The sequence below is a fragment of the Engraulis encrasicolus genome, chromosome 16 (genome assembly GCF_034702125.1).
Source record: "Engraulis encrasicolus isolate BLACKSEA-1 chromosome 16, IST_EnEncr_1.0, whole genome shotgun sequence".
Taxonomy (NCBI): Eukaryota; Metazoa; Chordata; class Actinopteri; order Clupeiformes; family Engraulidae; genus Engraulis; species Engraulis encrasicolus.
Genome location: NC_085872.1, coordinates 14,985,216 through 15,117,677, shown reverse-complemented (window position 1 = coordinate 15,117,677; position 132,462 = coordinate 14,985,216). Strand labels below are relative to the sequence as shown.

At 43.3% G+C, this 132,462-nt stretch overlaps 6 protein-coding genes and 2 long non-coding RNA genes across 12 annotated transcripts; 7 read left to right on the top strand and 1 right to left on the bottom strand.

The window, feature by feature from the left end:
- Positions 1-955: 955 nt before the first annotated feature.
- Positions 956-9,314, top strand: grk7a (G protein-coupled receptor kinase 7a). The gene is made up of 4 exons (XM_063218805.1): positions 956-1,555; positions 1,773-2,210; positions 6,646-6,926; positions 8,952-9,314. The coding sequence occupies exons 1-4, from the start codon at positions 956-958 to the stop codon at positions 9,289-9,291; spliced, it is 1,659 nt and encodes a 552-aa protein (XP_063074875.1). The 3' UTR covers positions 9,292-9,314.
- A 24,538-nt stretch (positions 9,315-33,852) lies between these two features.
- Positions 33,853-36,540, bottom strand: LOC134465260 (uncharacterized). The gene is made up of 4 exons (XR_010038127.1): positions 35,934-36,540; positions 35,619-35,711; positions 35,142-35,310; positions 33,853-34,896 (listed from the first exon to the last, which is right to left on the bottom strand). It is a non-coding gene; the product is annotated as an uncharacterized LOC134465260 (long non-coding RNA).
- Positions 36,541-41,330: 4,790 nt separating this feature from the next.
- Positions 41,331-45,361, top strand: LOC134465255 (uncharacterized). Its single transcript, XM_063218811.1, has 6 exons — positions 41,331-41,637; positions 41,739-41,942; positions 42,042-42,311; positions 42,725-42,808; positions 42,958-42,975; positions 43,907-45,361. The coding sequence occupies exons 1-6, from the start codon at positions 41,391-41,393 to the stop codon at positions 44,014-44,016; spliced, it is 933 nt and encodes a 310-aa protein (XP_063074881.1). The 5' UTR covers positions 41,331-41,390; the 3' UTR covers positions 44,017-45,361.
- Positions 45,362-46,105: 744 nt separating this feature from the next.
- On the top strand, positions 46,106-77,969 carry xrn1 (5'-3' exoribonuclease 1). Of its 5 annotated transcripts, none has more exons than XM_063218800.1 (42): positions 46,106-46,327; positions 47,567-47,799; positions 48,240-48,337; positions 48,499-48,608; positions 48,941-49,051; positions 49,156-49,241; positions 49,874-49,961; positions 50,659-50,827; positions 51,475-51,542; positions 51,895-52,029; positions 52,645-52,714; positions 52,804-52,909; positions 54,985-55,074; positions 55,323-55,479; positions 56,190-56,309; positions 56,721-56,890; positions 58,314-58,431; positions 59,732-59,827; positions 62,945-63,048; positions 63,375-63,506; positions 63,903-64,065; positions 64,491-64,604; positions 64,717-64,815; positions 64,978-65,093; positions 65,658-65,804; positions 66,073-66,162; positions 66,653-66,788; positions 69,211-69,267; positions 69,415-69,547; positions 70,062-70,131; positions 70,559-70,757; positions 71,383-71,481; positions 72,003-72,095; positions 72,769-72,867; positions 73,674-73,751; positions 73,857-73,988; positions 74,225-74,360; positions 74,604-74,761; positions 75,684-75,797; positions 76,103-76,205; positions 76,300-76,454; positions 77,161-77,969. In XM_063218800.1, exons 1-42 carry the CDS (start codon positions 46,253-46,255, stop codon positions 77,458-77,460), a joined length of 5,127 nt encoding a protein of 1,708 aa, XP_063074870.1. In that variant the 5' UTR covers positions 46,106-46,252; the 3' UTR covers positions 77,461-77,969. The 5 variants fall into 5 exon arrangements, with proteins under 5 accessions (XP_063074870.1, XP_063074869.1, XP_063074874.1 ...); XM_063218799.1 differs by having other exon boundaries at positions 76,100-76,205; XM_063218804.1 differs by lacking the exon at positions 72,769-72,867.
- A 1,110-nt stretch (positions 77,970-79,079) lies between these two features.
- On the top strand, positions 79,080-89,139 carry gk5 (glycerol kinase 5). Its single transcript, XM_063218798.1, has 16 exons — positions 79,080-79,699; positions 79,892-79,985; positions 80,083-80,158; positions 80,671-80,764; positions 80,954-81,085; positions 81,530-81,605; positions 82,326-82,387; positions 82,720-82,793; positions 82,892-82,952; positions 83,088-83,214; positions 83,937-84,041; positions 84,228-84,322; positions 84,605-84,708; positions 84,842-84,901; positions 85,352-85,485; positions 85,947-89,139. The coding sequence occupies exons 1-16, from the start codon at positions 79,571-79,573 to the stop codon at positions 86,108-86,110; spliced, it is 1,587 nt and encodes a 528-aa protein (XP_063074868.1). The 5' UTR covers positions 79,080-79,570; the 3' UTR covers positions 86,111-89,139.
- Positions 89,140-97,666: 8,527 nt separating this feature from the next.
- On the top strand, positions 97,667-105,849 carry ppp1r7 (protein phosphatase 1, regulatory (inhibitor) subunit 7). Its single transcript, XM_063218797.1, has 10 exons — positions 97,667-97,785; positions 98,598-98,690; positions 98,785-98,840; positions 98,950-99,015; positions 99,128-99,258; positions 99,705-99,867; positions 103,488-103,604; positions 103,706-103,810; positions 104,212-104,298; positions 104,825-105,849. The coding sequence occupies exons 1-10, from the start codon at positions 97,746-97,748 to the stop codon at positions 104,999-105,001; spliced, it is 1,035 nt and encodes a 344-aa protein (XP_063074867.1). The 5' UTR covers positions 97,667-97,745; the 3' UTR covers positions 105,002-105,849.
- Positions 105,850-109,899: 4,050 nt separating this feature from the next.
- Positions 109,900-129,084, top strand: ubxn7 (UBX domain protein 7). Its single transcript, XM_063218796.1, has 11 exons — positions 109,900-110,152; positions 120,313-120,469; positions 120,637-120,704; positions 120,796-120,861; positions 120,972-121,084; positions 123,732-123,878; positions 124,010-124,100; positions 125,490-125,620; positions 126,051-126,627; positions 126,770-126,849; positions 128,425-129,084. Exons 1-11 carry the CDS (start codon positions 110,083-110,085, stop codon positions 128,584-128,586), a joined length of 1,662 nt encoding a protein of 553 aa, XP_063074866.1. The 5' UTR covers positions 109,900-110,082; the 3' UTR covers positions 128,587-129,084.
- On the top strand, positions 115,811-117,360 carry LOC134466322 (uncharacterized). The gene is made up of 3 exons (XR_010038273.1): positions 115,811-116,022; positions 116,443-116,527; positions 116,973-117,360. It is a non-coding gene; the product is annotated as an uncharacterized LOC134466322 (long non-coding RNA).
- Positions 129,085-132,462: the final 3,378 nt, after the last annotated feature.

Here is a 132,462-nt window from a genome sequence, read left to right as displayed (position 1 = left end):
GCCTTTTTTACTAACCGATGAAAAGAGTTGTTTGTGTACTTAAGTCATATACGAGGGATCTTCTCTTCAAGTAAGCGAGAATGTGAATGTAAGGATGCGATTTGACTGTGTGTGTATGTGCGTAAGAATTTCAATAAAGCTTTACAGACTGTATGCAGTTCTTGTCCCAGACAATGGCAGTCTGGGAGGTTATTTACTCATCTAAGCCTATTATCATAACCAAGTAGAGATCAGATGTAACAGAGATATACTAGACATACAACAGACACAATTTCACTATCACACCCAGCACAGATAAGCAAACAGTACAGAAATAGTGTAATATAATATTTCCACCAACACATGGCACACATGTATTCAATCTATGCAAGCCAGGACTTCTGCACTGGTCTGGGGGATCTCATACCACTACAGAGATGTTGTATGAGGCCATTAGCCACTCTCGCTCTCTCTCTCTCGCTCTTTCCTTCTGTGCCTCACCTCGTTCTGTTTGTACATTATCATCACACTAAGCTATAAGCCTCCCACTGGGATGCTCCCCCTCATGCCTATCAACCTTTAACGTTTGGACAGCTGACTCCGACGAACAACCATTACCTTTTTCACTCTGCACCTGGCTAAATATAGTCGGAGGAAAAGCCTCTTAAGAAAGAACCCTCTTACAAGTTCCTTTCCATGAATAGACTGTGCAAAGGTACTTACGTGTAAATCCCCTACAGGTATTTAATTCTAAATGAGTAATTACTGGGTGTGTCAGTGTGTCTTTGGTCTGCAGGTTGGTACGTCGAGGTGGCTCATTCGCACCTTGGTGTCGGAGCAAGGCATACTGTACTCTCACAACCACAGGGGAACACACAGTGGCAGGAGCATCGTTCACTTAGCTGACTAGCCTGTCCACACAGGGACTCCAAAGTTTTCACTTTCGTGGGGGGACAGACCGAACAAAGCCGCCAAGATGTGTGACATGGGAGGACTCGATAACCTGGTGCAAAACACCGCCTATCTAAAAGCCCAGGGCGGAGATGACAAGGAGATGAAAAAGCGGCGGCGAAGTCTGTCTCTGCCCAAGCCAGAGGCGTGTGCGGCCGCCCGGGCGTCGATCGAGAAGAACTACGAGAGCTTGTGTGAGCAGCAGCCCATTGGGAAGAAGTTCTTCCGTGACTACCTGAAGAGTGCTTCTCCTGAGTTTGTGGCTGCCGCAGAGTACCTGGATGACCTGAACGACTGGGAACTTTCGCTGCCCGGCCCTGCCAGAGAGAAGAGCAAAACAAACATCATCAACAAGTACTGCAAGGAGGGCTCCAAGAGTCACCTCAAGTTCTTGACGGGAGAGCCGCTTGACAAATGCAAAGCAGTCACAGACAAGGATTTCGATGAGGTGATGCCGAAAGTGAAAGATGGCACCAGAGAATTCCTCAAGGGAAAACCATTTACGGATTACCAAGGCAGTCCATTCTTTGACAAGTTCCTGCAGTGGAAAGAATTTGAGAAGCAACCAATCACTGACAAATACTTCTATGAGTTTAGGACATTGGGAAAGGGAGGATTCGGAGAGGTAAGTTCCCAACTCTTTTATTATTTATCCCGTTCAATAGATGCTAAACTGACATTGTGATTAAAATGTAGAGAAAGTGGGCATATAGCAAGAAATCTGGGTGTAAAGACCTCCCCTGCCAACATGCCAGTTGTTTATTTCGTAAAGATTCAGATGTCTATATCCCAAGACATCCTTGCACACTTGCTGAACCAATCCAATTTCTCATCTTCTCCAGGTATGTGCAGTGCAAGTGAAAAACACCGGACAGATGTATGCCTGCAAAAAGCTGGACAAGAAGCGACTGAAGAAGAAACACGGTGAGAAGATGGCTCTGCTGGAAAAGAAGATTCTGGAAAAAGTGAACAGCCTGTTCATCGTCTGCCTGTCATATGCCTATGACACCAAGGAGCATCTGTGTCTGGTCATGAGCTTGATGAACGGAGGAGACCTCAGGTATCACATCTACAACATGGGAGAGAAAGGTATCGAGATGGATCGCATTATCTACTACACTGCCCAGATCACCACCGGCATCCTGCACCTCCATGCGATGGACATTGTGTACCGTGACATGAAGCCAGAGAACGTGCTCCTTGATAGCGCGGGCCAGTGCCGCCTCTCTGATCTGGGGTTGGCTGTGGAGCTACCTGCTGGAAAGACCATTACCCAAAAGGTAGGTGCTACTCATTGGACACTGAACGTATCTCATTGTAGTCATGATGAAAGTGTCAGGAGAGAGGTGCAGGGGCATGTTTTATCATGAGCTTGCGTAGCCCCTTAAAGCATGGCAGTGGCACACTGTAATAGTCATTGGAAAGTTAACTACCATAGTACTACAATACTATGACATAACACAGGCCCTTTGGTAATGCACTACGACTGGGTCATTGCCATACTGGTAACAGCAAATTTATAAAGCCGTGTCTTAACGGGATAAGCCATTTTGAGAGTCAATTTGCTTAACAGTGCAGAATTGACGGCTCTCTTGTTCCTGCAAGTGCCATTTGTCTCAACAAATCAGGCTTCAGTTTTGCTGTACTGTGCAGGGCTTTTTCTGAACGGGGAAATAGGGGTGCTCCACCCTCATACCTCCGCGGGTGCGCCCTCATACTTTTTAAATATACAAATTACTTTTTTGAGCGCCCCTAGTAAATTTCTCAGTCACGGTGGCCCGCAACCTGCCATGATGCTCCCTCATGCCAAAAAATCCTAGAAAAAGCCCTGCTGTATAAGTCTGACAGCTGCAGTCCACGTATGCATTTACCATCCCTCTCCTATATACCTCCACCTTTTGGAGTGTATTGTCACACCGGTGTGACGGGAATGTTCGGGCAGTTCTATAGAATTCTGGATACCGCCATACAATACAATTTGGAATTTTAGAATCTTGCGTTGTTATATAACACATTCTTTTTTATAGAATGTTCAAAAACTCATACCACACTCTTAAAGGTTATATAACCTCCTTATCTCTGAGATTCTCAGCTCAGCCTTGACTATTACTGGCGCTGGCTCACCCTCACCCCCAGCTTCAAGCTAAAGGAAGACCTGTGGAGGAGTGTAACCAGGGACGCTGACAGGGGGGGGCATAGGAGTGAGTTGTCCCGGGCCCTGGGAGATAGGGGGCCCAAAAAAGGCGTCCTCATTACATTGAATGTATTGGGTGGTGGGCCCTTTCAGTTGACTTTGTCCAGGGCCCAGCCAAAGCTGTCAGCGGTCCTGAGTGTAACTGACCAAAATTCAAAATTAGACTGCCGTGATGCCACTTGTACATGCTGCAGACATACAGCATAGGCCTATGTACAGCACTTCCTGTGAACCCTGTAAAACAGTGAGCAACTTGTAGAAAAGTATACTAAAAAACACTGTGAAAGATCAGATACATAATAGAAGTCAAGATTATGAAGCAAATGTGAAGGTTGAGTTGCAGCTGCAGAGACTGAACAGCACATGTGATTCCAGTCTCACGTGTCACTTGTCACTGTTGCTGAGGACATAAAAGAACAGCTATGTGAGAAAAGAAGGCATGGCCGTTTTAGTGGGAAAGGTTGTCAGTAGTATGCATGCTTAGGTCATCTTTATTAAGTGGAAAAATGAGGGAGGAGAGAGTGTAATAGCATAGGTTCCGTGAAACTGGGGGTATTTGGAAAAACTATGCTATGTAAGACGAACGCTGTTGCTTTTAACTTCCCCAACAATTCCCTTAAACTTGGAATTTATTTTTGATTTTTGGGGGCAGGCATTTGGCAAATGGATTTCTGTCAGAAGTCATTTGGGTCCAGGTGAAGATGCTAGCCATAAGTCATTTTTTTAAATTTACTAAGCATGGACACACGACGATTGTTAGCTGATGGCAGACGGCTCAGGGCGATGTCATTTATTTGTGCCATGCACTTAACATTTCCCCACTCCTTCCAGTGTGTAATCCGGTGTGGCAAGGAGGGGAATTTCTCAAGTTTATGTGTCCCATACCGTCATGCCAGACACATTCACAAATGACAGCATCCTAAGTCAGACAACTTTCTCCTGTCAGCTGTCAGACTGATCGAGAAAGGTTCTGGTAGGGCAACACCGTTTGGGCATGCATAAAGCTTTGGCCAAATTAAACGCAGGGGCACACAGAGCAACACAGAGTTAAGCTCATTATCTTGTGCCCTTCTTGGGTCCATGGCTACGGGCTGAGACCCAAGCCTACCTGCAGCGGCTTGACTGGCTTTGCTGCCTTCATCCTCTTACTTAGGAGGCATTACACAAATCTGTCTCCAATCAGACTACCGAGAGCTCAAAGGAGAGGAGAGGGATCGGGAATGGCAGGACAAGAGCGAGGCATCGGCAGTTGGAGTTGTAGGACATACAACAAGTGTAGTCGTGCATGCATGTTAAACTCCAGCACAAGCAATACATCTGACTAAAAAAATGGAGATATTCTAAGGGGTTGTGGTTGCATCATTACAGACCCCAGACACATCAGAGGAGGGCAGCTGATGTTCCTCAAGCTGTTTGAGTGAATGCTCTGTGTATTGAAATGGATTCTGACTGCTTAGCTAATATGGTCTGACAGCAAATCACATGATCAGGCAGACAAAGATCAGAAATTGAGCATCATTAGCTTTGCACAGTTTACGAGCCGACAGATTGACATTGGGATAATGTTTGCATACCCTGCTTTAAAGATTATACATGAGATGGCTGATTTTGGTTTTAATATCTAGTTATATATGTTATTACAATATGTAGTTTATACAAGGTGTGTTTGTAAAGGAGAACATCTGTACAGGACATTGAGTTAAAAATGTAACATTTTGGCAGAAAGTTATACTTGAGCTATAACAGGGTATATGAGTGTTAGAACATTTTTTTACAGCATTCACAGTAGGCTTTAGGCCATATTGACCCCAACTAGTCGACTGCTTCAGACACATTTCTGTATACTGTTGATGTGGCCATGGCTGAGTCTGTTTTCCTACTGTGTACTTTTCATGTGCGGTACAGCTCTAAAAAGTTATGATTTCGTGAAAAGCACTGATTTCCTTCACAAGGTTAAAGCCATCACTCACACAGACTTAAGACTGTTGGTGGATGACTGGGAAAAGAAAAGTTAAACCGATGAAACACTCCATGCAACACAGCCAGTGTAACGTCACAACAGCAATGCGATAACAATCATCTAATATGCAAACAAATTCATATGTGTGTTATACATACACACACTTTTTGGTCACCACTGTGCACAGTTTAATAATTGATTGCTGTGTGTATCTATGCAACAGAATATGCACCAGTGCACATGTGTCTTCTCCCATTCTTATTTTGTGTGTGTAGGTATGAAAAGACTGCATTAAGTGTATAGGAATTCTGTATATGAGGTGTGCTCTGTGCACCTTTGTCTAGGTACTGACCATGATGTGCTCTTTATGTAATGACTCAGAGCATACATCACCATGGATACCTCCATGACTTCTGACAGGTAGCAACGGATTACACCTAAGCTTCTTCTCCCTTGCCATACGGTGAGGTCAACTCGGAACTAAGGACAGCGTTACATAAAATCCCCATGCGCAAAGACATCACTACTACACCAGCACAACCAGTTACTTTCCAGTCTCACTTCTCAGAAACACAATTTTTTGTCCTATTTTTGACAGATGACTGTCTATTCAGTCAGTTACAGTTGATTTAAATCTCTTTAGTTGTTTTAAACCTCAGTAGTTAAAACCACTGAGAAGATGAGGATGTGTAAGAAGGGGGAGATCTGTCTGTATGTGTCCTTGACACAGTTTAATGGCTATATCTCAGCGGTGTCTTGTGCATTGTGAGAAGTGCAATCATTGGACTCTCATTGGAAATGTCCATTCTCCTGTTTTGAATGTGGTGTTTTGCCGCACTTCTGATCAAACTAATATTTTTTACTCAAATGAATCAAATTTCACTCTAATGTGAAAGTACAGCAGCATTAGTTGCCTGAATACCATCAAAATGATACATTTAAAAATGAATATTTTAGGGGCTTTTTATGCCTTTACTTGCTGGGACAGTGTGAGATGGTGACAGGAACTAAGTGGGAGAGAGAGATGGGGAGGATTTACAATAGACCTCGGGCCCCGGAGTCAAACACAGGTCCCCAGCTTACCAGTCAAAGTCCTTACAGCTTACGTCACAGCCAGGGCCCAAGCTGATGCAGTTTTCATTTGCTCTTTCATTTTACCACTTGCAGTGTGGATACAGTAATAACATGTGATACTGCAAAGTATGTGAACGGTGCAGATGTATAGCCAGGAATTCACTATATGCATTATTGGCACTGTTACATGTGTCCAGATTCAGCTGCAGCGAATAACCAAATTAAAACACCCAACCCAACTTCTTTTAGTGCCATTGTTGATAATAATAATATGTACTTGGCTAGGCCTGAAACACTGAGCTATTTCAATGAATGGTGTCAGGACTGTGTAGATGGACTGTATTTATGAAATGGACAATTAACAGATGTTTGAGAGGCAACATTCTGCACTTGTCATTCTGCATTTGTCATTGGACTAAACAATAAACGTAAAATTACCTGGCAATGCCTTTTACCTGTATCTTTCTGTCATCCTTCTTTTACCCAGGCTGGTACCGGAGCATACATGGCCCCCGAGATTCTGACTGACATCCCCTACCGGACATCAGTGGACTGGTGGGCCCTTGGTGTCAGTATCTACGAGATGGTGGCTGGCTACACCACCTTTAAGGGCCCTGAAGACAAGAAGCAGAAGGTGGAGAAGGAGGAGGTGCAGAGGCGCATCATTAATGAGGACCCCAAGTATGAACACAAGAACTTCGACGCCCCCACCAAAGATGTCATCAATGCCTTCCTCGCGAAGAAGATTGACGACCGTCTTGGCTGCAAGTACGTCCACTTAGTAGCTTAGTAGCACCACATTATCCATGTTAAGACATTGAATAACGTCTGCATTAGGGCTCCTCTGCTATAGCCTGGGGCCCGCTCCAATACTTTCTCACTGGTCTGGCCGGTGTACTGCCGGGGCCAGGCTGACTATCTTGTGTAATTAAAATATGCTCCTGAATTGGAGTCCATTAAAGTCAAGCTTTCCCAAAGGCTTGATGGGGTGGGTTGAAATTGATTCATTGCAGCTTCTACCAGTAGCATACAGAGGCGTTTGTTAGATGCGAGTGAAGCACAACTTATTTTAACTCTGTTTATGAGACTACTTGACCAGACTACACTCTCGGAGCTTTGTAGTCACGATAGGCTAGGTCCACTGCCTGTCTCTATTTAAGCTGACTCCTAAACTCTGAGCTATGGGGCACTTGTCCTTATCTTGTCAGGGTCGCATCGGGATGATGAATTTCGTGCAGCACTCAGGATGTGAGGAACATTTGGAGATCTATACATACAGCGTACTTTTGAAAACGCATTGGTTTTGACTTTCCGTTTCCAAGTTAACAGAGTTTTAAAATCCACATATCAAGAATCTGGCTTTAATAATATCCCATTTAGGGGGCTAACATGCGCCTGTTACAATGGTGTTTTTTTTTATCCACATGTTGTGTTTATACCTAAACTGGAGAAAAAAAACATCCACATTTTTAAAAATCCAGTTACGTGGAAACAGCACCTTAGCTACGAACAAAGCATCCTTGCCACTACAAAAAAAAGAAAGCCTCTACACTTAGTTACTAGACACTAGTGGTTAAAGGAAACCAGAAAGAAAATCCCAACTAGTTTCACTAACGAGACAAAATATTAGTTTTCATGTTGTAGGGTCAAAATATATGGTGTTTGATAACATATGTATCATTACCCTTTGAGTTAGCAGGAGAAAATGCATCTGGTTTCAGCTTCATCTGTTGAGCTTACAACAGAAATGTAAGGTTAATAATATAGCTTAAAAATGATTTTGTGAAATGGAAATGAATACATACCTATGTTAAAATCCCACAGAGAGGATCTGCTTCAGTAGTCATGGTACATGTTCACATGCACGGTTCTTTGGTTGAAATTCAGCTTTCCAGTGTTAACAACATACGTATATGCTGCCAAAACCATACCAGTCCTATACTTCACTGTAAGCACGTTTATGTGTACAACTTACTTGGTTACCACCACACATGTCTGACACTGTAGAAAACAAACAAATCTTATGGTTCCAGCAATCCATATCCATGGTCTCTGATGAGACTATGATAAACACAGTTTCTTTTGATGGTGTCAAGCATGTGTGGTGGTAACCAAGTACAAAGTACAAAGAAAAGTGTCCCATGCTTTCAGTCGAGAATGGTAATGGGACTTCCTTGGTTTGGGGTTGGATACATGCCGTCAACATTGGGAGGCTGAATTTCACCAAAAGAAAAATGCATGTCAGCATGTACTGTGAATACTGAAGCAGATTGTGATCCTCTCTATGGAATTTTAACATAGGGGTGTACTCCATTTTGCACCACTATAACCTCACAAAAATGGAACGATAAGTCATTTAACTTATACTATTTACGTAACTTTTCTTTTGTAAGCTCTACAGATGTTGTGTTAAACTTACTCTACGCACATATTGTAAATAACATATGCTTATTGAAATATTGTTCAAAATCTTGTTACTTTTCAAAAGGGGTGTACTCGTTTTCGGTCTACACTGTATGTATGTATGCATGTATGCATGTATGCATGTATGTATGTATGTATGTATGTATGTATGTATGTATGTATGTATGTATGTATGTATGTATGTATGTATGTATGTATGTACCTATGTACCTATGTATGTATGAATGTATGTGTGTGTATGTATGTATGTATGTATGTATGTATGTATGTATGTATGTATGTATGTATGTATGTATGTATGTATGTATGTATGTATGTATGTAGGCTATGTCTATCAGTACTCATACCAAGGCTCTCTGCTCCCCACAGGAACAACAATGAGGACCCCAGGAAGCACGAGTTTTTCAAGTCCATCAACTTCCCACGTCTGGAGGCTGGCCTGACCACACCCCCCTGGGTGCCCAAGCCCAACGTTGTGTATGCCAAGGACACTGGTGACATTGCAGAGTTCTCTGATATCAAAGGCATCACGCTCGACGATAAGGATGACAAATTCTTCAAGGAGTTTTCCACAGGCGCCGTTCCCATCCCCTGGCAGACGGAGATGATTGAAACCAAACTATTCGACGAGCTCAACGATCCCAACAGGAAAGAGTCCGCAGCCGGTCTCGATGACGAGAAAAAGTCGGGCACTTGCATTCTCTTGTGAGGAGAGTCTCTGGCTGATATCTCTCCCTGCCAACAGCAGAAAAATATAAATTGTAAATGTAAACAACAAGGAAAGATCTAGCCAAAGCATGTGTCACTAAATGATATGAAGTGCGAGAGAGAGAGAGGTGGCACACCAGTGGTAGTTCCGGGGTACTTTAACACCAACAGATGGAAAACCACTGACTTTGGAGAACTTTCTAGCACAGTCAAGTTATGTTTGACATCAAAACAAGAGTTGAAACATCAATTTCTGGGCAGTACGGACTGCCTTGTAGATATAGAAGTTGCTATCTACTTACATACACAGGAACTAAGGTACAGTAAATCTTCTTACAAGTGTCTTGTAAGACGAGAGAAGTACAGTAGTACCCGACAATCTTGCCACAGAGAGTGTCAAACAAACTATAGCAGTATGCCATCTAAGCCTCCTGAGGATGGCCCTTGGAGAGCAGTGCAACCTTTGTAGTACAGTAAGCTATGCAGAGAGACATGCAGTGTCAATCATCAGGCACCGCATCCAGGACTTTGTACTACCTTTCATCTTGTACTTATTTTCAAACAATTAGTACTGTGGAACTGAAGACATAGCTATGTTCTACAGTTATTAAGCGTAATGTTACGTATATTGCACTGTTAACAACACATATCTAAATGGCAAAGTAGTTATTTATTAACAGGAGATTATTGCTAGGCCCGGCAATGCTATTTTGCAACATAAATGTTCTTCCAATGAAAGATGTACTTTGGAGGTGACAGCCATGTAACATAAGTATGTAAGCAGTAAAAAGAAGCACACAACTGTGATGTTCCAGTAAATTAGGTTGTAATAAGTGTCTGGATTTTGTCTGGAATACTTACAGTTTACAGTCATACTTTAGGTGTGTGTGTGCGTGTGTGCATGTGAGTTTGTGTGTGTGTGTGTGTGTGTGTGTGTGTGTGTGTGTGTGTGTGTGTGTGTGTGTGTGTGTGTGTGTGTGTGTGTGTGTGTGCACACGTGTGTGTGTCTGTGTCTGTGTGTGCAGAGTGCGTGTGTGTGCAGAGTGCGTGTGTGCACGTGCATGATGGGTGTGTTGGGAGTGATGGGGGTGGGTATCCAGGGTTTGGGGGCAAGTCTATTCAGTGTGGGTATGCCAGCAGACAGCTCAGACGATGCAGGCCAGATGAAGCTGGCTGCGGTTGCCATGACAGTGGTGGTCAGATGATCTGAGCAAGGTCACGTGACCCAGTCATACCTCAGATTGTGCAAGCATCACACATGTTACTGGCCAGGGAGCAATTCCAGCTATATAACTCATTGAGCAATACCAAAGAGGGAAAAATCAATCCCATTACAATCAATGTATCCCTTCCTTTCCCTGTTTTTTGTGTTGCAGGTGCTGTGATTTATTTGTGTCATATAATGAGTTAAAACCGCATGTCGTTGCCAGTATTCAGTTTTTACAGTGAAGATTTTAAGTACTATTGCTAAATATAACTGTAAATATAATTTATGAGGGAACGGTGTAAAGTGATAGAAATGTCAGACATTCAACTGGGACTTGCTTGAATCATGAATAATTTGAATGAATAAAATGTGTCTTTTACAGGCATTTTTGTTTACCTTCTCTTTTTTTACATCCATAATTTCTTTTTAAATGAGAGTACTGCAAGACACTGGTTTAAAGTTTGAAGAGTGTATAGGCTGTACAGAGACACTAGATGAGAAGGATTACTGTGCACATCCCGGGTTAAGATGCAGGGCAAAGGCTGATTCAAGGTTGAGTGAGGAGTTAAGGACACTTTGAAATCTTTGTGTGTGTTTTATTCCATGGCTGAACTACGATTTCCACCATTGAGGTCTCCTTCAGATTCTCTACCAAAGGTAGAAGGCAGGTAGAAGATAGAAGGAAGGAGACCTCAATGGTGGAAATCGTAATGCCTCTTGCTTGATAGTGTGCTCGGGACACGGGACACTCAACGGGTAAAAGTAGATTGCAGATTCCAAAATAGCACAGGTAATCAGCTAAAGCAATTGACTTCTATTGGCGACTATTGGCTCTCTTGTGCGTCAGTCCACAGCAACTGCTATTTCTCGTTTGCCTCACATAGTATCTGCATTCCACAACCGGCATACCATGTGCTTAAACAGTGCATGTTAGGTGGAGCCAAAATAGGGATCCTGTAAGATTTCATCCTGTGTCAAAGAAACACTTAGAATAAAGGTTGCCTAAAAAGCTTTATCATCCATTTATTGATATGTATGCACTACATATACATGCACTAATCATAAAGTACACATTTAAACGTTTGTAAATAGATAACAACTAACCTACGGCTGCAGTTGGAGTTGAAATTGGCTACTGGATGAGCTTTAAATGTCCAGTGGTTTTATCTCTTTGCCTCTTTAGAGGACAAACATCCAGGACTACTGCGACTGTGCTTGCTCATTTTTCTTACTCATTTACAGACATTTATAAATGTTTTTTTTATAATAGGTTCATTATCTACAAAGTGTTTATAACACTTTTACGGACACTCAAGTGTTACCTGTATGTCATGTTTTTAAAGCCAATAGGAAAACATTCTCCACCGTGATACATTTTTGGTAATCCAATGTTTTCCCTAAACCTGAAGGAATGCATTTTAGCTTGTATGTAGTCCTAGTTTATTGTCTATTATCTTATTACTTTGAAGAACATACCTGCAGTGAAGGGTAGTCCCTCAATGAGTCAGGTCACTTCATTCGTTTCTCTACATAGTTGGTACTTTTACATTTTTAACACATTCTTTGTAAAATATTGGAAATCATTTTAATATTAACAATTGTCTTATACTTATTATTTTAATATTAACACATTTATTGAAGCAACATCTAAACACCATGTCAGGGATGTCACTCAAACTGACAGAAGAAAATCTGTGATGAAGTCAGGGACAAGCTGAACTCAAGATCTGAAATTGAACTGTGCATGCATGCCCACACTTTATACTGAAAGCTGAGCAAAATTCACATAGCCTACCATACATTCAATTGTACCTATACACATCTGTTGCTGAGTGGGAGATAACACTCCGGATGCACGTGTAGGCTGTTACATTAGCCTTGGCCCACTCATAACTCCTGAGAGAGTGACACAGAAAAAAAATATGTGTTTAAATCATATAGCGCAAGGTATATGTAATATTGTTATATGTGGTTCAACTGTAAAGCACATTTGAATTGTTCTCGATGACGCCACAGTACAGATTTGGTAGTTTATTTGTCGAGTTTGCTAATCACTGAATTACATTATATTAACCTCTCACCAGCAGGTGGCAGAAACTGCTCAACTTGTACAAACGTAAGAAGAGATTGGAAGAGAAGTTATTATGAAACAATTTCAAACAAAAAAATCTTGACAAAAATATCTTTTTTTAAAATAATATCTCTTTTTTTATGGTAAATCACATCTTTAAAATGTTTTTATAATCTATAGAAGTAATTGACGCTGCAAAATTGCATGCATCCGTACAAAAAGGATTGGGCAGGGCTTATCACTACCACTACTACTACTACTACTAAACCCAACCCCAGGTGGGACACTAGGTAAATTGTAAATAATAACAAAATACTTTCATTTTCGAAACATCTGATTATTACATTATATGAACAACCGTACAATGAAAACATAGGCTATCATAGGCTATATCAGCCATCAAAACTAACAAAAAATTATTGTTTTAAGGGATATTCATGATTATGAAAAAATAAAACGTCTCAAAAGGGTTGGGATGAGGACAATAAAGGAATCAAAGTAGAGAAAAGTAAAAGAAAAGCAAAGGACAACTAAGGACAATTAATTACATTAACTTATGAGATGTTTTTTAATATATAAAAACAGTCTTAATTGATTTCTATCTTGGACATGATTTCAACAGATCAAATGGTAGGTGTATTCTTCATCTTGTTTCGTAATATTTTCCTTTCTATAGTGCTTACAATGTGACAGGACTTGACCACAAATTTGACATTTTATCACCTGGTTGTCCTGCTAAACTGTAAAGAATGCCACTTGGCCTTATTATTGGGCAAGGCAAGGCAATTTTATTTGTACAGCGCATTTCATACATGAATGCAATTCAATGTGCTATACAGTAAAATAGGATGTAAAATAAAATAACATGACATAAAAATTTAAAAAGCATAAGGCATGGCAGGCGAAATATAAGACCTGAGTGTCTTCTTGCTATTCAAAACCACATCATTCAGCACTATCTTTTTTTAAAGTAGTTTTTGGCTTTAAATGCCTTTAATGTGACAGGATTGTTACAGAGGGACAGGAAATGAGAGGAGAGAGAGACAGACGGGGAGGGTTCGGCAAATGACCTCGGGCCGGAGTTGAACCCAGGTTGCCGGTGTAGCAGTCGAGTGCCCAGCCGATTGAGCCACAGCTAGGGCCTTTTCAGCACTAGTTGTTTACACAAGTGAGAAGTCCTTAACCAATGACATACTGCACACTAGTGATACGCGGGTGGGTGTTATTTTAACACCTGCCCCAACCCAACCTACCCGACCCGCCCAATATGACCCGCAAAAAAATAAAAATAACATAAAATTTTATAAAAAACACGTTCTGTACTGAAGGCTAAACGAGAAGGGTTTGGACTTAACATTATGGTGAAGTGAGCCTTCGGAGCCCACAGAGAAGTTAGGCGGTGCAAACAAACGCTAAGGAGAGCGTGCATAAACAACTATTCGAAACATGAGCTGAAAAAAAAAAGTTTTAAAAGGTAACAGGTTTTACAGAATATAGCCTAGAGCAGAGGTGGGGAAACTGAGGCCCCGGGGCCACATGCGGCCCGTCCAGCCATTTCATCTGGCCCGCCACAGAGCTTTAACAGGAAGGACAACTTCAAAAATCCAGTATGATGCTCTCATTCAAACATTCTTAAAATGGCTACCAATACAGTCGTCTCTGAGCTTTGAGATTAAGCAAGACTACTGTATTCATCAATGAAATAGTCCAAAAGTTATGTCAACGTACATTATTTTGTAACTTCTGACACAAGTTGTATGTAATATGTGGCCCTTTGGCTAATATTGTAAACCCAATGCTGCCCTTGAGCTAAAATAATTGCCCACCCCTGGCCTAGAGTATAATCAAATGCGTGAACACCCAGGTTATGTAACCTAATTCAAACTGACAACAGCGCAAGTGAGAGCTTTGAGTGCAGTAGCTTTGTGACAACGGCAGGGCCATAGGAGAAATTATAAATAGGCCTTTTGCAAATTATTGTGGACAGTTTTACATTCATAAATAATATGGGGGCATACTAACGTTATAGGTAGTATGATACCTTACACCCAATTAAGCAGCACTAGACCATAATCACACACAAGCAGCACCTGTTCATTCTTGATACACATCATGATGACACATTCCACATGACGCATATGGCAGGAAATCATGAAGATAGAAACGGTACAATGGGTCGTAGATGGAAGCGACAGTGGCCAACACTCCTCTTCTGGTCATTGGATGTTCTTTCACCGTAACCCTGAACTGGAAGTCATCAGAGAATATGCACCACTGCACGCCTAGAACTCGTTCCATGTGTAGCTCTCCAAGGTTCATATCAACATTCTTAATGCTTTGGGCACAGTCCTCCTCTGGGATTGACTTCAAGACCTCCATACTGTTAGAGGTAAACTTGTGCAAGTGCAGCTTGCCAGTACTGCACAACTCCTTTGCTTCTTTGATGAGTTGGATGGCTTCAGTATCAGAGTTCACACTAGTAAGCCCATCATCTACATAAAAGTTTCTCTTGACGAACTTAATTGTGTTCTGGTCAAACTGACCCTGGGCCTTAAGAGCTAGGTGTTGAAGGCCAAAATTGGCACAACCAGGTGAGGAGGCTGCCCCAAAGAGGTGGACCTTCATTCGAAAGATTGATGGAGGGGACTGAAGATCGCCATTCTCCCACCAAAGAAATCTCAAGTAGTCTCTGTCGTCAGGTTTCACATGGAATTGATGGAACATTCGTTCTATATCACATGTGACGGCAACAGGGCCCTTGCGGAATCGGCAAAGAACTCCTAACAAAGTATTTGTTAATTCTGGCCCAGTGAGAAGATGGTCATTCAAGGATGTATCTTGGAATCTAGCCGAGCAATCAAAGACAACACGTATCTTTCCTGGTTTTTTAGGGTGATAGACACCATGGTGAGGAATGTACCAGGCTGTATCATTGTTGACTTCCTCCATTGGAACCTTCTCTGCGTCCCCATGGCGAATGAGATCTTCCATAAAGTTTATGTAGTCTGAGTAATATTGCTGATCCTTCCTCAGTCTTTTGCCTAAACATAACAGACGCTGGGCAGCACAGGGCATGTTGTTAGGCAACCTTGGCCTTTCTCGTTTGAAAGGAAGGGGCATTTCAAGATGTCCATCTGGCTTGTGGCTTATTCCATCTTTGAGCTTAGTCAGAAACAGTAAGTCTTCTTGGGAGACTGTCACATCTTCTACTTGTTCACAGAAATCAGATTCCAGCACTTTCATGACATCTTCAGGAGTGACCATTTCCTGGACTTGTGTCTTAAAAACAAAGTGAACTTTAGTTTTAAGATGGACTGGTGGCTGTAACTGTCCTCTAAGGTGTACTGATGGCTTGGTTTCAGATATTACTTGCTTTACTATGATGCGATGACTCACTCCAATTGCGTCACAGCCATGTTCAGGATGTTTGACATAGCTCACTATACTCCAACCTAGGTCTGTTTTTTGAGCAAAGGGTTGATCTCCATCTCCACATACTACTTCCCTTGGCATCAGGGCTTGCGGGCAGTTATACCCTATCAACAGGCCGATTTCACACTGAATTTGTGGAGAAATGAGTGGTGCAAGATGTTTCAGGTGTGGCCATGCTCTCGCAGTCTCTGGAGTTGGGATATGGGATCGATTAGCCGGGATGAACTCACGAGTGTACGCTGTTGGCACAGTTATCCTTTTGGACGAAGACAGTCCCCTTATTTGCAGTTCTCTGAGCCTCTTACAGGATATGATGGTTCCCCTTGATGACATTGTTGACAATTTAAGCTTTACTGGTTCTCCTTCCAACTCCAATGCATCGGCCACTTCGTCTAGGATAAAGGAAGAATCACTTTGTGAGTCTAGTAGTGCGTAAACAAGTAGTTCCTTATCCGAGCCACATGAAATATACACAGGTACTATTGCTGACGTCTGTATACTGTGATTATCCTGCACAACCCTATGAGATGTGGCTACTGCAATGCTCTCTTGTTGTGTTGAGGATGACTGTTCTTCATTGGAATTTACCACCTGAAACTGTCGTCTTTGTTGTGGGCGGTCTTCGTGTAAGGGAGTGGGGTGGCGTCTCGAACAAATGTCACAAAACATCCTTCTGGGACAGTACCTGGATTGATGTCCAGGATTTAAACAGCCGAAGCACAGCCTTTCACTCTGAACAAATTTGATTCTGTCAGCAAGTGGTTTCTCTAGGAATGTTGGGCACTTTTGTAGGCTATGGCCGGTTCTCTTACAGAGAATACATGTGGTGGAACCCCTTTCATTTGAACTGGTGTTAAAGGTCTTTGCACTGAAGATTTGAGTGCTAGGAATAGCTGTGCTTGAAGTCTTATTCCTAGCCTTATCTATCTCACAGGGTCGTAGAGCTTCATGAGAGGTTATCGGGTTGCAGGCTATAGCGGCCTCTAGTGAAAGGAAGGTGACAAAGTAACTTAAACTGGGAAAACGCCCATGCTCTAGCTGGTACTGTGTAGCGCTTCGATTCCATCTAAGGCTTAGCCAGTCAGGTAACTTGGCGGCAAGTTTTTGATTCTCCATTGCATCATTAAGAACATTGAGGTTCTCATTCTCTTCCATAGCACAATTACAGCTTCGTAAAAAGTCCACAAATCTTCTTAATTCACTACTGTCTTTATTGCCTACTTTCGGCCAGGTGTACAGCTTGTCTCTGAATGCTTTAGCAATGACAAATGGCTGGCCATATCGATCATTGAGCAGTTCCCAGGCTGAATTGTAAGAGTCCTTTGAGTTAAGCAGAAAGTTGCCCTCCAAGGCTTCACTGACAACGCCTCCGACGTATCTTTGAAGGAAGAACATTTTTTCACACGTTGGTATATTTTTTCGTTCTATTAATGTTTGAAATGAGGACTTCCAATGGCCGAACTTAAGTGGATCACCACAGAAGATGGTGGGCTCTGGGATGGGTAGCCTGTTCATAGAGATTGCTTCAGCAAAGAGAGTGACCAGATCTGAGCTATCGGTCTGAATGCTTGTGGAGGGCACATCACTCTCAGGCTGTTGCTGTAACTCTGATCTAGTGGTTTTGTGACTTTCGCATAAAACATCTCGAGACTCTGGTATAATGGCTTGTTCCATGTTCGCGTCACCTTCTTTATATACCTGGAGTCTTGCTTTGGCTGCGTTAAGAGATTTTAGACTTTCCAAACGTTCAATGTATCTTTTCAGATTCTCCACAGACTGCCTTCTGGCCGCTAACTCATCATCCTGTCTCTTTAAGAGCGCTTCCTCTCGTTTTTGTTTCTCAATCTTTCGTTCAAGTTCTTCTTTCTCTTCTTCAAGGCGACGGGACTTTGCTGCTGCTTCTTGTTCAGCTGCTATCTTCCTATTCTCTGAGTCAAGTTTTTGTAGCTTCTCTTGCAAGAGCTCTTGTTCAGCCATGATATTTAAAACTGCCCTAGTGTGAGCGTATTCAGCAGCTGCGTCTTGGCGCTTTGATACACAAGAACGAATTGAATTAACATCACAGCCCTTATGAGCAGGAAGTGAGAGGCTAGAGACTGTTGTAGCAAAGACAGAGTCAGCGTCAGGCCATACTATCTGCTCAGGAATTCCTTGCATTTGAGCTACGGCATTCTGTCTTACAGCCTGTGTAATTGCTGTGCTTCTGTCCAACTTGCACCGCATAGCTTGAGGTGGAATGTCAATGGCTCTGTATTTTTCATAGAGACTGAACAATTCTTCCTGCTCCTTCTCCATGCGAATCACTTTCTCTTGTAGAAGATCAAATGAATCATTCCTTGTGACAGAATTTTTAGCTACTTTAGCAAGAACTTTCCAGCAGTCATAGGCGTCCTCAAAGCTGGAGAGCAATGTCTTTAATTTTTCATTCTGCAATTCCCTACCTTTTTCTGTCAACTTACGAGTTCTATCGCTCCTGCGAGGCTCTTCAGAGTGGACGACTTCCTGGGCTTGAACACTCTTTTCCTCTTTGGGTAATTGAACTTCTTGTGGTGCTTGTAAAGTTTGCTCTTTGGATAGTTGAACTTCTTGTGGTGACTCTACAGTTTGCTCTTTGGGTATTTGAACTGTTTGTGGTGGCTCTAAAGTTTGCTCTCCTTTACTTGCTTCAGACATCCTTTTTTTTTTAAGTACCCTTGTTATAGAGTTAAGCAATAAGTAAAATAACCCAGTTTCCACCACTGCCCCTGCAAAATGTGTACATACACTGTGCAGAACTTAATTATGAGAAGTGCAATACACAAATGTTAGGCTATGAAATGATCGACCATTGGTTAAAGGGAGAGAGAGAGAATTAGTAGGCTGCTTCTTAAATGTGCAAATTCATAAATGTGCAATACTTTCATGTGCAAAATCGCTTTTCTGTGCAAATTAGGTGTCCACTAGGTGCACGGCAACTCGTGAGATCAGGCTGTATCAAACCCGCATTCCCTCCACAATAACAATGTACTTTCAACAATTTACTTTCAGAAAGGTTTCAGTGTGTAAATAGGCCTAGTCCTTCACACAATACTGTCCATGTACTTCAACCAAGAAAACATGCTTAAAATCATTCAAATGTCACATTTCAAGGAACTTTCAATTAAAAAGTGCAAGTCTTAAATCATTTGCTTATCTGTTTGCGTCCGCTGCACGCTCCGGTTGAGCAGTTCGGTAGTCCTTTATCTTTCGTCGTATCGGTCCTCCGAGCTCGTTTAAAAGGTCCGCGAAACCAATGTCCAGTTCAGTCCGCAAGTTTGTCCGTAGAAAGTTCCCAAACGAGCCCGGGTCGGGAGAGTGAACGTTTGCCCACACAACTGTGCAGGCCGTGCTTGAGTAAGGAAACGGCAGGCACAACTAGGCTGCAGCTCCGCTCGAACTTGACGCTTGAACTTGCTTGCAGGTTCGAGTTTGACTTTCACGCCCTCCAGGAACCACGCTTGAGTCGAGTTTTAGTTACTGATGGATGATCACTTTTATTTCTTTAATCCATGTTCATTTTCAGTGCTTCTTTCATCCACCGTCAAACTGACAGTACAAAACAAAACACAAAACAAAATCAGTAGGAAAATCATAAACCCAGACACCACACAACATAAATAAAACGCAGAATAATACAAAAGGAACAACATACCTCGCTGGCTGCATATTACGTCAAGAGGGCATGAGACTTCGTTAGACCATTTTCAGCATCAAATAATTCGAACTAGCCCGCGGCTTGTAGCGAGGCCGCGAGCATAGTCAAGTCCATTCACACCTAGCCAAGTGGTACAGCGCTTAATAGTGTCCGTGTGAAACATCACCCCATCAGCTGACATGCCCCAGTGACGTAAGCCAACGTACATAAACAAAAACATTCTTGGACATAAAAACAGGATATTTAATGGCAACACAAAATAACAAAAGGAAAATAACTATCACAGTTACACAAGCATTGAATACCCAGGTAGCAAAAACCGTTAAGAACAGTCGGCCTGATCTTGGCGGAATGTCGGCACAGTCGGCTGAGTGTCGGCTCGGCTGGAACACTGGTTACCGTGACTCAGCCAACACTTCATAGAACACTGAAAATAACTGTCACTTCATGCAGTAACCGAGCCAACACTCAGCCGACACAGAAAATAACGGTCAGTCTCATGCAGTAACTGAGCCAACACTGAGCCGACACTGTCGGCATACGGTAATAGGACCATTATTGGGCCGCGGACAAAGCCAGAATCGGACCGACTGTTTTCACTCGCGAAAAAAGGATCGGACCAACAATGGGCCAGATAAACTTTGCTACCTGGGTATACCCTTCACTATAATAATTGATAATTGATTACTTCACACATTTATTTTAAAGAACAGTTCAAGACTTTAAGAAAACGGCATGCGTGTGAGTGAGTGAGTGAGTGAGGGGGGGGAGAGCGAGACAATAAATGAGAGGGAGAGAGAGAGAGCTTTGTAATCGCCAGCAGAAGGATAGGTTAATGATAATAGACTGACTCCATCATTCATTTATTTTAAAGGACAGGTCTATGCTTTCAAGGCTTAAAGGATAACTTCAGTCAATTTCAACATGCAGTTGTTATGCTCACACTACCCTGGACTTGTCAGTACGTGATATTTGGTCATTGTAATGGGGGGCAGCTGTTTGTTTACATTTAAAAAAAAAAATCAGGATTTATTCCAAAAAACATCCAAAAGGTTATGCAACATCAGCATACAACTAGCAAACAGCGATACCTTTTGGGAAAATAATTGGAGTAGGCCTATGTCAAGAATTTTTAAAATGTCAACAAAAACTGCCCCCATTAGAATAGCTCATACCTCGGAAAGGGCTGTGCCGAAAAATGCAGCTTCACCGGGTACTGACAAGTCAAGGGTAGCGTGAGCAATACAACAGCTTACTGAAAATGGCTGAAGTGGTCCTTTAAGTTGAGGCAATGTGCAAAACATCAAAATCGAACGAAGCAACTCCTGAGTCAATTTCAATTGCCTGCCTGTGTGTGTGAGTGAGTGAGTGAGTGAGTGAGAGAGAGCGAGGGAGCGCGCAAGACGGAGAGAGCGCTTTAGCTAGTTGGGATGTGCGTGTGATTTTTTTGTGGCCAGTAGTGTTGAAACTCACAGGTCATCATGCCGGCTGTGTGCAATTGAGAAATTCTGTAACACAAAATTTTAATTTCACCAACATTTCCAAAAGTTCCGGGTTGCAGGTTTTCACTTTTTTGACTCAACCCACTCGAACCCGCGATACTTGGAAAAAACTGCTACCCAACCCACCCAGCCCGCAGTTGCCCCCGGGTCAATGGGTGACCCGCGTATCACTACTGCACACCCATGCCATCATTTATATGCTGGCTTTTGAACTGAGCGCTAAAACATAAGGTCCATTTTCATTGCAGCACAGGATTTGAAATAATGCAATTTTTTGCTTTCTCTAACCAAAGGACGGTTTCCCATGTCTTCTGGGTCTATTTCAAGTGAGCTCGGCTGCATAGAAGATATTAAACCTCTGCATCATTTGTTCACATGAAGGATTTCACATAGTGATTTCACTAGCTTTAATTGTTTGAGTGCCAGTGTAAGACTACTGACAATAATATACAGTATGTTTCATGATCTCACGATAATGATTTTAATGACAGAAATGTGTGTCACACATAATCATGGTGACTCAAAGGGAATTCAAAACGTAGGCCTATGTAATAACTACGGTAATTATTCCCTTTGCATCTTTAATTCTGAGTGGCTCAGCCTCTCTTTGATGGTTTGGTTTTATTCCTGGACAACCATGTGGTTGATGGATTGTCCCACTTTAGGGCATTCTACCCTATCACCCTTCTGGCTGCATATATGTTGCGATGTCGAAATAGCCTTCTAATGTCCGCCTAGCTGCACTAGTTGCGATGGCGAAATAACTTGTAGGCCTAATGTCTGCCTAGCTGCACTAGTTGCGATGGCGAAATAACTTGTAATGTCCGCCTAGCTGCACTAGTTGCGATGATCATCACTCGTAGCTCCGAATAAACAGCGGTTATCTCTCATGTCATAAAGAACAGCCAGTTTAAAAAGTTTAAATTAATGCTACCACTTTGTAATAGGCTATATTGAAATATAAACTAATCAATGTAGATTTTCAATAGGCCTACATTAAAACAATATGTCAAAAATTGGCAGGGACAATTTTATATCCCTAAAATATTGGTAGGGACATGTCACAATCACCCCCGCCCCTAAACCTACGCCCATGTACCGGCCACTACATTAGGAACACCTGTTACAACAGTTGCATTTGGCAACTCAATGCATTTTTGCATGTAGACATATTTGAGATGATCTGATGCAGTTCAAACCGAGCATCATAATGGGGAAGAAAGGTTATTGAAATGACTTTGAACATGGCATGGCTGTCAAGATGAAAGGGCTTGATTTCACTATTTCATAAAATACTGATCTACTGGGATATTCACACACAAACATCTAGGTTTACAAATAATGGTACGAAAAAGAAAAATGCAGTGAGCAGCGATTCTGTGGGCAAAAATGCCTTGTTGATGGTAGAGGTCAGAGGAAAATGACCAGACTGATTTGAGCTGATACAAAGGCAACATTAAGTCCAAAAAACACTCATTACAACTGAGGTATGCATAAGAGAATCCCTGATTACACAGGACATCAAATCTTGAGGCAAATGGGCTATAGCAGCAGAAAACCATATTTGGTGCCACTCCTGTCAGCTAAGAACAGGAAAATGAGGCAACAATTTGGACAGGCTCACCATAAACGACACTAGAAGATCGGTAAAATGTTGCCTGGTCTGATGAGTCTTGATATCAACTGCAACACTCACGTGGAATGGTCAGAATTTGGCGTCAACAACATGAAAACAACCCTGCCTTACATCAACGTTTCAGGTTGGGGATATAATGGCATAAAGACATTTTCTTAGCACAATTTGGGCCAATTAGTACCAATTTATCTTTGTTTATCTCAGCATTTTTGCCGCATATGTGAACTCTCCAAAGCGTACCAAGACCCCTCGGAAGCGAACCGTACTGAGATCTTGGTTGACGTATGGAGCGTTCACACATGCACAGAAAATGCTGAGCCACAGGTCTGAGTTCACTTTAATGACTGAAAGGGACCAGGTGTGAAAGCTCTATCAGCCTCTCTGTGATAGTTTTATACCAGGTTTTTCATGTTGTCAGTCAATATAATGCATTTTGAAATGTTCTTCCTTGTGTTGGTTTAGCTTATTCAGATGTTTACATTCCACTGGTACTGTGCCAACTTATTTGAGACATGTTGCAGTTAGAGTAGAGTAGTAGAGTAGAGTAGAGTAGAGTAACTTTATTGATCCCCAGGGGGAAATTCAGGTATCCAGTAGCTTACATAAATACACAAATACACAAAAGCCCACATGGACATTTCAAGACAAAAATAAACACAGGAATAGTCATCAGGGTGGGGAAAATAAAATAAAATAATAGAGATAATAAATGTAGAAAAGGTAATTGTGCAAAAAGACATTCTGTGAGTTGGGATAGACCAATGCAGAAAAACATACTCTGTCAGTTAAGGTAGATAACCAGTGTTGATGGATACATCTATGATATAGTATAGTATCTAGAAGTAGGCAGTGTACAGAGTATGATAGGGGTTAAAAATTCTTACAATGTCACAGTAAAGTACAGGTAAGTGTATTAGGCAAGCACACACACACACACACACACACACACACACACACACACACACACACACACACACACAAAGAGGTTCCCCAGTAACTGGGCCAGCTCCGACAGATCACAGTCTTTGCTTGTGGTAAGCAGGAAAAACAAGTATGTCCAGTGGTCAAGGGTCAAAAGTTCCTTAGTGCAGTTATTGCAGTTATTGGACACTACACACACACACACACACACACACACACACACACACACACACACACACACACACACACACACACACACACACACACACACACACACACACACCAAGAGGTTTCCCGGGCTGGGCCAGCTCTGGCATCTCAGGCAGTCAGGCAGTTGTCAGATTTGAAATGAGCTCATGCAGTATGTCCCCCAAAACAGTTTTTTTCCCCCCATATTCTCCATCTGAATGGATTGAATGTTTTGAAAATGACAGTATTTTAATTTTATTCACAGTTTACCAATGCCCCAACTTCATCTGACTTGGGGTTTGTACTAGGCCTACCACACACACACACACACACACACACACACACACACACACACACACACACAGAGGCACAGGCACACACACACACACACACACACACACACACACACACACACACACACACACACACACACAGCACACACACACACACACACACACACACACACACACAATGTGTGCTAGTCCAGTATGAACGATCCAATTGCAACGATCCATTGCATTCTGAAACTGTTATGGGCCAAATACATCTCTTCCAGTACTTAAACAAAAACAAAACATTTGATAGGGGGAATGGGTGGTGTCATCTGATTTCTATTTCCTTGTTTGAAGCACTTATCTGCTTGTCATGTTCTGTTTTTTGTTGTCCTTGGTTTTTTTTTGTCCTTTGTCATTAGTATTGTGTTGTCTGCGCAAGTTTTTATTGTGACTGATGTCAGTACTGTGTTGTTTGTGTGAGCTTTTGCTACTTTTTCCTGCAACCCAATCTACCTTCGGGTATCAATAAAGTCACCTTACCTTATCTTAAACATTCTAGTACAAAACATTCTTCAGCTCTGATCCCTTGTACTGTATGTCATTCCCTGAATATCCAACATATCCATCCAGCTATCGGTAAGTCATACATTCCATGTTATTTGCATTCTGAGATAGATGTGCCTGTGCACTAAAACGTGTAAACTTGATAATTGTGTGTGATATTCACAAGTGATGTTCACAACTGAAAACAGTATTCCACAATATAGCAGATTAACTGGAGGGCTTCCTGTATGCTCCAGGAAATCTGAAATGGTTTAACAAAGACGCGCTTGTGTTACAGTTAGACCATCAAAATGTTTTTAAAGTTTGGGAGAAGCCTAAGGACGGATAGATACCTTACCCTTCATCTGCCTTCACAGATATTTAATCCCTCCTGCTCATTCACCTGCCATGCATGAAGGCTTCTCGTATTGTCCCACCACTGCTCCTTACTCCCCGTATTTCAATAGTGGTCCTACTCTATCCCGCTACTCCAGGGGTGGGGAACCTTTTTCATTCGAGGGGCCACTTCAAATTCCTACAAGGGTCATAAAAGTCCTCCGAGGGCCGTACTATGAACACAAATCAGGATTTCCCCATGCAATTTAGGCCTATTTTGAAGGTAGACACATTTAAAACAGTCCCCACCTTCTCTAGGCCCCCTGAATATAACTTAATTGCATTGGAAATGTCATTTCTAAGATTCCTTTAGGCCTACAAAATATGTCATATTTCATGTGAAGTTGCATAACATTACAATGATATACCCCAAGCGGTCCTCGAGACATAGGTTCCCCACCCCTGCTCTACACACACAGGGGTGCAAGCGGATCTCACCCTGCGCGATCTCCGTTTAACCAGTTAACATTCACCAGCCGCCGGCGAGATAAAGCCCGGCCGGCGGTTACAAATCAATGAGCTTTCCTCACCACCATGTCCACACCACCATGACTGCTCGAGAGACACTTGCTATGGGTAATCAGGGCACAGACGAGACACCCCACTCTGCCAGGCCCCACTACCACTGCACAGGGCTGAGCTGATACCACCCAGCCCGCTCAGATACCACATTCCATGGGCACTAAGCATCAGTAGACACCCCCACAGTACCAGGCCCATGCAGCCGGGGTTTGCAGCTGCATGTGTAACACCCAGCTGCCGCTGCTAGCTGACGGCGAGTGATTACACCCGCCCGCGGATTTCAATTAACAATCAATCAACCCCGCCGGCGGGTTCAGGGCCAAAACATATCAAGGCGGAACGGAACGGTCGCAGGACGGACGCGGTCTTTCTGCTTAGTTTTGGCCGGCGTGCTTTTCTCTGCCTTGCACACTGACAGCGTCGGCGTGCGCGGACAGTCCTGTTCAAAACCCTCCCCACAGCTTAAGCTAGCGTGCTACTTTGCCATTCATTTGAATGAGACACCGCCGGTTGCCGGCGTGAAAAATACGCTGGAGTTCTATTTTCCAAATGCAGCGCGGCGCGGAGCAGGCTCCCGCACCGCTGACGCCCGACTACCGCCGGTTGGTGTGTAAGGACAGATAGGTTTCAATGTATTTTCACCGACGCCGGTAAAAAACGCGGCCGTTCCGCGACGCTTTACCGCGTTGGTGTGTAAGGGCCAAAACATACCAAGGCGGAACGGAACGGTCGCAGGACGGACGCGGTCTTTCTGCTTAGTTTTGGCCGGCGTGCTTTTCTCTGCCTTGCACACTGACAGCGTCGGCGTGCGCGGCCAGTCCTATTCAAAACCCTAGCCACAGCCAAAGCTAGCATGCTACTTTGCCATTCATTTGAATGAGACACCGCCGGTCGCCGGCGTGAAAAATACGCTCGAGTTCTATTTTCCAAATGCAGGGCGGCGCGGAGCCGGCTCCCGCGCCGCTGACGCTCGACTACCGCCGGTTGGTGTGTAAGGACAGATAGGTTTCAATGTATTTTCACAGACGCCGGTAAAAAACGGCAGCGTTTTTTACCGGCGTCGGTGAAAATACATTGAAACCTATCTGTCCTCACGGCCCGTTCCCACTTTGACGGCCATTTGACGCTCATAAACGCGACGCACCTTCCTTTTTTGACTGAATGCTTCTTGTCGGAGCACATACAGGGGCGTGACAGAGTACACTGAACAGGAATATCTCTTTCTGTCTTTCTACACGTGTATATCGATTAAGCAAGCTAACCAGCGATAGTAACATCAAAGTCTGCCCTTACCTTACTGTGGACATGTGTTTACTTCACACATTTCATAGCCATCACGTAGTTTTGAATGTCGTCAAAATGTACATAATCCTTTGAACATAAGCACAAAGACCTTGCACTTCATAGTTTCTTGTAGTGTATGAATCTTACATTAAAATGTATGATAACCAGTCATAAAACTACTTTTAAGCAGCAAAACATAGCCCTTGGTTTCATGGGAATTCCTCATGTACTGGACAATCATTGGATAACGCTCCGCGTTGGCCGCGAGTAATTAGCATAAAGTAGAAGCTCGCTCAACTTTTTTGACGCGCGTCAACTGTCAAAGTAGCCGCGCCGCGTATCCCAGAAGCCTTTGCGAGGGCGTCGCCGCTTTCCATTGAAAATGAATTGAAGGCGTCGGCGTCAACGCGCTCGCCGGCAAAGTGGGAACGGGCCGTTACACACCAACCGGCGGTAGTCGAGCGTCAGCGGCGCGGGTGCCGGCTCCGTGCCGCGCTGCATTTGGAAAATAGAACTCCAGCGTATTTTTCACGCCGGCGATCGGCGGTGTCTCATTCAAATGAATGGTAAAGTAGCATGCTAGCTTTGGCTGTGGGGAGGGTTTTGAATAGGACTGGCCGCGCACGCCGACGCTGTCAGTGTGAAAGGCAGAGAAAAACACGCCGGCCAAAACTGGCAGAAAGACCGCGTTCGTCCCGGTACCGTTCCGTTCCGCCTTGGTATGTTTTGGCCCTAAGACCCCTAACAAAAAATGAACCCCGCCGACGGTCAGACAGCCACGGGCGGGTTGGTGCAACATCCAATCAGCATGCAGTTCTTCACAGGTGCAGCTTGTTATTGAAGCTGAAGTGTAAAAGTGTAGCCTACATGCTGCCCAATATTCGCCATATTTTTTGCCGTTTTTCCACAGAAAAAAAGAGCTGTTCTTTAAGAGCTGTTCTTCAAGAGCTGTTCGGTGGGGATAACATGTTATTAAAATCTCTGTGCTTTATTTTCTATTACAGAGATGAATACATACCCCCAGCGAAGAAGATTGGGGGGAGAGGAGAGGCAGCGGGGTAGGCCTCCTGGACGTGGCAGGGGTAGAGGAAGCAAGGGCAGAGGCAGAGGCAGAGGCAGGGGACGAGGAGTAGGCCGCCCCAGAGTCATACAGAGGGAGAGTTACGCGAATGGAGGACCAGGATTTTTTTGCAGCCCTGCCTTTCAACGAGATTGAGGTTGTTTCTAAAGCGGCTGTCTTTCCATAGACTTAACAAAGAACCACCACATAAAATGCCAAAAATAAGGACTAACGAACAAATATGTACACTATCAACCACAAATATGTAAACTATCAACTGTCTCGGTAATGATAATCACAACAGGTTTACCATCTGTGATGTTTATATGAAGTTATTACTACGAACAGCAAGTCTTGTCATATTCCCTGCATTGCATTACATTGCATTTGCTGTGTGCTACGCCCACTTCTAGGAACTAACATTCGCAATGCTGAGCAGTTCTGAGACGCTAAACAGCTAATTTTGCTAATGCGAGATTGCCCGACTCTCCCTCTGTATGGCTCTGGGCCGCCCGCCTGGAAGGCCAGGAGGAAGGGGGAGAGACTTACCCCAAACTGAATATGGACGTGGATGGCAGTACACAGAGGTACAAGATATGCTTCCACAACAATCAGTGTTTAGACCAACTCGTACGCCTGGTCTGCAAGTTATTACTGGGGGAAATTATTCCATCTAGGATCTTTTTCGCCTATTCATCTCCGATGCAGTTTTAAAAAAGGTCCTCAGTAACACAAACAAATTTGGGAGACGGAGGTATGCACATCTTTGGGAAGAACTGACCATGGCAGACATGTTCAGCTATCTATCTCTGATAATTTACATGGGTCTTGTTCACGCACCAGCTCTTACAGACTACTGGCAAAAGTCAGAATTATATAGCTGTCCTTGGGCTGGGTCAACCATGTCTGGCCGTAAATTCAGACGAATCTCCACCAATATCCATCTGTCTGACCCTGATGATGATGAGCTCAATGCAGCTCGGTGAGGCACACTGAGTTTGACCGCCTTCAGAAGATTAAACCCCTGTACACTGATATCCGGCAAAACTGCATGGCCAACTTCCAGACAGGCCAGAACATTGCCATTGACGAACGAATGGTCGCCTCCCGTGCCAGGATAGGAATCCGCCAATACTGCAAAGATAAGCCATCGAAATGGGGGCACAAATTGTTTGTGCTAGCAGACTCACAATCTGGGTACACCTGGGACTTCATTGTTTATGAGGGGAAAAACAAAGCAGGATCTGGAAAAGGGCTGGGCTTTGACGTAGTCATGGAATTGGTGTCCTCCCCAGTTTTGGGGACTGGGTACAAGCTCTTTGTGGACAATTTTTTATACAAGCCCAATGCGGTTCCAGCAACTGCTGGGTGATAACAAGATATGGGCATGCGGTACCATTCGCAAACACAGGATCGGTTTCCCAAAAGACAGATCCAGGGCCATTAACAATCGCCACCCAAGGGGTACGATACGTTGGATACGGGAGGGAAGTCTGCTGTTTGTACAATGGAAAGACACTCGTCTGGTTCGGAAGTGTTCCAGCATTCATCAAGCCCACAGCGAAGGCAGCACGATACAGCGGAGGGTGAATACAGATGGCATATGGAATGTGGAACAAGTGCCGGTCCCTCCTGCAGTACAAGACTACAATTCTTGGATGGGTGGAGTTGATTTGAGTGATTCTCTGATCAGTTACTATTCCATTCTGCACAAGACGAGGAGGTGGTACAGATCTTTCTTTTACCACTTTATTGACATTGCCATAGTGAACACGTTCATCCTCCACAAAGACATGACGGAAAACAGGGGGGAAAAGGCCTTCCGTGAGAAGCTGGTTCTGGAGCTCCGGCGTGCTGGACAAGGTGAAATTGTCCCCTCTCCTCCACGAGCACCACCACCACCACCACCACCACCTGATGCCCTGCATATGCCCACACACTTTGGGGAAGATGGCACAGAAGGACGGCGACAGTGTGTGAATTGTAAACAGAAGACACCACTTCTATGCACCCCATGCAACGTTGCCCTGTGCATGGTACCCACGAGGAACTGCTACAAGTCCTGGCATATAAAAGGCCAGGCAAACGGGGAATAAGGTGAGTACATTGACCTCCATGAAAAAAAAAAGTTCCATACCTAATAATTCCCACACGTAGATTGGCCTTGTGATGTGACTGGTCTCGGTAGGAGGCAAGACATCCACATTTTTCCTGTTTTTACGTGTTTTCAGTGGATCCTTTGTCCTGGACTTTTAATAAGACTTAAAGCGATGGTTCGGAGTAGAATCGCCCTAATGCCATTTGAACCGTGACACCCATCCACCTTTACACCCGAAGTGTTTTCTGCCGCAGACTTACATCAACAGAGTTGCCGTGTTATTCGATGTTTATTCCGGTTAGCTTGACTCAAGCGCATATGGATACTGGGCACCGTCTCCAAACTTTCCCCACAAAAATAACATGTCATTACACCAAACTTCTGCAGTAGCACAAATATGGTCTGTACTCACGAAACGAAGCATTTGGAAGTTTGGAAATAGTTCAGGAGTTTAGTATCATCAACACAAGCTGAATAGCTTCTCTGCTGCTAAAGCTGTGCCAACGTTACTTCCGTCATATGAGACAAGCCCGTAAAAGTCTTCAACAAACTTCCAGACGAGAGTGTTAAAAAAGTTTTCATTGAATTGTGATTAAGGCTTATATTTTCAAGGCAATACTTAAAAGATATTTCAAATCGTACCTACTATCAATTAGACAAGGATTTTCGTTATCAATACTGATGCTGAATTCACTTTTCATTGTGCATATTATGAGCTTCGTTTAGGACTCTTACATGCTTGTCTTAGATGACGGAAGTAACGTTGGCGCAGCTTTAGCAGCAGAGAAGCTATTCGGCTTGTGTTGATAATAATAAACTCCTGGACTATTTCCAAACTTCCAAATGCTTCGTTTCGTGAGTACAGACCATATTTGTGCTACTGCAGAAGTTTGGTGTCATGACATGTTATTTTTGTGGGGAAAGTTTGGAGACGGTGCCCAGTATCCATATGCGCTTGAGTCAATTTAACCGGAATAAACATCGAATAACACGGCAACTCTGTTGATGTAAGCCTGCGGCAGAAAACACTTCGGGTGTAAAGGTGGATGGGTGTCACGGTTCAAATGGCATTAGGGTGATTCTACTCCGAACCATCGCTTTAAGGCAAGTTTTTTTTCCCTGTTTCATCGGGAGAACTGCTTTCAGAGTGACATTTATTTGGATTAACATTCATTTTCTCCTTTTTTTCTAGAAATGTTGTGTTTCAAAGTGGGATATGACTGCAATCCCTGGCGTAAAAGAAGCCAAAAATGTATAAAATGTGTGTGACCGTGAAGTGGTTAAACCAGTGGCTCTCAACCTTTTTAGAACAAACGACCCTTTGACTCCATCCTAAGCCTCCCCAACGCCTCCTTGACCTCTGTTACAAAGTGCAAACTAGAAGGGACGGAAAGCACAAGCCAAAGGCAAGGCAATAGGCAAAAATGTATAAAGGCCAGTCAGTGAGCTATGCAGCCAGCGGTCATCAAAAGGGAAGTGGCGAATCCGGATGTGCAGGAGGAGAGCGAGAAGTCTCCAGCTACCACTTAAATAGGCTCCACCCCCGGGCCACTTCAATAGGGCTCCACCCCCGGGCCGCAGGTGCCACCAATAACCACTGCTGCAGAGAGGAACAAATGAAAAAAAAATGAAGAGGCCAGCAAAATGAACTCCACCAGGTGGTAACAACCTTAAGCCTGCTATGCCCCCCTTACTATTAAAGAATCGAAATGAACTAATGCCCCCAATGACAACTAAGCACAGCCCTGTTTCAACTGGATCCTCCTCAACGCCCCCCTAGGGCTCCCCAACGCCCACCTGGGGGCTGTACCGCCCCGTTGAGAACCACTAGTTTAAAGCATCCAGGGACTGCATCCAAGGAGGCTAGCTATCATGCCAAACATGTTTTACTGTACACCAAGGCAAGGCAAGGAAAGTTTATTTGTATAGCGCATTTCATACACAGGTGCAACTCAATGTGCTTCACAAAATTTACAAATGCAAAAAGAAAGGAAACAGGGAAGAAAGAAGGAAATAAAGATAGAGATATTTTCCAAATGCAACGCGGAGCCGGCTCCCGTGCCGCTGACGCTCGACTACCGCCGGTTGGTGTGTAAGGACAGATATAAAGTTCGTGCTGGTAGCCTACAGGTTGTGATTAGGTTAATCGCATGATCCGCTGTTCCGAGGCTGTTTTATGGGTTGCATGAACTGGCGGTTGCTGAGGAAAAGAGTGGGCGCACAAGCGCTAGAAAACTACGGAGCTCGAGGGTGACAGGCAACTCGTATTTTCAAGGAACTTCAATTCTTGGTGGCATCTGGCATACAATCTTCTGACAGGTAGCTTGATAAGCAAGACCCTCTGTCTCTCTCTTCAAGAGGGGGTGTGGCTCGTCGGACAGGGCCGTGGGTAGGCTATACTGGACCGACGGTGTTTTTTGATAATGTGAAAAATCCGGGATATCCGGAAAATCCGGGATTTCCGGGAAAAATGTCAAATCGGGAAGTAATCGGGAAATGGGTCAAAATTAGAGAAGGGTCCAGCTGCAGTAAAACAGTTCCACCCTTAATGCAAGCACGCCCATGGGCGTTCCCGGCATTTGCCGTATTGGCCAATCGTGAAGGGATACGGCATGATGTCATTTTCAAGGCCATTTCCGGATGAAGGCTCCATGTTTGTTACAAAGATATCCCGTGCAAATTGTTATCTTCCAGAGAAACGTTTCACTGAACATTCCACTGACATAATATTCTCAACAATTTATGGAAGAAAGTGAGATAAATCACACGTTTTCTAATCCCAATATGTCTTTTGCTTTGTCTTCCCGTACCTCGGACATTGTAGCCTACTGTTTAGGAGTCGTGTCGCTATGCACAAATTTGTCATAGCAACGTATCAGGTCGCCAAAATGTCAACACGACGACGTTGACATTACCTTACCTAGCTGTGTGTATCGAGGTCACTGTTAACACTGTGTAGGCTATATGATTAAACATCCTTTCCAGGATATTAACACACCCGGAAAAATAATAATAATTTAAAAACCCCTTTTGTCGAGGTTGTTCACTTGGTAAGACATGATATAGGCTACTTAGAAAAGTTTGAAACGATGTAAAACATCAGCAACACATTCCCGACTTTTTAAAGTAATGAGTGTCACCTCACCACATTTATGTGGCAATGTGGTCAGCTTGGAAAGAGCAGATATTAATGAAAAAATATATGAAATAGTATTTGAAATAGCAATAGGCTATTTGTTTGTTTTATTGGAGAAAAACGATTTCTTCATTACCATAGGCCTACCATACTCCTAGCCTGGGAACTCCCACACTGCCTTTAGTTCTACACAATCGTTTCGATCTGAAAGACACTTCACTTGTGATTAGGTCTGGTGTTAACCAGGCAACCATACTCCATGTCTGTCTATGATTTAGGAGTGACCACACTATTGAAGCTTACCTCTTTATCCAGGAGAGGTTCCAGATTGGCCTGTCTTAATTCAAAGGCCATCAGAAAACAGAGAAAATGTTCCCTACCATTGTAACCAGTGTTTGTGCGTACATAATCAGGACCGCTGACAGCTTTGGCTGTGCCCAGGACAAAGTCATCTGAAAGGGCCCCCCACTCAATACATAGACTACATACAATGTAATGAGGACCCATTCCTGGACCCCTCGTCTCACTGGGCCCAGGTCAACGGACCCCTTTCCCCCCTGTCAGCTTCCCTGCATGTAGGCCACATACATTGCTGAAAGAAGTGAACGAGACAGGAATGAAATGTGAAAATTTATTTCTGTTTACTTTTACACTATGAAGTGTGAACGGTCACCTCCTTCTCCTCATATTCAGAGTGCATAAAACAGCACTCAACTGTGTGGTCTGTTGATAGCCTGAATAGTACAGTAGATTAGACTCCATTTTTTGACAAAAATCTATGGAGGGTTAACACAAAGTTTGAAATTGTGTTTGACCAGTCTCCAATGTGCAGTTTAACTAATAACTAAAAATAATGCATTGACATGAAATACAGACTGATACATTCAATAAATACAGTCACACAGAGACACAAACAGTGTGCAATAAGAAGAGTAACATACTGATGGACAATAAATACACAAACACAGTGGACACACACACACACACACACACACACATGGCAGGAGGAGATCATACAGGTGATGTGAAGATGCTGTATATAAGGTGCAATGAGTAAAGTGTAAGTGGCATGGTGAAAGAAGTGTTCATGGAATATTCTCCAGTGTCCTTGGAATATTCATGTGGTTTTCTTCAGAACGTTGAGGAGACTGATGGCTTGTGGAAAGAAGCCGTTTCCCAGTGTGCTTGTGCGGCACCGCATGCCGGGCTAGCGCTTCCCTGATGGTAGTAGGGAGAACAGTCTGTATGCTGGATGAGTTGTGTCTTTATGATGTTCATTGCCCTCTTGGAACAGTGTGAAGTGTACAGATCCTGAATGGCTGGTAGGGGTGATCTTATGAGCTTTTCTGCCGAGCTCACCACACTCTCTGTACTGCCTTCTAGTCTTCAGCTTGACGGCTGCAATGCCAGACAGAGAGGCTGCTGGTCAGGATGCTCTCAATGACACCCCTGTAGAAGGTGGTGAGTGCCGATGTGGGGCGGTCGGCTCTTCTTTCATCCTTCGCAGGAAGTGGAGTAGTGTCTGTGCCTTTTTGAGATGGTGGAGCCATGTGGTGCAGTTGGCAGAGGAGGAGCGGCACAGTGGTTGGTGCTGGGTTGATCAGGTTCAGAACCAAAGTTGCTGGTGTCATCAGCCCTCCCTCTGAAAACTGGCTCCGTGCCTGTCAAAAAAAAAGGCATGCTAATGTTATGAATGAAAATAAAGACAAAAACAAGCACCCGCTATCTACCTACAGAAAGACATGACCATGTGCATATGCTTGTGCACACGCCCCCCAACACTGCTACTGTTTTAAAGTGTGGCACGCAGGCACACACGCAGGCAGGCACGCACACAGGCACGCACGCAGGCCTATTCTCCCCCCTTTGCCTCAAGTCAAGTGTGCATTTTAGAGGTTGGCCTCACCTGCACATGTGTGAAGAGCAGGGAGATGGGAGGTTGAGGATGACGAGGCAGGGCAGGAGGTTCTCCTTGTGAGCTGCCCTGGTCCTGATGCTGATTGCCCATCACCATGCTGTGGCTCATCAAACCCATTACTGGCATATCGATGCTGAACAGGAACGACTGCTTCCATCTGCACACATGCATGCACACACACACACACACACACACACACACACACACACACACACACACACACACACACACACACACGAGAGGGTATACATAGAATACACTACATAAAAATCACACCCATCATTTTAATGCAGAACACCAGGCTGAAGAGATACAGAGCTTCTGGCCTGTACAGGGGTCACTACTACTGTGCCAGTGTTTTGTATTATCCTCTATACACAAGTTCTGCTATAAATAAACACAGCACATGAAGGAATTACTGTATTGGTCTAGTGCCGAACAAAACAGATTCAGTGATTTACTCACCACTGTGTGCAAGTTTCTGTGTTCAGCTCAGGTGGAAGCCTCCATCACAACATGTTGGTACTGACATCAACCATCTTTCAGAAAACTGGCTGCCTGTCAGAAATAGCAAAATTATGTTACCACAACAAGGTAGTATCTTAAAGATACCCTTAACCAAAGGCAGACGGACACACACTGCCACTGTCTTGGTTCTAGGACACACACACGCCCTTTAAGGGTCACATGTATAATGACCGGGTTCTCACTCACTCGCACACTTCTTTTCTCCTACTTTTGCCTCAGACAATGCAGTGAGTTTAAAAAAAATGGCCTTACCTGCACATGTGTGAAGGGCAGGAAGAGAGGTTGAGGATGGAGCTGCCAGTCAGGAGGTCCAGAGCTGTCCTGGTCCATCACCATCATGTGGATCATCAACCCCAACTTCTTATATCTGCGTGCACACATTCTCTCTCTCTCACACACACACACACACACACACACTTGGAGAGATACAGGTTATATGGCACATCAGGAGGCAGGGGTATTGTTGCGCTCTAGATGTTTAGAAATAAGTAGGTGCATGGACCCAAAAAGTAGACTTCAATGTGGGAGCACACTAAAGACACTAAGGTCAAGTCACTACTCTCTGATGGCAGCAACCTGAAACGTCTGCTCTAATCTGCTCTGAGAATTGTTTAAAAAAAAAAAAAAAATCTGCTTGTGCTTGACCTTAGTGTCTTATTTAGTGAGTGAACCTGCTCCCACATTGAACTATATGGCACATTTAAAATCAGACCCAATGACAAGTCAAGTCAAGTCGGTTTTATTTTCAATTTCTTTACATGCACTGGTCAAGAATTGAAATTACGTTTAACACCAGGTTGAACAAATATGACACCTCAGACTTTCAGTGCTATTCTATACATCTTTGCCTCAAAGAAACTGATAGCTCAGATGATGAAACAGACGTGCACAACACAGCACAGGAAGAAACTACTGTATAAACACCTTTTGGCACAGTGCTTACCGGTAATTTGTTTAAGGGTAAATACAGCATCATTTCCACGAAACTGTTATTAATACGGAGATCATTTCGTGATCACTTTGTGGCGAACTTTATGATATTTAAGCAAGCAAGCACACAATCCGATAACCACTCGAAAGACCGTCAAAACGTTTATGAATTAACTTTTCGTAGTAGGCCTAGTTAACTTTTATTCTAGTCTGGCTAGCCCTTATCCTTCATCTAACCCTTGTCATGTTAACGTCTTACCTTACACATAACAATGTAATCCATTTACATTTGCCTCGCTCGTATTGTCGTAACAAGATTCTGAGATGTGCTGCCTTTGTCCATTCTGGCCAGGCTGGCTAGCTAGCTAGCTACCAGGTTGGAAATACTGTAATAAACTAGCACAGATTTCCCAGGCAGTGAAGCCTGTAGTCGGGTATGAAGGGCAACAGATGTTCATATTTGGGAACCAAAGGCAGTTTCCTGCTTAACATATGCAGTGAAGTAGTCACAAGAATGGTAATTACACAGGAATAATAGTTGCTTTGTCTGCCCATAACTTAGTGCTGTACATTATGACCACTACACACACAACATCTGAAACAAACTTACGAAGGGCGGCCTGTTAGCTTGCCTTGAAGCTAAAAAACATTAGCCAAAACCGCTAGTTGGTGGGGGTCGTGGGCCGAGGTGGTTAAATGTTCGCCCTCCGACTGAAAGTCAACTAGTAAAGTAACCGTTATGTATATTCATGCATTTATACTGAAATCTTACCGACAGTTGAGTGATCGCTGCAGCGAAATCCATCCAGTGAGTCGTTTTAAAAAGTCCCGCGCGGAGCTTGTGTTGTCATTCGGTAGCATGTCACTGACTTCAGAAACTTGAACAGCCAAAGGGGCGTTACTGTGAGGGCGGTCTAGTAAGGGGGAATGGGCGTAGCGGTATTAGCTGGACAAGACGCAGCTGGACCATATTGCAAAATTAGGGAGTTTCCCGGGAAATTAGGGATGGTTGACAGGTATGCAAAAGTGCTGAGAACAGGGCGGTCGTTAGGCCTATTTTAGGGGGGCTTTAGCCCCCAATACATTTGTATTAGCCCCCCCTTTAACGATTTTGCACAATTTTTTTTTTTTTTTTTTTTTTTTTTACATTTTTCCAAAAACAAATGCAGTAAAGCACTGACTAGTTCCTGTTTGCTTATTTATTGTTTAATGCCACTTATAGGCTATCCTATTGCACAGCAATAAAAGCAGGGTGCACAGCAATAGGCCTATGTTATGCGGGGGGGGGAAACAGGTAGAGGATTGTGCTTTGTGACTAACACCTCGAGAAAAGTGTAATCACTTACACGGATGAAATCTTCCGACCCAAAGTACCATTTTTCACTCACAATACCCGTGTAATAAATCCATTTGACATTGTCTTGAAATTATAGTTGAGCTTTAATATTTGTCTTAACAGTTTGAAAACACACATGAACTAATTAAAATAGCTACTAATGGAGTAAAAATGACCTAATATCTGCCGGGGATGCATAGTTTTCCAAGTAAGGAATCTGTTTGAATGAATCGCTTCCTGACCACTGCTTCTCCTGGAGACGCACAGTTAGTAACTCCTTAAAGTTCCTAGTCCTTGTGTAAATTGTGCTCTCTGCATTTTCATCTAATAATTTTAACGTACATAATATTCATCAGTTGAAACATTTTGAAATGTTTTGTTTAGCTTACATATAAGGAATGTTCCTTAAAATGTGAATAAAAAAAAATTCACTGTAACTAGTGTTAAAATAATTGTTCAAGAAGACGCTTTTGCACACCTCTGTAGGTGGGCAGGTGCGTAGGATATTATCCCAGTGGGGTTGTCATTCAAGTGTAAAGAAATCCTGCACACCGTCCATTCCACTAACAAACTTTAATACAACATGAAGGTCGGATGACCGAAACAATGTATTAAAGTTTGTTGGTGGAATGGACAGTGTGCAGGATTTCTTTGCTCTTGAAATAATTAATTCTTAGACAAAACCTTAGCAGGTGAGCTGAAAAAAATTTGGTGCGCGCTGTGCGTGCAGATTTTCTTCCTCTGGGGCTAAGCCCCCCCTGTCTCTTAAACCTAGTGACGGGCCTGGCTGAGAAACTATTTCCAGCATCATTTTATCTTCCTCTGGTTATTCCTCCTGCGACTACAGGTTCCGGTTTCAGGAGCCTGAAAACCGCTTCGTCAGTGCTCCCTCCGTGTATGTGTGTGCGTTAGTGCGTGCATGTGTGTGCATCAACGCATGTATCTCTGTGCATAAAAACAAATAAAACTAGAACGGGCACTCGGTAGAGCGCAAACCTTCGCCTACGCCACTTATTTTTTTCTGGCCATCTTCAGAGTGTGGGGCATAACATTCTCCAAATTTTGGTGTTAGTTTCATTGAAATCGGACCGGAATATCGTAATATTACATTTTTGGCCCATTCTTGACCTCTTATTCAATTCAGCATGCACACGTTGTTCTGGCATATAGTGCTTGGCAAAGAAAAACGTTTTTGACCTTTTCATGACCTTGACCTTGACCTGTGACCCAATCACTCCCAAAAAGTAATCGATTGTTCCTTGGGTCATGACCAATCATCCCACTAAATTTCATAAAAATCGGCTCAATTTACGTGTTTGACCTTTTCGTGACCTTGACCTTGACCTTTGACCCAATCACTCCCAAAAAGTAATCGATTGTTCCTTGGGTCATGACCAATCATCCCACCAAATTTCATAAAAATCGGCTCAGTTATGTCTGAGTTATACGAAGTACAAACAAACAAACAAACATATTCACAAATAAAAAATAAATAAATACACAGCGGTCAAAACATAACCTTCGCGACAAAGTCGGCGAAGGTAACAACAGGCGCTACACCTGGTCACATAAACATAAAAAAAAGCTATCAATAGTGGGTGCATTTTTTACGTCATCTGGAAGCTGGTTCCAAAGCTTTGAAGCATAAAGGCTGCCTCTCCACACTTTGTTTTGACTTTTCAGGAATCACCAGCAAATTCTTCTCCGTTGACCTCCTTTGACCAAGCACTCAAAGGGTGAACTAGTGAAAACAGGTTAATCAAGAAACTTGATGGGTAATCTAGTTTCCAGGTTTAAGGTTTGAGCAGGTTTCAGGTAGAGCAGGTAGAGCAGGATGTGGAACGTGAATGTTGAGCCTGAAACGTCTGCTCTACCCTGCTCTAATAAAAAAACCTCCTTGAGCTTGACCTTTGTGTCTTGTTTAGTGTGCGAACCTGCTCCAACCTTATACCTTACTTCTTTTAGGTCCACGCACCTAGTTATTTTTCGGAACATCTATAGCGCAACAATACCCTTACCTCCTAACCTAGTTTCCAGCCTTAACCCTACTTGACTTTTGCACACCAGAAAACAGCTTCAAATTTTTGAGATTACTCATACCAAAGATCAATTCTTTTAAAAAAATCCTCAGGCATAACGGCAGCCAGGTATCAGAGTGCTGGCTTTTCTAATGACAGGAATATGGCCAGTCAAAACATGTAAGTGACTTGGGGGAAACAACTTATCTCCCCTGCACCATGCCTCACGCCATTCCACAGTCTGCTATCAGTGCAGTCTCAGAGCGTATGGTGCTAGTACCAACTCTTGATAACCGTTTCCGCTAAATCATATGGTGTATTATAGTGCGCAGCAGTGATGGCCCAAAGGAAAATCACACCAAGAATAAATTTAGGCCTACACATTCATACATAAAGCTCATTGCAGTGTAGCCCTCTTACTGCAGCTGGGGTCGCCGGTGACCCTATTCACTTGCTGAAAATGCCTAACTACATCATAACAACATTGCTATGACATTACAGAGAGCCATAGTGCTGCACTAAGGGGGTTTATAATGGTCAATTTCAGCAAGCTCTAATTGCTGATATCATAGCCTTCAAACCTTTATGTGAATGCTTAATTGTCATGTTGCACCCCATCGCTTTGTTATTGTATTGTGTGGTGTGTGTTGTGCTTTGTTTGTGCACACACTTTCTCAGTGGAAAGCAAAACCTCTTAACATTTTAGATTAGGCCTATCACTAATGTTTTAATGAATGCTTAGCGTAGTGCAATGAGTTGTTGTAGGTTGTTGTCAGGTCTTGAAAGGCTACATTATTAGGGTATTCTACGTTGAAGTCAATGTAGGCACAGTTGCGTGTAGCCTGATCTTTTGACAGTCTTGTCTTGGGGGACAGCACCGAACGCATTGTTCTGCACAATGACACATCCCACAAGCTGATACCGGGACATGTATCTAATAACATTTGAGCGAAACCTCTATTACGCACTGGAGAGGCGCGCGTTTTTACAGCTGCGTGTCCAACTCGGGAGTCGATTAGTGTTGAGCATGCAAAACTGCAATAGGCTACATGAAATAACTGAAAAAAACTTGGCCTACTTTTAAACAGAATCCATGAAACAACATTATTCCACACAGATGCCAAGCCTACCTTCTCTAAGACCATGACGTTACTTGCCCAACATAAAAATAAAAGTTGCCTATCCACAATCACATTTTACAAATACACCGCAAGGTAGTTACCAGCGACGTTTGAAATTAACCATGTTCATGGCTCGTGGCCACCGCCCCGAGGCAGCATTCTGTACTTAGGACCTCCCCTACAGTATTCGCATGTAAACCTGCTCGAAGAGCCAATCAGATCGACCCTGCCATTCAGCTGCTTGAGCATTTAAACGACAACAAAACAAATCATTATTGACACGAAGAAGAAGTATGCCTCGCATATGAGGACACTTAACAAAATAAGCTCTTCAAAACTAGTGGGTAACATCCTTCCATTGTCAGGGAACCCACGGAAAGATAGCCTATCGAAAGTAGGACTTATTCGAAAAGGACCTGTTACCTCTGACTTTTGCGAACAGATACGCACATCTCAAATGGTCAAAAAGGTTTGCAACAGCCTGAAGATGATGCACGTAGTTCTGTTTTACTTAATGTTCGGAGTGACACTTTGCGCCGAATTGCCCACAGGTAAGTCAATAGCCTACACATTTAACTGCTTAGAGATTGCTTAAAGTGAAAGGAGTCGCAGTGCTCAGATCCACATCCGCATCTTTTGTGTTTGTTTGCAGCAACAGTCATTAGATATGAGTACAAAAGTGTATTGGGCCCTGAGGAGACAACTGAGGAGAGAATTTTCGTAAACGGAGATCTTTTCACACCCGAGGGCAGCGAGAATGGTCTTGGAGTAGGGGGATTCATTCCCTCCAGTAATTTCAGTCCATCTCTTCAGGATGCGCTCAAGATGTTTGCAAAAACTTCAAACAGTACACAAGGTAATTACGCATAATGAGACAGTGCACTAGGCTATGTTGACATGTAGGCTGTTGTATATGCATGTTCATCCACTTAAATTGGCATGTTTGTTTACACAGAAGACAACACTTTCCAGCGTTTTCGCGAATGCAACTTGAAGGGATTCCAAGTGATGCGGGTAAACGAATGGATCGAGCACAACGGGGAAGATGTTTTGTTTCTAGATCAGTCGACAGACGCATGGGCGACCTTACATCCGCAAGCAATGCCACTGAAACAAGAATTGGATCGAGAAAGACAACGCACAGTGCGCGATAGGATGCGCTTTCAGCAGGCCTGTGCGGAGTTGGCAAAGATATTGAGGCGCACTGAAGCTACGTCTGGAGGGGGTAAGGGTGGTTCTTCTTATGTTGCTGGCGCATGCCCAAATCATGTGTTGTTTTTATCAAGTCTTTTATTGTCACTTTCTTCATATACACAAGTCATACAAGGAAAATTACGTTTGCTTATTATACCATACCAAGACATAGACATACACAGACTGACATTTCACAGACTGACATAAAGTGCAAGACAGGACAGGTAACAATAAGTGATACTAAGTACAGTTCAAATGAACATTTAACATTGAACATTTACCATGTAACATGTATTTATTCAACTTCATCATCACACGTGGAGTGTGTTAAGGTGCTCAGTGCAATATTCTTTGGACTCATGGGCCACAATGTCACGTAGGCACTAAGATAGACACTTAAGTGAACATGCCTGCTATAAAAGATGTTTATGCGTTTCGTTCCAGGTATGGCTGGGGTTTTGGCCCCACTCCTGGCGGTGGTCATATTCTTAGGGCTGATTCTGGTCAGTTTTATCATATCAAAACAAAGTAAGTAGGCCCCTACAATGACTCTACAATTGGTTTGATATATTTTCCTTCCAAATGTCTTGCAAATGCTAATTGTTAATTGTTGCCATTATGTTAATCCCCCCCCCTCTCTCTCTCTCTCTCTCTGCTTACCTGATGTGGTGTCAAAGGTTCTGCTCCTCCAGGTGGTAAGATATGTTTCACTTTAACCAGAATGATTAAATATTTACAGAAAATTATAAACATCTCTACTTTAGCGCAATTGAAAGTGAAATCATGTTTTCCATGGCCACTTTGAGTTGAATTAACTTGACTATTAGGTATATGTAAAACATAGGCCTATTTTTGTTTTTATGCATTTATTTCTAAGTCTATGTATGTTGTCTGCAGATCTATAACACACGCACGCGTGCACGCACACGCACACACACACACACACACACACCAGGGGTGGAACTTAAAAAAATTCCCCACTAGTCACTGTGGCAGGTAGATTCTAAAAATCTACCAGTCACTCACAATTTTTACCAGTCACCATTTTTACCAGTTCATAATCTCATATTCAACCGTTTCAAACATTGTAATGCTAGGTAAGATCATTTTCTGATCAATACTTTAGTGTCAGAGGTCATAAATTCAGTTATTGTGATGCCAATAACTCTTTTCATTACCAATTTGCTTAAACCGTTGATGTTGGATGCTGCGTATAAGTCAGCATTAATCCGGGCACCTGTAGAAAAATTGCACCCGTCAAGATGACAGGTGGGTTGACATATTTCACCCGCCAAAGGCCAAATTCACTCGTCATTGGCAGATGGACGGGTGCTTATTTCCTTTCCTGACACACACACACACACACACACACACACACACACACACACACACACACACACACACACACACACAGGCATGAAGGGCAAGGGTGCTGAAAGCAGCATAGATATCAGTTTTGGCTGTTAAGTTGTTTGAGATGCCACTTGAATCACAGTCTTGCCAACATAAAAAATACTCTCACTCAATTTTGGACACAAGGCGGAATATGTTTTCTGTGTATTTTTATGGTTACTATTTTGGTTATATTTTATTTCCTGTCTTGCTGATTGTCTGTCTCTCTTGCAGCTGTTTTGGGTTCCATAATCCATTATCCACCTCCGAACTCAGATGGAGAACAAGCCGTCCGTCAGCCGTCCGTCTCCATCAAAGCGCCATTACTTGACAATATGCCTTAATTAGTTACACTTTTGGCAGAATTTGTGGCAGAATGTTTTCCAGTCATTCAGAGGCTCTGCTGATCTATGATTCTTTACCTCTAAAAAAAGCAAAACATTATTTGTACTTCTTACTGCACTGAGGAGCTATAGACAATACACATACTATTATTCTGATATGATCCTATCTATCATAGTATTCTGTATGTACTTTGTTTTGTCCACTAGGTGCTGCAAGCAACATAGCCTAGGGCAGGGCTATTCAATTCAATTTGAATTTCATCAGGGCCACATTTTCAAACCAAGAGCTCATGTCGGGCTGCACATTTTCAGGCATCACTAACACGGAAATGACACCTCAAATCAGTAGTCTACAAACAATTTTTAAATATGTTCCTCAAACCTAAAACCTAACCACATTTAATGTAAATGTACAAAACAAGCTGGATATTCAGAAAAAAATCACGTGTTGTACTGCAGTATCAAAACCGAAATGTATACTGCTACAGTTGGGTGCCATGCCTGGGCCACATGTGGACTGTATCTGTGGCCCTCGGGCCGCCAATTGAATAGCCCTAGCCTAGAGTTTCACTGATGCCAGAACTACTTGACTTTGCTCGAAGGTTCGTAACATTGTGTTATTACATTATCATTATACACAGCAGACGTTGGCGTTCTGCCGGTCAGTTATCAGGACTTGCATAAGGACCACTAGTTGGCTTCAAGGACCACTAGTTGGCTTCAAGGACCACTAGTTGGCTTCAAGTTCACTCTCAGGGTCTGCCATCACTGTGTCCTATGAGCAAAGCTCAGAATATCAAGGTGCTTTGGAGGAGTATTGTTTGTTTCTGTTCTCTCATAAGTCACTCTGAATAAGACTATTATGGCTTGGTTTGAATGTAAAATATTGTAAACCGTGTGTAATGGCTTTCCTGCTGTATAATGTAATTCTGTTGGAGTGCACCTTTCGGAGCAAAGGGAAAAGATTTTTTAAATGTTTTTATACCTGCCTCTGACAAGGATCCTTTTATTTTTTGATAGGGTAATATATTTCAAAGATTTAGTTCAAATGTGTATGTTACATTTGTAAGATATGCCATATTTTAAATACATTTTGAAGTTTGATTTATAGACAATTAAATGTGGATTCTCTCTCTCTCTCTCTCTCTCTCTCTCTCTCTCTCTCTCTCTCTCTCTCTCTCTCTCTGTATTTGATAGCACTTTGAGTCAACTAAAAGTTGTGATATTGTGCTATATAAATAGGCCTACATATTGTATTGTATAATTGCATTGTATTCATTTGTTTTATATTTTTTTATTTTGAAATAAACATGCCGAATGGTCAACATCAGTGAAAGTGACTTAGTAGTATGGCCTAGTGTTGTTATAGCCTAGTGATATGGCCTATTGGTTTTCTTTATGTCAGATACATTTTAGCTCATACCTATATGTCTCATGGAACGGATGCCAATTAGAATGTTACACACACACACATACACACACACACACACACACACACACACACCATAGGCACCTGACAACTGACCCCCTCAGCTTACCTGCACCTGCCGATAAGAGAGGTTCCCCGGAGAGGGGTGCCCCCCCTTACAAGACAACACACAATTTAAAGCATTTAAACCATTGACTCTTCTGGGGATTATCTTAATGACTTCAATTATTAAACTTTGAAAGAGTAATGTCATTCACATTCACATTCTATTGACCACCTGTGTTCACCGATTCTGGTGCACGTAGGGCATAGGTTACTGCGGACAACTCAAATATTCCTGCATAGGCCCACCCCACTAAATGCCTGTTTTGAGAGTAGGCCAAAAAGTTTCCTTTGTCCGGTCGGACAATATTGTTGGTAGCACCACTAGTTTTGTAGTTCTGTATTTTGGTGAACAAATATTGTGGGCGTGTTGCTTCATGTGTGTCAAATGTGTGATCATATAAAACTTAGTTACAGTGTGTTGCAGTATGATTGTCTCAAATGTTGAGATAAAATGAATAGTTTCCCTTTCTTTTTCCCCTTTCAATTTCGTACCTATTCGTTATTGTTACGTCATCTTGTCCACCCGGACATAATATCATCCCGTACAGTCTTTAGCTCTTGTTAGCTTCATCAGACTGTGAGACGGTCCCTAGCTCTCACATGCAATATTCCCCTTCTTCTTCGCCTTCTCATTTTTTTTAATGAAGCGGAGTAGCTTCTTTATTTTTATCCTTGTATAAGTAAATATTTTTGGAAGTCAGGATGGGGGTACCGAAATTTTACCGGTGGATTTCGGAGCGGTATCCTTGCCTGAGTCAAGCTGTAAAGGAACATCAGGTACAAATGCCCAGCTAGTTTGCTAGCAAGACAGCTAGCTAGTCAAATTGAAGCAAAGCAGCAGTATTTTTAGTAACCAACCTTTTGTCTAAAATTACACCTTGTTTAGGGTTTCTAATTAATGCGCATACTCACAGGGCGACTCGGGTGTCGTGAATATGTTTTGATTTGGACCGTCTTGTGTGCGTGTCGGAGCCCACCAGCTAATGTTGACACAGTGTACACAACATTTAATGTCAATCTTAAACAGTTGCAGATTATAGTTGAATCGTGATTAATCTGACTATTTATTGTATATTGATTTGCCTATCATTTTATGCTATCTATAAACATGGTATTGTTTGAAGACGGTTGTAAGGCAAGACGGTGACAGACGATTCTGAAATGTCCAGAAATGTCCAGTTTGGATCATATGAAGTGTTTGGGGTCCTGAAGGAGCTGCAACCTTGGCATTAGTAAATCAACTGCTTTATTACGTGCACTGCCAAGTATGCATTGTCTTCTTCTTCTTCTTTTTCTTCTTCTTCCTCTTCCTCTTCTTCTTCTGTCCCACCTTGTGCTTTCTAATTACGATCAAGCATAAGTTATGCCTGGTTGTGAAGGATTTGCATTTTCTTTTTAAATCAGAAATGAATGGCTTCAGTATTCAAACAAAACGGCTCCTAATTCTTTATCAATATTGTAAAACAAGCGATGTCATTTTTGGCAAGGCTCCACTTTCTGTTCTCTGTAAGGAGGGGTTTCCAACTGGTTCTCCTTTACAAATGCACTCAAAACAGTTGATTTCTTTTCTTGAATATGAAATGCACTGTATGCTGTTATGGTGTTTTGAAGGGCTTGTTTTTTCACTGCTAAATGGAATAACATATCTTTCAACATCTTTCAACAACGTCAGTTGTAAACTCATAGTCCCATGACCCCAAAGTTAGGAGCGTGCAACACACAGAGTTGGAAAACTGAGCGCTATACTGTGTGGACCTGTGTAACAGTCTTGAATAAACTGACATTTTTCTTATAACTAACTAAAAGTTCGTAAGTGTCTTTCTGCTATGCACATTTATGTCTACTGTATGTAGACAACAGTATTGTCATCAGTGAAGTTTTCTGTCAAGAAAAGTCAAATGAAGAACTTATCTTCATGGTTTTGGTGTGTGTGTGTGTGTGTGTGTGTGTGTGTGTGTGTGTGTGTGTGTGTGTGTGTGTGTGTGTGTGTGTGTGTGTGTGTGTGTGTGTTGGCAGATTCCGGAATTTGACAACCTGTACCTGGACATGAATGGGATCATCCATCAATGTTCACACCCCAATGATGAAGATGTACATTTCCGTATCACGGAGGAGAAAATCTTTGCAGATATCTTCCACTACATCGAGGTTTTGTTCCGCATCATCAAGCCCAGGAAGGTGTTCTTCATGGCAGTGGATGGGGTGGCTCCAAGGGCTAAAATGAACCAGCAGCGTGGCAGGAGATTCAGGTATTGAGCATTACATTGCATTATAACAAAAGTGACTATCAAACGAGGACATAATCATAGCCAGTATCACTAGCAGATACAAAGTGCACAGGAAATATACAGGACAACAAGCAGCGTGGCAGGAGATTCAGGGTTTGAACAATACATTACATTTACATTACATTGCATTCGGCAGAGGCTTTATGACCAAATCGACTAACAAACAAGGACATAATCATAGCCAGCATCACGACTACACGTATTTATGCACAGGAAATATACAGGACAACAAGTGCAGATGCAAAGAAGGATTAGTTGGGTTTTTTTTGTAAAGTAGAGTACACAACATATACCTGTCCTTATACAGCACACAATGGCATATTATCCTTTCACTGAAATGATGACCTTGACACAGGATTCCTAATTAACTTTCTCCTATATGAACTTTTGATGGTTTATAGGTCAGCCAAAGAGGCAGAGGATAAGATCAAAAAAGCTCTCGAAAAAGGGGAGGTCTTGCCCACGGAAGCCAGGTTTGACTCAAACTGCATTACCCCAGGTAAGGCAACACTGAGCCACTGCTTTATTTATATTTTTGACTATAAATGGTCATGTTCAGTTTTAGGTGTGACAATTAGATGATATTGGAAAGGGGGCATTTGTTCATCCTCACATTTTTATTCTTCATGCAGCTGATAATCCCTTTTTCATTATCAACAGGGACTGACTTTATGGCCAGACTACAGGAGCAGCTCAAGTACTTTGTGAATAACAAGCTCTCCACCGACCCGCTGTGGCAGGGTGTGAATGTCTTCCTGTCTGGCCACGAGGTATGGCTTGCACCTTGTTATTATGCATATGTTTTACACTCCTGTGTTTCAATTGAAGAGTATATTTGCAAAATGGTGTACACCATTTTTGACTTTCATTTCATTATTGAAAATGACTGTTCAGAGGTCTTATCACATATGTGTGAATTCTTACCATTGAAATGTTTTGAGAACATACATTTCCAACCTATATAAAATGCATTTTGCAATGCAATGCAATGGAATGGAATGCCCTATACAAAAATGTCAATTTCTCCAATGTTCTACAAAATGGAGATACTCCATTTGCAAATAAACTCTACAATTCCTAATGTTTGTGTACCACTTCACAGACACCTGGGGAAGGAGAGCACAAAATTATGGAATTCATCCGTTCAGAGAATGCCAAGCCAGGACACAACCCCAACACGAGACACTGCCTGTATGGTTTAGACGCTGACTTGGTAGGTCTAGTACTTATGATGCGTGCGTGTCTGTCACGGCATGATACTTGTGACCTGGTGCGTTGAGTTTGATTTTAACTAAGCCATGTTTGTTGTGATGGCAGATCATGCTCGGCCTCACCAGCCATGAACCAAACTTCTCGCTGCTGAGAGAGGAGGTACGCTTTGGAGGGAAAAAGAACCAGAAGAGGTATGTGGTGACAAATCTCTGTACAGGTGTCCAACCATGCATTGTATAAGTGAAGAATAATCAGAGCTCGAGATATGGGGCCTGTACTACAAAGCTGGTTCAGGATAAGCCAAGGGTAAGTTAAGAGTAAATCATCTAATAAAAGAGCCTGGAATCCTCATTTTCTTAAGAAAAGCTTTTGTATTAGATGATCTACCTCTTAACTTAACCTTAACTTATCCTGAACCAGCTTTGTAGTATAGGCCCATGGTGTCTATTTTTTTTCAAAACAGAAAACCCTCAGCAGGTCTCTGCTGTTCAAAACCAACTTGTCTTCCCATAAAACAATGGCCGTATATTTACAGCTTATATTTATAGCTTTGTGAATCGTAGTTAAGATTTTTAAAAAGTGAGGAAGATGTGCTAGTGCTTCTGTATATCCAACTTGCAACCGCTTCATCCTCTTGTTGTGACAGTAGATATGCACCTTCAGTGATTAGATTTGAAAAGCTATTGGCTGGACTCTGTAGAAATCAGGACAGTATTGTTTTTTTTTCAGCTTGTGACCATAACATCTCCCATACATTAAAAACCTGACATTGACACAGTTGCTGTAATTAACGTTGGATTTTTTTCTCCCGGATTTTCCACAGGATCGCCACCCCAGAGGAGACTACCTTTTTTCTGCTGCACCTGTCTCTAATGCGAGAGTACATAGATTATGAGTTTTCAGAACTTAAGGTACTCCCACATCCACAAACTTTTCTGTATTTGCACATGAACTCGCACACATATGTTTCACACTGACTTCTGTTTCAAATGTGCTGTGCAGGGTTGTCATGCCCTTTCATGTTCTGTCAGGGACTACAGACAGAGAATAGTATATGAGAGAGAGATAAATCAGGCAGGTTCTTTTCCAGTATCCACTTTACGTCGGGTGAACGCCCCTTTAGGAGACCATCGATTAGGAGACCTTCGGAGTCTTGAGGTTTAGAATAAATGGAGTCCCCTTAGCGCTGTAGATGGCTGGCGGTAGCGCACGTTGTGCAAACACCACGGAAAGAGAAGAAGAAGGAGGGACAACGCCCCGTTAGGAGAACGAATTTTGAGCACTCTCCTTTGCATTGGATGGGCGGGTTTTAACATATCTTACTCTACTAGACGATTCTTTGCTACAGATGTAAATTGGCCTAAGGCTAACCCTGGTACAATGCATGGAACTGCAACATTTATGTTTTAATTGTTCATGGTCCCTGTAATAAACTGAATTGAAATGTCTGTAGACTGGCTGAAGCCAGTTTTACCAACAGCTTAAAAAAAATTATGCAATTTGTAGAAATATTTCACACACATTTAAAAACATTCATATTTATCTTTGTCACATTGTGTCTTATTTCATTATTTAATTGCAAACATTCATCATTGTGCTCCCCATCAGCATAAGATCCCTTTTGAGTATGACCTGGAGCGTATTATTGATGACTGGATTCTGATGGGCTTCCTGGTGGGCAATGACTTCATCCCTCACCTGCCTCACCTGCACATCAACCACGACGCCCTGCCACTGCTCTACCGCACCTACATCAGTGTGCTGCCCACTCTCCAGGGTAAGCAGAGCGCTTCTCAGGGGCCTGTTACTACAAAGCTGGTTCAGGAGTAAACCAGGTGAAGTAGAGGTAAATCATCTAAATGATGACTACAGGCTCTTCTTTTACATGATTTACCTCTTATCCTGGAGTAGTTTAGGCCCCAGCACTCATTCCTCACATATCCACTCACGCGCACACACACACAGACAGACAGATCTGACTGGCTTACACTGTGCCGTACACTATGCGTTGTTACCCAAACTTTCACACTCGACACTCCAGAGTTCCTCATCTCCATTATTTCACGTTCACCGTCATTCTCTTTCTCACACACACACGCGCACGCACGCACGCACGCACGCACGCACGCACGCACGCACGCACGCACACACACACACACACACACACACACACACACACACACACACACACACACACACACACACACACACGGGCGTGCGCGTGCACATTCACACACCTTTCTTACTACTGCAATTGTGTTGTTACGGAAACTATTCCACTCCACACACATTTTCCGTATACCCATCACACTGTGCTGAACGGCGAAGCTCAGGGGAGAGCTGAATCATCTGCACTTCTTTGATGAATTGGTTTGTGATTCCGCTGATTTTTTTACAAAATATTATTATTGTGGCATTTATTAGGTTACCTCAATGAGAATGGACATCTGAATCTCGGCAACTTTGAGAAGTACTTGGCGAAGCTAGCGGAGGTAAGCTGGAGAAGAGTTTTTCAGACTAGCTACTACTGTAGTTTGTAACTTGTTGTGAAACAAACAAGAAACACCTGTGCTGATGTTATCCATATGCTTTTATCCTACCTTTTTATTATACTGTGGAATGCCTTCTGTCTGTATCTCTTATGTGTTTTATTCTTGCTGTTTGAGCTTGTCTTGCTTTTAATCTCATTTTTATTATTGTTTAATTTTAGTCTTTTAGTTTGACACTGTGCAGCGCTTTGGACAGTTCTTACTGTTTAAATGTGATGTATAAATGTTACTTACTAACTCACTTACTTACTTACCGTACTTACTTACTTACTTGCTTACTTATGTTTCCCTCTAGTTTGATCGGGAGCACTTCAGCGAGGCATTTGTGGACCTGAAGTGGTTCGAGAGCAAAGTGGGGAACAAGTACCTGAATGAAGCTGCTGGTCTGGCTGCAGAGGAAGAAAACAGCAAGAAGGTCAAGAAAAGCAAGGTCAGCACTACACGTTCTGAAGCCCAGCACTAGACTAGGCCAAACTGTAATATTAAACAGGTCACCTATCTGTTTGGCTTAGAGTTTGATCAGTGGTCTTTATCTGTGTTTGTGTACTGTGTGTAGTAGAAACCAATACCACTAGTCATGGGTGATACACAAAACCTGATAGTCATTGATGCCAGATTGATTGATTGATTGATCAGATTTTGTGGTAAGCTTTCTCCTGTCTGTGACTTGGGAGATAAGGGTATTGTTGCGCTCTAGATGTTGCAAAAATTAATAGTCCCTTGTGGGGGACTATTCAATTGTTGCACAGTAGTTGGGCTCATTGCGAGCACAGAGAGCACTGATGATGGCAACAGCCTGAAACGTCTGCTCTACCCTGCTCTAATAAAAAAAACTCCTTGTGCTTGACCTTTGTGTCTTGTTTAGTGTGCGAACCTGCTCCTACCTTATATCTTCCTGTCTGTGACTTGAAAATACCACACATTCAGTCTCTTATTTTGGTTGTAAAACCATGTTCCTGTAGTATACCGACAAACCCACCACAGTGAAATTATTTTTGTCCTATTTATATGTTGTAATCTCTGCTTTGACTTTTCCCCCTGTTAGTCCCCGGAGGATTCGCTGTGTTTAGCTGCGCTTGACAGTGGAAAGGATGGCGGCGGTGGCCAGAGCAAAGGTACCTCTGTTTAACCCAGTGCACTTGGAATCTTCAGTTTACTGTAAGTGACCATGGTTACCTTACCAGTGTCTTTTGTTGTTCCATAGAAGGCGGGGAGGAGGATGGAGAGGAAGAAGAGATATTTGAGGTCGAGTTCCGTCAGTACAAGCGTGTTTACTACATGTCCAAGATGGGTGTGGAAGTTGTTTCCGAGTAAGTCAGATTCATTCTCACCAGATGGGTATACTAAGCAGCTGGTTCAGGAGTAATCCAGGTTATATCACGAGGTAGATCATCTAAATCTCTTCTTCTTAAAGATGGCCTCTCAACGTCATTTCATTAATATTGCTGTGTTCCCCATTGTTATTGAATGTGTTGCGCGTTGGTCCCGTTTTAAAAAACGTTCTGGTTGCTTTGCTTCAAACCGTTTTTGCAAGCTAGCAAGGTGGCTTGTGGAGAAACGAGAGGGTGTTCCGGTGTCCTGTCTATATGAGCGACCCGTCGAGATGTGATCCTTTTCGCTACTGAGCATGCGCACAAAACTGTTAATTGTGATATTAATTTGATGGTGGTGATGCTGATTCCTTGTGTAGTCACCACCGACTGTCATCGACTGAAACTTACGATAGGATCCCCTGAGACTGTCAACTTTATTGACTCAAACTGTATCTCCTGAGGTTACCACCAGTCATCCATAGTCTAGTTAGCCTATAGCGTATCCACCGACTGTCATCGACTGAAAGTTACGATCCCCTGGAGAAAAAACGGGAAATAGCGTGGATCATCCAGCAGATCATACACCTGTGTAGTGACTCAGACTTAACTTGGTTCTCCAACCCAGCAACGCTTTTTGTAGCCTAGGCCTACCCGTAATTATATCAGGCCTACTACATGCATTCTCAGTTTGGAAAATCTGCTAAATAGCTTGGCCTCGAACAGCCTAACTGTACGGTAATCGCTCACACACTCAGCCTCGAGCATTAACATAGACCAGAAAAGACTATTTATGTAGAGGAGGCGTTCTCATTGCAAAATGGAAAAAAATCGCCACCTCTGATTGAGCTGTCAAAATGCGCCCTCTTCCCTTTGCACTCAAGAATTTGAAACGAGTCGACTGCATTTTAAAATTCCTGAACATGGACTTACTGTGTGTGTGTGTGTGTGTGTGTGTGTGTGTGTGTGTGTGTGTGTGTGTGTGTGTGTGTGTGTGTGTGTGTGTGTGTGTGTGTGTGTGTGTGTGTCAAAATGGCAAAAATGGAGAGAGTGACGGAGGTGTACCACGTTCTTATTAAACTCCGCACGAACGATTGCACACCCATGTCCGTGAAATAAATAAAGTAATGGTTATTAAAACAGTCCTACGTGGACCATGGCCAATTGAAACGTCTTCCACGGAAAATCAAGGTCGCATTTAGATGAGGCAGCGCAAATCAATAGAACACCACTATCGAATAAGGCTGCCGGTCGCTCATCTCGACGAGACAACATATCTCGACAGAACACCGGGTTTCTCGTGGAAATGCGTCTCTGATTGGCTCACTCCTCCTGCTCTCGTGGAAATGCGTCTCTGATTGACTCAGTCCTCCTGTTCTCGGAGAGATTGTAATGGGAAACAGAGTCGCCACTTCCCCGGGTGGTACTGCACTATAGGGGCGCCAACGGAGGCGTGCAGGCTCCATTCAGGGCTGTGCTCTTTCGACAGCGACCCCTAGGCGAGCTGCAGGCACGGAGAAACCAGAGTGGGCATGCTGTATGTATGAGACTTTGTGCTGTGTGTGTATCTGATAGTAGCAACCAGCTGATAGCTAAGCTAAGCTAGGTTTCGGGCCACCAGACGTTGCTTGTTTTGAAAACAAGCAGAAAAAAATTACTCGACATGTTTTTAGAAAAATGGGTCGACATAAACCTTTGTGGGCAACGCCTTCTTTCGACGCGACGCAACACAGAAAGGCTTTCGTGATTCGCTCGTTTCTCTGCATTATTTATGTCAATTGGGAAACACCGGGAAACACAGCCAGGCGAGGTGACTCACCGCTACGAGAGCCTTGCAAGTGAGTTTAACTTGGGGTGACCGTCCGATTTTCAAAAGGAGTGAGTAAAACTGTGTTTTATCGGAAGTTGGCCTTTAAGAAAATGAGCACTCTAGGTTCTTCTATTAGATGATTTACCTCTTAACCTAACCTGGTGTACTGAACCAGTGATCTGCAGAAGAAAAGCTGTCTACTTTGAATTGTTATTTTTGTTGTTCTATTTATTTTTCCTTCTCTTCTTTTCTCCTTTCCTCACAGTGAATTTTTAGCCAGCCAAGCAAAGTGCTATGTTGAGGGAATACAGTGGATTCTTCATTACTACTACCATGGAGTTCAGTCATGGAGCTGGTAAGGGCACTATGTTAACAACGCTGTGCGTATACACATACTTCTGCCCTGTATTCTTGCAATGTTAAAAAGGTTGCTGACAGAAACTCATCTGTTAAGACTCAGTTTACAGTCTGTCTCTCTACAACAGAAAAATGCTTCACATAAAAGTGCAACACACAGTATGCTTAATCTCTTCTGTTTGCCTGGTGTTGGGCCTATGCCCTATTGTTGTCTCTGAGATGGTTAAAGCTTGTGTCCTGTTTCAGGTACTACCCGCACCACTATGCCCCCTTCCTGTCCGATGTGAGGAATATAAGGGACCTTAAACTCACCTTCGACCTAGCAAAGCCCTTCATGCCTTTTGAACAGCTGCTGGGAGTCCTGCCTGCAGCCAGCAAAGACCTCCTGCCTCAGTGCTACCGGGTAATAATAATAACACTAAAGCATTTCTGACGCTCCTTTCACGGCCAGGTATGTGTTGTAAATGATAATGTCGGCCCTGCCGTGGCCAAACGGTAGGGCACTCGTCCACCATGCGGCTGACCCGGGTTCGATTCCCAGCCCGGGTCCTTTGCCCCTTCCCCGTCTCTCTCTCACCACCTTCACTGTCCTATCATAAATAAAAAGACCAAAAAAAAAAATCATAAATGATAAATGTCCGCAACAGCGTCAATGCTCCCAGTTGTTTAATGGCACAATGTCTCGGACCTCAGTCCTTCTTCAAGGGCAACTGAGGACTGAGGTCCGAAACGCTGTGCCATTTAACAACTGGGAGCATTAACAGTGTTGCGGACATTTATCATTTATTTCAGTCATTTTGCTTTGTCCAGCACCTATGCCACTGATGTGCGTGTATTCTCTGCTTCCTATGTCCCTGTGTAACATGTCCCACTTCCTCTGGTAGCCACTTAGTGTCTGTTCACTTCAGCTTTTTTATTCCATAAGTTGATCAGCTTACGGTAAGATCAAAAGTTATGTGTATAATAAGGCACATGCAGAAATCACATGCGTACGGTACTTTTTTAACTTTTCATCATACCCCACTGACTGTCTCACTGCTGCCGTGTCCTCCTTATTGCTCTTTTGGTTCCGACTGACTGACGTTTGGCTGCTGTGTCATTTTCTGCCTGCAGCACCTGATGACGTCAGAGAACTCCCCCATCATTCAGTATTACCCGGAGGACTTCAGCACGGACCTCAATGGCAAGCAGCAGGAGTGGGAGGCTGTGGTCCTCATCCCCTTCATAGATGAGGTGAGCCTGGGCAGCGGTGGCCCCCTAGTGGTTAGGGAGGTGGGCTTAAATAAGATCTGAGGGTTGCAGGTTCAAATCCAACCATATTTTTGCAAAAAAGGTTCGCACACTTTGGATTTTTTCTTCTTTAAGTTATTTTTTCTTCTTTTTATTTATCCATTCATTGGCAATGACGTTTCGACCTCTCGGTCTTCCTCAGATTCAAATCCCACCATAACCTCTCCCTACACCTCTATCCATGGCTGTCCAAGTGCCCTTGAGCAAGGCACCTAACCCCACATTGCTCCAGGGACTTTAACCATTATACCCTGTACCTACGGCACCATCCTACACAGTGCACCTTTAAGCTGTCTTTTAATGGTGGGAACAGTAAAATGTGAGCATGTGTGCTTGTGCTTGTCACCCACTCAGAAACTGCTACTTGCTGCTATGACGCCTCTTAACGACCAGATGACAAGGGCAGAGAAGGCCAGGAACAGGCACACAGAGTGTGCGGTGTACACCTTCGAAAAGGACCTGGACTTCACCTACGAGTCCTCATGTCCAGGAGTGTTCCCAAACATCGTTCACTGCCATGTCAAGTGAGTAGGCAAACTCCTGGGCATCATCAGAATTCACCAGTATACGTGTATTTTTTTTAAATTACTATTTCCACTCCCAAATGTCATTATGCAACGGGTAATAGGCCAGTCAATCTAGCTCTAAAAAGGCCCAAACACGGGACGAATTGCAATAGTAATGGTTCCTACTTTTAAGTGATCCTTAAACCCCCTTGTATCACATATTAAAAATCTACAGATTTATATTTAGTGGAACATACTTTTTTTCGAGGTCAAAGTTTTCGCAGATTTCCCATTCATTTCTCCATAGGGAGAGAATATAGGAGATAAGAGGTGAATAGGGTAAAATTTTAAACTATAGCATATTCATTTGAAACGTTCACAGATGGTAACTCACATTCAGGCAAACAATTTTTGTATTGCAAGTTTTCTGAAATTGCAATAGTAATGGTTCATACATTACATTGATCCTTCAAACCCTCTGCATCACATATTAAAAATCTACTTTCATCAATTCAGTGGAACATACCTTCCCCAAGGGCAAAAGTATCCGATTTTACCCACTGAATGGCAAAATGCATTGGAAATCTGCTACTTCTGACCTTCAAAAAAGTGTGTTCCATTAAAGTGATGAAGGTAGATGTTTCATATGTGATGGGTGGATTAAGTATCAATCAAAAAAGTGTGAATCATTACTTTTGCAATTTGTTTTATGTTTTGCCCGTTGTTGCATAATTTATCACATATTTAAGTAGATGTGATCTCATTTGCATATTTAATCATCATATTTCAGACAACTTGCAATACAAAAAATCTTTGTCTTTGCTTGAGTAAATTACTGTGAAAGTTTCAAATTGATATGATATTGTTTAACATTTTAGCCTATTCCCCAAGTATCTCCTATATTGTCTCCCTATGGGAAAATGAATGGGAAAATCTCCAACTTTGACCTTGAAAAAAAGTATGTTCCACTAAATATAAAGCTGTAGATTTTTAATATGTTATTTAGACATACCTAGGGATTACAAAAAACATGGAATGATTACTATTGCAATTTGTCCCGGGTCAAACGCTAGATTGACTAGCCTATAAAGCAAGAAGTGCAAGTATGAATCTTGGAAGTCTACAGGATTGTATTTGTATTTTTCTCCCCACTGTGTGAACAGGGGGTTGTACTAAGAAGCTGATTCAGGAGTCATCCAGGTTAAGTTAAGAGGTAAGTCATCTAATAGAAGAGCCTGGTGGGACTGTCAGGCTCCCCACCAGGCTCTTCTTTTAGATGACTTACCTCTTCACTTGACCTGGTTTACTCCTGAACCAGTTTCTTAGTACCGGTATATGCCCCAGGACTTCTTCTGCATGTATATTGAGTTACCTTACAGGGCAGTGTGTTCCTTACAGGAAGAAGGTGTGTGATTATTGAGGTTTGTTTGTGCCTCCTCAGAGCTACCCCAGTGCCCATGGACGCCTGGCACGTATCCCTGAGCCACAAGGCACACAGAGTGGACCGGGGGGCGCTGTATTTCTGTGGGTTCCCCACCCTGCAACACATTCGGCACAAGGTGAGTGAGTAGTGCTGGAGGTTGCTTCGACTCTAACCCTAACATTAAAGCAGGGCAGCCGTGGCCTGGTGGTTAGAGAGTTGGTCTTTCAATCTAGGGGTTGCCGGTTCGAATCCCCCCCTGACCTCTCTGTACATCTCCATCCATGGCTGAGATGCCCCTGAGGCACCTAACCCCAAGGCACCTAACCCCACATTGCTCCAGGGACTGTAACCAATACCCTGAAAAATAATAACTAAGTCGCTTTTAATAAATGAAAGCGTCAGCTAAGTGCAATGTAATGTAATAATGTAATGTAAAGCAAGGAGCTAAGCTTGGCTTGGAATAAAGTTGATGAGTCACCACACACTGGTGGGCCTAGATTTGTTTTCTTTAACATTGACCTACTTCCCAAAGGTTAAACGTGAAATGCTCGCTGGACTTTTTTTTTTTTCTGTAAACGACACATTCCAAAGCACATGTTTTGTCGTGCTCACATTAACATTTAACATATGCCCCAACGCAGGGGTGTCAAACTCACACCGGGCCAAAATCAAAATCTGGAATTAAGTTGCGAGTCGAATATTAATCAATATTTATTTAAATAAAATGCCCATATTCCTATCATAAATATTTATGCTCGGCTATCATATACTCTTATGTGCTGTCACACTAACCTGGACCCACTCATAATTCTTGTGCCCATAATTCTTTTGCCTCCAAGTCATATCTGGTGCATTAGGGCCAACTGTAATACACATTTGAAATGATATCGTGGGCCAAATAAAATGTATCCGTGGGCCACATTTGCCCCCCTGGCCTGAGTTTGACGTCCCTGCCCCATATAATAAAAAATAGCAAATCTAAGTCCACCAGTGTGTGGTGATTCATCAACTTTGTGCCTGGATTACTTATGAACTCAATGCCTATAATGAGCTGAACTTGTCTGTAGCAAGTGTTCCACCCTCTGTCACCCTCTACTCTATTGTCATTTCCAAATGTAACAAACATTATACTGCCTTACAAAGGCAAAGTGCAGTAATTACGCCAACATTGTAACTAAGAAAAATGCCTTCAAACCCTTGGTATTATGTTGGACATTGTAGTTATTGCAAATGTGACATCACAAGACACATTTTGGGCGAAAGGTTTTGTCACAAGATAAAAGAGGTGTAATGAAGAACATTTGTACCAGTAGTCTAAATTGAACAAAATATGTAGTTACTGCACTTTGCCTTTGTAGGTCAGAATACAGTCGTTCATTTGGCATTGCGTTTTAGTTCAGTCCTATAACTCCTCTTACGTTGTTTTTCTGTTTTAGTTCTACAAGAAGAAGGCCGGGGTTGTGGTGTTCCAGTCCGCCAGTCGAAGCGAGAACATGATCCTAGACATTTTGGACAGCCAAGAGGGACAGCTGGTAAGCCACCATCTGAAAGTGAAAGTGAAGTGAAAGCCCAACTGCAAAACTCCAACTCCCATTGTCATTTTGACCGGGGCCGCTGACAGCTTTTGCTGGGCCCAGGACAAAACCATCTGAAAGGGCCCACTATCCAATACATACAATGTAATGGGGACCCAATACTGGGCCCCCTATCTCCCTGGGCCCGGGACAACATACCCCTTTGTCCCCCTTGTCGGCAGGCCTGATTGTGAGACAGCACGCCACAACACACAAGTGTACACTGCACACAACAAAATTATGCCTCACCCGTGCAAGGGGGCAGCCCCCAATGGCACCCCAAGGGAGGAGTGCCGCGGAACGGTACCATGCTCAGGGTACCTCTGTCATGGAGGAGGATGGGGGAGCACTGGTTAATTACTCCCCTCACCAACCTGATGGGTAGGGAGTCGAACCAGCAACCTTCGGGATACACCCTAACCACTTACCCATGACTGCCCTTTTAGAAACATAGTTAACGGGCCCTGCCGTGGCCATCCGGTAGGGCACTCACGTGCCATGCGGCTGACCAGGGTTCGGTTCCCCGCCCGGGTACTTTGCCGGCCCCTCCCCGTCTCCCAGTTCACTTCCTGTCCACCTCTCACATTGTGTCCTATCAAATTAAGTTGGAAAGCACCAAAAAAACAAACGTTAACAAACGTTCCCTTGACCTCATCATAAGCCTGCCAAATCTTCCTTGACCTCATCATAAAGACCAGATACGACCCATGTGACCCAGGCAGCTGACGTCGCTGAAGAAATTTCGCCATGAATTTGTTTTTTTCGCTCTGGAAGAGACATTGACATGTTTGAGTTAGCTAATCAGTCAAGTAGTCAAGTAAGTCAAGTCAAGTAGGTTTTATTGTCAATTTCTTTACATGCACTGGTCATACAAAGAATTTGAAATTACATTTCTTGCTTTCCCATACAGACATAGACTAATCTAGGTAAGGACATAGACAGTATAGACATAGACAGTACTTATACATGGACTTAAGACAGTATGGACATAGACAGTGCTCATACAGACATTTAAAGTGCAAGACTGGACAACAGAAGACTTGTAGAGGACATACATTAAGAGGTATTTGTTGTGCTTTTGTGCTTTTCCTAAAAAAAGTCCTTTATAGCGTTCTGACATGGTAATAGTAGCATTTTGAAGAAAAATAAATATTAAAAAGGTCTGTCAAGTACACCAGCAGCAGTGTGTGTGTGTGTGTGTGTGTGTGTGTGTGTGTGTGTGTGTGTGTGTGTGTGTGTGTGTGTGTGTATGTGTGTATGTGTGTGTATGTGTTTAGTGCAGGTAGAAGGTGCGGTGTGCGTCTTGTGTGTGTGTTCGTGTGTCTGTGTGTGTGTGTGTGTGTGTGTGTGTGTGTCAGTGTGTGTATGTTTGGGTTTGGTGCAGAAAGTGCAGTGTGCTTGTGTGTGTGTGTGTGTGTGTGTGTGTGTGTGTGTGTGTGTGTGTGTGTGTGTGTGTGTGTGTGTGTGTGTGTGTGTGTGTGTGTGTGTGTGTGTGTGTGTGCGTGCATGTTTTGAGTTAGTGCAGGTTGAAAGTTCAGTCACAAGTATAGTAGTGCAGGTGGAATGTTCAGTCGCAGATGTGGTGGTGGGGGATGGGGGGGGTGGGGGTGTTGTCAGTGGCCTTGCTGGCTAGAGGCTGACAGTGGAGGGAGAGTGGGTTGAGTGTTCAGCATCTTGATCGCTTGGTGCATTGTGCTGCTCGCCAGCCTGGTGGTACGGGAACGGAGGCGCCTGTACCTCTTTCCAGTGGTGTAAATGTCCTGCAGGGAGGGGAGTGGTACTCCAATGATCTTCTTCGCTGTGTTCACAACACGCTGGAGTGTCTTCCTGTTTTTCTCCGTGCAGCTTCCTCCCCACACTGTGATGCAGTTGGACACGACGCTCTCTATGGTTCCTCTGTAGAATGTTGTCATGATGGAGGGTGTAGCACTTGCCTTCTTTAGTTTGCGCAGGAAGTAGAGACGCTGATGGGCCTTCTTCGCCAGTGATGTAGTGTTGGTGGTCCAAGAGAGGACGTCGCTGATGTGCACTCCAAGGAACTTGGTGCTGCTCACTCTCTCCACAGCATCGCCGTCGATGGTCAGTGGTGGCAGTTGTTTTTGGACCCTTTGGAAGTTGACAACAATCTCCTTGGTCTTGTTGACATTCAGCAGGAGGTTGTTGTCTTTGCACCATCTGGCCAGCAGGTCTACTTCTTCTCTGTAGTGAGTCTCATCGCCCTTGGTGATGAGGCCCACCAGTGTTGTATCATCCGCAAACTTCACTAGATGGTTAGTGCTGTGGGTCGTTGTGCAGTCGTGTGTCAGCAGCGTGAACAGCAGGGGGCTGAGAACACAACCTTGCGGAGCCCCCGTGCTCAGGGTCAGGGTGCTCGAGGTGTTGTTCCCTACCCGTACTGCTTGTGGTCTTTGCATCAGGAAGTCCAGCAGCCAGTTGCAGAGGGAGGTGCTGAAACCTAGTCACATAACGGCTCTGGCTTGACAGCCTGGGACATTCAGAGATATGAACATTCCAATTAGTTTTCGCTTAACCGTGTCATAGCTCATAATTTTAGCTTGACTTTAATGTGGTCGCTCAGGTCGCTTCGCTCCTGGCGAATTCACTATCGTCGCTTTATTCGCTTACCCTCCATAGATGGATAATGGATAAATTTCCTTCGCTCAGGTAGGTCGCGCTTGGTATACACATAGCTTGAGCCTCCCTTAGTATTAACATGGGCTAATGCCCCCCAATGGTAACTGAGCACTCAGCTATATCCTTTTCAACGCCTCCCTAACGCTCCCTGGGGGACTGTAGAGCCCCTGTTGAGAAATCTGAGATAGTGTTTCTCAATGGGGGCAGTAGGGGGAGCCCAAGGGGGGCCGTTGAGGAGGATACAGTTGAAAGGGGGCTGTGCTTAGTTGTCATTGGGGGCATTAGTCCATTTTGATTCTTTAATACTAAGGGGGGCTTGGCAGGCATGATGAGGTCTAGGAGGCGTTGGGAGGCTTAGGATGAGGTCCAGGGGGTGTTTGTTCAAAAAAAGGTTGAGAACCACTGATCTAAGAGGAGCACTGTGTTGTGTTCTGCTTACAGGTGTGTGATGACTTGGCGGTGGAGGTCCTGGGGAAGCCGGTGTTTGTGAACTGGCCGCATCTGGAAGAGGCTCGTGTGGTGGCTGTGTCTGATGGGGACAGCAAGTAAGACACCCGTTTGTTTCTTCATATGACCTGGATCTTCACTTGTTATTTTACATCCGATCCTTTATAAGAAATTCCCTTCACATTTAAAAAAAAATAATAATAAATTATATATATATATATTTCCAACCATTTCACTATTTTGTCTCATTTTTTTTTTTGACCGCATAACACATTGCTCTATTTTTTTATTTTTTTTTTGTATTCTTTTTTTATTGAACAATGAGTAGCAAACAAAAAACAAACACAAAGGGGAAAAAAAAATACTGTTTTTTTTCCCCACATGTCCACCTATCTCACTCTTATCTCACTTTGATCACTGGTAGGTTTTTCCTGGAGGAACCTCATGGTGTTAACAAGCTGTACCTGGACAAGACTCCCCCTCCTACCAGAGTGACCTCCCTCAGTGACAAGGAGCAGAAGGATTGGCAGAGGGAGGTGTACGGCATCACAGAGCAGTAAGAGCCTCATCTCTACACTTTAGATTTGGTTTTACTTAAGACATGTAAAGACATTTGTCTTTTACTTGACATGTTCAGACGGTATTACTTCTGTCTTCATCAAAGGGTCACTGGGATGTTGATGTGTGACGTGCTTTAAAATCAGCTGATGTTGTAGAGGTGTGACCTCCCTGCCAGTAATGACGTAATGCATATAAGCCTCATCTCTTTTCAGCCTCATTTATCCTTAGTTACAGTTTTTGCGTTTAGATGTTTACTGCATCTACAAAGTGCCACTACTACAGTACCACATGCATTGAAGGGAAATGAATCTCCCTCATGCTGACATGATCACTTATTTCATTAAGTCCAGCTGATTTTCGTTAAGTTGACTATCTATTTTCTTTTGTCCAGGTTCAGTAAGAGTAAGGGTGTGATGATCAATGAGACGGAGGTGGTGCTGTACACCCAGCTGTTGACGGGCAGGAAGTACACGCCGACCCCGGACGGGAAGGTGCACCTGGAGAAACAGTGGTCCAAGCAGATCCTGCCCCATGCCTACCAGACCGTCGTCAAGGTACAGTAAGCTGTCTCTCCCTACCGTGGCGCTAACGGCTAGGGCACTCGTCTGCTTCACGGCTGACATGATCCGGGTTCGATTCCGGCCCGGGTCCTTTGTCGACCCTTCCCCCGTCTCTCTCTCTCCCAACTCCCTTCCTGTCTCTCCTCCACTATCCTGTCTCGTCAAAACTAGTAAAAGGCTTGAAAGCCGCTAGGGCTTTGGGCAGGGCCAGCGATTTGATTATTTTCATTGCTTAAGAATGCCCCACGATGCGATGCAATTTGATTAAATCGTCGGCCGTAGGATCGATGCATCGATACATTTTGATTATTATTTACACCCCTACTGCCAATGGTTGTTCTTTTTGCCTCATGTTCCGCTTCCCTACTGCACTGCTCTTGTGTTGTCTCCTGTTGACCGGTGTGGTCTTCTCTCTCCAGGACATCAAGGCCTTTGACTCCTCCACCACTCGGTTTAAGACCTTGGAGGAACTCTACCCCCCTGGCATTACTGTGTTCATGGTGGGGAACCCATACTATGGAGCAATGGGGGAGGTATGTTCAGTCTATTCCTAATATGTTTAGTTGGTATAATACTTGTTGGATGTTGCCATCTTTCTGACAGTTGTCTGTGTGGCTAATACTGCAAATTGTGTGACTTCGGAAGGTGCAAGACTCAAGTGATGTCATCAACGAGGGACGAGTGCGAGTGGTTTTCACTATCCCTTGTGAGCCACAGCTTGATGCCTTAATACAAAACCAGCATGTAAGTGCAGTTTTTTTCTAAATAACAAAGTCATTATAAGATCACTTACACCTGTTACGAGTTTCTGCCGTGATCTCAGTTCAGCTATCCTGTAGGCAATTTCCATTGCTTTCATTCAAGTACTGCATTCATTTGATTTGTGCATTTTGTGCCCCATGACAGAAATACTCTGTGAAGTACAGTCCTGGCTACGTCTTGGCCTCTCGTCTAGGCATCACCACCTACCTCGTTTCCAGGTTCTCTGGAAGCATCTTCCTCGGAAGGGGCTCAAAGAGGAAGTAAGTGAAATGTCTCTGAAATTGAATTCTGAATCAACCAGTGTGCTTGCTTCCGATCAGTGGCGATCTTACTGGTGCCTCAGATGACTCTCCCTCCGGTGCCCAGCGAAGTCAGCGCTTATAACTGAATGAATGAATAGGCTGCTCTTTAAAATAAAAACAGTTTTTAATATTTTATTTTAAAAGCCCTTCTAGGGACGGGCATTGGAAATTAGCCAAAGCTATGATGCTATTCTGTTGGGCTTGCATAGTCTACATGATGTGTATCGGTCCCTATCAAATAAACCAAACTGAACTGCTGATTTTTTATATATATAATCAAATTTCATGTTATTGCTGCTATTATTGCATTAGTGTGCTAATACCACAGGAATGTTAATTGCGCTAATTGATGATTTTCACAATGTCATCGGATGCGAAGTTTCGGCAATGGTGTGTTCCCCTATAGGGTGCCGACCCGAGCAATTCCCCGTCCCTAAGACTACCCATGCCTCCGATGCTGCTGCTTGAGTAGTGTGGACCCGTTGGCTGTTGTTATTTATAGGCTGTCCCCTGTCTCCACAGTCCCCATGGGGAACAGAAGGCTAACGTGGGCCTGAACCTCAAGTTCAACAAGAAGAACGAGGAGGTGCCGGGCTACACTAAGAGGACGGAGAAGGAGTGGCTGTACTCCCCTGCTGTGGAGGAGCTGCTAGCAGAGTACCTAGAGAGGTTTGGGATGATTCTCGTTATGTTTCTTGTCATCAGGGTTCTAAATTAATGATGTCATTTCAGTTCGGATGGTTGAAAAGTCCAACTTACTAGCTACTTTGACCCATTAATGAGTGCATGTTTGGCTTGTAAGATTAAGATCTACTAGCAAATTTGGCTGGTCATGAAAAAAGTCAATTTAGAACCCTGCTTGTCATATATATGAATATTGACCCCAGTAGCCTACAATGCATGCACTGTTAACAATGTCAACTGTTTCCCTTCCCAGGTTCTCTGAAGTGTTCAACCTTGTGTCTAGGAACAGTCATGACGATGTCTTCTACGAGGACGACATCTGGCCCGGAGAGGATGAAAATGGGTACGCCGGGGAGGGGGCGCCTAAGGATGCTCAGACATCTCACAGACATGGCACTCACAGACCTAACTTGTCTTAAAATGTCGTATGAGAAGAAGGATGAAGTAGGCCTGCAACGATTAGTCAACTAATCGTGACTAAACGACTAGAATTTTCATTGTCGACTAATTGTTGAATTTAATTCAATGTTTTTTTTACTTGCTTTACTAATAATGCTTTATTACTTTATTGAAATCTAAAATTGCCCAGCACGTATTAATTGGATGCTGTATCTCTGAGTAAATAAGCTACTGTGATGATTTAAAGCTCATTGTGAGCTGGGAGAATTTTGTCACTTTCCTGTGCTAGAGGCCAGGAAGGTTTGTCGGATATTGGAGCAAGTCTCTTTTTTTTTAGGCGACTAATCGTGACTAGATCTATCTATTAGTCGACTGTTAAAATAATCGTTATTTGCAGCCCTAGGATGAATAAATACTTTTTGTTCTGTGTACAGCGCGGAAAAGGTGCAGGAGATCACGGCTTGGTTGAAGGCTCACCCCGTCAGCTCCACTTCCAGGGCGTCATGTGACCTCCAGATCCTAGACAACGGCATTGTGGAGAAGATCGAGGAGGAATTGGAGAAGACTAAGGTGAGCACAGTGTGGAAGATTTGCATGATGCGTGATTTACCTTGAAGACTATGGGCCCTTCTCAAAACCTAGGACAGTGCACTTCCAAGTGTATCAGCCTAATTAGTCACACCCAGTGATTGGATACTCTTTATTAGTCACACCCAGTGATTGGATATTCCGTAGAGTTCACCAAAGAGTATCCAATCACTTGGCGTGACTAATTAGGCTGATACACTTGGAAGTGCACTGAACTAGGTTTTGAGAAGGGCCCGATGACTCTGGCTATGTCTCAAATGACGCACTTTTGTCAGTGCACTGACAGTCAGTGCACAGTGCGCACAGTGCGCACAGAGGTCTTTACTGCATAGTGTTGTGGAAAAATATGAGCACTATGCACTGTGCCCTCACTGGAAGTGACGGCTGAGCATGGCATTAGCTCACCAAAATATGAGTTGGCTACTGTTTACAATGCACAGCGTCTGGTGCTTCAATTTCCATGTCCTTCACCCCAAAGGATAACAATCACACATACAATACTTTGGTTGGCATGAAAAGTTGGTGTCCCATCAACATTACTTACAGAATTAGGAGACTGTGAACCAAACTCTTCTACTGAACTGAATGCCACATTTCCTCCGTGTCATTGTCAACATGGCCGCCATTTAGTGCGTGCAGTGTCCATCATTCAAGCACTGCATTTTTCCGCCATTGTTAGGGGATCATCCTGGCATTTTCAGTGCACTGGCTCAACTGACATTTTCAGCGTGAGCGCCCTAGGCACTGAAAAACAGTGCCCGAAGTGCACAAGTGCGGCATTTGAGACACGGCCTCTGTGTGCGTGTAAACCTCAGGCCCTTCAGTGGTTGCCTCGCCTTTATAAGGGTACTAGTGAAAGTAAACTTGCGCTTCCCCCTAGTGGATGTGTTGTGTCAATCCGTGTGGTACTGTCTACCTGTCATCCTAGCCACAACAACATTTGGGGGACTATTCTTCATTCACCATCCCGTTTGCAAATGAGAAAATTACATTAGAAGTTCAGTTCAGTTCAGTTCAGTTCAACTTTATTGGTACCCGAAGGTAAACTGGGTTTGCAGTATAAAAGAGAAGATGGCTGTCCTTACATCAGAACCACAAGACACATGACACATAAACATGGAGTCTAAAAAACACATGTAGGCTTCACAAGGAAATAAATAAAAATGTTTGACATTTGACTGAAAATACACATACAACATATACACTAGGGGGGGGGGGCATGGCAGAAGTGACACCACACTCCTGGTGCAGCTAAAGTGCAAAGAGCATTTTTACAAATACATTTTTTTTATTTTATTTTACATCTTGTTTAGCAAAGTAATTGCAGCTGGGACAAAACTGCTTTTGAACCTATTGGTTCTGCAACCAGGAACTACCAGCCTCCGTCCAGAGGGGAGGTACTGGAACTCACTATGCAAAGGGTGTCGGCTATCATCTAGGATAGCCATTGCTATCCGCTGTAGTTGCTTTGCATACAGGGAAGAAGGGTGCAGCTGTGGTTCACCGATCAGTTTACTTGACCACTTAACAATTTGGTATAGGCGGTTCTTGTGTGTAAGGGGGACATTGCCAAACCATGAAGCTAAAGAAAAAGACAAAATTGATTCAATAAAGGAACGATAAAACAAAATCATCATGGACTTATCAACATTAAACTGGCAAAGCTTCCTCAAGCAGTGTAAACGCTGTTGACCTTTTTTGCATACAGCTTCACAATTGTCCTGGAAATTTAATTTGGAGTCAATGATGGTCCCTAAATATTTGTAGGATTTAACTTGTTCCACTAGTTGACCTTTCATATTAGTGGCCACACACCTTGATTTTTTCCCAAAATCAAGGTGCATATCCTTAGTTTTGGATATATTCAGGATATATTTGGAATTGATCTTTTGCGAGATATTGAGATATTGTGATGAGATATTGAAAATTCTGTTGTCGGTGACGTCATCACGAGGCCGCAAGTGAGCCAGGGAGGACGGGAGTCCGCATATTGGAATCCACCCTGTGTGACTGTGTGTGCATGTATTCCGCTGCCCATTGTTAGGAATGGGGCTCGTCTGCCGCACACACAACTACTTGGCTCCTTTCGTTGTCTAGGGGGGATTATGTCGACTACTCTCGCTCACACCCTCGCGTACAAAGGAGTGTGTTGTAGATATTTTAGGATGGCATTGGTGTGCGTGAGAACAGGCCAAAATCCAAAAATGGGTTTACCAGGGAGATGAGGGCCTACCCACCTCTGTGACCCAACCCCAGGCCCTTCAGTAGTGGCGTCTTACCTTTATAAGTAAACCAACTCTTCCAACGGCCTAGTGGATGTGTTGTGTCGGTCCGTGTGGTACTGTTTACCAACTGTCATGTATTCTTTGCCTTTACATCTTTCGTTTGCTTCTGCCATTTGCAGGTGAGGAAGAGCAGCAAGAAAGTGCGGGTCACTGTGAAGCCACATCTGCTCTACAGGGTGAGTTCTAGCCGCTGAGACGATCCTATAATAAATAAAAAAAAACGTGTGTATTTTGTACTTAATGTAGTGTGTGTGTGCGTGTGTGCGTGTGCGTGTGCGCGTGCGCGTGCGCGTGCGTGTGTGTGTGTGTGTGTGTGTGTGTAGCCTCTAGAGCAGCAGCATGGCGTTGTGCCCGATCCCGATGTGGAGTACAAGCTGTTTGACCGCGTTGTGAACGTGAGGGAGGGATTCTCAGTGCCGCTTGGTCTCAGGGGAACTGTCATTGGCATTAAAGGAGGTAAAGTACAATCGCCATGTGTCCTCTCTTGTCACTAAGGAAAAAATTCTAATATCGTTGAGAAGACCACACTTGTTTTGGTTTCTAGAAGTTGGTTAAGTGTATGTTAAGTATGGTCTTCTCTTACACCTGATGATGCCATATTTGTATTGAATTGAATTGAATTGAATTGAAAACTTAATTACAGACTCAAAAAGTTCCATATAAGATACATAAAAAGACATAAAAACACACAAAAAACAGACAGGTACATCACAAAGCACCTGTTCATTTGAAAACATATAAACATCTATACCAGTGATGCCACAATTCAGAGAAGTACCTTGTATCACTCTGCCTGGTATCACAAAGAGTAGATATTATACCATTGCTTGATCCAGCAAGTCTACCCATAAATCTATGCATAAAATTTCTCAGCAGTGCATGAAAAGTGGGGACACTACAATTGACAAATAAAGTGCTTGCGCTCGTCCATCTTGTCTCTCTGAGTTGCTTTATGTCTGCACTCTTCCAGCTGAGCGTGAGGCGGAGGTCCTGTACGAGGTCATGTTTGATGAGGAGTTTGCTGGTGGACTCGCCCTCAGGTGAGTGTGGCCAGGCTGTTTGTGCTTGTACCCACAGTATCCCCAGAGAATCGTATATGAGAGGGAGAGATAAATCAGGGTGGTTCTTTTCCGGTATCCATGTGATGTCGGGTGAACGCCTCTTTAGGAGACCTTCGATTAGGAGATCTTGGATTGTTCTTTTCTTTTTGTGGTGTTTGGTGGCGTCTTGCACAAGATCTACAGCGGCAAGGGAACTTCATTTATTTTCAACCTAAGCTCTCCAAAGGTCTCCTAACCGAAGGTCTCCGAAAGGGGTGTTCACCTGACATCACATGGATACAGGAAATGCACAGGCTTGTAGTATCTTACTCTACTAGATGATTCTTTGCTTCTATATTGAGACGTGTGTGTGTGTGTGTGTGTGTGTGTGTGTGTGTGTGTGTGTGTGTGTGTGTGTGTACTGCAGGTGTTCAGCAGGTCGTGGCTACCGGCTGCCTCCCAGTGCCTTAATCAACCTGAGCCACGGCGGTCGTCTGGAGCAGGGCTCCTCCCGTAAGCTCACTGCCGTCATCAAGCCGCAGCTCTCCTCCGCCTCCCAGCATCAGCATAAGGGCCAGCTGGCTGGCCTCAACCACTCCCCCCGCTCCCCCTTCATTCCCACACAGGTACGACCACTGAGTTTGTTCCCCTAAATGTAAATGTAGGGCAGTCATGGGTAAGCAGTTAGGGCGTCAGACTTTTAGCCCAAAGGTTGCTTGTTCGACTCCCGACCGGCCGGGTTGTTTGGGGGGAGGGGTACTCTGAGCATGGTACAGTCCCTTGGGCCGCCATTGGGGGCTGCCCCCTTGCATGGGTCAGGCATAAATCTTCATCTTCAGAAATACAGCCGTACATTGGGCGGGCATAAGCCCAAGTGGGTAGTGCCTTTTCAGTGTGACCTAGAAGGTACACAGGCTTTTCCTGATTCACTCCTTGCTATGTATTGTTTCTGTGAATGGGAAACGCAGCCTGTGGAGGTGACTTGCCACTTGCAACCGCAGCATGTGTATGTAACTAGGTGACCCTCTGTATTTCAAAAGGAGTGAGTAAAACTGGATTACAGTGGAAGTAGATCTTTAAATAAAGATAATTGTTTTAGACCTCATTTGATAGTATGCAGTGAGTCAGACCTACTTTTTTTAAACTTTTGCGCTAAATATTGCAGAGAAATGTTGAAATATTGCCCCGTATTGCATACTGAGTTTGGTGGTCAAGAGTGAAGCCTGATGCCGTGTTCTTTTTGTTCTGCAGCAACAAAATGGTAAAGGCTTTAACCTCAAGGCTGACACTCAGGGCAACAGACACTCGCCTCACAAAGCCCTCAATCAGAAGAACCAGCAGAAAGTAAAGGTGCATATCCATCTTTTGTGTTCTGATTTGATATTGCCTGCATTTGATGTATTTTGCGCATGTGATTCATTTTTGTTTGGTGTGTGTGACTCATTTGATTCATTTTTGTTTTGTGTGTGCGTGTGTGCGTGTTTGTAATTATTGTCAATGTCTTATCAATATGTTTAGTTTAACTACCGGTAAACACATTGGAGTCACAAGTTCAGTCTTCTGTACCTGCAGTTGTTACCTAGATGTTTGATGATAAAGTATACTCTGACTTGACTTTGGCATGCATTTTATCTCAATCTGTTAAAAGGTGGCAAAGGTCCTTATCCTTTCTCTCTCCCTGGTGTGTGTGTGTGTGTGTGTGTGTGTGTGTGTGTGTGTGTGTGTGTGTGTGTGTGTGTGTGTGTGTGTGTGTGTGTGTGTGTGTGTGTGTGTGTGTGTGTGTGTGTGTGTGTGTGTGTGTGTGTGTGTGCGTGTGCACGTGCACGTGCACGTGCGTGCGTGCGTGCATATGTTTGTGTGTGCATCCACAGGGCTCTGGTAAGGATGAGGAGTACAGCAATGTATGGCAGTCCCTTCAAGGCTCAGCAATGCCCCAGAACCCACCAGCTCACTGGCACAATAATGTGAGTTCAATGACTATTTCTATTGTGCTGGATATTGTACTTCTCCCCTTTCTTCTTTTCTACACGACTGAGGGAGGCGTTGGGGAGCCCTCGGGGATAGTTTTCAATACTAAGGGGGGCATTGGGAAACTTATGATGAGGTAAAGGGGGCGTTTGTTCAAAAAAAAGGTTGAGAACCACTGGTGTAGTACAAGGTAACATATTTCTACTGGTTGAGAACCACTGATGTAGTACAAGGTAACATATTTCTCGGGTTGCACAGCTCGTGTTGTAGGTGTGATGGGGCGTCATCAACTGTGTATGGGTGCCTATGAAGCAGCGGTAACCCAGCCTAAACAATGGCACAAAGAAGCAATGTGTATAGCACATCTGTATTTGGGCCTTGATCACCCCAGCGGAAACAACTAATCAGAGAGAAAAAAAAGCTCTTCTGGTGTATCTGGGTAGCTATATTGTCTGTGAGGAGGCACAAGTCATTTACTGTAATTGTCAGATCATTTGCAATGGCATTATTGAAATAGTTTTGCTGTGGTTGGAACATTTGATTTGCGCTTCACCCAGTCTCTGTGCAGTTCTCTTATTTTTAGCCTATGGTGGTGCATATCTTTCTACCTAGTTGTATGATTGTGTGTCAGAGTGACCACTAACTGTTCTCACCTACTCTGGTTCTCAGCTTGGAAAGGGCAGCTTGCCTATGGTGGTAGCCAGTCCACTCAGCCAGGGTATGATTCAGAACAGCCCATCCCAGGGATTCCAACCTGCCAATAAACCAGTACGTTCTTCAAACATGTTTCTGGCCCTAAAGCAGTGAAGATGTCATTTTAAAAAACAAAACAATCACCTGGCACATTATCTACAGTGAAAGTAATGATGTTGAGACAAGAGTAGTGAGTGCACTGTTGTTTCAGTATGTGACAAGTTGGAGGTGGTATTTTTCAGAGATTTCTTGGAGAGGCCGAGCTTGACGCAGGACAGGGACTTGATCTGGCACCAGGCAGCGATGTAGAACCAGTCATGGGCCCTTCAACTTCTCAGTGACAGGGCCACAAGCATTAATTAAATAACATCATTAACAAGCAAAATTACATGAATTTATAAACAAAATACAATAGAATTGGCTAAATGGTTCTTTTTTAAACTTTTTTTCAAATGTTTTTTTCTTAAATGGGTAGATGAAATATGTAATGAATGATCTTATAGTTCAAGAAACTACATGAATTCAGTAAACACTGATTTTAGATACATTATTATGTGTACTAAATACAGATGGAGTATTTATGTATTAATATGTGCTTATTTAATCATATCTATTTATAATGATGTAGTTGTTTTAATATTAAGTAATAATAAAGAAATAAGCTTGACCACAAATGTTTAATGCCTTATTCTTTTGTAAGAAACAGTTCAATAAAATATAAGCAATATTTCATGTTCTATGAACTCCCACTCATTGTTAGGTCTTTAGGACCCTTTTGCTCGGTTACGGTTAACCTTTTACTTATATTCTCTGTCCTACATAACAACAGAATTGGATTCAGTTTCATGTGTAATGCTTGTGTTTTACACCCTACAACATAGAATTCACAAGGTGGCATCAGGCTTTTGAAGAGAAACGAAGATTTAAATGTAATAGCCCCCCAGCACCAGCCAAATAAGGTGAGAAGAATGTTGTGGAATGTGTGGGGCCATACAATGTCCTACTTAGTCAGAACTGCAACATGCAAATACTAATAATGCTGTGAATTTGTTCAACTATTTCAGGCTTCCACTGAGTTTGAAGACCTGATTGCAAATCTAAAGATCACCAAAGGAAATGAGCCTGTTCCTCCACTTCCTTCCAAAGAGTCGGCAGAACAATTAGGGGAGCCCCTCTCTCCTCAGTCCTTTGCCATGGTATGCACTCCAAGCTATTGTACTGCTTGCTATAGCTCATGATGAAAAGGAAAAACCTCACACTCTCTTATTGGTTGCAAACCAAACCATTACTGATATTTGCCTTGACAGAAATAATTTCCTCCTACTAAGCCTGTTGTGCATTTGACCTAGTAGTTTGAGCTACCGTTGAGATGATTCTATGATGCACGTTGTCGTCATTAAAAGTGCTTTTGTTTGTGTTGGGTGTGTCACAGAAGGGAACTCTAATGCTGAAGGAAATGCTGAAGATTGATGGTGGCTCCCCTGGCCCCGCCTCTGCTGACGCGCCCAACGCAACTCACCCCAACACTCAGCAGCACCAGCAGCGGAGACGAACCTCCAAAAAACTAGGTACACTATTCTTAACACAATCGTCATTTTCTGGGAAGCACATACACAAGGCTGGAAAGACCAAAAAAAACAAAACCATTTAAATGTAGTGCGTACAGGAAATAAGTAAGCATGAAGTGGGGCGTGCAACTACATGTAAGAATGGGCCAGTCGGCTCACGTTAATGGTTCACATAAAGTTAGAGACTTCAATAATCGGCACATTGTCATCCTTTTGTATCATCTTTTTTTTACCTTTCCACAGCCGCAAGCATGAACTCCCCCCAGGCTGAGTCCTCTGCTTCCCCCCTGGCCCCAGCAGCTATGCCACTGCTGCCCAGCCCCGTGGCTGCAGAGCTGGGTCGCCTCTGTATGGGCTGTGGCATGGGCCCACCTGAATTCACCTACCTGCGCACCGCACAGGTCAGCACCGACCACAGCTTGTTGTTGTACCCCTCATACAAAACTGGCTCTTTTTAACATTTTTTAAATTGTTATTATTATTTAAGCAGTGTTCAGAAGATCATATTTTTGACTCCACCTCTAGGTCATTTTGTCCAAACAACAACTGATTGTCATCCTTATTCTAAAGACCTTATTCTAAAGACCTAAAGATCTTACTGAGGCCGATACTTGTGGTTTTCCCCCAATTTAAAGTACTCTCGTGAGTTGTGAAGGTTCAATGCTCAAAATCTACGGGAAAAAAACCCAGAAAGGAGTGGCTCCCAGCTGTGATTCTGTTCCCATCGTTCACATAGTCGTTCAAAACAATCAATTTGTTCACGAACGTCACAGCACTATTTTATACTCTCTCTCTCTTACTCTTTTTCTCTCTTTCTTTCTCTTTCTCTCTCTCTCACTCTCACTCTCACTCACTCACATACTCATATACTCACACACAAACTGCATTCATTTTTTAACAGATGAAAAGTTCTGCCTGTACACCTACCTCCAAAAACATCTGTACCTTTTTCTTGGCCCTGCCGTGGCCATCCGGTAGGGCCCTCGCCTGCCATGCGGCTAACCCGGGTTCGATTCCCGGCCCGGGTCCTTTGCCAACCCATACCTGTCTCTCTCCCCGTTCGCTTCCTGTCTACCTCTCGTACTGTCCTGTCCATAATAAAATCTAAGACAAAAAAAAAAATCTGTGCCTTTTTCTGGGTGTAGGGTCTGGTGTTCTCTCAATAAAATCTGCTCAGTAATCCCTTAATCCCGATGCCAAAGTGACATCCATTATATGCCAGCTCCAAAATCACGTTACGTATGTTTTGTCTGCTAAGCAACATATGGTAGCAACTTTTATCTTTCATATAAATATCTTTACTATCTTCTTTCCTGGTTGTAGGGTCTGGTGGTGTGCCAGGTGAAGCTGTCCAATGGTGCCCTGGTGCATGGCCCTCAGTGCCAGTCAGAGAGCGAGGCCAAAGACAAGGCAGCTTTGTTAGCTCTGCAACGCTTGGTGAGCATGATCATCACATTCTGGATCAGCTCCTGTATCGACAAAAACCTGCCGCAATCAAGGTTTTTAAAAAAAAGAAAGAAAGAAAATAAAGTCCACACACCAGGCTCCTGTTTCTTTTCATTTAATGTGACGTTTTGAGCAGCATGCCCTTCCTCAGACATCGGGAGCCTGGTGTGCGGACTTAATTTTCTATTTTCATGTGACTTTGCTGGTCCTGCACCCAGAATATTTTTAGATGGATGTGTGTGTGTTTTTTTCTTTAATGATTGCTTCTGTCTGTTTCTGTTGGTTGGCTCCAGCAGAACTCTGTGGGCCCAGGGTTCCCCCTTCCCCCGGCTCTTTTCGCAGGAGTGCCGCCAATGAGGCCGTTGGCTCCCCATCCCTCCATGTTTGCTCAGCCACCCGGTGAGTGGACTCGTTAGTTGGGTCTTGGTGAACAAACACAATTGAAATTGAGTGTGTGTGTCCGTCACTGATGCACTTTTGTTTTCCTGCACAGCCCTCCTCATGCCCCCCCAGGCTTATGGTCCTCATCCGTGGGGCCTGCCTGTCCCCCACCAGGGTCATCCCTTCTACGGTGGCACCTTCCCTGGGGCCAGGGCCCCACCGCCCTCCATGCCCATTGGCACCCACAACATGTTTGTGCCTCCTCAGGTCAGTAGAGTCACAGCCAAAGTCTACAAACTAGCCGCTCCACTCGCTATTCGACCCATGCCTGCAGTTCACCAAGGGGCGCTGTCGAGCGGCGAGCGCAGCCCAGTCATTCTGAATGGAGTTTGCGCTCCTCCATTGGTGCCCCTAGAGTGCAGTACCACCCGGAAAAGTTGACAGTGAATTCTCTCGCCATATCCATAGAACCTCTCTGGTAGAGTCGTGTTCACATCACCAGTGTGCTGTGCAGCTGTGGCAGCAGTGGTATACATTGATAAGGAACTGAACTTTTATTTGTAAACTCTCACTGCAGACATAAAGTGTGCATTCCAATATGCACTCTCCTGTCCTCCACTTGTGCTTGTGGCCTCTCCCCGCCTCCTGGCTCCTCCTCTGAACAGTAGAATTGTGCTTTTGTAAGATATTGAATTTATTTCTGTCGTCAGTGACATCATCATGAGGTCACAAGCAGGCAAGTGAGCAAGGGAGGACGGAAGTCTGCAGATTGGAATCCACCCAATAATGCCATTTTTGTCGTTCAAAGCGACTCAAAGTTGTGTGGCATTATAGTGCCATTTTATGCTCAACTGTAAAATATTGAAGGATGCTAATGCTGGTAGAGGACGGAAACTGCCCTTTCCTCCAACTAAACCATGCAAAAAAATTAAACTGCAAACTAAAACTTTTTTTTTTTTTTTGCATTACACAGGTGACAAAGAACAGAGTGTCCGGTCGCAAGATGCAGCAGGAGTCTCGAGAGCGAGCTGCCTCCTTTCCTCATGCAGCACCTGATAACCCCGGCACCGACCCAACTCCATCGTATCCACCACCCCCGGCAGTCTCCCCACAGACTCCCCCTGCTAGCCTACAGGACAGTGCCGAGAGGGCCACGCCGGCCACCCCCAAAACTCCAAAACAGAACCCCAACCCTCACACACCAGGCTCGGCTTCCAAACGGAAACACAGGAAGCTGGCAGTGAATTTTGAGGCTGCTAAAATTACAGAATGAAATCTTTGAACTGTCATTACTTTAAAATGAGTTTCTGCTTTTGGTTTTTGTAGAGTGTTTTTGGTCCCTCTCTGTCAATTACGTGAGAATGGAGGTTTTAATTCTGGGATACTTCCTGCCCTTTACAGAAAGCTAATCATGGAATCTCCCATCTGGATCATTTAGTACAATTTGTACTATAATGAAATGTTGCTTTTGAAATTGTTTTAAATTGTGCTACAATTGAATTTTTCACAGGTTTTTAAAATGAAGGCCAGAAAGTATGAATTAAATTATCAAATTGGAGGCATCCTCCCCCCCTGACCAAGCACCTTTTTATATGGTGCTAGCAATGAATCCGTTTATGTCTACATCTGTATACTTTACTGTATTTTAAAAGCTCTGATCTGGAACTAAATTTTCCCACTTGCCATATTTCTTACACCATGTTGAAGTTAAATTTACCTTGTTGTACTACTTTGCTTGTATATTAAAGCAGTTTTAATTAAAGCTTTATATCAGTACAATTATATCTGAAAATTGATTTCTGTTAAATCTGTCTGGTAACACGACTGTTGTTGGAGCCTGTCAGCTGTTAAAGCAAAACTACATCTTTCCAATTTGGTTACCAAGTAGGGGAGAACAGGGGTTGGTTGTCACAAGTTATGGTTGTCACACTCGTCATATCTCGGCCTCTAAAGGTTATTTTTCAAAACCACAGAAATGTTTGCAATTAGTGACAGGACATCCATGTTAATAGTTGAGTTAAAAAAAAAAAAAAAAACGTCAAAATCAGTATACAAAAGGGAATAGCTACAATTTTGGTAGGCCTACTTTTTTTCTAAGCTAGGGCAATCCATGTGGAAGCTAACCTCCAAAAGAGTTAAACATGTAAGTTGGGGTTGGTTGTCACAATACTTTTCATTAGGCCTACCTGGTAGCCATAGCATGAGGTGAGGTGCACATTCAGTTTAAAATACATTACATTTTTAAAATTCTAAAGAGAATAAAATGTAGCACATGGACCTTATTTGTTGACCCTGTATGCATGAGCTATGAAATTATACATCAATTTGTATTTAACCCATCATAAAAGACACCGCCACTGTTCTAAAGCTGTTACTAGAATGGCAATGGCCAAGCTGTGATGTATTACTAAAGGCCCTGTGCACACTGTCATAGTGGTACAGTAGGCCAATGGTAGTTTTCCAGATGTCATATACAGCGTTCCAGTGGTGAAACGTCGTGATCGGCTACATCTAAGTTGAAAGAAGTGAATCTTCAGAGGCCCTTTTCTTCTCTATGTGGAAAAGCACACTTTCCTCTACGTGTCATTGATATTGGACTGTACAGGGCAGCAGAATTATATGCATACTGGAAGGAAGGGGATAATCAAGTTCTAAGCAATAATTGTTACCCAACATGCAATAATTCACTACTACATTGAAACGCGCGAGTGATGGGCTACTTTGTTTCACGCGCAAAAGCGCAACTGACGGAGAGGCAAAAAGGGCAGGGGTTCAAGGCCGCCTACGTGTGCGCGCGTCTGTCATATTTATGGCATGATTAATTTGGGAGAATGTCTCTTTAAGACGCCCATGTTAGGGAACTCCCACTTATCGACTGATATGTGACGTCGACTTCTTGTTGTGGGTGTGTGGTAGTGCACCCAAGTAACCTTCGGCAAAGTTTGGTTCTGAATGTAATCGTTAGCCTATATTACATTCGATTTAATGGTTACCGGATGGTTTCCTTTAAACCACTATTCAAAACACCGCGAGGGAGAGCTTCCCGTTTGTTTCGGGGAGGCTATTCTAGTTCAGCAGTGGGGTATCTACTCAACTCGAACTACTTCCCATCACCAACATCTTGAACTGTACAGGAACCCCATCCATGGGCAGGTTGCTGATAGTCGAAGGCAGGAGGCTGGCACACTGAATCCAGCTGCTCAGAATCCACTTGGCTACTAGGGCAGGGGCACCGCATGGCTTATCATTCATATCAAAGGTCCATTGGCCGAAGTTGAAACGGGGTGAACAGTGAGTGTGGCGCAATGTGTATGGTTCCGTAAAACTTCACCCAGCTATCGGATTTGGTGGGCAGATGTTTAGATAGTTTTGAATTAGTAGCAATGGGGAGTGCGCACAGGAATGGATACAGAAAGGAAACTTTTGTTTTGTCCGTGGACGTTGGGACAACTTCAATCAGGTGTCATGTCTATGACAAAGAAGCGAAAATTAGGGGGACATGTACCACGAAGGTAATGACTATATTTATTTTGTTTGTTAGTTTATTTTTTGTTTTTTTGTTTTTTTTTCCCCTGCACTCAGGTCTACTTTCTCTATTGCTTGGGAGCCCATGCCCTACTCTGTGATTCTAGATGTGATTAACATTAGGGATTATATTACGTCACTTGTTGTTACATTCTGTTTTTCTCCCCTCTGTGATACAGGTCTCGTTATTGTATCCAGAACCAGGACGCGTGGAAATGGACCCAGAAGAACTTTGGCAAAGTTTTGTCACAGTTGTGAAAGGCGCAGTATTGGGTTTGTGTGCTTTTCACTGAGTTTGTGTGGCGTCAGATTACTTTGCTTATTGCATCTTTGTGGCAGCAGTCTGAGTAACTCTTCTTCTCCCATTCAGATTCAGGCTGTCAGATCTGGCAAATGGAGGCCATAGGCATCTCAACACAGAGGGCTACCTTTACCACCTGGGAACGGTGAGCTGAAAAAAAAAGAAGGACTGCACACTGATCTGGGCAGTCATGGGTTAGCGGTTAGGGCGTCAGACTTGTAGCCCAAAGGTTACCGGTTTGACTCCCGACCCGCCAGGTTGGTGGTGGGAGTAATTTGTGCTCTCCATCACCCTCCTCCATGACTGTGGTACCCTGAGCAATGGTACCGTCCCGCCAAACTGCTCCCTATTAGGCGCCATTGGGAGCTGCCCCCCTTGCACGGGTGAGGCATAAATGCAGTTTTGGTGTGCGCAGTGTGCACTTGTGTGCTGTGGAGGAGTGCTGTGTCGCAATGGCAATGGGAGTTCAAATTTCCCAGTTGGGCTTTCACTTTATCTTGTCGAGCATGATGTAAACAATGGCAGGATCATGAGCTGTGTACTACTATTACTTCTAGACAAATGAATGAAGGCCAGTGAAGTTAGCCTCATCAGACGCACGGCTGCAGAGGTAAGGCGCCGCATGCTTTCCGTCTTGACCGTGTCTGTCGTTCACAGGAAGACTGGGCGCCCATTTCACAACTTCATCAGTTGGCAAGACTTGAGAGCAGCTGAGCTGGTCAAATCATGGAACCAGTCTTGTACAATGAAGGTGAGACCGCATCCCTCCCAACCACTCTTATGTGGCTCCTGCTTCTTTTATGCAGGTATCTTTTTTGTGACATTCACTTGCACAGCTGCTTCTAGTTTTTGTCCTGTTGTTTGTAATTAAGTGTAAAGCGGCAAACAAGCATCTTGATTTTTGACATCACTGCTCAATCTCTGCATCTGCCTTAACCAGTCCATCCAAGGGGTGATGAAAGTGCTGCATTTCCTTACCAGACAGAAGAGGTTCCTAGCAGCCAGCCTTGTAGTGTTCTCTACCCAGCACGTCTCTCTGCGGCTGGCTTGGATGTTGCGCAACTGCTCAGAGGCAAGTGAGATTTCAGGGATGACCTGTTCCTTTGAAAGGATACAGGGGCTACAAAGCTGGTTCAGGAATACTGTGGATGATTTCCTTCTTAACTCAACCTGGTTTACATTGCATTATACTTAGCTGGCGCTTTTTAGCTAAAGCGACTTACAATTATGTAGGTACAGGTTATTGGTTTACAGACCCTGGAGCAATGTGGGGTTAGGTGCCTTACTCAAGGGAACTTCAGCCATGGATGAGGATGCTGGTAAGGGTGGGATTTGAAACTACATCCTTCTGATTTAGAGGCCGGCGCTCTAAGCATTGAGCCATGGTTACCCCTGAACCAGCTTTGGAGTATAGGCCCGATATGGCATGATGACTTTATGTTAGTGAGTCAACACGTGGTTGGTGCCACTGATTTAGCAGTTGACAACTTTGATTCCTTTTCCATGTAACTTACAGCTGCGGAAAGCTGTAGATGAGAATAATTGCTGCTTTGGAACCATCGACACCTGGTTGCTCTACAAACTCACAAAAGGTAATAACCGTGATTGTCTTGTTGTTATCTGTATAAAAGGTGCACTGTGTAGAATGTGGCCAGAATGGGTATTGCAACTATGCTGCTCTTTGACACTGTGCTGCCTATTACCAAATTTTATCTTTTCATGAAAATGTATGAAATAGTTAACCAATATTTACTAGTATAACCAAAGTACAGTAAGTTTTGCAGCTAAAAATGTATATTTCTAACAATGGGGAAGATCCCCCTTCTCATGTATGTAAAGTAATTTTCCCAGTCATAATGAAAACTTAAAATTTGGTGGTGGTAAGTATTCATTAAAGAGGTAACATTTTTGAATGGGCAGCATGAATTATGGAAATAAACTACAAAAAAATATTGCACGGTGCACCTTTAAGAAATGTGTATCACTCCTGTTCCAGGCACCTGTTACAAAAATGAGGTGGGTTCTATCAAAGAGTGAGCTGTGAGTTGTTCAACCTGTTCAACCTGAGTTGTTTCGCACATCATACATTATTTTACCAGGAAATAAAACATGGCATTCTGAACTCTTGTCTCATAATCATATATCACTCATAAACCCAAAAGTTTGACTTTTGAGTGTGAACAAAAACAAGTTATTCAGTAAGTGATGCAATGAAGACAATCGCATGACACATTCGTGTCCACTGAAAGTCACCAAAAGTACATGTGCACTTGAATCTAAATGTGGTGTATTCGTCTGCCCCTGCACCACAGGCTCAGTTCATGCAACTGATTACTCAAATGCAAGCACAACTGGAATTTTTGATTCATATCAGGTAATTAAATTATTTTTATACATACTCCAGCATTTGCACAGAGGAGCAAGCTTTAAAAAGATATTGTACAGTGAATACAGTATTGTACAAAATTCAGCCACAGCTACCAGGCTGAAATGTTTGTATAATGGCAAGCCCATGGCATGTGCCTGAGACTGTAGGCATGGTGTATGATTGGTTGTTTATTATGTGTTCAACGTTTTATTCGAAATCATGAAGTCATGATTTCAACAAATAACGTAAACAAAACCCTCCTTATTGTCTTTAATTATATCTGTCCTTGTTCCCCCCCTGTGTCTCTCTGTGTGGTTGCTTGGGCATGCACGCTTCAGATGTGTTGGAGTGGTTTTCTGTGCTCACTCCTATCTCTACCGCTTTCTATCCTCCCCAAAGTGCAGAATACTAGGTGAGTATCACTCCACGGAAGAGGTGTAACATGTTAATTACATGTATTTACTTTATTTATCTAAATCACCCCCATCAATTCCCTAATGTCCCTTCTAGTTACAACTTTGGTTCATCTGACCCTTCCATCTTTGGGGTTGCCATACCAATCATGTCAGTTGTAAGTTGTTCGAGACTGTTTTATCCCTATTGTTTGGCCTACTACAGTATATAATTTTACATGTTTTAATCTGTTATGACTACACGTGACAACAGACTCCACCTTGAGGATGGTATGCTCCTCCTTATTCCACAGGTGGCGGATCAGCAGGCAGCCATGTTCGGCGAGTGCTGCTTTGACATAGGTGATGTGAAGATCACCATGGGAACGGGGACTTTCATGGACATCAACACAGGCTCCAAACCGCACACATCAGTGGCTGGTAAGACTGTTTGACTCTATGACATTTGCTTTTGCATTCAGAAACTAGAAGCACTCGGAGAGCGCAGACCTCCACCAAGGAAGCTGCTTGATGGTCAAATATTCTATGTTACACCCTGTCTATCTGCCCTCTTTTTGTGGAGTTAGAAACCGGAATGTTTTGCCATGTCCCGCAATTCAATTTGCGGTCACTAGGGCGTCTAGATGTATAGGCCAGCAATGGTGGAGAATCTTTAAAAAGATCCTGGTTCCGGTTCGTGATCCGGAACACCACCAGAATTGAATCACTTGGGTCATTACCAACTACTCCACAGAGTTTCATTCAAATCCGTTCATAACTTTTTGAGTTATCCTGCTGACAGACAGACAGACAAACAGACAAACCAACGCGACTGAAAGCATAACCTCCTTGGCAGAGGTAAACAATAATGTAATGTAATGTGTTCTTACACAATTATAAACAGCTGCAACCTCAACAGTGGTAGAGACATGGCAATTGGCATGTTAAGAGCCTGGCTGAAAACATTATGAACATTTTCTTGTGACATGTGATTGAAGTTATTAAATCTCTCTCTCTCTCTCTCTGTCTCTCTCTCTCTCTCTCTCTCTCTCTCTCTCTCTCTCTCTCTCTCTCTCTCTCTCTCTCTCTCTCTCTCTCTCTCTCTCTCTCTCTCTCTCTCTCCCAACATCCTCAACACTGTGACAACCTGCTGTTGTCAACAGGCCTGTATCCACTCGTGGGCTGGAAGATTGGACACAATGTGGTATATCTTGCAGAGGGCAATGCTGCAGACACAGGCACAGCCATCAGATGGGCACAAGAGCTGGGTAAGACAGGACTCTTTGTTTTATCTTCAAGGACACAATTGTCACCATTGGAGCTTGTATTGAGAATGAAGACGTTGAGAAATGAAAATGTTTGAGAAATATTGTAGATTTAATTATATTACTTTTAGTTAGAAGGGGAATATACTGTACGAGACGGTGACTTGAAGTGTCTTTCTTTCACACCAGAGTTGTTCACTGATGTGTGTGAAACTGAGGCAATGGCCACTAGTGTAAAGGACTCCGATGGGGTGTGTTTTGTCCCCTCTTTCAGTGGTCTACAGGTAAGCGTTTGTTCTTGCAATGATTGGATATGTCTCTCTGTTGCCTGGTTGTCCTTTTGATAAATTTGTGTTTTTCTTTTTGCCTTTACTGCTGACTTGTGTCCCAGTCAGCATTGTTGTAAGTCATCAGTCTGTTTCAGTTGGGTTTGCTGAATTTCATTGTCTCCATACTTGATAAAAAATAAAAAATGCAAATATTTCCAAAATGCAACATTGTCAATGAAAATCCACACGTTTCTGTATGTATATTGTCATTGTGGTATGTGTATCTGTGCTTACCAGGCTCCTCTGAATGACCCAAGAGCTTGTGCATCCTTCATGGGTCTCAAGCCGTCTACAACTAAGAATCACTTGGTGAGAGCCATTCTAGAATCAGTGGCATTCAGGTAAGTGTAGCCGCAACCATTCCTAAGCAATGTAATGATGTATAATGTGGCCCGCAGTATACGTTCTTGCTGTACAATTTTACATAATTTTCTCTTGCATACCACATTTGCTACTTTATGTCTGCTCTTATAGGAATAAGCAGCTTTATGACATCATGCGCAGAGAAACATGCATTCCTATCTCAAAAATAAGGTATGTTCCCTACGCAGAACTACAGTTACCAATTCCAGAGACTCAAACTAAATCTAAAAAAAAAATATATAAAAAAATGTGTAAGGGCCTCCGCACACCGGCTCCGACAAAGTGCAGAGCGCTGCTCCTCAAAAGTTCACTTCCATTGTTTACAATAGAACCCCGCAGACTGGCGCAGATGTCCGCGGATTTGCATGTGCGTGTGCCACATGATTTGCATGGGTCTTTAAACATTTCAAAATACAAACTTTTGACTGTGAATGTTGCCATTTCGGCGGCCATTTGATGCATTTCATCAATTTCATAGTGAATTATCTACCCTGTTTATCTGTCCACTGTTCTATTCCTAGGTAGGCTATAATGTGTTGTGTGTGCGCTTGTGTTGCTGTTGTTGTTGTTGTTGTTGTTTTTGTTTTTGTTTTTGTTAATGTTATGATCCTGCTCGCCCAGGGCTGATGGTGGCGTCTGTACTAATGACTTTGTCATGCAACTGACTGCAAACCTGTTTGGTCGGAAGATTGCCAGACCCAGTCACTTTGACATGTCTGCCTTGGGTGCTGCTTTCATGGCAGGATTGGGAATAGGTATGAGATTTACTGTTCACACACATCAGTAATAGAACAGTCAATGAAATAGAAAACCAAGATCGCATTCGTCTATTCACATATCACATTCTCCCTGATACAGTATGTGGATAAAACAGATACTGTATCTCTGAATTGCATTAACTCCCAATTCCTTTCCTGTGATGGTCAGTTCAAATGTATTGGGTTGAGCTAATTGAAACTCGTTTAAATTACCAGAGTTAAGTTCCAAGACTTGGCTTGACTTTAAATTTGGACGATGCTGTTTTTCTGTACTAATAGTGAAGTGTCACTAACTTGGATAATGTGCCGCACATTACGGATATAACCGTATACAGTAGTAATGCACTGTGAAAGATACATTTATCCCCCCATTTACAGTTATGTCTCCAATCCTGGCATGCCATTCCAGAGATGGTTTCTAAGCAACACTCTCTGGCCATTCTGACTCCATGTTGCAGGGTTCTGGAACAGCCAGGAGGAGCTGAAGACGCTGCACTCCACTGACCACGTATTCCTGCCTCAGAACGGACCACAGGGTGATGCCAAACACTACCAGCACGTCCTCCACAGCTGGGAGAGGGCACTGCAGCGCTCTATGAACTGGTATGGCAAATGTGAATGATGCCACGGCAAATAAACCAAGTTACGAATAAGCCTGTGCTCTTCTATTGAACACCAAACAATGAACACCATCTAGGTTCAGATCTCAGGTAGTGAGCCTAGCTTTTGAATACTTGATTTACCCTAAAATCCTTGTTTGACCAGTTCTGTCGTTCAAAATCGGCCACACCCTTTTTCTCTCTTTACAATTGTCATGCCACTAACTTGGTAAGAGTCACCTGGCCAACAGCCACTAATTATGGCCAATCGTGATGGTTTCCCCATCTGCACCTTCAACTTCAACTTTCAACTTTTCAACTTTATTGTCCCCAAAAGGGGCGATTAGGTGTGCCGCAAGACTTAAGCACATATAGACAGCAACAACATATACCACAGGACAGACATAAAGTGCTGTGGTCAATAAAAGGTTAAAATCACCATAAATATGGTTATAAAACAAGATAAAAACACATGAATAAATAAAATAAGAACATCATCATACAATAATATACCATAAACAACGCACCTAACACCAGGAATGAGTATGTGCTCCTGGCTTGTTGAATACATTTGTTCTTGCTGCTCTTTTTCAACTGTGAATAAGTTGTTGTGCTATTGAGTTTGTACATGTTTTTTGTTGCTTACTTTTATGATTTAAAATGTTTTTTTTTTTACTTGTTTGGACTCACCACCATGTGTGCAATTACTGTGCATTGTTTGATCCCTACTTGATTTCCTTCATCATGCCAAGTGGATGCCATTTGTGCATGTTCCAATTGTTTGGCATTGCTGATCAGTAAATCTCATATATTGGTGTGTGGTTTCTGACACCAATTTCAACATGGAACTAAAAAAAAAGTCAAAACCAACACAATATTTTAAATGTGTAATAATGATGGTTTGGTGACTGTTTTCCCAACAAGCATTTCAATACTGTATTAGTCTGTATATTAACCAATAGTGCCTAAACATGTGTCAGCTGTTTAATAGTATTCTTCTAGTCGCCACTGTCACTGATCTACTGTACCACCAGTCATTTTTTCTGTTGTATTGGAGATCAAAAGCCATACAAGTGTCTTGATTTCGAGACAGGCGATGGCATCTTTGCTTACTTAGGCACATTTTGTTTTAGTCGTGGCATGTAATGTTTGCCCTTTGCGATCAATGTCTGTGATCAGTGTTGTTTACTTGAGCGCATGTTCTTGAAAGTAAATGCAATTTCATGTTTTGAAAGTAAATGCAATTTCATTCCTCAATTCCTCAATGAACCCATGCACTGACTGTAGACTTTGTGATGAAAGACTACAAAACTAGCCTGCCACTGGCCACTGCCATCTCGAATGGAAGCCCCCAAAAGGCTATGGGAAAGTATGAGCTTAACTACTTAATTAACAATTACAGGATTTACAGAAAAAAAAGCGAGTGGAATGTATTCAACCACACATTTTGCTCAATGTTTTTTTTTATTATTAATTTTAAAAGAGAAATGTTAACAGTATAAATACAAGTGATTACCCTCCCACCCTCCCAAAACACCCGTCAATGCCCACCCACCCCTTACATGCTATCAGTACAGAATATTGTGCGTAAAGACATGCAATCAACCACACATTTTAAAACATAACCAGTTGTTTTATCATGTGTCCCAGTCATTTGTTTTAAACCACACTGAAATGAGACCTATTTGTCATGCACCGTTATGATATGAACAACACAGACTGACATGAGACAGGCCAAATAGGTGGGTCAATAGGTGGGAGTTTGTCTTACCATGAAGTATTCTGTGAAGATTTTGGATGTGGTGCATGGCATGTACTCATCTTGGCAGTTTAACTTAACTTGATTTTAATATTTGAAGTTTATGCAAGCAGCTGCTCTTTGAGCTCATCAATGAAACAGGAAATGTCTACCAATTCATTTATCGGTACTGTTTTTTTGTTGTTGTTGATCTTTTTTGTGACACTAGTGCTAAATTGTGCTTACCGTCCACTGGTTGTATTGTAAATGTTGTCCTGTAATACCAAGTCAGTAGTTGAGGCAATAGAAAACATTTGTATAGCAACATGACTGTAAACCAAATGTTTATGCCTCATGTGTCTTACTATGCTTAGATGTTGAAAACACAACAAAATAATGACAGAGGGGTTTTATTGAAGTATTGTGAGAGAAATACTGAGCATGCAGCTGTAATTTGTATACATATTGAGCATAAATGTGATTAACTGATTACCCTGAATTGTGGGTTTTTTTTGTTTCACACATTCTATTTCATACAGGGTGTTTACAAAGCATTCCACCAATATCCTTGACAATTGATGATATAAGATATTATCCCATAAATGCAATCAGTGCGTCTCCTCCATCAGTAACAGTAATAAGAAGAGGAATACATCTTAGTTATTATTACACAGAGTGTCTCAGAAGTGGAAGCTTCTATCTAAAGTGGCTGACAGTCATTTAGTGCAGGATATTGGTTATAGGCTCTGGAGAAATGTGGTCTTACATGCCTTGTTCAAATAGCCTGCACTTAGATGAGGGCGTGGGAGGCCGCCCTTCACATATTCCTCAACTGTGATGTTTGTGATGTTTTCCATTTGCCCCCTGACTCATTTATTTTACTTAGCCAATCTGATATATTCATTGCAGTATGAATCGCAATATAATTTTTCTATGATTAGAAATCAGACTGAATGTTCAAAATAACTGTATAATCAGTCTATTTAACATCTCCTGTTTTTTTAATTCACACAGTCACCATTTTATCATCATATCACCATTTTAAAAAATCCCATATCAATTTGTCAACTACAATGTCTTGAGGTAATGTACGCCCAAAAAGAGGAACATCTGGTGTGCTGTCTAGGACAAATGTTATAAATTTTACATTTCAAGCCGTTTATTCATCTACCACTGGGGGTGCTATACAGGTTATCAGGTTGTCATTTCAGTTATATACGGTAGAAATGCCTGTATTCATTATATACATGTATGCATATGTTTGTGATGTTTTCCTATTTGGTAAACAAAGCAAAATAAATTGGCTGCACATCTGCTGTTCCTCAAAGTTTTTTTTTTCTTAAAATAGATTTCTATTTTAAGTTGCACTTTGACAATGCCAAGCCTTTGTCTCATATCTGTCATAATGTGTGATATTGTTTTAAATGCAGAGCCAAGTCAGAACTGCTATACTCATCTGTAGTGTAAAAGAATGTAGTGAGTTTATTTCCTTATAAGAAAGCATGCATTTGGTTTTATTACCCAGCTCTGGCCATGAAAGGAACTTGTGAATATTAAAGATTTTGTTTGGTCTTTTGCAACTTTATTGATGACAGGACAGTTAAAGAGGTGGAGAGGAAGCGAATGGGGAGAGAAGCAGGGTGGGGTCGGCAAACGACCGGGGCCAGGAATCGGACCCTGGTCAGCCGCATGGTAGACGAGTGCCCCATGGCCACGGCAGGGCCAGAACTTCTGAATCTTAAACTTACTGTATTTCTACTTCTGCTCCTCTGATATAGCTGGGTAAATCCCATGCTGCTTTGCGAGATCACTCTGAAAGACACTTGTGAGATGTCTTTCCAGGTGTCTGCCCTGTCTATATTTTTAACTTTAAAATAGCCATGTTTAAAGGCAGATGCCACTATTTGGGGGCTTAATACAGTTAAAATCGTTGGCCAGGGTTTATAAAGGTAGTAAAGTGTCTTATTTTTCATGTAAGCCGTTGTCTTGCTTTAAGACAAGTTAAAAGAGGGAGCATGTCGCTAAGCTAGTGAAAGTCAATGCATCCGTGTAGCATGCTACATGCTACAGTGATCCACTGCCTGCCTCTAAGTCTCTGCTCCGATTCATTCCAAAGGTGTTCTATCAGGTTCAGATAGGACTCTGTGCAGGCCAGTCAAGTTCATCCATGCCGTACTCTGTCATCCATGTCTTTATGGACCTTGCTTTAGCCTTTGTGCACTGGTGCAGTCATTAGGGATGGGATATCGGTATTGGTGTATCGGTATCGGGTTCATATATCAACATATTTCAAAGATCGGATCGGATCGGAATTTTCCCAAAATTTCGTAATTTTCCTGATACAGCCATTAAGTCAGGTGCAATGTTAATTTGAAATCATAACACTTGCATATTACTTTTCAGGATTCAATTGTTACTTTTTTACTTGTTACTTTTTGCTTATTAATTGTTTCCTGTTCTTCTGACTCCCTTTTCTGACTAAATAGTCTGTTTGGGCCTACCTCAAGTTGAGACCCATGCATATATGTGATTTTGGTATTGGATTGGAGTAGTATCAGTATCGGTAGATATCGGGATCGGATCGGAAGTGAAAAAATGTGTAGGGCCTATCGGTGCATGCCTAGCAGTTATGTTGGAAGAGGAAGAGGCCCACTCTGTTCCCACACGGTTGGGAGCATAGAATTGTCCAAAATGTTTTGGTGTCCTGAAGCACCCACAGTTCCTTTCACTGGAACTAAGGAACCAAGACCAACTCCTGAAAAACAACCCCACACCATCATTCCTCTTCCACCAAATTTCACACTCTCCACAATGCAATCTGGAATGCACTTTTCTCCAGCTGGCAACCTCCAAACCCAGACTTGTCCATCAGATTTCCAAATGGAAAGTAGTGATTCATAACTCAGACACCTCCCAAGGGCTGTAGTCCAATGGGGACGTGCTTTACACCACTGCATCCGGCGCTTTCATGCATGATATGACTTGGATGCTGCTTTGCCATTGGAAACCCATTCCATGAAGCTCTCTATGTACTGTACTTGGGCTAATCTGAAGGTCGCATGAAGTTTGGAGCCCTGTGGCAACTGACTGCAGCGAAGGTGAGACCATCTCTTTGCTGTTGTTCCCAAACTCTTCCATTTTTATTTTTTTTACAATAAAGCTGACAGTGGAGTAATTAGGAGCAGGACCATATCAAGCCAATGTGGTGTCCCTGGGCACTATACCTTACAGGTGGTACCCCCTTTATAATCAATATTTATCCAGTTTGTGTCTTGTGGTGCCACCCCACTGGTCAAAAAAGATTCCCAGATTCACGCTCCCATCTCATTACACTCCCATTTCATCTCGCTCCCACTAGCCAGACTAACGGTACCACCGCCATATTACGGAGCCAGTTATCTTGTTGATGTTAGTTTTTTGTTTCTAACCCTAACCTTAACCCTAACCCTAAACCTAACCTTAACCCTAACCCTAACCCTAAACCTAACCCTAACCCTAACCCTAAACCTAAACCTAACCCTAAATTGCTTGTATGTGGCAGTATATGATAATACGTGAAATATAATCGGGTGGGGACCGCAAGTCCGGGAGTGATAGAAACACCGGGGACCGCACGTCCGGGAGCGAACTCCGTTGGGAGTCTCAGTCTGTATGCCGTCAAAAAAACGTTCGTCCCCCTGCACTGTAGGTAGGCCTACCGGCGCTGGCCCTTATGGATAATCCAGCCCTGGTAAGGGGCGATAAAATGACGGGGTTTGTTGCTGCCTCCTGTGGTGTTTATGTGAGCCCTAGGGGAACGCGGAACAGTTACATATGCAGTGTTTTGATCATTGCATAGGGTATTCAAAATCAACGAGAAACAAAGTTCTTTCCATTGTCCAAAACGTCTGGGTCATGACTATGACCTCGGTTCCCTTAGCAGGGACCAGATCTAACACATGGGACGTGACGTATGCACGGATCCAATCGAAGCACTTTCTACTCACGCCGAATGGCTGAGAGGCTGTCAGTCATCCCCTGGGCCCGCCCTTAGGGCATAAATAGCTGGGTATGACGCAGCCTCGGCCTCTTTCTATACTGAGCATTATGCCCAGCAAGGCACTGTAATCGCAACGCAGTGTTAGATCTGGTCCCTGCTAAGGGAACCGAGGTCATAGTCATGACCCAGACGTTCCCTATCGCAGTGGACTGCGATCTAACACATGGGACCGTATCCCATCACGCGTGAATTACAGTGGAGGCCTAAGCACCCACCTTATGGGCTTATTATTAATAGGGGTAAATGCAGGGATAATATGTGGTGATTAAGCACATTAGAGACCAACATGTTATGCATTTGTTACACTTACAAAAAGGGCTGTAAATCTGGGTAATCACAGGTTCACTGCTCCCAGAACACCCTGCAGAAAAACTAGGCTCACTCACATCTAACATGTAATAACGAATGAATGTGTGATGAGAATTCCAACTGGCTGCTCTGCATATCTCTTCTATGGAGGACACCCTTCAGTAGGGCCCAAGAAGAAGAGGACTCCTCGAGTCGAATGAGCGCGCAGTCCCTCTGGAGCTTCCAGAGGGACTGGCTGCTGTAAGCCAGCTCAATGGTTTCCACTATCCAGCGTGATAGGCTTGGTTTTTGACAGTGGCCTACCCTTAGCCTGAGTGCCAAAACACACACAAATAACTGATCAGACTGCCTGAGAGACCTGGTGCGCTCCACATAGCAACGCAGAGCCCGCACCGGGCACAGTTTGTTCAACTGCTCCTCCTCTGCTGATGCAAAGGGAGGAGGTGAGAAAACTGACTAAACTCAATGACTTGATTACGGAAGGGAGTAGATACTACCTTGGGCGTGTATGCGGCATTTGGACGCATAATGACCTTATCACCTGCTCCGGAGAACTGCATACAAGTCGAGCTCACTGAGAGAGCTTGAATATCACCTATGCGTTTTGCTGACACAGGGCCAGCAAGAAAGCCGTCTTTAGGGAAACAAGCTTCATGTCCACCTCACTCAGGGGCTCAAAGGGAGGCCCAGTAAGAGCACGTAACACTACTAACAGATCCCATGAGGGCACCAGCTGTTTGTGAGGGGGCCCTGAGCCGTTCACCAGCCATAAATCGTGACACCAGAGGGTGGTTACCAGGTGTTGCACCACCTATGCCCACATGACAAGCAGAGATAGCTGCCACATACACCTTTAGTGTAGAGGCAGCCTTACCATCATCAAACATGTGCTGCAAAAAAATCTAATATGACCCTACAGCACAGTTGATGGGGTCATGACCCCGTGAGATACACCACTGCTCGAATAAACGCCATTTTCAGCGTATAGAGAGAGCGAGTTGATGGAGCCCTAGCACTCTGAATAGTATTGACTACTGCCTCAGATAGTCCTGATGCTAACAGCCTTCCCCTTTCAGGTGCCAGGCCCTGAGCTGCCACAGCTCCGGGCCGGGGGTGCCATATGGATCCTCCCGCCTGTGACAGCAGGTCCCTCCGTGAGGGCAACTCCCACGGCGGCTGTACTGACATCCTGTTCAACTCTGCGAACCCATGGCCGGTTCGGCCACAGGGGTGCTATTAACAACAGTTCTCTCCTCTCCTCCATGACTCTGCTCAGCACCTGAGGAATTAGAGGCACTGGAGGAAATGCATAAAGACGTCCGCCCGGCCACGGGTGTGCCAGTGCGTCCACCCCCAGAGGTGGGTCGTCTCCCCCCAGAGAGAACCAAAGCTGACAGTGTGTGTTCTGGTCTCGTGGCAAACAGGTCCACTTCGGCTTTGTAGAACCGCCGCCATACCTGATCGACAACAGGGATGGAGGCGCCAGTCTGCTGCCTGCGGGTTGCCCCTTGAGAGTAGGTCCGCTCCTCAGTTGAGGTGACCTGGAATATGAACTGCTCTGAGAGACAACAAGTGATCTGCTGCCCATAGCAGTAAACTGTTCGCCAACCGGTGTAAAGCCAGGGAGCGCACGCCCCCCTGGCGATTTATGTATGCCATGGCCGTGGTGTTGTCGGTCCTCACCAGAAACATGATGGCCTTTCACCACTGACAAAAAATACCGTAGGGCTAGAAAACACTGTCTGCAGCTCCAACACATTTATATGAGCTTTGGCCTGGACTGCAGACCAACGACCGTTCACCGATCTCCCGTTGCAGACTGCCCCCCAACCAGTTGTAGACGCGTCGGTCGTAATCACCACTCGGTGCGTCACTATGCCTAGAGACGCTCCCGCACTGAGAAATTGGGAGGATCTCCATATTGTGAGGGCCTTCCTGCACTTTGAATTCACTACTATTTTGCGGTATTTGTCTTTGGAGGGGTTGAGCTTCAGAGGACAGGTACCACATTTGGAAAGGCCGCATGCGCAGTAGCCCCATTGGCAGGGAGACTGCTGCTGCTGCCATCATTCCCAGCAGCCTCTGGCAGAGGTGAGATGACACCCATTGGCCTATTCTGAATTGGGCCACACAGGTCTTGATTGCGGCTGCTCTCTCCTGAGAAAGGTGAGCTGTCATAGTCACAGAATTCAGTGTCATGCCTAGGAACTGTGAAGTCTGACTTGGTTTGAGAACACACTTCTTCCTGTCACAAATCCCAACTGGCCTAGGTGTGCCTGCACAAGACTGGCCTGCTGTGCAGCTAACTCTTGCGAGTGGCAGCAAAGAAGGCAGTCGTCTAGAAAGTTGAACAAGCGCACCCCCTGCTGGCGTAATGGTGCGACTGCCGCTTCCAGACACTTGTGAACAGAAAAGGGGGATAGGGCTAGAACCGAATGGGAGACGCGAAAACTGATATGCTTTCCCTCTGAATGCAAAATCTGAGAAATTTCCGATGCCTTGGCACCACCTTTTATGTGAAAATATGCATCCTTCAGGTCTATGGTTACAAACCAGTCGTTTGGTTTCACAAATTGAAGGAGCTGGCGGTTGGTCAGCATCCTGAATTTTCTTTTCATGAGTGATTTGTTCAGCCTCCTTAAATCTAAGATTGGCCGAAATCCCCCGGCTGTAAAAGCCTGCGTTTTCTTCCCCTTGTGGCACCATCTCTATTGCCTTTTTCAACAACAAGGAGTCTATTTCCTCCTGTAGGAAAGGGACCTGACCCTCCGGAACTATTGTTTGAATCACCCCGCTGAATTTTGGTGGGGGGCGAGCAAACTGAATTGTGTAGCCCACTGAGACAGTCTTCAAAACCCAGGGTGATGCCTGTGCGCATTTGCGCCAGTTTTCCACGCATGCCTCTAGGCATGGCATGGAGTCTTTTAATTGGTCGGGGACGCTCCCGCTCATCGCCAAACCTTTTAATCTTTGATCTAGACTCAATTGGTCGGGGTTTTCCCCGCTCATGGTCAATTTGTCTATACTCGGCTTTATTCCCGCACCGTCTAAGGAGGGGGTCAAGCTCTGAGGGCAGCTTGTCACACTGTTTAGGTAAACATGGGTGAGAGAATGCTGTTTTAATATTGGATGCAGAGAGGGGGACAAAACATTTTCTGTTTGTGTGTGTAGTGCTTGTGGGGAAACTGGCACAACGTGCTTGACATGAGCGGTGCATGTGAGCAACGGGCAGTCCTTTTTCGCTGAGGGGAAAACTCCTCCCCCCCCCCCTCTCTTCAGGACGTGATCCTCAGGTCCGCGTCCTGTTCGCACCACCACGGCGGGCAGTAGTCTGGCGCGGGACGAACGGCGCTCTCTGCTGCTGCTGCTGGGGTGCTGGCTGTGGGGCCTGTGGCTGAGGCTGGGGCTGCGGCCTAAACGGGTGTCGCTGCCATCCTCTCCTTGCCGGCATCTTAGCTGGAAGAGCTGGAGAACGGGATCCACTCCCCCGCTTCATGCCAGGAGCTGGAGCTGGTCCACCCGGGGGGCCCCGGGGTTCACCTCTGCTACGTGGCATCCAGGCCATGAAAGCCTCCCGGCTTTTCTGCTCCACTTCAAATTTAACAGTCATTGTCCCCACAGCATCACCAAACACTCCTTCAGCACTCGCCGGGGCATCTAGGAGTGGGGCCTTCTCCCGTTCCGACAGCTGTGCCAGGGATAGCCACAGAGAACGCTGTGTTGCTACTGCCGCCCCCATAGCACGGCCCACTGCCTGAGATGAACAGCGCGTGAGGCGGAGAGACAGGTCAGTCGCCCTGCGCAGTTCCACCACCAACTCACTCTCAGCATCCAGCGTATTAGACAGCTCCGTGAGTAGCTTGGCCTGATATCTCTGCAGCAACGCCGCTGTGTTGATGGAGCATGCTGCTTGTCCAGCCGCAGGTAGGACTTTTCAGCGAGAGTGGCCTGGAGTCTGGCCACTGGAGACGGCAGGAGAGGTTTGCGGCCCAGGCGCAATGCAGGTGAAGAGGGCGACAAGTAACTCGCCACCGTAATCCTCCACCGGTGGGAAGGAGAGATATCCACACTCCTTGGCCTGGTCCATATGCATGTAGGCAGCAAAGCCTGGGACTGGGGCACGGGCCGAATAGGGGTTGCTCCAGGTCTTGACTAAGCTCCCCTGTGCACTTCTGGAAAAAACGGGATTGGGGCAGGGCGCCGGTGTTTGGGGCCCGGCGTAGTATTCCCCATCCAGCAACGACATCTCTGTGCTGGGGGGGGGGGGGGTGGGGAGAGGGAGGCCGAGTTTGCTAGCTGCCCTGGTAGCCACCTCGTGCAGCTGCAGACCAGTGTCCTCGAACCTACCGGGGGAGAGGATGCCCGGGACTCTTCGACCACCTCCTCCTCATATTACCATAATACCCCTCTGCATCACTGAAGTCCTCTGGCTGTTCCTCCGACTCCTGCCAAATACCAGCTCTGGCAGGGGCTGTTCGTGGAAGCCACGCGGTAACTCCACCGCCTCGTGGTGCGACCTCCACTCTTGCATGTGGGGCTGGTGCAGCTAGCTCCCCTGCTGCCTCGTGGCGTGAACTCCCGCCAGATGGCAAGGTGGGGAGCGGGGTTGGCTGTGGCGGGCTCGCGACAGTCATGCCCCTCCATATCGTGATCTGTGCTGCCTTCGGCTGTGGGAATCTCCTCAGCCTGGGCAGCAGCTTCTCTCGCCTCTCTGCGAGTCCAGTAAGCCGAGCGCTTTGTGATTTTAGCGAGTGTCAGTTCCGCACAGAATTCGCAGGTAGAACCGCCCGACAGCGCTGCCTCGGCGTGCTCTCTGCCGAGACAGACAATGCAAAAATCGGTGCCGGTCCCCTTTGTCCCTGCTGTGCGGGCACTCCGGGTACAGGCAGCTCGACATCCTAGGGACACAACCAGAGAGAAACAGTTAACACTCACAATCGGTCCGAATTCTAAAGAAAACTACCGAGTGAATGCTCCAGTTAGCTAATGTAGCAACCACTAGCAAGCAGAGCTAACAGAAGTAGCAAACTTGCAAGCTAGAAGCTAATAGCCAAATACAGAAACAAAAAATCAACTCGTGGCACCCAAAGCCTGTGACCAGAGAAAAATCCACTCACCGGCTTGAAAGAGTTGAAGCACACGGTTGAAATGAAAACTCGAATCTGAGATAAAGTCGTAGACGTAGTTTGCTTGACGGATCACTTCTATCGAAGTATAGAAAGAGGCCGAGGCTGCGTCATACCCAGCTATTTATGCCCTAAGGGCGGGCCCAGGGGATGACTGACAGCCTCTCAGCCATTCGGCGTGAGTAGAAAGTGCTTCGATTGGATCCGTGCATACGTCACGTCCCATGTGTTAGATCGCAGTCCACTGCGATAGGGAACTCTCTTCCTCCTCCCTTGCGCGTGTGGCCACTGGCCAGCGACCTCCTCCCTTGCGCGTATGGCCAGCGAGGTTCTCCCGGCCGAGACGGCGTGAAACTAGCCAGTCAAAAGTAGAGTAGAGCTAGACAACTGTTTGCATTGGCTAAGAGACATGCCAATCATTTACTGGAAGGTGGCGTCTGGTAAAGATGGCTACCTTGTCTGTAGGCGAACCTCAAGAAATGGAAGGTGAGCCCACACAACATCTATTTATGTATTTCTTGAACTTTCACTTTTACGTTTGGTCTTAAATTAGAATTGGACTCATTTGGAAGCGATCATTTCCTCGTAATATTAACTAAGAAATTACTACTGGTCTCTGGGATCTCTTGTTTAGCTAACCATTCATTTCTATGCACTGGTGGTGCTAATTGTTTACGCTCTCAACACTACGCCTGCTTGCTATGTATTTAGCACGCTAGTTGCGTAGCCTGTCAGCTTGCTAACTGACCAGTCCTGCATGGCAAAGCAGCAATATTACCCTTTTAGCCGTTTAATTATAACAATAGAATTGTGCTTTATTTGCGTATCACTTCTCCCGGAAAGCGTAAACATGTGTCCATTGTGAGTAACCAGCTAGAAAGTGAGTCAGCTTGCATACATTACACAACATGCCAAGATTGTAGATAGTATTTTGATGATCATCCTCACTTGTGCTTTAATATGATGGGAAGATTCGTTTGGGAATTTACCAGAATATATAACTAGTTGAGAATACGATCCTAACAGACGTTGTCCATGGGCTTTTATGTACGCCAGAACATTGCCCATTTAGCCTATAAATATTGTCAACAACTCAAGTCGGTTAGCGAGCTAATTGCAGTGTTCCGTGCTGTAGCCACAGTGTTCTCGTCTTTCTAGAAAACAGCCTTTGTTGCACCATCCAAAACATTCCCCTCTGTTTACACAACAACACTACCAGTAGGTAGTATATGCGACACTGGACTGTTCTTGAGTACAAGCCAAGTGAATGATGCTAAAAGCTTGTGTCCTGCTGGCAGTTGACAGGAGGGGAGAGTCAGAGGAATCTGGTGATGATGAGACGAAGAGGAAGAGCATCAATGGAGAGGTGGACCCTCAGCAGTCATCAACAGGTAACAACCTACTCTCATGCCTTCACACGCATGGCAGAATACTATACAATCCAAAGACGGCAATAATATGACTGTACTTAACCCCCTTCTTTAGATAAAGAGGAATCCCCCGTTGATATGGACACCATAACCCTTGATCCAGAGGAGGAGGTAAGCTAACATTTGATGGGCACCCTTGTCTCCTTTTACGATTTTTAAAAATGTAAACATTTTAAGATTTCTAATCTTTTGTCTCATCTAATCTAATCTCTGCTCTCAGGATGTAGATCTAGTCCATTGTCGAATTGGCAAAATTGAGGGGTTGGAGGTTTTACAAAAGGCAAAGGTAGGCATACTGAAGAAAGAATTGTTTTCTGTTATTGATTTGTTTAATGTGCGCATCTGTCATCGGATGTTGGACAGTACTTGACAGTGTGATGTTACCTGCTCTCTGCCAGACACTTTCTCTCAGACAAAACCTCATCAAGCGTATTGAGAATCTTGAAAGTCTGGGGTCCTTGCGGGAGCTGGACCTCTATGACAACCAGATCCGAAAACTAGAGAACCTCGATGCACTCACAGAGCTGGAGTAAGTATGTCTGCAACATGAGCACTTAATCAGAGGCAGCTGTGGCCTAGTGGTTAGAGAGTTGGTCTTTCAATCTAGTGATTGCAGGTTCGAATCCCACCTGACCTATCCCTACATCTCCATCCATGGCTGAAGTGCCCTTAAGCAAGGCATCTAATCCCACATTGCTCCAGGGACTATAACCAATACCTTGAAAAATAATAACTAAGTCGCTTTGGATAAATGAAAAGCGTCAGCTAAGTATAATGTAATATTAATTTGCCTCGTACATTGTCTGGATGGCAGTCATTAACCTCTATACAGCATTAACATTACAGAATGGTATTGAATCAATGTTATTAATGTGTGGATATGCTGTTCGAATGTTTAGATCTCTCTTGGCTTCTACTGCACAAGGTTGTGTCAAGTAAACATAGTGATTGATTGGAATGATGTGTGATTCGCAGGCAGTTAGACGTGTCCTTCAACATATTGAGGAAAGTGGAGGGTTTGGAGCGGCTCACAAAGATCACCAAGCTCTTTCTCCTTCACAACAAGATCTCCTCCATAGCCAACCTTGATCACATGACTGACCTAGAAATGCTGGAGCTTGGGTCTAATCGCATTCGAGTAAGTGCAACGCTGATATGCTTTATGCAAGGTGATTGAAAAAGATTGGATCGATTTTTATTACACCCACTGACGGGTAGCAGGGCATGCCCTTATTGAATGGGTCAACTGCAGTGGTGAGGTGACTACAAAAGGACTGCAGATTATACGGAAGCTGTTACATGTCTGAAAAATGGTGCATGTTAAGTTCTGACTTTACATGGGGAAAGTTGTTTTAGTTTAGTTTATTAGGATCCCCATTAGCTGGGTGCAGACCCAGCCATTCTTCCTGGGGTCCTTGTCGTTTCATTTATTTACACAAACCAAAGACAACACATGGGCTTGCAAGTTACGATGCAGAAGTTATATTTGGGCAGTTGAACAGTGTTTCCGCTTCGTGCGACCTATCCTCGTTAAATGAGCCACTTCTTTCTTCCTTACTACCGCGGTGGCTGCCAGTGCGATCAAAAATGCACGTAACATAAAGATTTAATGTTTATTTTTCATTCTCGTCGAGTCTGTGTAGCTACAAAACAACAGACACGTCTAGTTTACTCCTTGTATTGAAGGTGGAGTTTGAACAATCATCTCGCTGTCCCTACCGTTGTGACGGAAACGGATAGCGCAGCCAGAAGGAGCTATAAATGAATATTCACTGCGTTGACTCACTACGTTGAGGCTCTAAACAGAGCATAACCCGCCCTTATGCCCCCCACATTTGGGCTTACATTGCCCACGGGGACCTCCGTTCGAATCTGGCCAGGGTCATTTCATTTCCCTGCCCCATCTCTCTCTCCCAATCGTTTCATGTCTACTCTCACACTGCCCTGTAATAATAAAGCCCAAAAAAACCCCATGTTGAGAGTGAGATTGTTGCTTGACCTTACCTGTAGGCAGTGTCATAATTCTGTGTCCAGCAAAGCTGTGCCATTGATCTGTTGATGGTGGGGTCAGGGAGGGATGTGAGGAAGTGGAACTATACAGTAGGCATGGATGGTGTACAGAAGTTATTCCCAACCAGGGATCTGCATACCTCTAGGATACATGATTACACAGCAGGAGACACACCTTGGTGTGGAGGAGAGGGGCCAGCACACAACTCGGTGGAGAGCCAGAGCTGGCGATCAGAGTGGATGATCTGTTGTTACACACAGCCTGACTGAATATGAGCAATGAGTGTGAGCTTATGGGGCTGCTGACAGAGGTTGGCATGGGGATGGGGGGGTCTATTGTTGCTGATTCCTGGCGCTGGGGACAGTAGGTCATGACCAGAAGGATGATTCATCTTGTCAACTAGGGGTGTAAATCACAGCCTCCATGACGATACGTTTCGATATCGATTTCTTATGGCAGCGATTCGATTTTATTTTCGATACTTAAGAATGCTCCACGGGCCCTGCCGTGGCCTACCGGTAGAGTACTTGTCTGCCATGCGGCCGAACCGGGTTCGATTCCCGGCCCGGGTCCTTTGCCGACCCCTCCCCATCTCTCTCCCCATTCGCTTCCTGTCCGCCTCGAAAACTGTCCTGTCATCAGTAAATTCGTAAATGACCAAAAAAAAAATCTTAAAAAAAAAAAAAAAGAATGCCCCACGATTCGATTATGTTTTTTTTCCAATCACTTTTCCACTGCTATTATGTTATGGGGCTAGGGCATTGGGTAGGGGCCAGCGATTCAATTATTTTCTATACTGAGTGAAGAATGTCCCACGGTACGATTCGGTTCGATCGTTGGTCATAGCCATTGGATTGATGCATCGATACATATCGATTATTAGTTACACCCCTATGGTCAACTCTCAGGTATTCCATCATGGCCAGCAGCTTTCCTCTGATTCACTTTTCACAACACAGAGTGTGCGTGGGCCAAGCTCAGAGGAGGCTAGGGACAGTGGCATGTTAGGCACGTTTGCAGAACTGTGGGCAAAGAAATAGTTGAACTACTCTGTGTCATGTATTTTCTCTACATGTAGAGAAACCTGTAGTTTTTTTGGTTTGAGTGTTTAAATCCCTCTCATGATCGTCTGGCCTTGGTGTCTGAGAGATGATGAGACAATTTATTTAGAAAGGCTAGTTCTCTACTGTACTGTATTCTCTACTGTAACCAGGGCTCTAAATTAACTTTTTCCACCACCAGCCAATTTGGCTAGTGGACATTTTTTCTTACCAGCCAAACAGAAGTTCAACTAGCCATTTTTTTAATCTCGCCAAAATAAACTATGCATTAGGCTAGTTTTTTTTTTTTCTAATTAAATGGTCATTTTGTCCAACTGTTTCTACAACACAGATACACTATAGGCCTGCATAGGCTACTATATGCCTACATAATAAGCATATTATAGGCTATATATTTTTTCATTATTTTTTAACTTCTGCTTTATTTTTTACTTTCATTACTTAGGCCTAATTAATTTGATTAGTTTTTGTTCAATTCCTCTGAAAGCAGCTGAATCACATCACACAAGCCACTCACATAACAGACCTTTAACATAGGCCTACAGTGACCAAGCACACAGCCAAACACTACAAAACCTCACATACGCACACCCCAAGGAAGGAGAGGAGAGAGGAGGAGCTCTTCTCTACCATGCGCAGCAAAATGACAAGAAGCCTAGTTTAATTAAAAGTAAATAATATCTCGGGAATCTTCGCTTCCTTTGTTACTTCCACAGCTTCGTCGTTGGTTGCTTTTTTTTTTCTTTTCGATGGCGTGGGCTTTCCAACTTAGTTGCGCCAGGACTCTGAACATTTCAGAAGACAACTGAACTGACAGCTACGGTCACACTACTCTGACAGTCGGCTCTCCTCCTCTGCCCTGGTCGCTATTTCGTTCCACAACCACTCATTTTTAACGTCACTATTTACAATTACTACTAGCATTCACCAAACACAGAACCTTGCTCTAACCCCCGCCACATTCTCATCACTCGCAGAAAACAGAAGTAGCGCTATGCATAATCTGCGTAAGTCCTGTTATTGAAACGGTCAGGGTCTCGCTGCTTAAAAAATGCAGCCTGTTACAGCAAGGTTCATATAGTAATAATAACAGTAGTGACGTTAAAAAGGTTGTAGCGAAAGCGACGAGAGCATAGGAGGAGAGCTGCCTGTCAGAATAGTGTGAGCGCAGCTTAGCTGACAGAAGGCTGGTCGTCTGAAATGTTTTCAATCCTGGCGCGCGCAACAGCATGGAGTCGACGCTCGATGCACTGGAAAGCCCACGGTGGGAGTCTACCTCGTGACGCTAGTGCCCATGGGTAATGTAGGAAATCTCGCCGTATAACGTTCGTCAGAGCAGCGGTTTACCGTTCATAAGTTACTGTACTCGGGCGCTACTAGCCAAATTGGCGGGTAGGTATTTTTGTCTACTAGCCAAAATTAATTTTCACCCGTGTTTGGCGTGTTGGCGTGTGTTAATTTAGAGCCCTGCCTGTAACTAGTCAGGATCCCAGATTCACTCTACATCATTCATTCGCTTTTTGACCATTTAGAGCTACTTAGCTAATGTTAGATGCATTAATGAATCAATTTAGCAGGCCCAGGATGAGGGAAAAACAACTGACTACTAGCCATGTTCGTTTAATGCTTTGAAATTGTTTCAAATGTACTCTTTATAAATGAAGGCTCTTTTCTTTGTCTTCATAGGTAATAGAGAACCTGGATTCACTGGCTTCTCTGCAGAGTTTGTTTCTAGGGACAAATAAAATCACCCAGTTGCAGAACCTAGATGGACTACATAATCTTACTGTTCTCAGTATTCAGGTATGTTTTACATTCTATTGACATGATATGAAACATAAATGTGCCTGCAAGCTGATTTATGTTAATGGAAACACTCTTACTTGTGTATGTCTCCTCTTCAGAGCAATCGGATAACAAAAATGGAAGGTTTACAGTGTCTTGTAAATTTAAAGGAGTTGTACCTGAGTCACAATGGCATCGAGGTCATTGAGGGTTTGGAAAACAATGTAAGTTATATTTATATATATTAAAACTGTAGCATGATTTTTAGAAAATGCCAGAGGGTGTTCAGATTGTGTCTCTTTCTATACAGCAATGTCACATAACATTCCTTTCTGATATAATTCAAATCTGTTTTCAAGTGATGAACTGATATGTAGCTGTTTTTGTCAAACACACATTCACTCTCTGTAGTTGAAAGTAAATGCCTAATACACTTTGTATGGCCATGATACAATCGACAAAAAATGGTTAAAAAGCTACATATGACATGGCAGATGTGCTTAGAAAAAATGTATGCAAACAGTTCTCATTGTGCAAACACTTATTTGTCACTGACCCAGATGCTTCTAAGAATAGAAACTGTCCTCTAATCATGAGTCTTTGGTCTACCTCTTACTACCATCAGAAACGGCTGACGACTCTGGACATCGCTGCCAACCGAATTAAAAAGATTGAAAATATCAGCCACTTGACAGATTTGCAGGAATTCTGGGTAAGGATTGGAGACAAGGAGACATGTACTTTAAAGGGACACTGTGTGAGATTTTTAGTTGTTTATTTCCAGAATTCATGCTGGCCATTCACTAATGTTACCTTTTTCATGAATACTCCACCACCATCAAATTGTAAGTATTTATTATGACTGGAAAAATTGCACTTTGCATACATGAAAAGGGGGATCTTCTCCATGGTCTGCCATTTTGAATTTCCAAAAAAAGCCATTTTTAGCTGCAAAAATGACTACTTGGACCATACTAGAAAACATTTGTCTATTACTTAGTAAACTTTCATGTAAAGATCAAATTTGGCAATAGACAGCCCAGTTTCAATGAGCAGCGTAGTTGCAGTACCTTTTTTGAACATTTCCTGCACAGTGTCCCTTTTAACTTTATTCAAACATCAAACACAGTCTAGGTTAGGCATAGTGGTAGAACATTGCATCACATGTACCGCGATTGCTGTAAATTTATTCTCCTTTCTGTTTCTTTGTCTCTTTTCTCTCTCTTTGTATTTCCCAGATGAATGATAATCAAATTGACAATTGGTCAGATCTTGATGAGCTTAAGAACGCCAAAGGCTTGGAGACGGTTTATTTGGAGAGGAACCCTGTACAAAAGGACCCCCAGTACAGACGCAAGATAATGTTGGCCTTGCCCAGCGTTAGGCAAATTGACGCCACCTTCATTCGCTTCTAACCTCTTTTTCGCTTGTCTCCCAAAGCCAGTTTCACCTTCCACCTTGTCTCCAAACACACCTCTGGTCTTAAAAACACACTCCCACTCACTCACTCACTCATAATCTCCCTTCACTTAACCCCATGTACACCTTCCCTATCACCTTGCTTTGTCTCCAGATAACACATTTACAAAGGAACACATTGCGATATGGTCTTCACCTGTGTTCTTGCAAGCTTTTTAAAATCCAGTCCCCCGTAGTCCACTTCAAAGCTGTTGTTTTTAACATGAACAGAGAGGTGTGGGATGGGAAGGACTGTGCTAATGCCTCCAAGCTAGCGATATTAAACCATTCCTGTGCATGTAGATTTGGGAATGGTGCTATTGCATTCCAGCCCACCTCCTGCTTACGTTGGAGCACAAAGTGAGTGTGATGTAGTTAAGAGTTCAAAGTGTTTTCTCTGAGGAGTTTTTGGACACACACAGACACATGTACTACTCTGCCGCTGCCGTAGTCTGCATGTGGCACAATAAGGTAATTTTAGTAATGTCATTCTGTTCTACTGGTATACTCTATGAATGGCAATGCACTTTGTTTTAATTGAATAGCACACTTTCATCACAATAATAATAATAATAATAATAATTATATCTGTTATAATGAAGGATTTTCTCCACATTATTGTACAGCATGGTTGTATGGGTGAAAACTGACCAGATTCAGGCAGTGATGCAGGAGAGGATCCACAGTCTAAGAGTGGCTCAGGTATTTAGTGTTGACTTGTAAGGAGTTATGTTCTGTATAACAATGTACAGTACAGAAAGAAAGAGATTCATTCCGCTTTCCTTTTGTTGTGACGAGCAGGTATGACAATGAAATAACTGAAAAATATTTATTGAGTGAGGCGCGAAAAAGAAAACTACTCCGTTGAAGCCCCCGACCATCGACAAGCCCTGCCCAGGGGTGCAGATCCAATGTCAGGATTGTCAGAATTGCCATGTCACTTAAGGAAAAAATTGCACTGAGGATCATTTTGTTTGTACGCACCATTCTTTATTAGCTCATATAAACATTATTCTCTGAAAATCTGCACCCCTGGCCCTGTCTCCCTGATAAATTCGCTTTCCACCCCACTCCTATTCACACCCCAGACTAAGACAAATATCCATCCATTTGTGATATTCTGATCACGCCTCTGCCCCCCCTTTGAGCTGGATGCTTTGAAATTGAACCGGATGCTTGGAAATTGCAGATCCCTGTTAACCTGGCCTCTTCATCCATACATTTCCCCTGAATTCACATGGGTAAGATCAGACTAACTACTGCATGTACATGTTGCAAGGGCCACCATAGTTGGCAACACATGCAGGTGTCACCAGTAAACAAGATGGTTGTAGTGCTCTCTCACCAAGCTACATAATTGGCAATCCAATCACTTGATGAATCATTAAAATAGATTAAAATTAAAATGAATTAACATATGTGGCATTGGGCAAATATATGTAGTGACCTGTTCAATAAGATGGTGCGCATTTTTTTTTTTGGACAACTGCCATTGAATTTCTAAATGAAGATGAACAGCTGGCCGTTCATATATCAGTGTGTGGCTTGGCTTGTATTAGTTTGGATGTTAAATGAAGACAAAATTGACTTCCCCAAAACTAGTGTTGCACCGATACCGATAACAGTATCGGTGGATCTGCACTAAAATGGTGGTATCGGTATTGGCGAGTACCAACAAATAGCGCACCGATACCATTTACAGGTGCTTGTATGACACTTAAACAGCCTTGAAATTAGTTATTTCATAGAGGTATTTAAAAAGTATAAAACGTTTTGCTGGATTCACTTTGTTTTAGTCTTTTTCCTGTTTCACAAAGGTAGGCAGCAGCCTGACAAATCCATGCAACGATTTTACAACCAAGTAGTATGCACTACAGCCCTTCATATACAGTCCCAGGAAAAAGTTTGTGCACCCTTTGAAATTTCTTACATTTCTGTCAAAATTGATCATAAAACATGGTCTGATCTTCCCGGAAATCTCAAGAAGGAACAATCAGAGTCTGCTTTAATTAATTCCACCCAAACATTTACATGTTATCATATTTTTATTGGTCATAAGGCCATAACATTCACAGGAGAGCAGGGCATAAGTAAGTACACCCTTGCATTAAGTAGGTTTTAACCCTCAGTTAGTTGCAATATCATCAACCAGACTTGTCCTGTAGTTGCGGATCAGATTAACAAAACAATCTGTTTGTATCTTGTCTCCCTCTTCTTTAGAGAACTGCCTCTCGTCAGCAAGGTTTGTGGGATGTCTGGAGTGCATAGCTTTCTTGACTTCATGCCATATAATCTCAATAGTTTTTGTCAGGGCTTTGACTGGGCTATTTCAGAATGTGTATTTCACTATTATGAAGCCATTCTAAAGTCGATTTGCTTCTAAAGTATGGGTTGTTGTCACATTTCAGGACCCATACTCTTGTGTGCTTCAACTGTGTGACAGACTTCCTCACGTTTTTTTCTGTAAAATATCACAATAAATTTGAGTTCATTGTTCCACTGATAATAGCAAACTGTCAAGGACCTGAGGCAGCAAGGAAGCCGCATATAATGATGCTCCTGCCACCATACTCAGAAGAGGAGATGTAACCAAGAATAGCTAAAAATGGGATTCATTCTGCCAATCTAAAATTAATGGGGTTTCTGACCAAAAAAATATTGCTGCACCTTTGAGGTTTGCGAAAAAGCATTTATATGCTTCATAGAATTACTGCAAAATATTCTGTAGACCAACGTTGAAACCAAAGTTGAATTGTTCAGGGGAACACACAATGTCATGTTTGGAGGAGAACTGGAGAACCACACCTTTACCAAAACATCATCTCCACCTTTGAGTATGGTGGCGGGAGCATCATTATATGCGGCTACCTTCCTGCCTCAGGCCCTTTTCAGCTTGCTATTATCAGTGGAACAATGAACTCAGAAGTTTATCGAGATATTTTACAAAAAAAGTGAGATCTGTCTGTCACACAGTTGAAGCACACAAGAGTATGGGTGCTGAAATGTGACAACAACCCATACTTTAGAAGCAAATCGACTTTAGAATGGCTTCATAATAATGAAATACACTTTCTGGAATAGCCCAGTCAAAGCCCTGACAAAAAACAATTGAGATTATATAGCATGAAGTCAAGAAAGCTATGCACTCCAGACATCCCACAAACCTTGCTGACGAGAGGCATTTTCTAAAGAGGGAGACCAGATACATCCAGATTGTTTTGTTAATCTGATCTGCAACTACAGGAAACATCTGGTTGAGGTTATTGCGACTAACATAGGGTTAAAACCTATTGAATGCTAGGGTGTACTTACTTATGCCTTGCTGTCCTGTGAATGTTTACATCTTATGGCCAATGAAAATATGATAACTTGTCAATGTTTGGGTTGAATTAGTTAAAGCAGACTCTGGTTGCTCCTTCTTGTGATTTCCGGAAGATCAGACCATGTTTTATGACCAATTTTAACAGAAAGGTAAGAAATTTCAAAGGGTGTACAAACTTTTTCTTGGGACTGTATATAAATTTCAAATAGGGTGGTATCAGTATCGACCGATACTGCACAGCCAGGTATCGGGTATCGGTATTGGGGCCAAAAAATGGTATCGGTGCAACACTACCCAAAACGTATACGTATATTTATCCTTGCCTTGCCATCCATGAACCTGAATGATAAGACCAGGCACAATTTGCCATGAATTAGCTAACTGTACTCAGGGGCACGCTATGGAATACAGAGATAAAACCATGTGACAGTACCCTGGTTAGCTCGACCACGACATTAAAATTGAGTTTGGCACCGCACCATTTGCATGGTTGTTTGGAAAATAACTGTGCAGCCATGTTGTCACCGTGCTAAGCCCTCTCGAACGATAAGCTTCACAGATTCAAACTCGCAAAAAATCAGATACAGATATAGGGTGGTGAATAAAGGATGGATTTTGTGTCCTTTTGGATTTTGTCCTTCTGCATTATGTCCTATGGTGTGGGGCTAGACTAACTTGTCAGATAAAAAATATTTTCTGCCACTAGGTGGGTGAGTCTTTGTTTATTTTGTGTGACAGTGGACATGGCCACTAGGCCTACTGTTATTTTTCTGAGAGACAAAATAGCAAGAACATTGCTTTGGGATTTTTTTTCTTCTTTTCTTATTTTGCTTGTTTCTTTTTGTTTTTAACTTACGAGTGCTTGGATCACTGTTAAAAATGAATGTATTAAAGATAACAATGAAATGCATTGAATTAGTGTCTTTTTCATTGGATTTCCTTCATTATTACTACTTGGCCTGGTGTATCTTTTAGAGTGACATGGTTTTCTTTGCATAGATTTCACACAAACATAAATTGCAGTAATTGCATTCTGGACACTAGGATTTGTCATGAAATAGATTTACCCTGTTCATGGTACCGTATCATATAGGATAGGCCTATATTTTATGAAACGCATTGTCTCAGTGCATGCATTTGCAAAAATGACAGGTAGCCTATAACATGACTGGTATGGATGAGTGATGAAGTAGTAGAGCACTTGCCTAAGCTATATACAGTATCATTTCAATCTACTCTGTAGAAAGCACTGTCCTCAGATGGGACAAACTTCACCCTTTCACTTAAAACAAGAATTTAATCTCTGGGTCGACAATTTCCCCTCATGTTATTTATGATCCCTTATGCACGGTTGACCACCATAGGCTGTAGGCCTACTGAAACCTATTATAGGCCAATCATATGGATATGTCATCCTGCGAAAATCAACTTGGAAATCCAACTGGACTTGACCCCTGACCCACCCAAGCCATATGTTTAGGAGTTTTTCAGGGCTTTCCCCCCACGAAGTAGGATTATATTCCCAATCCCGACGTTTTGTTGCCTGTTGTGTTGATCGTCAACCAGGGGGAACTAGATTATGCCAGGGATAACGGTGGTCTACGTAGCCAGTTGGGTTGTTGATGGTAAAACAACTGAGGCCATTCCTGACGAATCAAGTGGGGCGGAGCTGCCTGTACGCGAGCGCAGTACTGTGTTGTTGTCAGTGGCGGTAAGATGGCGACACTCGGAGACGCACCAGGACCGGGCTTGAATGGGTTAATACAACAGTTTACTGCCATAACGGGTAAATATTTTGTTTTGTAAAGCGTACAGCTTGGCGCATTTGGTTAGGTTTTGGGCCAACGTACTAACCGTACACTGACTCTACCCGAAAAATGTGCATGGAACTTGAACGGGGCATCACTACCTAGCTAACGTTACTGCCCCCTGTGTCATGCACGGGGAAAAAAGACCTGACTGAGAAGAGAAGCTGCTAACTAGCAAGCTAACTGGCTAAGGATACAACCAAAGCACTTGCTGCTTATGGTCAAGATTTGATAATTCAGTTGCTTCAAAGGCCAAACATATTACCCTGTCCAAACTCCAGTCAACAAACGTATGCTGTGTCTATTTGCTAATCCTAGGACAACTCCACGCCTGAAACTCCCACTTGACAATGTTGCGTTTCTCTTTGCCTTCTCTATTGACGTCGTTTAGTGCAACATATTCCTGCAAATATGAAGCCAGCTAGCAGGCTTAGTTAGACTATTTCCAATTGAGTTTCGCTGAGAAAGATACAGGTCGCGTTCTAAGCACCCACATTGCAATTAGAAAATACAAATGTTAGTGTATTGTCAACCTGTTTGTAACTTTTTAACCCTCTTAACCCTTAGATCGATTTCCCCAGTGAGCCCGTACGATTATGTCAAGCACCAATATGGCGGTTTTAGGAAGAATTTGTGTTAATTATCCCCTTTTCAATGTGTAGTTTCTCAGTCAGATTACTTAGGAGCAAGTAGCTGATCTGGGACAACGAAGATTGGGCTTGTATATGTCGAACTGATTTTCATGACAGTTCTTAACCTTCAGCAAGTGTCGTGCAACTTTCACTTTGTAACTCTAGATAGAACACGAAATCAAAGAATCTTGTGGCTTGTCTACGAGAAGCATGTCAGAGCAGAGCATGCGCAATGACTGGGAGCCCCGATTGGTGCCTTGGAGAGTGCCTTGGACAATCGGAAGTGTATTTCCTGGTGAACCAGAAGCTATGTGTTGACGCCCAGGGCGGGGGCTGGGCTACACAAACCTTCTGGTACACCTGTGATTCGCTCTCCTCCTCCGTTCACGAAATGAACGGAGCAGCACGACGAATCAGGATCGTAGGGAGGGATTTCAGTGGGTATGACGTTTATCGAACGCGACACCTTCCCCCAGGCAGAGAGGGTAGTTCGGCTGTGCCCGCCATAGACGTGTATAGAAGACTAGATACGTCACCCCATATTCCACCGCGTCCGCACAGGTCGGCCATATTGCCACAGCCAACTGTCAACAGAATCCACGTTACACCAAATGTAATCAGAGGTAAGACCGCCGAGTTTTCTAAATGTTCACTCTTTTATCTGCCTGAAAATGTGATGTGTATATAAGTTACAAGCTATACAAGTGCCCGTGATTACGTCAAGAGTAAGAAAATAACTGGTTATTTTTGGATTTTGATAAAATGAGCTTTGTTTAGGCTTCAGGCAAACATCAGGCTAGCTAAATGTGTAAATTAGCGTGCTAATTCTAGCGAACTATTGTGCTCTTAATGTCTCGTTTTAGACTAAGTGTAGTCATTTTACTTGCTAACACTTATCTACATAAGTTGGCAAAGTAATTTATTTAACATGCCACCGTGTTAAAAATGACAGTTTAGCGCCTATCACCTGTCACTGGCTAAACAACAGTAACTGTAGCTACCAGTTTAGCTGCTACTGGCCTTGGGCCGTTTTATAACATTCACACCTGAAGAGCCCTCTCATTAATAATTGTTGTGAAATCGCTAAACAATAGCCTAATGCAGGTAAGTTTCGTGTGAATTTCACTATCTGTTAATGGGCCATTTGCTAATAACACTACAGTATCTCTGTAATAGCCTTTCACCACTGACTGATTGAACAACTCACCTTCAGGTTTCAGGTTTAAAGTAAATGCATTTTAATGGTAAATATCGAAATATCGAAATTCGTTTTGAATTAAAAATATGAACTTCGGAGAGGATCTTTGGCAAAACGTAAAGCCCTTCACAGCCATTTTCCAGCACAAGCCATTCCAAGCTCGTCCTAGCAGTTGCAGCTTTCTTCCACGAGTTTATTTATTGAAAGCGACTTGCATTATGTTTTATTTGTACAGGACATTAAACTACCAGCACATCACAGCCCTGTCCAGTCCAAGGGCTGCAGCAGAGCAGAGCAGAGCCCAGCCCAGCCCCACACAGGAACAAGACGGGACACTGAGGACAGGACAGCCCAGCCCAGCCCAGCCCTACCCCCTGAAAGGGTAGGCCCTCACAGCCACTCCAGTAATTTAGTGCATGTCACAGAAATGAGCACACATTTCTGCATATTTGTAAGTCTATCTGTTCACGGGAAAACATTTAAAGGGACACTGTGCAGGAAATGGTCAAAAAAGGTACTGCAACTATGCTGCTTATTGAAATTGGGCTGCCTATTGCCAAATTTGATCTTTACATTAAAGTTTACTAAGTAATAAACAAATATTTTCTAGTATGGTCCAAGTACAGTCATTTTTGCAGCTAAAAATGGCTATTTTTTTTAATTAAAAATGGCGGACCATGGAGAAGATCCCCCTTTTCATGTATGAAAAGTGCAATTTTTCCAGTCATAATGAATACTTAGAATTTGATGGGTACCCATGAAAAGGGTAACATTAGTGAATGGGCAGAATGAATTCTGGAAATAAACAACTAAAAATCTCACACAGTGTCCCTTTAAGAAAGTTCACCTTGACACAATGAATAGTAGCCAGCATATAGTTTGTACAGCCACTTCAATTTATTTTTCACTCGAAATAATTTTAAATGCAGCCATTACTGTTTCAAAATGTACCTCAAAAGTGAGTAGGCCTACACCCTGTTATTATCCCATAGAGAGAGAATCGTGATCTGCTTCGGTACTAGTCACAGCACATATTGACATGTACATTTTTTTTTTGTGAGATTCAGCTTTCCAATATTGGCATTGTTCAAGCATCCCCAAAACAGTCATGCATGCCCCACTACCACGCTTGATTTTACAGACTTGTAGCTTTTCTTCGTTGAAATCACTTTTTTTTTTACCACTAAAGCAGCTTTGTTTATCTTGGTGTCATCAGACCACACAACATGGTTCTAGCAACCCATAATCTTACTCTGTGTCTAATGAGGTCAAGATTAACAAATTTGCTTTTGATGATGTCAATTATGTATATTGGTGAAAAGCGATTTATGTAAAGAAAAGTATCCGGTGTGTAAAATCAAGCATGGTAGTGGGACTGACATGGTTTGGGGCTGAACGAATGCTATCAATATTGGAAAGCTGAAATTCACCTACAGGAATATGCATGTCAACTACATGTACTGCGACTTCTGAAGTACTCAGGGGACACTTGTCTCAAATGGCTTGGTGTGGTTGTAAGTGTTTTCTATTTAAATAGCAGACCTTGCTTTTTTTCAAATGTGGGTTATGGGCAGTATTAAACCTATTATCTTACCGGTACTCTGCACCCCAGGGTGTACTCACTTCTGTGACACACTGTTTCAGTTTCATATGGTTTTGTTTTTGTGGCTTGTTCTTTGAAAACAACTTGTGTTGTGATTTACAGGACATTGATCTACCAGCCCTGCCCAATCCAGCACAGCCCAGCAGCTGCCAAGCCCAGCCCAGTCCAGTCTTGCACAGCACAGCACAGCCCTCTCCAGTCCAGACCAGCCTAGCCACTCGTCCTGCCCTCTGAACCGTGGACCATCATAGCAGCTGCCCATTACAACACATTCAAGCACAGCCTAGTAGTTGCATATGGTTTGCCTTCTCTGGTTTGTTAAATGAAAACAACTTGCATTATGATTTATACATACAAGACATTAAACGAATGACTTTGATGATGAGGTGATGTCTTTGTATATGCTTGAGCTGTTAACTTTTATATTACTAACAACATAAAGTGTTGTTATGAAATTGCCAAGAGGCCTAAGTCAGGGGTGTCAAACTCAACTTAACCAGGGGCCAAAATCAAAATCTGGGATGAAGTTGCGGGGCGAATTCAATTTTTATGAAAGTATACAGTACACACGCAAATGTGCAAATACCAAAAATACTCATTCCCATCAATTTTTGCCCGCAGGTCTGAGTTTGACATCCTTGGCTGAAGCTATACATTTTAGTAATATGCAGGTCTCTAAATTAAAACAAGCCAACTGGACAAATGCTGGTGATATTTAAGTTTGGCTGGTAGAAAAGCCCAAACTCACTAGCCACTTTGACCCATTAGTGTGTGCGTGTTTGGATAGTAAGACTTCACCTCTACAAGCCATTTTGGGTGGTGACTAAAAACGTTAATTTAGAGCCATGACTATATGGTCTTTGTTACAATAATGTTGTAGGGGTAACATAGGCTCTGGAAAAAGGATTGAGAGGTATGCCTGCTGTTATGACATGGGCTGTCTGTGGCACCTCAAATCATGGCCTATACTTTATTTATAAATAATTGTATTACCTGTATTTTAAGTGGTGCCCATATCACAAGCATACACCTTGACTATTGTTATTAAGAGGAGAGAGAGGACAAATATAAGGAGAAGACTTAATATGTAAGGTGAAACCTTTTTGTAGCACATCCGGCACATTGACAATGCATTGAAGTAAAAGCATGCAATATGATTCAGCACTGTAGTGAGATAAGTGTAACCAGAATGGTAAAATACTAAGTAAAGTACAAAGTTTTCTAACAAAAGTAATGGGTTTTATTTGATTACTTGTTTTTGGCAGTGCACTTAATTAAGTTAATCAATTAAGATAATAGCTCTGCCCGCCCGTGACACGTTTATGAATTGTGATTCCCTCTTGTATCCACAAGGTGGCAGACTTGAGTCTTGGCCTGGAGCTTATGCGTGCAGGCAGAGGTGGTTTTATTTGGGCTACCGGTATTTAGGCCAATGTTTGGATTCATGCACGTGAGGCTGAAATGGCGTGATAGCCTACTTATGGTTGATATGTAGGCTACTAACAATGTCTGGTAATTTGTCATTTACTTTAGGCCTATTTATTTGAAATCCTATGGTAGGCTACTTTTTCAAATTATGGTAGCCTACTTATTCAAATTTCGAATTATCACTCACTACGCAGTATTTTTAATGTCTACTTCCGTTTGTTTTCTATTTATCAAACCAAACTGTTTGTAGCCTATCCACTAACATTTGAGGACATACGGTCATCTGGTAAGGACATCACTCTACCAACGCAATGCCACGGGTGGGCCAATTAATTGTGGACAGAGACGACTTGCTGGAAGAAATGCAGGCCTACGGCAAGTGGGGCTTTTTAGAAGAATCAATGATAGGTCGTACGTTTATTTACGGGATCTATTTAATTGCATGGATAGGCTAGGGCTATGATGAGACATGCCTAATGTTATTAATATGATGTAATATAAATATTAATCACAACGCAGAATCAGGAATAGCCTAGATATGCTACTTCAGTTTGTTTATACCGTATAACAACCAAAAGCTTTAAAAATCGGCTGAAATTTGACGAAATTACAGTCACCTGATGAATACATTACTACCAACTCAATGCAGAGAGGTGCGCCAGTTGGCTGTGGTAAGATGGCCGCCATGTGCGGACGTTCGACTTCAATTGTCGGCGAAGGGGGTGACGTATCTAGTCTTCTATACACATCTATGGTGCCCGCCCCCTCACTGAATCACAACAGTAATGGCGGCGTGCGAGGAGTTATCATGCGTCGGGATGGAAGCAGCAATTTCAGCGGTGTTATCCAAAATACCTCAAGTTGATTCTCTAAAGGAGGAGCAGTCCCGAGTCATGGCTATAGAAGAAGTGGCTGGCTATGCTTTCTTCTGAAGTCTATCAAAAAAACCTGGTGGGAATTGTTGTGGATGAAGTTCACGTACAGATGGTAAGTGAAAAAACAATTAGCAATTATATATTGTGCTTTATGTGAAATTGTGGCTCATGTAGCACACTCGTGAGTGCTGGAGAAACACTCATGCTATTTTGATTCGGGATTCAGATACCCCATGGGAATGAGACCCAGACTAAACACTTCCCTTGGACGCCCGTAAGGCTTATTGGAACGTTTTTATTGAACTTGTGGTCGTGAAACTTTAGTGTCAGATTAAGTAAAGGGATTGTTTTGGTTTGGGCGTAGTTTAAACGTTTCATAATCAGGCCATTTCGCTGTTTGCTATGCCCAGTGCTGACGCCAGAGCCTTGTGAAGTTCGGTGTGAACAAACCCCTTCCCCCACCCAGTTGTGCTAAAGGTGTGCTAACGTCCAGCAATTTCAATGTACTCACGGAGATCGTTCTATGTTTCAGGGGCAACGGTGTAAAGGGGAATCCAGCATTGAGAGAGAGAGAGCTTTTCTCGCCTGGGACAACTCTGCTCAGTTGTGAAAGAAAGGTCAGACATTGTAAATAAAACTCACTGCTTAATAGCAAACCTTCTAAAAAATCTGCCAACCTACTTAACCCTTGTCTAGGTCCTTTACAGTTTTTTTATTGCTGTTGTTTTTACTGTAGGCTACTTAATACACATTGTATTAACTTTCAGAGTACATTGCACTGACCCTCTGAAAGTAATTCAACCTCCTGTAAGTCGCTTTGGATAAAAGCGTCTGCTAAGTGTAATGTAATGTTAACAGTTAGTGTTAATGGCATAACAAATTATGACTCCTTGCAATAAAACTACCCCCATTGTTTTGCAAACCCAGTACATGATAAAGCCTTCATAAATAAAGTATTAATAGAAATCAGATATGGGAAGCAAAAGCCCGTCAAGGGCCGCTGAGCCGGCCTATAGCTGTTTGGTTATTGATGACTAACAGAATGCATATGTTATCTTTCAGGCACACCTGTCATGGCTTTGACGGCTTCAGCAGAAGTTGTCAACAGAGAGAGGGTCATCAAGCTGCTACACATGCACAATGCAACCCGGGTGACAGTGAGCCCAAATAGACATAACATCAGGCTTGGCCTGAAACATGTATCTAGTAATACCCTCTACCCTCACATGCAGTCTTGTATGCAATCAAAGGATCACCTAGGGTTGACAAGACAGTGAGAGAAGTGATTAAGGCAGGCACACAGGCGTACATTAGTACCAAACATGCCACTTGTCACAAGCAAGGCTTTCTGCACCGGGTTTGGAACAAAGCTAATAGAAGCAGCAGTCAACCATAGTCCTTACATCTTTGATACATATTAAATCTGTGTACTTACATAACAAACAACTTACCAGTGTGTAGGCTACGACATGCTCAGAAATTCTACTTATAATAAGTGAGGTGTTTGGTGACTTTGAGTAAACAGAGCAAACTCTCCCTGATGACACTTTCTTAGTGCCAGACATTGATTTCACTGGCTATTTTGATGAGTCTGATGATGAGTTCTGAAACTGAGACGCAACACAGCAGTAGTTCTGGTCCAACTAGCAAAATGTTATCACATGCTGTTGGTAGCAATGTAAATACAAGAATGGAAATAATGATGTACAAAAGTCTTTGGAGAAAATGTAAATATTTTTATTGTGACATATGTAAATAAAAGTGTTATTGTGCCAATCTGGGTGTTGTATTAACTGTACAATGATAAGACATAAATAATGTGCACAGAGAAACATAATAAATATTAACAAAACTAAAAAAAACTATTGAATGGCATGAATAGAATATACATTCACCATACAATCCCTTTAAAATCTGTTTCCACTCAGCTGAACAGACATCAAGAGGGAGCCTGTTAAATTCACAGGTACATAACCAATGGGCCATCAACAGTCTCTAGCTGTGTCTCAGTGTAAGGTGTTTGGGCCCTGGAAGTGTCCTTGGTTGTAGGGCAAGTGACTTCTGCATTATGCACATCATGGTACACATATCCATCTTAGTATGCTGAGGTATCACAAAAAAAATCTGAAAATCTGCTTGCAATTTCTGAAATGAAAATGCCTTAAAACTGTCAGCCAATGTATTGGCCAGCATGAAATGGGTGAAAGGGCTGCATATCTTCTTGCACTCTTCCTCCAGAATGTTTTGAATGTGTTCTGTGAGTGGTCCAAACAGCTCTTGGTGTTTCGTTATCTGTTTTGGCTGCCCAGTTCCAGTTTTTTTTCTGCCAGGGCCTCCACTACTACCGCTGTGCCATCTGGACACACCATCCTTCCACCTTTACTTCTGGTGGGGTAATAGACAACCACCTGTAACACACACCCAAAAAATATAGTCAGGGACAGTTTTTACATGATTACTTTTTTTTTTTTTTTTTTACAATACAATACGAGTTAATTGACTTAAATACTACTATATTAGTAGTGCATACTATATTAGTATATGCACATAACACTGAAAGTGTTCTAAGATACTCCAATAACAATAATAAAAGTAATGATAATAATAACATGTATTTATATAACACAACTCATACAACATGTAGTTCAATTGACTTCACGGTTAAATCAAAAAGACCAACATAAAACATGGGTTACTTGGGAAATGTGGAAGTACCTGAATGGTCTGTTGGGAATTAATAAAAGTAAACAACAACTAATGTTGTCTGTGGTCAGGAGATGGACAGGAGAGGACTATGAACAGAATATCTTGTGAAAGTGGGAGAGGGGCAGAGAGGGGTGACAATGGGGGATGGGCACCACAAGCAAATGTGTGGACTGGTGAGCTTGGTGGACTGATCTCTCTCTCTCTCTCTCTCTCTCTCTCTCTCTCTCTCTCTCTCTCTCTCTCTCTCTCTCTCTCTCTCTCTCTCTCTCACACACCACCAACACCAAACGAAGAGCTCTTTTCCAAAATGAGAAGTCATTTTATTCCTATTTTATTTTTTAAATCCAACTTTATGATAGCATTTGGAAAAATTGGAACTGGTTTAATGTTATGTGGTATTTTCAGAACAAATGTAAACATTATAAAACACATTTCAGTGATATTAGCAATAAATAGACTACAAAAACACTTCATTTTGGAATATTTTTGAAAATGGATTTACAACATTGTGGAAAAGAGCTCTTCAAATACACTGACACACACACACACACACACACGTCTAATCAAGACTTGCTTAAACCAGGCGTACAGCTAGTAGTTGTAAAGACAGTTGAGATTTTCTCGATACAGTTGTCTACCATTATCTTACCATGGCATGGTGCTAAGTAGACTTGGCTTGATGCGTGAAGCTAACATAGCAGGTTGAGTAGCCATTAAATTGGCTAAATGCTTATTGTATTTGCACTGGCGCAAATCATTGGTTATTGTCTAACAACCCAATATATTTTCTCACCTCTGTAACGCTTTGTCGAGCTGGGGTGTTGTCAGTGGCTGCTGGCCTCGGTAATTTCGGAGCTGGGGGGCCAGGGGTCGGTGGTTGCTCCGATGGGGTTCGGGCTCTGTCCCGTTTGCTTGCGATTGCCTAGGCCGAGGCCGTGGTGGTGGTGGTGTCTGCTGCACTCGCGGTCGTCGTGGCTGATGTTAAACTGGATAGGCCTATAGTAGGGTGATTCGGTTCTTTTTCTGCGTCTTGCCATTCTCTGAAAGTACTCAAACTCTCTTCTAGCCTAGCAATGAAGCGAAAACACTTCTGACAAATTCGAAACGAACGCTCCTGGACATTTGCTAATGTCAACCCGATTTCTGCCAGCCGTTCCTCGATTGATTTTGCATTAGTGTCCTTCTGGAAAATCCTGCTGTTTGTAATGACACCTTTTATCCTGAGATTTTCCTTGCAAAGACGACATCGGTCATTTACAGCCATTATGTTCTCTGCTAGTCTCTTCTCTAACACGCTGTAACTGTTTTGATTCCCGACCTGTACGACCTGGCGGCGCTTAGGTGACGACACGTCCTACGTCACAAAGCTTCAACGTGAGTGGTCGAAGTGCCATGTCATTCATATGAGGCTGCTCCAACCACGTGCAAGCATCTTTTGACTAAACCACGCCTGCGGAGAGGCGTGAGAAGGCAGTGTACCAGTAGCCTGTTACTTACAGGCTACTGGTTCACCAGGAAAGGAAGTGTATGCATTTCTATCCATCTCTATTGTCAACCATGTATGCCTATGTCCATGGGATAGTGGGGGAAGATAGGCAAGTTAACATGTTGGCTTCATTTTGTCCCACTTTTTTCCAGAAGTGCATCACAAGATGCATTTCTTTTAATTTGCTGCTTCTTCTCTATATCTTGTCAGGGGCCACGGAGAGTGTAGGGAAGCATATGCTGGAAGCGTGTAACAATAACCTAGAGATGGCCGTGACAATGTTCCTGGATGGGGGAGCCCTTGCAGAAGAGCCCAGCACCAGTTCTAGCTCCGCCGGCGCATCAAGCCATCCAAGTCACCCCACAGAGTGAGTTGGTCCTGACACTGTGTGTACTTTTTACATTATGTCACTCTGTGATACTGACACTTGAAAGTACCTCAACGCAGCTTGTCTCCAGAGTCTTGGTTTGGGTGAATAGACCTGGTTGCCTGTAATTGAGTGCTACTAACTTCATTGAGCTTATTTTTTTATAGAGAGGCTGTACGCGCTCCTATCCCACAAAAGCAAGACATACTGGTGGAGCCAGAGCCATTATTTGGAGGTAACCAGACACAGCCTCTTCACAACAAACTTTGACATGACTTGGTTGTTTTACATAGACTGGTCTGTGACATTTCTATTTGTTGTTGTAGTACCAAAGCGACGAAGACCGGCACGATCCATTTTTGACGGCTTCCGGGATTTCCAGACAGAAACCAGTAAGTGGGCACTTTTTATTTCAGTCAGGAGCTTTTGATGGGCATCTTAAAGCGTAGACTGAGAGCATTCTGTACTTTGGAGGTGTGTAAGTTTACTGTCTGTCTTGCAGTCAGGCAGGAGCAGGAGCTGAGGAATGGCAGTCCCATGGACAAAAAGCTGAGCACACTGGCTGACCTCTTCCGTCCACCTATTGAACTGATGCACAAGGGGAGCTTTGAAACGGTCAGTGTTGTGTTCGTTTTGCAACCAGCAGATGGCGTAGTAGCACTTTCGGTCTGAAGGTGATGATACACAAGGCAACTTTTGGCCAACGATACTATAGTTTATCACTACGGCACTTTCGTCAGGAGAGCTTGGATCAACAGAGGACACATTTTCTCAATCATTGCATCTGAAAATTAGGAGCCAATCATAATAAGCCCAACTGGGAAACCCCAACTCCCATTGTCTTTGTGACACAGCTCTCCACAGCACACAAGTGCACACTGCACACAATGAAATTGAATTCATACCCATGCAAGGGGGCAGCCCCCAATAGTGCCCCAAGGGAGCAGTGCGGTGGGACGGTTCCATGCTCAGGGTACCTCAGTCATGGAGGAGGATGGGGGAAAGTGGATAATTACTCCCCCCACCAACCTGGTGGGTCGGAAGTGGAACCGGTAACCTTTGGGATACAAGTCTGACGCCCTAACCGCTTACCCATGGCCGCTTACTCATGTCATTGCAGAGCAACATTGCTGAAAAAGTTGCCCTGTGTATCATCACCTTTAGGTGTGCTCGTTGATTTCCGAGCAAGTTGCATGCTGTGTGGTTTTCTTTTCATAATGACAAGGTTTGCTGTGTACGAAATCTTATCATGTCATTGTAATGTTGGTGTTCAATTGAATGTATAAAACTTCCTCCATATCTCTTCTGAATTGTTGTGTAACTTGGTGTACCTTCATAATGGTAATTACGGACTGTTCGTTATTTATTTTCGGGGTCACCAGAAGAAAGTAGAGTAGGGTCGTGTCATTTTTTTCATTGCTGCGGGGAGGGTCATGCAACATGTTTATTTTTATAAGTAAAACCTGTAGTTGTGGTTGATTAATGACCCGTCTCTGCTTCTTGCAGCACATTCGTACAGGATAAACATAGTCCGTCAATTACTCTTATTTTATTGACATTACGGCCGACTGCCTACTATATTATGTCAAACACCGACATCTGTTAATGGAGAAAATGAAGGTGCGCAAATACAATAACCAACAGTGAGGTGCAGATTCTCATGACTCGTATTGTTAGATTGCCTGTGTTTGGTGAAAAGGTAGGTGGGCATTCGTCATGCACTTCCTTCGCATCTTCAGTTAGTGAATAGACTGGAACAATGATGCGTAAGTAAGTGCATTTAACAATCGTTATTGGCCCTACTGTGGCGCATATGGTAGGGCACCCATTTGCCATGTGGCCGACCCGGGTTCGACTTCCGGCCCAGGTACTTTGCCGACTCTTCCCCATCTCTCTCTGCCCACTCACGTCCTGTCACGACCTTCACTATCCTGTCAAATAAAGGCAATAAAAAGCCCCCCAAAAAATACATATATACTTAAAAACAATCGTTATTAAGAGAAGGGTCTGCCTGCGTAGCCCATAGTTTTGTACCAATGCATTTTCAAACCTGCAAATTTATCACCCACATCATGAAACTGACGTGGGACAAATCTTCGGGTTCTGCCACCAGATTTACCACCTTTTGTCATTGCACAGGAAAAGGTCTATTACCATTTTAAGACGCCTGTTTTTCCATTCACGTTTTCACGCATGCCATTATGGCTCATCTATTTTAGGAATATCTTGTGGTTATGGCTTATCCAGTGTATGGTTAATTAAACAGAACAACACAACACAAAGACACTCAACTTTACAGACTGGCCATTCTAAAGGATTTACATAAAATGTGCAAGATCACTAACAAAATGCTCTTCTCTCCAGCAAAGTGGTCGCTAGACAGAAGTGAGTATTTTAAAGGAACATTCCAACCTTTTTTGATTTTCACATATTTGCATTATTTCCAAGCATCATTCATGAATGTGCGTATCATTTTCTTCTCAGTTTTTTTCAGTACTTATATTTATTGGATCAGAATTATTAGCATAGCTTAGCATAATCACTGGAAGTGAATGGAGGCATTAGCATCAAGCCACACATGATCACAGGACAGGATTAAATAGCTGTTTTGCACTCTGGTGAATTTTACATTAATTTTTAAGTACTTTATAAGTACATTTGATGATGTTTTGTTTGCCCCCATAGACTTGCATTGCTATGCTTCGTTTGCCATACTGGCTATACTGTTAAACTAGGCAATGGAAACACATAGACGAAAATGATATGCACATTCATGAATAATGCTGGGAAATACTGCAAATATGTGAAAATCAAAAAAGGGTGGACTGTTCCTTTAAAGGTTGCTGATCTTTCCAGTTTCTCTAGTCTCGGGACAGTCTGATAAAACAATATATTTGTCCTTGTGTGCCATGTGTGCAACATAGTGGTGTCAACAATAATCGATTCGGCAATGCAATGCAATGCGGGGCATGGACAATTCAATTCAATGCGGCAAGTTCCATAATCGATGCTGCACATTTTTTAAGTTTCGATTACTTCCTTGGATATTTCGGGAGCAAATGAATGTTAAATTAAATAAAAGCACTTCAAAGCATTGAAAACTGCAAGACTGATACAGAAAACAGCCAATAAAATGTTGCTCAGTATCTGATTACTTTTATTGTCCAAAATGGAAGGCAACTGTGCTGTGATGTCACGAGGCCAACGGCGCTACTGCAGTAGCATGCCATTGACATTGTTATTACTTCATATGTCACTGTAGGCAAAGGACAGTGGGCAGCTCACCAACAAATGGCTCATGATCAACATTCAGAATGTGCAGGACTTTGCCTGTCAGTGCCTAAACAGAGACGTGTGGAGCAATGATGCCGTCAGGTCCATCATCAGAGAGCACTTCATATTCTGGCAGGTGAGGTGGTTCTAAATACCGTACTTACTTGTATTCCACTGGTTTATCTTACCCTCACTAGCATACGTGGACAAATATGTCAATCACTGTTTCAATTCTATAACCTGTCCTTTCTTTTATCCTTTGCAAAGGTGTACCACGACAGTGAAGAGGGACAGAGGTATATACAGTTTTACAAGCTGAACAAATTTCCTTACATCTCCATATTGGATCCCAGAACAGGTGAGGGGGAGCAGAACATTTTCACCATCCGTGATTTATTATTTCATGCTGCCAATACAATATATTAACATTTGAACACCTAATTTTTCAATCTGAACATGAATGGTACATCCCAATATGTGACCTTGCCTCCTCCACTTGTGCTTGTCTCCTCGTCCCGCCTCCTGGCCCCTCCTCCGTGGAGAAAACGATAACGTTTCCCAGCTGTCAGCCTCGCCACAACAACTTTTGAGGGGCTGTTTTTCATTCACCATCCCAATTGCAAATGAGAAAAAGACTTTACAATTGAGCTTTTGCAAGATATTGAAATATAATGCTGTTGTCAGTGATGTCATCATGACGAGAAGCAAGTGGAGGAGGCAAGGTCGCATATTAACCCATCGATGCCTGATGTTGCGTTGCACAATTTTGGCCCTGGCTCCTGGATCTCTATTACGCAACATGTAGGCTCATGAGATTTGAGACAACTTAACTAAAAATGTCCATTTCATTGGGATAAATGAACACATTCTAATGAATGATGAGGGTCATAGCGTTTAAATGCAACTTAGTGCATTTTTTATGTGCTTCAGAAGCTGAGATATTTAGGTTTTTATAGGCTGAGGGCAGCTTAACTTGAAAAGGGCTCAGGCATTCAGCACCCTTTTTTGCAGGTGTCTTAGGTGTCAATGGGTTAAAACGCACTCGAATAGAGTCTGTGCTGAACTTGAACAGCAGGTCCAGTCCATGCATATATTTTTCAGCCAGTTGGTGGCAGTGCAGTGCAGTGATATAGTATTAAATAAATAAATAGAGGCCTATGTTAGAAAGTAAATCTCTGATGCGTATTTTTATGAAAGAAGCTTTTGTCATCCTGTCACTGTCATTAAATTGCGTTGACTATACGCTAATAAGATATTTTCAATATAGACAGTAGTGCAAGCTTTTTTTGTGCATTTTTGCCCTGGGATGAAGCAGTTCTAATTTTTGTAAAGATGGCACTTTTGCTTTGGTGACCTAATTCAGCACCTTCTTTTTCACTCGTCACCTTTTATCCTCTGCCTTGTAATGCTGCCGGACAACAAATTGGATGAGCGGTAGCTGAAAAGGCAGCTGGAATAGCTCAGTTCATTAGTTAGATGTCACTATTTAAAGACTACATCTGTGCCAAACAATCAGCTGTTTTCCATCGGCACTTTATCGTGGTCAAGTGTAAAGTATAGCATTTTATCATGTTTACAAAAACAACTAATTTATATGTGTTACTTAACAGCCTCTGCTCAGACGCATGTACGTGCTACATGCAACCATACTTGGATAAATTGCGTCGACTATACGCAGCAGCACACGTCAAAGGTGCGATCAATAATGCACGCTACCCTAGTAACCTTTGAGTTCTGTCATCAATAGGTCAAAAGATGGTGGAGTGGAATCAGTTGGACGTGTCCTCATTCCTAGACCTGGTGACTGGATTCCTGACAGAGCACGGGCAGCTGGATGGACTGTCCTGCCAGCCCCCTGCTGCAAAGAGAGCACGCTCGGTAAACCTTTCCCTAATTATCACCCTCCTCCAGTGGCTGTCAAGCACTCGCACTCAGCCCAGAAAATGGGGTTTCTTAAGTTCATGAAAAAAGAAAATAAAGTCCGCACACCATTGGGGGGGGGGCTAGAGAGAGAGAGAGCATGTGTGTATGTGTGAGAGAGAGAGAGAGAGAGAGAGAGAGAGAGAGAGAGAGAGAGAGAGAGAGAGAGAGAGAGAGAGAGAGAGAGAGAGAGAGAGAGAGAGAGAGAGAGAGAGAGAGAGAGAGAGAGAGAGCGTGTGTGGCGGTACTCAAGTGTGCTATACTTTTACTGTAATGTTCAATTATGTGTATAAGGTCTTTGTGTATGTTTTGTATTTGTGTCCTTTGAGATTAATGAAAGTACTTACTCTACTCTACATCTCTTTCCTGTCCACTTCATATACTTCAGGAGAGTTTGATTGATGCCAGCGAGGACAGTCAGCTTGAGGCTGCCATTCGAGCCTCCCTCCAGGAGACCCACTATGAGTCTGCGCAGGACGGGCCAGACTCCCGGTCGGATGACGATTCGGATGCTGAGCCTTTCTCGGACAGCGAGGGCCTGATTTCCGTGGACGGCTCTGACGATGAGGGGGGAGCTGGCGAGGACTCGTTGGATGGCCACCACCAGTCACCTTTGGCTTCCACTGCCCCTGCCACTGCCCCTGCCCCTGCCCCTGCCCCTGCCCCTGCCCCTGCCCCTGCCCCTGCCCCTGCCCCTGCCCCTGCCCCTGCCGCTGCCCTTGCCGCTCCCTTAACATCTGCGTCACACACAAGATCGGAAAGCCCCGTACCTCACAGGAAGTCACCCCACAAAGAATCGAGTCACAGGAAAGAGGAAAGCAAAAAGAACCACCTGGAGCCCAGCACATCGAACCCTCAGTCAAAGGCTTGCTCTAACCAGACACAGCACAGGGAGAACAACCATTCCTCGCCAGGACCGCACACACAACCTTCTGAGACCTCAGCCAGTGAACCTGATGACGATGGTACGTCGGTGTCCCTCCATATTTTGAAAGCAGTCAAAAGGATTTTATTGAAACGTTCACTGTTCTGTTATTCTGTGTTAATGAGCTGTTTGAGGTATTTTTGGTGGAATATGGTTAGGCTAAGCAGTCTTACTTTCTGCAGGTCCCAAGGCTCGACTAATGTTACGATACCCAGATGGACAAAGGGAACAAATCGCGCTGTCTGCGAAGGCTAAATTAATGGTGAGTACTTCTGTTGGTCCATCATACACTGTACGTTTATTATTTGGAGATGGCATGATGCCAAGCTTAATTGTGATTTGAAATCGGTGCTTGGTTAGTGTGTTTCTGCATGTATTGTCTGCATGTGTTGCTGACTTCATGCATGGCACACATTGTGTTTGCATGCCCGCTGTGCTCTATGTGGATTTGGCTGTGTTCATGATTGTGTTTGCGTAGTGTGTTAAAGAAGTACGTCTTCGACAAGCACCAATTTCGGTACAAAATAAAAGTAGTGGCCAGATAATGGCAATATGGTAGTATCGCTTTCCATCCTGTGGCAGACCACAGTGTAGGGCCAGAGTTTTGGTCACAGAGGGAGCTTACTGAGGGTCTAACCACGTCAGTCAGTCAACGTCTGTGTGTTAAAGCCACTTGAAGAAACAAAAACTCCTGGCCACTTAAGCAGTCTGTGAGTGGAAAATCGCACTAGCAAATGGATGGACTTCCTATTTATTGGATAGGGCCTGTTCTCACACATGTAGGGCAGTGTTTCCCAACCTTTTTTGACTCGCGTACCCCCTAAGCCTTTTTGTTGTACCATGAATACCGCCTATCCGATGATCTCTCTATATATTCCTTTATCCCAGTATGACTATACTCATTCAATTGGCAGTATCACATTTTTCGCGTACCCCCTGAGGTGTGCTCGCGTACCCCTAGTGGTACACGTACCCCTGGTTGGGAAACACTGATGTAGGGGTTATGCATACTCATCCTGTCCATACAACCGTCTGCTGTATTGGCATAATAGACATACAAGTGAATACAATATTAAAATCTACCCTAAAAATACATTTGTTTATTTTTTTTAAATGGTAGATGACGCAACAGACTAAAACCTACTATGAGACTTAAAAGAACAGTCCTCCCTTTTTTGATATTCACATATTTGCAGTATTTCCAAGCATTATTCATGAATGTGCATATCATTTTCTTCTCAGTGTTTTCAGTACTTAGATTTATTGTTATCAGAATTATTAGCATAGCTTAACATAATCACTGGTTGCAAGTGCGAAAATTACATTAGAATTGCGCTTCTGGGAGATGTAAGCAGGCAGGTGAGCAAGGACCGGTAGTGTGCATATTAGAATCCACCCATAATCTCACACATTTCAGCAAGTGCGTATTTTCAGGTGGACACTAGGTGGAGCTCCTATGAGAAATGGTAGTAGAGACCGACAAATTCAACGTTGCTTGGCCATTTAACCCATTTTGACCGGGAGACTAAGAAATGGCGGTTTGATAAAGTATTGACAATTCTGTTAATTTTTTCTGACAAATTAATCAATGCTCTGGTTTTAGGAGCCTGTATGCATAATGTCACTCACGTAGGAAGAAACAGGCCTTTTTTTCTTAGCAGTTTCTAGGTCAAAATGGGTTAAGCATTTTTCATCATTTACTGGGTACAATAAAACGCACCTTTGTTTTGTATTGTTTTGCACATGCAGGGTTGCTTGTTCCTGTCCCAATTTGATGTCGTGACAGAAGCTCACTGAAACCTTTTTTAACCATACTTTGTCTTGATTCTCTTTGCAGTCATTGGTGAGACACGTCCAATCCAAGGGTTACCCCAATGAACGCTTTGAACTTGTCACCAACTTCCCCCGTCGTAAACTTGCCCATTTGGACTATGACATCACCCTGCAGGAAGCAGGACTGTGCCCGCAGGAAACTGTTTTTGTGCAGGAGAGAAATTAGACCCCTCCTCTGCTGTGGTCTATCCCCTGGTCCCATTACTTTTGCCCATCTGATGAGAACACACCGAGCTGACCGAACGTTTTTTTAACACACCCAAATTTGAAATCCCAAAGACCAGTATGAACACAAACATGAAGAAGCTCCTCTTTTGGTGCTGCTCAGCTTCAGTCATCTAATAAATTCAAGCCTGATTGGATGTGATTGGTGTTTCATAACCCCAGAGGAGCCAATCGGTGTAGACTATTCTGAACATTTCAGAACCTGAAGGGGGGGTGTGGGTGGGGGGGAAGGAATATGGCAAAGATTTAGTTTTGATCATGAAGCAAGAGATGCCGTGGGGTATTTCGGGGGTACTACTAAACCAACTCTGTACAAAGATGATGTAGAGGTTGACATTTAGTCATTTTGGTGAGTTTGTCTTTTCATTATATTTCATTTTTTATATTCTGTATCATTTCCAAAAACTTGATTCTCAAATATAATCATGCAGCAAAGGGACTCTTGTCTGAATTTGAGTTAATGGTCTTATCGCCTTGTACCAAAAATGTACCATGTCGACTGGATGAAGGCCCAAAGGTACTGATGATGTTGAGGTTCATTGACAGAAATAACCAGCTAGTCACTACTGTCATCTACATATCCCCGATGAGTAGCCTGTACAGTAGTAGGAAGTTGTGACACAATAGTTATCGCAGCAAAACTTTGGTAAAGCATAATTATGTAGCTACAATCCATAGAATTGTTAACCTGATTAACATCATCTGGCTGCACTCAGCAACCACACATGGGGGCATTCCATTCCCTGCTGCACAAACGTGGATCAGCATACCTGAGGGCAAGAGTCAGGTAATAGATTTGTCTGATTAAGTATAGTTTTAGAGAGAGCAACTTCTGACTGTTGCTGTGTCTGACACAAACATTGCGTATGGAGGCTGTCATCAATGTTGCAAGGGGGGGGATTGTGTTCTCATTGCCCTTTGTGTTTCGGCAGATGCAAATTAGAGAGTCATTATTAAGCAAAAGAAGGTTAAGAGGAGACCAATAGTGGGGCAATAATGAAAGTGAGTTACTTATCTCTAAATTAAGGGATTTGGCAAATATATGTTTGTCTATTTCTTTAAAAGTACATCTAAATGTTTCGTATCCAGGTGCCCATTGTGCCATCTGCTGGCCTTAATAGAGAACTGCATGAATTTGGGGGATTTCAGATTAGGATTGTGTTTCTCAAAAGTGTAGTTGGTAGCCAGTTAGCAGCTTGGGTAGTTGCCCATGGGAAATTGCATTGCAACCAACAAATAAGATGGTGTAGTTATCGTTTGATCGGGCCTCTCTTTATAATGCCTGTACTTGGCTGTTTCTGGAGTAGGGCTGGGCGGTATACTGTTAAAAAAAGTGATCACGGTTTTCACCTAAGGTTCACTTTTTGATGAGAGAGGGTTTTTTTTTTTATTATTCCAAAAAAGTGATTAAAATAGAAATGGATATTAATTAAAATTCAGGATTTTATCTCATTTTTACATTTAATTTCAGCCTTTTCTTCAGAAACATTGAGATGTGTGGAAAATCGCAGCTTATGGAAAAAAAATCGTGCAGAGAACCGTGATATTCATTTTCATCAAGAAAATCGTGATACACATTTTTTTCCAGAACCGCCCAGCCCTATTCTGGAGGCATTATTAAGATTCATTTTGTTGGTCCTAGAAAACACCATGTCTGAACACTGCAAGTCAGATAGTGGACAGATGAGATTTATATGAGATTTATATGAGGTGAAAGGACACTGTGATGACGTGAATGCTACATTCCCACAACTCTAGCAACTCAAGACCATGTCCGAGGAAACAAACCTTACCCCACTGCTTGTAGCCCCTTAATACATGTCGTACCTCCAGTGGCACGCTGTAATAGTCATTGAAATAATAATTACCATAGTACTACAATACTAAGACATAACACAGGGCCTTTAATAATGCACTGCGACTTGGTCATTGCCATGCTGGGAACATCAAATTTATAATAATGCTGTGTCTTAACGCAGGGGTTCCCAAACTTCACCATGATGATGCCCCCTACACACCGGTAGATTACAGCCAAGGCCCCCCTCACATGGGTTGTGCCACATCATTTTTCTGTGCTCCCTCTTTGGCAACCATAGCCTAGGTCTGTGAGTCAGTGTCCAACTGGGATATATAAAACCATAATAGTCATGTTGAAAGATTGGTTGTAATGACTGTAATACAGTTTTTTGTGTAGATTATTTTTGTTACATGTTGTTGAATTTTTCCGTTATTCGTTTATTTTGTGATACTTTTCCTGCCCACCTGCCGCGGCCCCCCTACAAACATCTCATGGCCCCCTCAGAGGGGCCCGGCCCTCACTTTGAAAACTACTGTCTTAACTGGTTAAGAGTTTAACTGTTAAAGGTCATGGGTACTCTGACCACTTGCCCATTCATGTGAATACAACTAAAGAATGGTTGAGGTGTAGTCCTTATGTGAATAATTTCAATCCATATAAAGGTGATGGCCTGGGAGTACTTTATCACAAATTTTCAGACATAACCGCAGACAGTGTTGTGATATTGATATTTCCTGAGTCAAAAACAGTGGTTGGGGGTAAGTTGCTAGATGGCTTGACGGATCATCATCAAGAATGCACATTTTGTGAGATTCTGAGTCGGTCACTATGACACTAACACTTTTTTTATATACTTGATATATTTCCTTGGTACTGAGTTTAAGAAAGCTGTCACGTGTCAAAAAACAAAAATGTCCAGTCAAAGCCACGGGAGTTGCTGTTTTGGTCAAAGATGCACCAGCAACACATGCACCAAAATTGCTCCTTTTTTGAACCCTGATATGTCACCCATAATGTTGTGTGCATTGCAATATTTTGAGCAAAACTGCTCTTACCCTGTTAATTGAATCTTCACACTCCGCTCTTACTTGTGCAATGCACAATTAATGAAGACTGGCCAACAGGGTGGTCCCATTTATCCATGAAACTTTGCACACTAAAATGACAGGTGTTTCAGTTTCATTGTCCAACCCTTGTGGAACATTAGACCTAGAGGTGACCCCGCCCCACTTTTCACGGCAATCCTGGCAGGCATTATTTGGAGGTAGACCTGAGCAATGTAAATGAATGGAGGAGGCGGCTCACCTCTGTCAAAAAATTCTGTAATAATTTGTATTATTACATTGTACAAGGACAATGGTTGAAGTGTGTTATTACATGATTTGCATTGCCTGAAGGTACCGACACTACCTACACTAGAATGGAGGCTGCTGTGCTTGCCGTTTTCCAGTGCTGTCACAAATTACTGTGTCACCTCTAGTCTAACTTTCTACCCCCTATGGCTCAAATAATGAAGACAGCTGACTAACTGACTACCTAGAGTGAAGGACCAGGTGCCGGTAATTCACTAAGTGGATTTCTTTCCTTTCCTAGTGGCACTGGCACATTCCAAGGCCACTGCCAAGATTCATCTGGCTCAAATTGTGAAAACGTGTTCCAGGGAGCATGAGCCATTTTGCCACCATACAGTCCAGACCTTTATACAAAGCGGATTCCAAAAAAGTTGGGACACTTGGTATTTTGTGAATAAAATCAAAATGCTGGCATTTTTAAAACATTCAATCCATGCATAAGATACACAATGGTCCAAGGTCAACATATGAAGAGTAAAAATGAGGCAAAAGCATTGTTTTGAGGGAATTATGTGGTTATTTAAAATTCGACCCATGCAACAAATCTCAAAAAAGTTGGGACAGGGCCAAAAAATGTTGTAATAGTTGGATAATTCTAAAAATAACACAAGGAGGAATATTTTGAAAGGAACTATATTGACTGCCAACATGAATGCACAAATAAAAT

Coding starts and splice junctions, on each gene's coding strand:
- LOC134465255 (XM_063218811.1), top strand. CDS start 41,391: ATGAGGACACTTAACAAAATAAGCTCTTCAAAACTAGTGGGTAACATC. Junction 41,638..41,738: donor TTGCGCCGAATTGCCCACAG/GTAAGTCAATAG, acceptor GTTTGTTTGCAG/CAACAGTCATTAGATATGAG. Junction 42,312..42,724: donor TGAAGCTACGTCTGGAGGGG/GTAAGGGTGGTT, acceptor GTTTCGTTCCAG/GTATGGCTGGGGTTTTGGCC.
- ubxn7 (XM_063218796.1), top strand. CDS start 110,083: ATGGCGACACTCGGAGACGCACCAGGACCGGGCTTGAATGGGTTAATA. Junction 110,153..120,312: donor ACAGTTTACTGCCATAACGG/GTAAATATTTTG, acceptor ATATCTTGTCAG/GGGCCACGGAGAGTGTAGGG. Junction 126,628..126,769: donor CAGTGAACCTGATGACGATG/GTACGTCGGTGT, acceptor TACTTTCTGCAG/GTCCCAAGGCTCGACTAATG.
- ppp1r7 (XM_063218797.1), top strand. CDS start 97,746: ATGGCTACCTTGTCTGTAGGCGAACCTCAAGAAATGGAAG. Junction 99,868..103,487: donor TTGGGTCTAATCGCATTCGA/GTAAGTGCAACG, acceptor TTGTCTTCATAG/GTAATAGAGAACCTGGATTC. Junction 104,299..104,824: donor CAGATTTGCAGGAATTCTGG/GTAAGGATTGGA, acceptor TGTATTTCCCAG/ATGAATGATAATCAAATTGA.
- gk5 (XM_063218798.1), top strand. CDS start 79,571: ATGGGGAGTGCGCACAGGAATGGATACAGAAAGGAAACTTTTGTTTTG. Junction 80,159..80,670: donor ACCTTTACCACCTGGGAACG/GTGAGCTGAAAA, acceptor TGTCGTTCACAG/GAAGACTGGGCGCCCATTTC. Junction 82,388..82,719: donor GAATTTTTGATTCATATCAG/GTAATTAAATTA, acceptor TGCACGCTTCAG/ATGTGTTGGAGTGGTTTTCT.
- xrn1 (XM_063218799.1), top strand. CDS start 46,253: ATGGGGGTACCGAAATTTTACCGGTGGATTTCGGAGCGGTATCCTTGC. Junction 48,338..48,498: donor CTCAAACTGCATTACCCCAG/GTAAGGCAACAC, acceptor CATTATCAACAG/GGACTGACTTTATGGCCAGA. Junction 73,989..74,224: donor CTCCTCAGTCCTTTGCCATG/GTATGCACTCCA, acceptor GGTGTGTCACAG/AAGGGAACTCTAATGCTGAA.
- grk7a (XM_063218805.1), top strand. CDS start 956: ATGTGTGACATGGGAGGACTCGATAACCTGGTGCAAAACACCGCCTAT. Junction 2,211..6,645: donor GAAAGACCATTACCCAAAAG/GTAGGTGCTACT, acceptor TCTTTTACCCAG/GCTGGTACCGGAGCATACAT. Junction 6,927..8,951: donor GACGACCGTCTTGGCTGCAA/GTACGTCCACTT, acceptor TGCTCCCCACAG/GAACAACAATGAGGACCCCA.